At 37.7% G+C, this 144179-nt stretch overlaps 9 protein-coding genes and 1 long non-coding RNA gene across 29 annotated transcripts in view; 6 read left to right on the top strand and 4 right to left on the bottom strand.

Moving 5' to 3' along the window:
• Nucleotides 1-9257, top strand: part of LOC123871009 (unconventional myosin-XVIIIa) — a 208656-nt gene extending 199399 nt beyond the window's left edge. For all 7 annotated transcript variants that reach the window (XM_045914527.1, XM_045914526.1, XM_045914529.1 and 4 more), the window contains 12 exons: nt 315-431; nt 948-1109; nt 1616-1792; nt 2177-2306; nt 2814-2961; nt 3484-3589; nt 3986-4183; nt 4346-4555; nt 4934-5100; nt 5614-5823; nt 6579-6686; nt 6838-9257. In XM_045914527.1, the coding sequence (XP_045770483.1) occupies nt 315-431; nt 948-1109; nt 1616-1792; nt 2177-2306; nt 2814-2961; nt 3484-3589; nt 3986-4183; nt 4346-4555; nt 4934-5100; nt 5614-5823; nt 6579-6686; nt 6838-6925 (1821 nt within the window). In that variant the 3' untranslated portion in view covers nt 6926-9257. The remainder of the gene's footprint in view (nt 1-314; nt 432-947; nt 1110-1615; nt 1793-2176; nt 2307-2813; nt 2962-3483; nt 3590-3985; nt 4184-4345; nt 4556-4933; nt 5101-5613; nt 5824-6578; nt 6687-6837) is intronic.
• Nucleotides 6038-19612, bottom strand: LOC123871024. The gene is made up of 3 exons (XR_006797194.1): nt 19472-19612; nt 15764-15766; nt 6038-6048 (listed from the first exon to the last, which is right to left on the bottom strand). It is a non-coding gene; the product is annotated as an uncharacterized LOC123871024 (long non-coding RNA).
• LOC123871011 (AP-1 complex subunit beta-1) lies at nt 10141-25541 on the top strand. 2 transcript variants are annotated; one of them, XM_045914534.1, is made up of 19 exons: nt 10141-10253; nt 10377-10557; nt 11218-11388; nt 12243-12269; nt 15161-15358; nt 15888-16005; nt 16565-16755; nt 17247-17429; nt 18073-18255; nt 18616-18810; nt 19129-19221; nt 19755-19876; nt 20484-20674; nt 21361-21452; nt 22029-22133; nt 22254-22383; nt 22996-23113; nt 23871-23997; nt 24589-25541. In XM_045914534.1, exons 2-19 carry the CDS (start codon nt 10450-10452, stop codon nt 24988-24990), a joined length of 2754 nt encoding a protein of 917 aa, XP_045770490.1. In that variant the 5' UTR covers nt 10141-10253; nt 10377-10449; the 3' UTR covers nt 24991-25541. The 2 variants fall into 2 exon arrangements, with proteins under 2 accessions (XP_045770490.1, XP_045770491.1); XM_045914535.1 differs by lacking the exon at nt 12243-12269 and having other exon boundaries at nt 10141-10557.
• Nucleotides 25542-26898: 1357 nt separating this feature from the next.
• LOC123871409 (PAX-interacting protein 1-like) lies at nt 26899-40824 on the bottom strand. Of its 2 annotated transcripts, none has more exons than XM_045915191.1 (16): nt 40596-40824; nt 37980-40508; nt 37278-37442; nt 36739-36843; nt 36010-36088; nt 33158-33327; nt 32639-32729; nt 31848-31977; nt 31499-31595; nt 30896-31036; nt 30460-30606; nt 29838-30050; nt 29300-29452; nt 29041-29119; nt 28730-28949; nt 26899-28214 (listed from the first exon to the last, which is right to left on the bottom strand). In XM_045915191.1, exons 1-16 carry the CDS (start codon nt 40689-40691, stop codon nt 27650-27652), a joined length of 4980 nt encoding a protein of 1659 aa, XP_045771147.1. In that variant the 5' UTR covers nt 40692-40824; the 3' UTR covers nt 26899-27649. The 2 variants fall into 2 exon arrangements, with proteins under 2 accessions (XP_045771147.1, XP_045771148.1); XM_045915192.1 differs by having other exon boundaries at nt 33158-33324.
• Nucleotides 40825-43028: 2204 nt separating this feature from the next.
• LOC123871410 (serine protease gd-like) lies at nt 43029-68527 on the top strand. Of its 2 annotated transcripts, none has more exons than XM_045915194.1 (9): nt 43029-43310; nt 61300-61465; nt 63150-63365; nt 64257-64359; nt 65153-65373; nt 65811-65975; nt 66771-66886; nt 67786-67930; nt 68293-68527. In XM_045915194.1, the coding sequence occupies exons 1-9, from the start codon at nt 43110-43112 to the stop codon at nt 68502-68504; spliced, it is 1545 nt and encodes a 514-aa protein (XP_045771150.1). In that variant the 5' UTR covers nt 43029-43109; the 3' UTR covers nt 68505-68527. The 2 variants fall into 2 exon arrangements, with proteins under 2 accessions (XP_045771150.1, XP_045771149.1); XM_045915193.1 differs by having other exon boundaries at nt 64140-64359.
• An 11207-nt stretch (nt 68528-79734) lies between these two features.
• Nucleotides 79735-88362, top strand: LOC123871412 (serine protease gd-like). 2 transcript variants are annotated; one of them, XM_045915195.1, is made up of 9 exons: nt 79735-80038; nt 81717-81882; nt 82223-82432; nt 83049-83259; nt 84329-84546; nt 84953-85117; nt 87088-87203; nt 87624-87768; nt 88101-88362. In XM_045915195.1, the coding sequence occupies exons 1-9, from the start codon at nt 79829-79831 to the stop codon at nt 88304-88306; spliced, it is 1647 nt and encodes a 548-aa protein (XP_045771151.1). In that variant the 5' UTR covers nt 79735-79828; the 3' UTR covers nt 88307-88362. The 2 variants fall into 2 exon arrangements, with proteins under 2 accessions (XP_045771151.1, XP_045771152.1); XM_045915196.1 differs by lacking the exon at nt 79735-80038 and adding an exon at nt 80054-80171.
• A 268-nt stretch (nt 88363-88630) lies between these two features.
• On the top strand, nt 88631-91698 carry LOC123871414 (N-glycosylase/DNA lyase). Its single transcript, XM_045915198.1, has 6 exons — nt 88631-88797; nt 89111-89458; nt 89971-90082; nt 90467-90637; nt 91126-91320; nt 91568-91698. The coding sequence occupies exons 1-6, from the start codon at nt 88721-88723 to the stop codon at nt 91649-91651; spliced, it is 987 nt and encodes a 328-aa protein (XP_045771154.1). The 5' UTR covers nt 88631-88720; the 3' UTR covers nt 91652-91698.
• Nucleotides 91699-91720: 22 nt separating this feature from the next.
• On the bottom strand, nt 91721-99324 carry LOC123871413 (beta-chimaerin). Its single transcript, XM_045915197.1, has 9 exons — nt 99265-99324; nt 99053-99181; nt 98541-98742; nt 97561-97794; nt 95899-96125; nt 95348-95599; nt 94614-94745; nt 93717-93822; nt 91721-93239 (listed from the first exon to the last, which is right to left on the bottom strand). Exons 2-9 carry the CDS (start codon nt 99084-99086, stop codon nt 93071-93073), a joined length of 1356 nt encoding a protein of 451 aa, XP_045771153.1. The 5' UTR covers nt 99087-99181; nt 99265-99324; the 3' UTR covers nt 91721-93070.
• A 628-nt stretch (nt 99325-99952) lies between these two features.
• LOC123871415 (phospholipase A2-like) lies at nt 99953-109948 on the top strand. Of its 2 annotated transcripts, XM_045915200.1 has the most exons (5): nt 99953-100069; nt 102784-102929; nt 104581-104740; nt 108328-108480; nt 109267-109948. In XM_045915200.1, the coding sequence occupies exons 2-5, from the start codon at nt 102797-102799 to the stop codon at nt 109406-109408; spliced, it is 588 nt and encodes a 195-aa protein (XP_045771156.1). In that variant the 5' UTR covers nt 99953-100069; nt 102784-102796; the 3' UTR covers nt 109409-109948. The 2 variants fall into 2 exon arrangements, with proteins under 2 accessions (XP_045771156.1, XP_045771155.1); XM_045915199.1 differs by lacking the exon at nt 99953-100069 and having other exon boundaries at nt 102698-102929.
• Nucleotides 109949-114430: 4482 nt separating this feature from the next.
• Nucleotides 114431-142243, bottom strand: LOC123870847 (peripheral-type benzodiazepine receptor-associated protein 1). Of its 9 annotated transcripts, none has more exons than XM_045914307.1 (21): nt 141855-142243; nt 129019-129219; nt 128304-128502; nt 127305-128201; nt 127106-127226; nt 126816-126993; nt 126596-126728; nt 125859-126049; nt 125433-125636; nt 125099-125293; nt 124261-124455; nt 123832-124083; nt 122839-122898; nt 121744-121833; nt 120818-121030; nt 120304-120552; nt 119753-119983; nt 119080-119242; nt 118252-118413; nt 117320-117393; nt 114431-116164 (listed from the first exon to the last, which is right to left on the bottom strand). In XM_045914307.1, exons 2-21 carry the CDS (start codon nt 129214-129216, stop codon nt 115820-115822), a joined length of 4350 nt encoding a protein of 1449 aa, XP_045770263.1. In that variant the 5' UTR covers nt 129217-129219; nt 141855-142243; the 3' UTR covers nt 114431-115819. The 9 variants fall into 9 exon arrangements, with proteins under 9 accessions (XP_045770263.1, XP_045770262.1, XP_045770269.1 ...); XM_045914306.1 differs by having other exon boundaries at nt 114432-116164; nt 120304-120555; XM_045914313.1 differs by lacking the exon at nt 120818-121030 and having other exon boundaries at nt 114432-116164; nt 120304-120555.
• Nucleotides 142244-144179: the final 1936 nt, after the last annotated feature.

Here is a 144179-nt window from a genome sequence, read left to right as displayed (position 1 = left end):
AGATAGTTGACTCGAGCACTTTGTTTTTAATTAAATGCGTCACTTGTTCTGTTATAGATAAGAAATTCACTATTGACTGCAGTGGGCGTTTGTTATATACTAGCTGATAGCCGGCGTGTGCAAAAAAAAAAGTGCCTAATGCATTGTTTTAGTGGTTTAAAACCATCTTCGCATTATTGCCTTTCTAATGAAACCGGTTTGGGGCACATTGGTCGCATGGTGTTAAAGTCTATAACAGACATAGGAAGAAACATTTTTGTGTTTTATATATTAGATATACAAACTCTACGATATCTTTGTTATTGTAATATCAGGTGCAAGATGCGTATGAAGAAGTGGAGGAGCAGCGCGCGGTGGCGGCGCAGTGGAAACGCAAGCTGCAGAAACTCACCAACGACATGGCCGATCTACGCTCCTTGCTGGACGAACAGGTATGTGGCATTTTCAACACTAATTTTTTGTTTCTTAAAACAGTAATAAAATGCTATTAAGTATCTACGAAGCTCTCCCGTTGAAAACTTTAGAAAATCAGGCATGACAACGTCAGTATTAAAAATAAATATTGTTTACGAACAGTTTGCGTGTTCTATTGAACTAAACTGACCTGATTTTTAAACTGCCAGCTTTTCACATTTATCAATCAAGTTTTTCGTGCAAAAATATTCAGCCGGTATTTCGAATGTATCCCTCCTTGAAACCAAGCATTGCAGCAGTAGTTTTCCATACCCTCTTTTTTTGGGATATCATTCCCTGAGAGTCCCGCAGTTTTAATACCTGTCTCAATGGACCTCCTAGAAAAGGTGATTGGCTGACCAGGTCTTCTTTGACCCATAGCTTTCCAAGATTTTCATTGGAAATCGTCTTGTGCAGCGTATCGTCTCTTCGCGAAATGTGCTGGACCCTTTACAAGGCCTCAGAATCAATTTAATACGACTGACTTTTTTCAGACTTGTCGCAACAATCTGCTAGAGAAACGCCAGCGCAAGTTCGATGCAGAGCTTCACAGTGCACAGGACGAGCTGAAGAGAGAGCGCGCGGCCAAAGACCGGCTTTCGCGCGAACGAGACCAGGCACATGCCGAGAAATACGCGCTGGAGCAGAGTCTCTCTGTGAGTATAACACACACTGCACAATCTCACTTAGCAAATAAATATAGCTTCACAGCGTATAGGATGAGCTGAGGAAAGTACGCGATCAAAGGCCGGCTTTTTCGTGAGCGAGGCTGAACTCATGCTGATAAATTCTTGCTGGAGCAGAGTCTCTCAGTGAGTATAGCATACACTGCAACATCTCACTCAGTAAGTCCGCAGTCGGACATAGTTTTACAGTGCTCAAGACGTGCTGAAGACGGAACTGGCGGCTAAAGACCTCCTTTCCAGCGAGCAAGACCAACTCTACGTTGAGAAATACGAGTGTGTCAGTCATTCTCTCTGTAGTTCAACTGTAGTTCAACTTCACCCCATGTAGTTTCTGACAGTAATTCTGTTTTGTTAATTTACCCCTTAAAAATACTTAATTACGAAACTAGAAGCAAATACTTTTTCTATCATATTGTGTATTCAACCTATCTGTTATATCGAAGTTCAGGATGGGCTCATGTGTTGTGTGGTTGCAGGAAGCTCGCATGGAACTTGAGCTGAAGGAGGAGCGCCTAGCGGCCGCGACGCGAGAGCTAGAGGAGCGTGGCGGTGGAGGAGACGAGCTGGCCACGCTGCGCCGCGCCAAGGCTGACCTCGAGCGACGCGTGCGCGACCAGGAGGAGGAACTTGACGAACTTGCAGGGCAGATACAGGTATACTACTTTTTTCTGTCCTGAGGGATGTTTGGTGTAGCAGTGACAGAACATATCAAACTATCATGCTGGTTAAGAGGAGCGCTCCGCGGCTGCCTTCATCCCGGGAAATCCGGAAAATCGCTTGCCACGGGCCCGACAAAGTCCCGGAAGACGAATTTGTATGTAAAGTTTTGAACACTGTTTCAGTCACTCATATATGGACAAATGAGCAAGAAAATGCAACAGCCTCCATCTTTTCTCTTTTATAAAGATCGGTTGACTCTGAACAATCTCAATTTTCATTTTAATCAATTATTTGCTCACTCATACTGGCCGACAAATGAGTATTTTGTTGCTACGATCGTCTTTCTACGTATCCTAATTTTGATATTATATTGGCAGCTTCTAGAAAGTTCTAAACTTCGACTGGAGATGTTGCTGGAGCAGCAGCGCAAAGAGGCGAGACTGGAGGCGGTCGCGCGGGACGAAGAGATGGAGGAGACCCGCGCTAATGCCTCCAAGAAACTTAAAAGTGAGTCACTACAGATATAATAGCTATGAGATATTATTATTGAAAAAAAACAAAGTACTTAAGGACACTTTTTTTAAGTTCTTGATGAAACTTTTAGAATTGTGATGGATGCAGAGCAACTCGACATAACATTCATTGTATTTTTATTTCAAATAACACAAAATATGGAAAATGTTGTTTGCTTAACCATATAGAAAAAAAACTTTTTATCTGAGATGTCTGTCTGTCTGAACCGAAGACCAGAACTAATATTTAAGTCGAGGATAAAATGCGTTTTCCCAGTTATATATCCTGCTTTTCACTTCAATTGCGAGGAAACAAAACAGTGATACGCGACCGTGACCTGTGGTTAAGCTCACTCTCATACTTCATCTACAACACTTATGCATGAGAGCATAAAGCAGTTTCAGTCCGCTTACATATTTTATAAACGGGTTGCTAAAAATCAGTAAAAATGATGCAAGGTCACCACAAGAAAAAAAAACTGTTTATTTTAACCACCAACAGTGTTGGAAAGTCAGCTGGAAAGCGAGCACGCAGAGCGGAGTCTACTGCTGCGCGAGCGACACGAGCTGGAGCGCCGCCTGGCCTCTCTGGAGGAGGCCGCGCGCGCTGAGAACCACGAGCAAGCGCAGCTCGTGCAGAGGCTCAAGAGGTAACTATTGCCAGTCCAGGTTTACGGTACCACCACTTTTATCCGTTACGCCGATGTACCTGTGCAGAAATCTTATTTTTGAATGGCGCGAAAATATCTTAGCCAATCATAGCGCGCGTTCGTCCGCTATTGTTTGTTGTCTGTACGCGCGAGTTATGAGCGATATTGCTCAAGTCTCTGTTGTTCTTGTATTTAAAATTTTAACACTAAGCAATAAGGTCTGTATTTCATTGGTCCAATTTTAGTCGGTATCAGGTTGCGCTTTTCTGCACAAACAAATTTTGCTGATGTGACGTATAAAAGTGGTAGTATTTTACTTGTTGTAAACTTTGTCTAATGTGTCTGTTTTGGAAATCTTTTCGCACTTTTGTCTATAAATTTACTATAATCTAATCATACGAATATCTCTTTGAATGTAATATATCTTAGCAACGAACCTTATTATTGTATATTGTATATATTGTTTACAGAAATGATTTTATTCTTGTTACTCCTTATAATCTTATACTGTTCTTCTGTCAGGGATCTGAAGAGATATCGCGCTCTGCTCCGCGACGCTCAAACAATGTTGGAGCAGAAAGAGAAAGAGGGTGGCGGCAAGGCGCAGATCAGACAATTGAAAAATCAGGTTTGTATTAGGCTTGACGTAACATTCATAGTACTAGACGCTCGATCACTTTGAACAGTACAGGTGGACTCGGCCAACAGAAACTCGGGCGGCATGCGCGCCCGTTTCCGCTTCGATGCAGACATGAGATTTGCCCTCGCGCGATCACTGTACGAGATTTTACTTCTCACCTATTTTGATAGTATTCGAACAAAATAACGTCAAAGAAAATGGACTTAACAGTCCTTGATTTAAAATCAAAAATTCAGTACCATTGATTTTAATTTCGCAACGTTTCTGCTTTGCGCTACAGCGCTAGCTTTAAATATTTGTACAAACTTGAGTTATTTATTAAAATCATCAGTAACTATCAGAGTCATCAGTAATCGTCAGTAACATTTATAATTTGTTTCTCAGCTGGAAGATCTGGAACTAGCGTTACGCGCGGCCAACAAAGCGCGCTCAGCCGCCGAGGCCGAGGCGTCCGAGGCGACGGCCGCGGCGGAGGAGGCAAGCCGCGCCAAGAGCGAGGCGGCCGAGCGCGCGCACGCCGCCTGCAGGGACGCGGCCGCGGCGCGCGCGCAGCTCGACGACGCTGAGGAGGAGGCTGCCGAGGTAACTAACGAACACCAACATTTAATATTTTTGTTTTAAATACATTGGCTCTAAAATTGTCTACACCGCGCACTCAGACATGCCATTCAATTCAATTCAATTGTCTTTATTGCGAATTTGGGTTAGTATACAGATCACGAAAACAAACGTGTATGTTTGCAGTTATTAAAGAAATACCGCGCAAGCACAAGCGCGCTGTGTGCGGCGCAGAACGAGGCGCGCGAGGCGGAGTGTCGCGCTGAGGCGGCCGCGGAAGAGGCGAGGCAGGCCAAAGAGCGTCTCGCGGAGCTCAGCGCTCGCCTCGCGCACGCCGAGGCGGGGCACTCGCACGAGCATCACGAAACGGAGCGACGACTAGAACTGCGCAATAAGGTATAACTTCCATAGCAATGAACATAGAACTACTACCTATCTATAACCACATTATAAAGAGAGACACAGTAGTCTGAGGAGTTGGGTCTCGTGGTAAATGGCGACCACGACTACCCTACATCATAGGGCCGTACGTAGGCCAGTGCGGGTCTCTCCTTCGCCCTGCTCTTGCTGCACGATTGCTCTGTCTAGACAAAAACCTCGATATGCAATATATAAAATACTCTTTGTGCTATAACTGTCTAGCTGTAATGAGGGAAAATTGGCAGCGGAATGCTGAATTCCAAACTCAGAAATTTTGAAATTTAATCTTTCATCTTAGTATTTTGATATAGTTTTTTTTTTTTTTTTCTTACATAAACAATATTTTGTTCGTAGGAATTAGAATCAAGCTTAGAACTGGAAGCGACGTCTCGCGCGCGGTTAGAAGGCCAGCTAGCGCGACTGCGCGACGCGCACGAGCAACTCGCCAGCGAGCTCGCCGCTGCCCGCGCCAAGGACCACCAGGCGGCCGAGGAAGTGCGCAAACTCACCAGGCAACTCAGGTAACTCAAATAGTCTTATCCGTCAACTTACGGCCGAAATTAATAATAATCAATCTTACCTATAATTTGTCGATCACTTCTATGGAGTGAAGGGGGGAAAAGTTGAAACAGTGTTCAACTATAAACAGTATATAATAATAGTTCCCCTCCAAAATAGCGCTAGAGTAATGAAATAGTAATGGGAAATGGTGTAGTATGAATATAGCAGTTAACGGATTGAAGTTTGCCAAGTTAGAAAATTTAATATTTTTAGTGAGTAGAGTAGTTAGTGACAGTCCAGTATACCATGGCTCAATAATTTACGTAGTCACTAGTTTATTTCTCTATTTTAAACTCTCTACTCTTTTTAAACCCACTGGCTACTGTAGCACCACCCTTATATAGCACATTTTAACGGACACTACACGAAAATCATGCTTCTTACCTCCTTACCACTTCATAGTTACTTTGCAACGTTATTTGTCTAAAAGTGAAGGGTAGATGTCCTTATATGTTGGACAATTGACTTTCCAGAGAGCTAAAAGAAGAGAACTCTTCGATAAACGCGAAGCTCAGTGAAGCCACGCGCGCCAAGAGCGCCGCGGAGTCAGCCGCATCCGCCGCAGCCGCCGAGGCCGCCGCGGCCAGGGACGAGGCGCGGCTGGCCGCGCGCCGCGCCACCGCCTTGCAGGAAGCCATCGCCGGCGACCTGTCCAGCCCGGGAGACTCTAGAGATACGGACAGGTATGTATATCCTCATTTCTTGCTTTCTATACCTGCATTTACTTATCATTTTTTTTTTTTTTTAAAAGAATATTAGCCATGTTAAATGACTAATATTCCCCTTTCCTCTCCAACTAAGCGTCAGGCTTGTGCTAGGAGTGGGTACGACAATAGTGCAACGGGCGGGGTTTGAACCGTCGACCTTTCGGTTTTCAGTCCACTCCTTTACCGGTTGAGCTATTGAGGCTCAATGACATGACACATTAGATGGACATTATCCTTATTGGCATCCTACTTATATAGGTATATGGCCAATCTTATTTGTTTATTTTATTTTTTACTAGCTGACGCCCGCGACTTCGTCGGCGTGGATTTAGGCTTTTCAAAATCCCTTAGGAACTTTTATTTTCCGGGATAAAAAGTAGCCTATGTGTTAATCCAGGGTATAATCTATCTCTATTCCGAATTTCAACCAAATCTGTTCAGTAGTTTTTGCGTGAAAGGGTAACAAAGATACATACACACAAACCTTTATACCTTTATAATATTAGTGTGATGTGAAGTGTGTTCCCACGATTTCGTCCGCATATACTACACAAATTTCGAACTGCTATTTTACTTAGGTTGAATTTTCAAAAATCCTTAGCGAATGTCTACATCATAATAATATCTGCATGCCAAGTTTAGCTCAGTCAGTCACTTTTTCCTTTTATATATTTAGGTAATATATTTTTGTGTGATTTTTGTGTACTTAATTGATTTTTGTTTTCTTTCAGTGAAAACGACAGTTACAGTTCAGACGAATCTATAGGAACATTTTTAGCGAATCACAAACTTAGCCCCTCTGCGCCGTCGCGGAATAGCATGCAGCTGGACTCGCAGAAGTAAGATTTCCCATGTACACGGTATATACGCCTATTGAGAAATATGTACTTTTATTCAAACAATTTTTTTTACAAATGCTTTCGAATCGTGAAATGAATCTATTTTTGTTTTATTAGCTTCTATATTGATTAAATTTTCTATCTTCAACAGATCGCACAGCCCAGAAGGGCGTCAGAGCCGCTCTAGCATCGGTTCAGGTTCAAAGCCGCTCACTCCAACGAAGGATTCGTTCGCATAACAGTCGGTGAGCGCGGGCGGACTGCTCGCCGGCGCGCTGCCGCTGCTCTGCACCGCGCTCTGCACTCGCCAGAGGGCGCCCTCCACGCATCTCGTTATAGAGTGAACCGCTGTGTCACAGGGTGCGATGACACGTCATCGAGAGAACCACTATGTAATAGTGTGTAATGGCACGTCGTCAAGTGAACCACTATGTCATAGGGTGTGGTGGCATGGCATCCAGTAAACCACTATGTCACAGGATGCAATGACACGTCATCGAGTGAACCCACCGTGTACTTGTGTGCATTAAAGTCTCATCAAGTGCAATGACATATCTTCGAAGCTAATGGCCGTGTCATTGAGCAGAATAATATTTCATCTGTCATAGAGTGCTATTGCACTCTTGCATGTGTCATCAAGTGCTATGAGCTAGGTTGTACCACTGTGTCATTGCATGCACCAAAATATATTCTAGTGCACCACTGTTTATCATTGTATACGCCAATGGTTCATGCACAGATGGGTCATAAATGCTTGTGGAATAGCTCGAAAGGCAATTCATTATTTGCTTAAGCTCTTAGGATTTATGCTTTCGGTGGCGAGTGACGTGCAAGTAAAAGTGCTAGATGGACAAGTTATTTGATGTGAATTTAAATAAATAAATTAGAAACTGACAAAATAATAATATGACGACTAATATTAATAAATGATTTTATTATTTTATTTATTGTTGACTTAACATAAATCATAAATCATTCTGTTGATCTTATATTGATAGGTATCATTGATAGTGTTATGGTAACACAAAGTATTATGGACTGTCGAGTTTTGAAAATCAAGACTGAACCCACTCAAGTGCCAATGATCAATTAAAACTGTCAATATAATATTAGCAGTACATACTATGATGTTACTTTTGTTTTGAAATGGTTAGAAATTTTGGCCCCAGCATAATCTAAACATTAATACATCTTTGAAGAATATAATCTATGGTAGATGTTTTGTCTAATGTAGAATGAATGCTTTAACAGTACTGAGTATTAAATAATTATTATAGACTAATGAATTATTATGAGAGTGATTTGTACACACACAAACTAAACTTTTCAATTTATACCCTCTTGATACTTCCATAGTAGTGGAAATTATACATAACAATGAAATATTGCATTTTGGTATAAAATTAAATCTTCCTAAGGCTTAGTATTAAAAAAGTATTGGCTCTAAATTTCCTGCTCAATATTTTGACATATTGTATACAAAATTGATTTTTGCGATGCTGTTTTATATATATTTTATCATAATTAGAAAATCGTTATTTTAATATGCTGAAAATGTAACATATGATATTGTGATCTTACATTGACTTCTGTATGTTTGCTAACAATGACTCAATAGTGTTTGCCAAGTCATGCCAAGTTTTTTTTTGAAAAATGTATGCATTCCAGAAAATAATATCTCATAGTTATTGTCTTGGCTTAGCATGTTTTTCTCGTGTTCATAAAGCCAGCAACACACTCATAACATGTCACGCGACTCTTAGTGTTTTCAATGAACATAAAATACTACTACCGCGGGTGTCGTTTTCTGATTTGACTTACCACACGTAGCGTGGCGTGTTCAAGTGTGCTTGGCGCTAAACACTGGCATATTACATGGCTTGACGTAATTTATTTATATTAGATTTTGTAGGGAATTAATTTCGAGAGTTAGGAGTAACCGTGCTGTGTTTCGACCAGCCAGTCAGTATTTAGATAAAATAAGGAAAGGACACACAGTATGTTAGGTTGATTGTTATTTAGTTAGTTAACTTGTAAATAACTAGATTGCATATACATTTTTATTATTTAATTTGTAATATTTGTGTGATCAGACTGTTATTCTATGATTTATTTGTTACAAATGAGTTGTTGCTTTATAGTAGAACAAACATATCCGTTAGGTAGATTTTTATCACTCCAAACAGTTTTTATTGTAATTTTAAGGTGGAATCATACTTTTGAAATGTGACACTGATCTCCCATTGTGTCGGGTGTTTGTAGAAAATTTGATGATTTGCCTTGACTCGCGTGTTATCAAGTAGTTTAGCGTTACAAAAGTATGCATCTACCCTTAATGCATTAGCGAATATATATTCGTAATTATATTAACATAATAATTTGAATATATATCTTAGTCACTTCTAAAATTTTAACCCTATTTATACCCTTTTAGATTTGTGTCTGTAACCGCAATTATAAAATTGTCTATAATATTCTGTGTAATGTATGATATATTATGTGATGAAATGTTACTGCATTCGATATCGGTTGTAAAATGAATTAAATATTTAATAAAGTAACTTAAACTTACTCGGATTTTTATTTCCGTTTCTTTCGCCCTGACCCAAAAGTCCTAAAACACATGCAATTTAGGTACCTACTTTAGGCTAATCCAAAATAAAGAACGTCAGACGGATCGAGAAACTTTACACTATACTTACTAATAAGGGTGTTGATAGTAGAGCATTAAACGAATCTACGCATCATAGGTAACTACTCCTAATCAAGGAATAATATTTTTCTCGTAATTCGTAACAAAGAGTTAATCACTACGTTAATTCGTAAATAGACAGAACCTGGGTGCCTGGTTTTCGAAGAACTGAGAATTACTAAATTATTTTTTTCGGTTCTTTGAAAATCTTTCATGGTCTTCTTTTCCTTTAGATTATTTCAAATTGTTTTTATAACTTTGACTGAACAAATAACAATAAAACTACTTAGACTAAATAGGAGCATTAAGTATTATAGAAAGCGTGAGGTCAGGCGCTTTAAAACGTAAGAAATGAACCCGTAACCCAGCGGATCCGAGCGTTAACTTACCGCTGAACCATCGTAGCTTTTCTCAGATTGTGAGTAATGAATTATAATCTGTGGCTAGTAATGCCAACTCTACTCCATTTGTCATAGATTATTTCAATAAATGCTGCCAGCCTAAAAGAATTTTAACAAATTAGGGTAATGTGTACTGCTATATTTACTTATGTAATGCCCGTTTAACAGTTTTATTAATTACCAACTAGCTTTTGCTCGCGATTTAGTCCATTTCTTCTTCTTCTTCGTCGTATCACTCTTGGCAGAGCGGTCGTGGTCATCACAAAGCAACGTCTTTGAGGGCAGATGTTTAAGGGAAGAGGCCTTTTTGATTATTTGATATTGGGTAATTTACTCATTTTACCATGGTAACCCTATTTACGCCCCTATCTTCTGTCAAAGTAGTCAAATAATTTCAAAGTTATTACTTATTAGCCACTTTTTAGCATTTAGACTTGTTTTAAACCAGTAAAAGCATATTTCCTGCTAAAAATAGTAAATCATTTAATTTTGAATAGTATTTGATCCAAGTTTATTAATCTGTGATTGTTCAAACACGGATTTCTATAGTTTTTTTGCAAGAAATGGGCGATAAATATTGGTATTGATTTTTCACAGGACACCGCAAAGTAAAATCCAGACTTAGGAAATTCATATATCTTGAAACAATTTTGAAGAAGCAAACAGCAAAATGACCGATTCAAAGTATTTCACGACTACAAAGAAAGGAGAAATATTCGAGCTGAAGTCTGAGCTCAATAGTGATAAAAAAGAAAAGAAGAAGGAGGCTGTTAAAAAGGTAAGTAAGGCTTTTGCTTATGTAGTTGTTAGTTGGTCTTGTAAGTAATCCAAATAATTTATCATTTGTTACCTGAGCTTCTGGTTAATGGATTGAAGATCACTCTGCGTCATACTTGCTTAGAAGATTCATATAAGCAGAATACTAGTGTTAAGATGAAGAAAATTTTCTTACAATTGAGCACTGTCAGCCAGTAAAACATTATTTCTGCAAAAAAGTCAACAAATAGGTAAAGCTCCAAAAAACTTTTGAAATCATTTACTGCCACATCCTGTTTTAGTGCTAAAATAGTTGACTAGCCTACTTTAAATGCTACCTACAGAAGTTTTAGGTGTGGTGTAAACTGATATTATGTAAATAATATATGAGTGGTATGAGATTGCTGGGTTTGACATATTTAAGCTGCACCCAAAGTTTTTGTGCTAAGATTCTAAAAGGATTACAGTACATTTATAACTAGATATAGGCACTTCCTCCTAAAAAGCATATTAAACTATTGAAGATTATGTAAATGATGAAATATTGTCTTGCAGCTCATTCAGCAATGTGCAGGATAAGCAAACACTGTTTTTTCTCAGCACCAACCACCATGAACCAGTAATAGATTCAGAGAAGACTCTTTCTATTTATATAGATTATAAATCAATAAATCAATTTCAGGTGATAGCCTCCATGACAGTAGGTAAAGATGTGTCTGCACTCTTCCCCGATGTTGTCAATTGTATGCAAACTGATAATTTGGAACTCAAGAAATTAGTCTATCTGTATCTGATGAACTATGCAAAATCTCAACCTGATATGGCCATAATGGCTGTTAACACATTTGTCAAGGTAAGGACTCTGTATTTTTGCTACAATATACTTTTAAGGCTTCAATCCTATAGCTGGATTTCTAGAGGTCTGAGTTCAGAGTTCTGCTTTTTACCACAGTATAAAAAACCTTACATTGATCCAACCCCTTTGATATATCTGGATGAGTACACTGGTTGTTAGTTACATCTGTACTAATATTATAATTGTGAAATTGTATCTGTCTGTCTGTCTGTTAGCTTTTGATGGCATGGCATAACTTTTCAATTTTTGACAGATATAAGCTACTTTGAGTCCCAGAAAATAAAAGAACTGCCATGGGATTTTAAAAACCTAAATCTATGTTTATGATTTTGAAAAACCTAAATCTATGTTTTCTACAGTACTCTGAACTCTGGTGGGTTTAATGACCAAAATTATTGCTAAGACACAAACTCATGTGTTTTTAATTTGGGTTCCTGCTTTTTTTAACCATATTGCATGCAGTGAAAAAGAATAGTATTATAAATGAACAGCATTTTGTAGGGTTTTACATTGACAGTGCTAATACAAATTGATTGTAAAAATTAATATTAATTGCAATACTTTTCTTTATGATGAAATAAAATATAAGAATTTGGATATAATATATCAAAATTAGTTTTAATATGTCATGCAAAAATATGTGATATTACAAAATAAGTTTGACAAAAAGATTTCATTTGAATTATAGAACCATAATATTATTTGCATAATAACAATTTTATTGTTTTACTAATTAATAGAGATTTTTATTGACAAGTTATAACCAAGATGTAGATTAGCTATCTCTGTGTGTGTGACTTGTCTTTTTTGTCGTTTTAATGTCTACTGTACCATATTATGATGGGTGGAAGGATCTACCAACATACCAGCTTGTTAAGGTAAACATAATGGTCCAAAAAACAAAATCAGCTCATCCTCTTGTAGATTTACACATCAAAAACTATAAAAAAAAAAATTAATCACATATATATTACAATAAAATCATTAGCAATTCTTACAATTTTGTGTTATCACTCAGTGTTTACAAAACAATTGTTTGAATGTTGGCTTTGCATGATGTCAACTAAGGGTCTATTATTTTAACACAGAAATGCAGTATCAGGGATATGGATGGGTTCATTGTGGTCTGTCAAATATATTATTCCAGAAGCTGGCGAACATGATGGTATAATTGCACGAAATCAAATTTTACAAGAGGTCCAAAAACTTAATAAAAACTTTCACAAATTACTGTAAGATTGTATTGTTTTAATTGAAATCACGAACTTTAGGCTCAATTTTAGCACAGTTTTAGGCTGTTTTGCTTAGTAATTAATTCAGTGTTCAAAATCATGAGCTTTGGTAATTTTGGGTCAATTTCAGTACAGTTTTGAACTGTTTTTGTTTGCATTAATTGCGTCAAAAACGTCTTAATTAAAGAAAAAAGTGATCAGAAGTGTAACTACATTGTTTCGTTCACTAGTGTTTGGTACATATTTGGTTTAGTATTTTACACAGCCCTGCCAGTTTCCTGAAACTATATTGTTCTGTGGGTTACACTATAAAGCTATGCCCTCACATAAACATGCAGTGTCAAAGATGTGGTTGCACCATGCTCCATTAGGAGCTCTAAATAATAGTGACATTTATTACAATTTATATGATTCTACATAAAAAATATTCACAGACCAGCGTTCAAGCTTTATTGCCGTTTTTATATCTTGATTGCAGACTTATATAATAATAATTAAACTTTTACAGACATAGATAGTATGAAATATTCAGCAAGTATATTATGACAGTGTTTGTGTGTGTGACATCACCAGCCTGTTAAATATCCCTGATACTGCATTGTTGTGTTGGGACCCTCCTTAAATCTATCATTTGCATGATCATCACTTTATATTGATCATATCACTGAGCATATTTTATGTGTAAATCTACATTTAAATAATCTGAAATATATAAAATTTTGGAAAATATATACAATTGTTATAATGATATATGTAACTGATAAATAATATAACCCATGCCTCATCAATAGAAGCACATTGGCTATTGTTTATCCCATATTTTTGTACTGTAGAACCTTGCTAATCTAATATGCAGTTTTAGATCATTACATCAAGTACATTGGTAATAGCTTTTGTAAAATTAAATTGCTTTAATCTTAGATTTCAAATGCATCACATTCATGTCATATTGAATCTATGTATAATAATAAAAAAGACATACTACTTCGATTTTTATTTAAAGCATTTTTAAGTATGTCATAATAATAGAAGTTTCAAAATCTAGAATTTTTCGAAGTTTAGACATAAGCATGCAAATTCGCCACATTTTTGAGCTATTGAATCTGATTAAAAAGTACCTACATAATATATAAAAATCCTTTATTTTTTAATCTAGCCTATTTGTACAATATACAGTTGAATGAACATTATATGGATATTTACATTTTTGTGCTAGAAAATGTCCAATAAACCAGTGTGGATAATTCTAAACTAAATTGACAGGTCAAAATCGAATGCTATTGTTTTCCATTGGGAGCATTGTGAAAGAGACAGCAATACAGATGTATTGCTATCCCTTTGCTAGCTAGACCTACCATTTTAGTTTAGGGATTGTGTGCAACTGAATCAGATTGATTTGCCCCTCTCTTAAGTGTCATTCTTTGTTTATTCTTTAAAAATTGTTCATCTTATACAATCTTTTACAGTATTTTGGATCAGAAATCTCAATTTCATCTAAGACTTCCGAATAAGATGAAATTATGAGATAGATAGATAGATCGTAGATTTACACACTATTATATTCATTATTTTAAAAGTTCTAAGACATTGACAGACTGACCAGACCAAATGAACAAAGTGTCACCTGCAATCTAATTTAGATTCAGAGATTTAGCCTCTTAGTTAACACTCAAGGCACTTTTGCATTTTCCTCATAGTAATAAACACTCAACCACTGTTTTTCTTTCATAATCATTTCTTCCCATACATCAGCATTTTAGAGTTCTGCAAATTGACTAGCAAGTTTCTACCGTATAACGCTTATAGTCAAATTGCTTCAGTAAGATTGATGTGTCGCTTCCTCATTTCAACTCTGACCGTTTAGAAATTTCCATTTACATAAACGAGTTGTGGCTGTTTCGTAATTTACTTCTGTCCGTAAAATGGACGCACAATATTTATTGTATAAACGTTGAAGACTTACATTCTAACCGTGAGTTTGCACTAAAAACATTAAACATGTGTATGTTTGACAGATTGTTGTATGTGCTGAATCTCATAACTTGTTTTGTTGAAGTTCCATTCAGCAAATTGAGTAAATTCTTTTTCAAGATTTAACTGAGATGTCAAACAAGTTCCTCGTCAACAAATTATATGACAATGCAAACACAGTTCGATTCACATTGGCAGCGAATAGAAGCTAATTCCTAAAATTTTACAGAGCATATTGACCTCTTTCTCCACATCGTAAAGTACCAATTTTTAGCGAGAGCAAAACTCCATTCCCGTGAATTTTTAATTTTGGGCAAGGAATTTGTTATTTTTGTGGTGGACATAGAGGTCAATATGCTACGTACAATTTTAGAAATTCCCTTCGATTTGCTAGATGATTCGCCCTAACAGAAAACAGAGATTTCAACATGTTTTTCTGTAATTAAATGTAAACTCACGGTAAGATTTGACTAAAATATTTGTTTATACTATACGGAAATTTCTAAACAGCCAGGGCATATTGTAACCCATAACCATAGTATTCCAATAAAGTTGAAACTCTTCAGGATTGCGAAGACTCGAACCCGTTGATTCGGGCGCTGGCCGTACGGACGATGGGATGCATCCGTGTGGACAAGATAACGGAGTATCTGTGCGAGCCGCTGCGCAAGTGCTTGAAGGACGAGGACCCGTATGTGAGGAAGACGGCCGCCGTGTGCGTCGCCAAGCTGTACGATATCTCGCCCAGTATGGTGGAAGACCAGGTCAGGAAGACAAACTGAATATAACTAATCCATACTTCCATACTCTATATATTATATTATACAAATACATATAATTTATAAGGAAAAGATAACTGACTAACTGATCTTTCAAAGCACAGCTCAAACTACTGGACGGGTTGTGCTGAAATTTGGGATGCAGATAGCTATTTGGTGTAGATATCCTAAGAAAGAATTAGGCTGACAAAGGATTTCTGAAAATTCAACCACTCTGAGGGTAAAATAAGCGTTTGTTTGTGTAGTCCTTGCGGACGAAGTCACGGGCTTAAGTTAGTTATTTTATAAATGCGAAAGTGTGTCTGTCTGTATATCTCTGTCTGCTAGTTTTTTAACATCCATTCAACCAATTTTGATGAGAGATACAAAGATAGCTGGAATCCCGGGGACGGTCTTAGGATACTTTATATCGTGGAAAAACAAAGTAATACATTCGGTAATGTCTAGCAAATAAGCAGCATTTTGGAATTTTAAATTATTTGCTTACCATGTTAACCATGAAATAATTTTTCAGGGGTTCTTAGATCAATTAAAGGATCTACTGAGCGACTCCAATCCAATGGTCGTAGCTAATGCCGTTGCGGCGCTCTCTGAAATCAATGAAGCCAGTGTTTCGGGGCATCCACTTGTTGGTAAGTATCTTGATCTTGCTCGTTCTCGCATGGGTAATACTTATCCTACAGGAATTAAGGGGCATATTAACGAAAATTTAAACTAGGGATTCAGTACATAATTCTAAGTCCTTCAAGGTTGGAACTTTTTATTGCTCTTTTAGGTTGAAATCTATAGAGCGCACTTTGAATTTGCTTAGACTTAAGTTTCAGTTAAAACGAGACAGATTTATGCCAGCGGTATAACGCTGTCTCGTTTTAACAGTGTCTCAACTCCCGCGAGGCGCACTCCAACCCCAACGCGACAGAATTACCCAATGTTATTTGTTAAACATGTCTAATATTTTCCTTTACCCTCCAACCAAGCGCAGTGTGCTAAAATTAGGTGCAACAATAGCGCAACGAATGTGGTTTGAAACGTAGATATCAGTCCGTCCCTTGACTTGCGCTATAGGCAAGCGCTTGACCACACACACCTGATGGAAAGTGATGATGTGGTCTAAGATGGGACGCGTTTACCTAGAAGGTGCCTATTCACTCTTGTTTTAAAGATACCCGGATTGTAATAAATTGTGTGCAGAAATGAACGCCCCCACGATCAACAAGCTCCTGACAGCGCTGAATGAGTGCACGGAGTGGGGACAGGTGTTCATCCTGGACGCGCTGTCCAACTACTCGCCGCGCGACTCCCGCGAGGCGCACTCCATCTGCGAGAGGATCACGCCCAGGCTCGCGCACGCTAACGCCGCTGTTGTGTTGTCCGCTGTCAAGGTACCACAGAATCACACTTCCCACTAATGTTATAAAGGCGAAAGTTTGTATGTGTGTATGTTTGTTACTCGTTCACATAAAAACTACTGGATAGATTTGTCTAAAAGTAGAGATCGGTACCTTGGATTAACACAGGCTACTTTTATCCCGGAAAATTAAACAGTTCCTATGGGATTTTTAAAAACTTATATCCAATTGAACAAAGTCGCGGGCGTCAGGTAGAAAGTCTCCTAGTCCTCTTTTAAAACACTCCAAGTCATACATTGTCTTCACGATACAAGTTACCTTGTGTCTAGATCACTAGCAAACGATTTAAAAATTTAAAACTTAATTTTTGGAGTTCTGTACCCCAATGGTGCCAATGGTTTTATAATCTTAGTGTGGACAATGAATTTAAAAGTATCAATTGAGTAAATATTGTGGTAGAGCTTGAATATCGTATAGCTATTCCTTGCTCCAAATCATTCCCTTAATAAATTCCCACATTTCAGGTGCTCATGAAACTAATGGAGATGTTATCGGATGAGACGGAACTAGTAAGTACGCTGTCCCGCAAGCTAGCTCCGCCCCTCGTCACCTTGTTGAGCGCCGAACCAGAGGTGCAGTACGTGGCCTTGAGGAACATCAACCTTGTGGTTCAGAAGAGACCCGACATTTTGAAACATGAAATGAAGGTAAGATATAGCAGGTTTATTTATTCATGTATTCTTTATTTTGCATTTTACATCTAGGTACATTACACATGAGACCCACTAAGGGTATGGCAAAAAATATAGGTACATTAGAAAATTGTTACAATATAATTCACATAGGTAGGTAGCTAAAAATTTACAACATTCATAAATTAAATAAAAATAAAAATATTAAAATTTACATTAGTAGGTAGATAGCTAAAATTTATTTTGACTTTGACTTTGACTTAATGGGTAACTTTTTTTGTAATCAAAATTTGTGCAAATCATAAATCATTCTAGGTCAACGGCAAATAGGTACTCCACTGTTATCCAAAGCTTGATATTTATTTATCACCTGAAACGAACTAATAGCTCGTTCACACAGGCTGCGTAAGCGTAGACGTATTGCGTACCATTGCATTGTAATATATGGAACTGTATGAAGCATGGCACACCGCTTGCGTCAAGCGTGGACGTATGCGTAACCTGGTGTGTTAGGGGTTTACGGGCGTCACTACTCACGTGTCAAGTGTATGCAATTGGTGAGAATCGGCCTTAAATGTATTTAAAACGAAACATTTTTTGATACCAAGAACTCATAATTGCAAGAGATTTTAATTCAACCGTGGTAATTGCTCCGCAGGTGTTCTTCGTGAAATACAACGACCCGATCTACGTGAAGCTGGAGAAGCTGGACATCATGATCCGCCTCGCGTCGCAGGCCAACATCGCGCAAGTGCTGGGCGAGCTGAAGGAGTACGCGACGGAAGTCGACGTGGACTTTGTCAGGAAAGCCGTCCGAGCTATTGGCAGATGCGCCATCAAGGTATGGGAAAAGTTCTGAATACAAGTTTTGCTCTAATACAAAATACCCAAGGAATTAAAAGATTTTTTAAGAAGATAATATATGTTTTCTTTATAATGAAGACCTCACTAAAAAGGGATTTTCTGAAATTGTACTTGAATAAAACTGAGTTGAGTCAGCTGGTATGTGATACCGATTAATTCAACCATACTACACAAAACACAAATTACTATTACAACACTAAATTGACAGAACTACACACGCTGTGTTTCTCTGAGGTAAATTATTTTGACGACTCAAAAGCACTTGTAGAAGTTTACTTGAATAAAAATATATTCTGTTCTATTCTACTCTGTAACTGAAAAGTCTATTTTTGTTCAGGTTGAACCGTCCGCCGAGCGCTGCGTGTCGACTCTGCTGGAGTTGATTCAAACCAAAGTGAACTACGTAGTGCAAGAAGCCATCGTGGTCATTAAGGACATCTTCCGCAAGTACCCCAACAAGTATGAGAGCATCATCAGCACACTCTGTGAGAACCTGGACACTTTGGATGAACCAGAGGCCAGAGCATCTATGGTGAGTTATATCGTGTTTGAAATAGCTATTATGTTGGGTTAATTTTTGCTTTAGGCATACTCTCTGTTCTGATGTAAAATTAAAACCGGGTGATTTTGATTAAAGTTGGAGCAATTTTCAAGTCTGATGATATTTTATTGAACAGTTGACTATTATTTGCACAATAGTTTCGTCACAAGTTGGTTTTATTTAATACACCCACATATAAATTTATAACCGAGTTAAATTGTTTGGTTCAGTGGAAATTTCCCCAAAAATCACCGCTTTGAAGTTTTATGCCGAAAATTTTAGTCCTGAAACTATTGTGTATTGTTTCAGGTATGGATCGTGGGCGAGTATGCAGAGCGCATCGATAACGCCGATGAACTGCTTGACTCGTTCCTGGAGGGTTTCCATGATGAAAATGCTCAGGTATGTTATTGTTTTAATACAATATTTACTTAACTAAGAGGTATAAGATTATAATATTAATAATATTATACTTAAGGTATAAGATAAAGTTTATAGACTTTAATTGAAAAGTTGATTGAATTTATTTTGTAATAATGTTGACTGCTTGTCGATTGCGTAAAAGCATCAATCATTGCTAAAATATCAATTGTTGTTATCGACGGCGATAATGCGAAGCCAATAATAGTCAGAGAGTTGACCAATCAGTAACTCGATTGCAGTAAAATGACCGCTACAATGTCACGATCGCAATCACCTCTGATTTGTTGTCGCTCGCTCACTATTGGCTACAATGCGTCGTTGCATCACAAATACCATGAATTTAACTAATCACAACGATTGCAATTGTATTAATGATCGATGGAGGTATTCCGCAATCGACCAATTGGGGTGATTGCGATTGTCAGACTGTAGCTGTGATTTTACCAAATTCAACCCTCTGTATTTCTTTTAGCGAATTGCAAATGAATCGGTTAAGTATTTTTCTTTTGTAGGTACAATTGCAATTGCTGACGGCAGTAGTGAAGCTGTTCCTGAAAAGGCCGGCCGATACACAGGGACTAGTACAGCATGTACTGAGTCTTGCGACACAGGACTCCGATAACCCGGACTTACGGTATATATGTTGTTTTAATTAATACTAGAATATTTTTAGTGTGAAAAAAGTGTTCACGAAAAATAGTTAAACTAATTATTATTTAATTACAAGTGTAAATTAAAAATTCTCAACACCCCCGACCAGTGAAGGTTACAGTAACTAGAAAAGAGCTGATAACTTTCAAACGGCTGAACCGATTTTCTTGGACTATTCCGCGCCTACGATCCACGAGTTTTCCAAAACATCGTTTTCAAATAAATAATTATGTATATCTAGGCAACATCCATCTTGACAGCTTGACATTTGTCAATTGACACTTGAATATTATGAACCTAAGGGTTATCTAATCTTCTTTTCTACAAGAAAACTAGAAAAGAGCTGATAACTTTTAAACGGCTGAACCAATTTTTTTGGATTATAGCTAAGAACACTCTCGATCAAGCCACCTTTCAAACAAAAAAACTAAATTAAAATCGGTTCATTCGTTTAGGCGCTACGATGCCACAGACAGATACACAGATACACAGATACACACGTCAAACTTATAACATCCCTCTTTTTGGATCGGGGGTTAAAAATCAATTTGAAATTAGTTTGATTTAATGCTGCAAATTATCTCTAACAGTGACCGCGGCTTCATCTACTGGCGCTTACTGTCCACGGATCCAGCGGCCGCCAAGGAAGTGGTGTTGGCGGACAAACCCCTCATCTCTGAGGAGACAGACCTCCTGGAGCCAACCTTGTTGGATGAACTAATCTGCCACATCAGTTCCTTGGCCTCTGTGTACCACAAACCACCTACTGCTTTTGTTGAAGGTAAATCTAGCAGCGATTTCTTACTGTATAAAATTCTTTCTCTCATGGACGTGGATTTTACGAATTATGGAAGATCCTCTATTTAATAGTTCCTCAGAAACAATTTATTTTTGATATAGTCATTCTAATTAGTGGAGCAGTCTTCCCTTGCCTTGAGATTCCTATGTCTAGATGGCTTAGTCGCATTTCTAGCATAGGTAGGTAATAACTAGAGATGTACCTAGTACAAATTGTACCTGAGTAACTAAGTACCGAATTTACTCGGTTTTATTTGCGCTAAACCGACTACTCGTCTCAAGATTACGTAGATTAGAGGCGCGAAACAAACTTATACATGATGATGTTGATGATGATGATCATGGTGGCCGATTTGCCGCTGAAAATTTACTAACACAAGACCAAAACCCATTTATGTGGTTGGCGAAACTTAATACACAAGGCTGTCCACATTTGGAATACTTGACAAGAATATTTTTATGTGCACCTGCAACTTTGCAAATACTTTTTACAGTGATTGAAGGCCGTTAGCTTTGTATGATGTATATTTCTATCTGTATTTGACTTAACTGGATCTCGGCATTTGAACAGAGTTATTCGCCCGAGTACGAGTACTTTAAAAATTGCCGAGTACCGAGTAATAACATACTATCCGTACTCTGTGATAATAGGCATTGAATAACCTGCAGGTCGCGGCGCCGGGGTGCGCAAGTCGCTGCCGGCGCGCGGCGCCGCGGCGGACGAGCCGCAGCAGCAGCAGCCCACCGTCATCCCCAACCAGGTGACACAGCTATTTCCATCATGAGCCCATCGCTCGCTTACTACTGAACATTTACTTCCTCGTTTCTAAACCGAACCGCTATGATATGGAACACCCTTCTGGCATCAGTTTTCCCTTCCACTTTTAATATGGCTACCTTCAAGTCAAGAGTGAAAAGGCAACTTCTAGGCAAACGGGATCCATCTTAGGCTGCATCATCACTTGCTAGCAGGTCTGATTGCAGCCAAGCGTTAGTCTGTAAATTAAAAAAAAAAACACGGTTCTCCTCTCAGAATGAGAAGCGTTGTCCACCATGCTTGGCGGATTGGCAGACTGAACACACCTTAAAGAACACTACGGAGAACTCTCAGGCATAAAGGTTTCCTCACAATGCCTTAATCTTAATTCTTAAAAGCGATATTAGCCGTTAAAGCAAGTGATATTTAATAACTTAAAAAGCATTCCTCGTAATGTGCCCAAAGAATTTGAGGATTTGGAGTGTACATTCTGTTTTATCGTGTTAAAATTGCAATTGCCCCCTAACCCAAAGTATAATATTCACAGAGCACCACTTAGACATTTGACTGTTGTGTTTAGGACTCTCTGATCGGCGATCTTCTGTCTATGGACATCGGCGGGCCGCCCGCGCCTGCCGCGCCCGCCTCCAATCTCGACTTACTAGCGGGAGGACTCGACGTACTGGTAAGTTACTACTACTCTATGATTTCTAGTTTGTTCCACTACTCCCTAAATTCTATTTTCTATAATCTTTTTTTTTAAAGAAAAGTTATTAGTCATGTTTGATGCTGTGGTGTCCCACAGCTGGGCGGCGGGCCGGAGCCGGCGGTGGGCGGCAGCGCGACGGGGCTGCTGGGTGACATCTTCGGCGCCGCGCCGCCGCCGTCCTACGTGCCGCCCAAGCAGTGCTGGCTGCCCGCGGACAAGGGAAAAGGTTAGGAGGATATTTGAATATAATGTTTTCATTATGAGAGTTTTTTTTTTTGATTTACAGACTAGTGCTTGGCTGCAATCAGACCTGCTAGCAAGTGATGATGTAGCCTAAGATGGAGCGCGCTTGCCTAGAAGTTGCCTGTTCACTCTTGACTTGAAGGTATCCATATCAAAAGTGGAAGGGAAAGGGAGTGTTTCAACTATCATGTCAAAATTAGAATCGTACTTATTTTGATTGATATTTGGCGGCCTTCCTGGCGCCACTGCGCCATTGACCACTGAAGTCCCGGGATCGATTCTCGGCAGGGGTTTGGAATTTTATAATTTCTATCTCGTTCGGTTTGGTAGGAGGCTTCGGCCGTGGCTAGTTACCACCCTATCGGCAAAGCCATGCCTCCAAGTGATTTAGCGTTCGATTCGATGCTGTGTAGAAACCAAAGTATGAGTTTAATGAAAACTGCTAACCCCTTCCAAGTTAGCTTGTTTTCATCTTAGACTGCATCAACACCACCAGGTGAGATTGTAGTCAAGGGCTAACTTGTATCTGAATAAAAATAAAATAAAAGTCCTACGTAGTTTGTACCCAAATTCAACTTATAATTTGTTTGTATAGGCTTGGAGATCTGGGGAACATTCACGAGACAGAACGGTCAACTACGCATGGACATGACGTTCTCCAACAAAGCCATGCAGGCCATGAGCGGCTTCGCTATACAACTCAACAAGAACAGGTGACTCTTTTATCTTTTTTATTTTATTTATTTACACCAACAACTTCCATACAATTATGACAATAAAAAGTGCAAATTCATTGCAGTATGGTTATCCATTACAGGTGCACTTATGAATGAAAATAATCTAACATGCTCTAACCTAAAGTAATACATTTATATTTTTGAAACAATTGAAAGTACTACATTTACTATTAAACTAAAACCATATCAATCTTATATGTAAAGTAAAATATTCTTTATTGTACACCAACAATACATAGTAACATATAAATAACATTATAGATTTATGTACAAAAGGCGGCCTTATCGCTAAAATAGCGATCTCTTCCAGGCAACCTTAGGGTGAGGAAATAATAAAAATTAAAGAAAGTGGAAGGGGTGTACTAATAAAATAAAGTAAATAAACATAATGTATATGTATAAAATAATTAAGAAAATAATAATAATACTACAGTAAATAAGAATGTATATAATTTAAAAGAATAAAGATTCCGTCAAACATGAACAAATAATTAGTATTTTCAATTTTCAAAGTTAAATAACTATATCAAGTGGGGTATCATACTTGTTTGATTTTTATTTATTTTTATGCACAATATTTTTGATTTATTGAAAATTTCGGAGAAAACACCAAGTATATTCACTACTCGTATATTATTTATAGTTATATATAAATTAGTTGTACTGGTTTCCCGCAATACGACGAGGTTTTTCATATTTCTGGTCAGGCTAACATAAAATGTACGACTTGCAGTTTCGGCGTGTACCCGGCGGGCGCGCTGGCGGTGGGCGCGCTGGCGGCGGGCGCGCGCGCCGACGCGCCGCTGCCTCTCGCCGTGGGGGGGCCCGTGCAGCGCATGGACCCGCTCAACAACCTGCAGGTAACCGCCGTCTGTCACCGTCACACACACAGTCGATTACAGTCTAACTATAGATAGATAGAAGTCTTGATTGCACACAAAGCAAGAAAAAATCTAGACAAATCAAAATTTTTTCAAATTCAAAAAACAAAACAAAACAAAACAAAGCAAAAAACAAAACAAAACTTTCTTCTTTATAATATTAGTGTGATAACAATTGTATGCAAAGGCGACCTTATTACTAAGAGCAATCTCCACCAGGCAATGCGTACGCGCAATAGATAGGATAATCTTATTTAGTAGTAAAATATATACCTAAATGAATAATTAATTAACTATATTAATAAACCATCCATTAGTATCCATCCAGTAGTTTGAGCTGGGCGTTGATAGATCAGTCAGTCAGTCGGTCAGCTTTTCTTTTCGAAAAGATTTATGTGAGTGAGCCCTTTGTTTATTCGTCCATGACTTCGACGTTGTTGTGTTTCGACTCTCGAATGCTACCAACATCGGTTAAGAAGTAAAATCTCATAGTAATCACACAGTAACGATAACAACCGGCTACCGTACCGCATCAGTTTACTTTTAACCATAAACAATTTTTGTTTACAGGTGGCCGTAAAGAACAACATAGACGTATTCTACTTCGCGTGCCTCATGCCCGCACACATCCTGTTCACTGAAGACGGTCAGCTCGACAAGCGGGTCTTCCTCACCACGTGGAAGGAAATCCCCGCCGCCAACGAGGTCCAGCACACCATACAGAACGTCATCGGCACCGCAGACTCCATCGCGCAGAAGATGACCTTGAACAACATATTCACCATCGCGAAGCGGAACGTCGAAGGACAAGACATGCTATACCAATCTTTAAAGCTTACCAACAATATATGGGTCCTTTTGGAGTTGAAGCTGCAACCCGGCAACCCAGAAGCGACCTTGAGTCTGAAGTCACGCACCGTAGAGGTCGCCAGTTGTATATTCCAAGCGTACGAGGCGATCATCAAGTCGTAATCTCCACTTAGTTTCTATACATCGAGTATGTAGCCTAGACTAGACTTGGTAGCCTAGATTTCTTAACTGTCCTTTTTTACTCAATGAAATTATTTAAATAAATAAATAAAATGATCACTGTACAAAAATTTCTGTGCATTAACTAACTAACTAAAGATTCTTGTAAAGTCAAAATAAATCGGTAAAAATTTCACCTTCGCTCACCAAGTTTGTCGGCTTTATATCGATAATTGCAGTTTAATCGCTCTTACTATTGTCTAAAAATAGTTTAAGGGTCCACTGCAAATTAGATTGTATCCTTCTCTAGGCTGTGGCTCGATGTTTTTATTTGTATATGTTGGTCTAAGATCATGTTATAGAGTATTCTTATATAAGTTATTATGAAAGACTATAATTATGAGTTATGACTGTAAATTCCGCAAGCCGTATGAATGTTTATTTAGATGAATTGTATCGTGTAAACCCGCGGTTTTATTTCATCACTCGTTAAATTAATTAACATTCACTATTATAGAATTAAAATTATTTTAAATAAATTTATGTTAATCATTCAGGACTTGTTTTATTACATTACTATCTGATGCCCGCGACTTCGTACGCGTGGATTAGCTCTAGTATCGACTATTCTCACAAATTAGTCGATACTAGAGCTAATTTCTTAAACTGGACCCTTTCGAGTAAAGATGATAGATATATATATATATATATATATATGTCATCCTCACATAGACCTGTGAGGATGACACTGCCATTGTCGCAATTAAAATACCATAAGCCTACGTTGTCGTATTAGTTTACAAATTGCGAAAAACCAAGTTAAATTTGAGCTTCGCGGGCAGGCCCGTCTCATACCCCATAACAGTGAGATTGCAAAAGCGTGTCGTGTAGCCTGTTCAAATTCCCAGAATTGCATAGAGCTATACAAATACCTGAAACAGGTCCGGATTGACAGACTAGGTTCAAAAAGTTCACTTTGCCTATCATAAGCAATTCTCAATCATAAGCTGATCTATTTCTAGGCTGCACCTCCACGAGTGAGCGTATCGCAATGATTCTGCACTAGCATCGTCAGGTTATCTCCACTAGACTACGATTATTCCGCTATCGTATCGCGCGATCACGCAAGGTTTGACCGCACGACTCGTAATTTCTTGAAAAAAGCTCAGCTCGATGACGTCGTTACCAGTAGGTAGGTCATAATAAGTCTCGTCTCGCGGAGGTCTTATTGCGAGGATTCGACCAATACGTATCTCAATCGCTGGACTGTGCCATAATCTTGGACTGTGCCGTTTGATTAGAAGCACGTAGAAAACCCAAAATGACAAAATATGACGTAGGCAGAATGCCAAAGCATCAATGCCATATGCATGGACGTATTATTATACTACTATCTATGACTACTATCTATCGATGGCCATATGCGTGAAATGCCTAATCGCCCTTAAACAAAACTACTGAATTTATTCATTCTTACATAGACATCTAAATAAAATTATAAATACATTCAAGAGTATGGAGTTACAGTACAGGTCCTAATTTTTGGGTTTAGTATTTGTAAACATTTCAATTTTGCGTTTGCGATTGCATGTTTGGCATTTTGCATAAGTACCTAATCTTTCATTATGGCCAAACGTCACAATTTGAATAATTGGCATTTTGCGTTTTTGTTGTGGCACCAACCAAGCAAATTGAAGCAGGTGGTTTCGGTTGCAGCAAGGGCAGAAATCAGGATACGGCACGCGCATTGTGAACAGGATCCTCACTCTAGTCTAGAGCCCTGACCTATGACCACCGGCAGCTTAGGTTCTACCCCGCTGCTAATGGGATCCATTCAACCGTATTTTAACCAGGAATGTTTCTGTTGATTTTGGCTACTTTTTATGAATAAGAGAAAAAAAAACCAACTAATATCTTAAAAATTTATTTTATTTATTTACAATGTCATAGTTTATAAAATTTTAATGCTTTACAATAAAAATATATTTCTGTTCTTAAAATTTAAGTCTATTCCACAAAATGTTTTACTACAAGTATAATTTAATAAAATATCTGCAGGGTTAACAGAAAACCAAGAGGTTAGAAATAAAACAAAAGTAAAAAATTTAAGGCACAAGGCACCACTATATAATATAAAAATTAAAAATGCATCAAAACTGAATACAATATAATTTACTAACTAGTATTTATTACCTCACAATGTGAAACTTGTCACTGAAAATCGATTGACTTACAATAAAATCGCACTTTGGGACAAGTGACTATTACTTTAGTTTTTCTTTTTTATTATAAGAAATTTAGGAAACTACTGTTATGGAATGAATGTATATCCCCCACTGTCATTAAATTTTCAAGTAACCAGTACAAATTTAAATTCTTATAATGAAAATCATCATTTCGAGAACCTTAAATATTGGAACTGGCCACTTTCGTCCATAAGTGCGATAAACTTTTATTTCATCTTTCAATTCATTGTTTAAATTATTATTATTACATCAATTAAAATTCATTTTTAAAAATACATTCAATTCAACATCAAACTGTTATAAAATACTGTCTAATTAATTCATTGTTTAAAAATTCATTATGTACATAAATTAAAATTCATTTTTAAAAATACATTCAACACCAAATTATTATTATAAAATATTAAAAAAAATCATTAATCAATTTTGACGAGGAACTCTTCAATTTCGAGCTTCTGTCTCATTATTGCCGATAAGACCACTTCGGTGCTGCACACTACGTTCAAAGTCTTTTCGGATTGCAGGAGATAGTAGACTAGATGTAGATCATTGGGGACCGTGAGGATCAAGTAGCTGTACGGTTTCTGGTTGTGCATCTCTTGGATCGAGACGTAGGATCTGCGGTTCTTTTCGACTTTTCCCCCGCAGAGTTCGATCATTTCCGTGAGTCCCGACCTCGATGGTTTCACACAGGGTGTGAGGAAGAACGTGATGCCTTCGAAGAGTTTCCTTCTCTGTTCGCCGCAAAGTAAGACTTCGTCGACGTCACACTTGAACATTTTGTTGAAGGCCTCGCCTCGCAGGCCGTACTTGGCCTCGTCCGCGAACTTGTTGGCGCGTTGGCTCTCCAGGATCCACTCGGGGGTGAGGAGATGTTTGACGGTGACGAGACAGCTCACCAGCTTGCACGTTCGGACGAGCTTTTCCATGACGAGGTGTGTTGCCTCAGACGCCGACGTAACGACGAGGCCTCCGAGTTGTCTATGGAAACGAAACAAAGTGTTATTAATCTATATCATAATATAAGTCACTGAATCGCCTATTTCGCTATGGGGCCCGGAATGAGACTGTCAGTGACGAAAACTGCATTTTCTATCTATGTTAATGAAATACGAACTATTGAAATACGTTGATTTATATATACAAATACAAATATGTTTAACCTGATTACGAAGTTACGAACTATCCACCTATTAAGTGTAATTTCAATTTAATCATTTTATAAAATTAATACGTACATTCGTTAACATGGAACATAAGAAACCCGGACTAACTTTTATCCAAATATTTGCACTACATGTATTTATTCTAATTCTTTTTGAAAAGTAACTGACTATTTTTGCGACTCTTCTTTTCCTTCATTTTGTGTTCTGTAATAACAATAAAATTAGAAATGTGCCTCTAAGAGCAAGTATTTAAGGAGAACAGAAGGCTGGGCGCAAGGTGCCGGGGCGGCTGCAGCGCGGCGGGAGGCGGGTCGAGGCTGTGTGTATCACCTGACAATGGCGGCCAGTCTGCTCTGCTCCTGCGGCGGCATGGCTGAGAACAGCACCCTTGGCGCGAGGTGCAGGGGCGGCGGGGGCGGGGGCGGCTGCAGCGCGGCGGGGGGCGGGTCGAGGCGCGGCCGCTTGGCGCGTCGCCCGCCAGCCGCCGCTGCGCTTCGCTTCGCACGCTCGTGAGACTCCTGCGTTATGTTGATAGGCATTTTCCATGCGTCTGGAATAGAAACAAGCACATAAAGGAACATGTTATTATGACACAATAAAATACTAAACTAATAATTGTCCCGCCTTTTAATATTACTTACTCATAAGATGCGAAACTAAACTGTAGTCCATGCGGAAAGGATGTTGCACGTTGTACTGCTGATATTTTGCGTTCTCGATCTGAAACCAAGAGATAGTAAAATGTGTAAAGTAATCGTTAAGTATTATGATGTGCATAATCAACTCAAGAGTGCATACACGTGTAAATTTTGGTGTATCTGGGTGGGTGCGTGTATGTGAATGGGTGTGTGTACGTAAATGGGTTTGTGTATGTGAATGGACGGTGTGTGTGTCAGTCACCTGTGCTAACGCAGTCATGTTGCCCAGCAGCAGGTCAGTGAGCCAGGCGGCGCTGACGCAGGGGATGCCCCAGTCGCGCGCGCGCCGGTACTTGTTGCCCTCCGCGCGCCGGCAGATCAGCACTGTGTTGTCCCGGCTCATGTATGGTGTTAACTGCAACAGAAATTAGTTCAAATAATACATTAAACGACAAGAAAAAATCAGTTTGACAAGCTTCAAAGGCACTTATATTGCCAATCGCCGACATATAGCCGACAAGCAGGGCCAGATCTATACAGGAAGTAACCTGAACGCTAGCAAAAACGATGACAGGTGATAGTACTGATGATTACTGATAAGATATCATAAACTACGAAAAAAAATTAAGAATCGTGTTTTTAAAGTTCACAATATATTGCAAATAAAACACCTGACTGACGCTAGAGGTCAACGAAGTTTTTGCTAGCATTCTGGTTGCGTGCTAGGGTTCCGTATAAGGGCTCTGTGGATGTCAAGGGACTTGAGTAAGAGAAGAGATACAAGTCTCGGCGTCGGTTACCTTGGCGCCGATCTGTCGCAGGCAGCAGGCGAGGCGGCGCCGCTCGTCGCGTCGCCAGCCGGTGAGCGCGGCGCGGTGGTGCTGCGCGGGCCGCTCCGTGCGCGCGTGCAGCGCCGGCAAGTGTAACGCGTGCCACGGCGGTGAAACGCATCTGCGTTCCAACGTGTCCGATACCCAGTACGCGGTTACGCAACGCTTAGCATCGCGCAGTGCCTGTTAATAAAATATGTTACTGGACCAAAAATCTAACAATTTGGAAACAAAGGTTTTCTCGGATTATTTAGTAGAAATAAGTAGTCAGTCAGTAGTAACTTGATTGGGGATACTGCGCGAAAAATATAACTTTTAACGTGGATACGTTCACGCCATAGACACGGCGTGTTGTAAGTTTGTCTTTGAGCATTTCAGCAATAAAAATGTATGAATTTGTTAATGATTGTCTCAAATTGTTGTGGTTTTAGGTTTAACTAGTTTAATTTTAATTTAGATTGACCAATGAGGCTGGCATAATGTAGTTCACCTATGAAAGCCCCTTAAAAAACTAGGATATGAAATAAAAGTTTGTCTTCATAGAGCAAGTACCAGGGCGCGAGGTATCAGAAGGGGTGTACAGCCCGCGTACCTGCATGACGACGCCGTGTCGCTGCGTCTCGCACAGCACGTGCGTGACGCGCGCGCAGTAGCCGGCCTCCACCTCGCCGCCGCGCCGCACGATGGCCTCCGTCCAGCGCGACACGCGCTCCGCCCCCACCGACTGCTGATACTCCACCTAATCCACAAATCATTTAATTAATTAATTATTAATTAATTAATTAAATGATTTTTCTTTAATTAATTAATTAATTATTAATTAATTAAAGAAACTTTTTGAAATGAAACTTTTTGACCGGCATTTGAAGTTGCACTGATTTAAAAATATTTACTCGCTAAACGAAGTTGATTAGAGCAATGGTGACGCAACACATCTTAATCGAAACAGGAAATAAATAAACGATGTCATAAAACTGAATAAAATAAAAGAGATCAGTTTGCACTCTCATACATACTCGTATACTCACAATATGAAACACGCATCCGAGCAAGAACAGATCAGGCGGCAGCTTGAGGTTGGGGTTGTGGCCGTAGAACTGCGCGCGCGGGGGCGCCGCACGCACCGCGCCCGCGTACACTTTGTTGCCCACCACACTTGTGCTGCCCGCCTATAACATTAATAATTACGTTTTCTACCATCTTGAATTTACAATGATGTCTTAGCCGAAAAACAGAGCCAAGGGGATGTGCCTTTCTTGGTGACGACTCTAAGCTTTATTTAATACTTTGGCATAATGATGGTGGGACGCAGCAGGCCCAAGCGCATCCAAGCGCGACGCCTGTTTTTCGGGCCTCGATAATGAAGAGATAAATGACTATGACTTAGTTATAGATCTAGAACAACAAAGAATAAAATAATAGGCGTAATACGGAGATATGTATGGAGAAGCGCGTAAGGGTTACCTTAATTTGTAGTAATGTAAATCCTAGCACTTTATACCTATTAGAGTTTCCGCCATGGTGAAATTGCAGTGGTCATAAACCCTCTCACGTTATATTACTTCGGTTTAGTATCCGCCATGTTGAATTTACAATAACGTCATATCAAGCCTGCAATACAGGGCACTTACCGGCGTGGGCACTTGGTGCGGATGGTGCGCCGGGCCCAGCACCAGCCGCGCCGGGGTGCGCACGGCGCCACCCGCCGCGTGCGCCGCTGTCATAAGCCTGCAACAACCATTTATTACAACCATATTATTATATAACAACTAGACTAGCAATCCCCCGACTTCGCACGGGTGTGATACTAAAGTGGTGTCAATGCTGTTATTTTGTTATAATTTTAAAAGAATAAGACAGACAGACAAACTTTCGCATTTACAATATTATAAGTATATAAGTATGGAACTATGGATATGTCTGGTAATTGAGCTCCAATGAAAGAGTAAACAGAAACGTATTTAACTAAGAAGTGCTTACCTTAAAGTCCCGGCAGCAGAAGGCTCGTGGTCCGGCGACGCGGACGGCGCGGCGCCCTGCAGTCGAATAGACAACATGTTGGCCAGAGCTGTCTTCGTCTTTGGGTGCACTAGTAAGGCGCCCGCGCCAGCTGTACAAAAAGAATCGGTCAAGTGCGAGCCGCCCTCATACACGAAGAGTTAAGTCCCATCGTAAAAGAAATAACACTTTTTCGTAGCGCTAATTTGGAAATTTTTATTATAATAACGGCAATAGAAATACCTACACATATTCTGTGACAGCTATTACGGTTTACGAGATACAGTTCGCTGACAGACAGATAGACGGACAACGGAGGCTTAGTAATAGGATCACTTTGGCAGCCTTCGGGTACGGAACCCTAATAAACGATAATAATTACCAAACACCAACACCCTAAAGGTATAACATTACCATGGTGTGCGGTCACTCGATGTAAGGCGACAGGAGCCATACATTTTATATGAAGACTGGCACATAAATGCATTCTAACGCCCTGGCTCGTATCTATTGATATTTTTTTTTTTTATTATCATAAAAATTAAATGAAATATTTATTTGCAGACATATTATGTCACTAATGATATTAATGTTAAGGCTCTAACCACCGGTTCAGATGGCAGACTCTACTAAGAGGCAGCAAAAAGCTCAGTCATTGTTCTTTTTAAAGAGCAACTATTAAGTTTCTAAGCGGTTGTCTCAGTAAAATCTGCTTTCTGAACACTGGTAGTCTTGACATATGACAAGTGGCAGATCAAAAAGTAAATCTTTACCTTGCTGTTGGTCCGGCGTGGTGGGCGTCAACAAAGCATCCACCTGTTGTTCCTGTAGCGGCGCGACCACGTGCTGAGTGACTGGAGCCACCTGCACACACAAAACACACATATTCCAGCTTTATACACAAACTATCATGTGGTAATTGTATGTTTTCATACAATTACAATTTTATATACATTCGTCTCCATGATGCAAGCTATCTCTGCACCAAGTAAATGATGCGCGCAACATGGTCCGCGTGATTTAGTTTTTTACAAAACCCATGGAAACTCTTTGGTTTTCCGGGATAAAAGTCAGCCTTAGGGTAAGTTATTATCCTTGCCTGCTCCCCAACTCTGAGCTACTGACAATTTCCCGATAGAAAATCCAATTTTTATGCGACATTAGCTAGTTTCTAGGCGGTCAAGTGCTGAGCAGTTGCTGCAAGTGCTGGTACTACAACTGCCGTAGGGGAGTCTCCATACTCCTGGTCACAGCTGTAGCACCCTTCTTGTGTCAACACTCGTAACGCGCACCTGTTTAGCGGCCGCGTGGTGATGAGCGGCGTGGTCGCGCTGCGCCTGCAGCTGCTGCAAGCGCTGGTACTGTTGCTGGCGCTGCAACTGCTGCAGGGGAGTCTCCACACTCCCTGCCACCGCAGTGGCTCCGCCCACCGTGCCAACAGTCCCTGATACGGCCCCGCCTACTAAGAAAGTTATACAATTTTTGCATGACAGTCTACTTAACAGTTATAAATTATTGTACTATGAAAATCTGTCACTAAATATACTGGTACAGTTTAAAAATTAGAACATGCTTATTATTTTTCCAGCTCCAATTAAGTCAATTTATTCGAAAGTTCGACTCTTATTGGATACAATGCATTGTTGCAACAAGAACTCCTAGCCAATCACTGATTGAGATTGTAGTAACGATTGATGCAGCTTTTCCGCAATCGAGCCCCAAGGGTACATAGGATATGAGATTTCATTGTAGGCTATCTACCCTGTCACAATAAAAAAACCCCATTGTATGATCACCAACTGATTGATTTAGAGCATACCGCATGCTGCCAAGTAATTTGGCAACTAGGTCTAGTATTGTAAAATAATCTGCAAATTTTCCACAACATGCATTCAAAAGTAAATAAAACATGCAAGAATCAAAAAATACGCGCTACCGCCACCACATCTCAAATTACTACCAAAAATAAGCTCTCAAATTAATACTTTATATCCTTGTAACTTATTAAGATATTAATGATGTTCCCACTAGATTTCAACATGGGGTTATTCTCTTGAATAACCCCATGTTGAGGCGGACCAACGAATTGCTGAAAAGCCGGCGACGCATTGGCTGTGCGTCTGGTGCTGCAAATGTTCATGGGTGGCGGTAATCACTTAACATCAGGTCACCCACCTGCTCGTTTGCTCGCATATTTAAAAATTAATCGCATATTATCTTTTGTTTAAGAGTATGTCTATTTTTGTTTAAAATTAAAATTTTGATCAATTACAATTTTTAAATACTAACTAACGAACAACACAACTACTAGGCATATAAAATAACAACACACATGAACCCTATACGAAACCGTAATCCCATTTTAAATATTTCAATCACAATAAATTATTTTGTAAATTTCTGTTTCTACTCACATTCTGGTTCAGGTGAATCCATTAGAATTACAAGAATGAAGAGAAAATATTCATTCAAACTACACTAACAGAAAGGCGTATTTAGAAAAAACTTTTTATTTAGATTAATATGTCTTTAACTTAACACATATTTGGAACATTTACTTATTTAAACAACTTAGATCTAATCAGCTTTATCAAGAAAGGAAAGTAAGTAAAGTTAAACAACGCCTGGCGATCGCTACAAAATATTCATCGTCCGATTAGAACATGAGGTTGGTATCGCATTGAAATTATAATTTCCGATCTCCATCACTATGTATGCCCGTAATCTGAATACCAAAAACGTCTAAACCGCGTCCAACACCATTTTGCTCGAATTTTCTTTCAAGTACTTACTCGAGTAGATAGAGAAAGCAACTCATAATGAAAGCGAAGAGGAAATCAGATCTAGATACTAAACGAGCGACGATAATATCTTAAGCGAGCACACCTAATTTCTTATAAGTTTTAGAAAACAAACCTCTAAGCACCTATAGATTTGCGAGCGAAACGAGCCCGAAAATTTTCTTTAATTATACAGTTAAACGATTCTTAGGTACTCAGGTACTCAGTACTTCTTATCAACGTTATTAATGAATTATTCCTCTCAGACTATTTTCTAATATTTTAGTGTTATGTTGCTACAACAGAAGAGATGCGCGAGCTACCCGCCCGCGTCAGCCAAATAAGTAACTCGTGTTAACACGCCTGTCTCGCCATGGCGCCCAAATTCTAGTGCCCTAGGCGGTTGCCTTTATACATGGGCCGACCCTGGTGAGACAACATTATATATTACAGTTATTTGTTATACAAAATATCAAGATAGCTGTCGCATTGACTCCCTGTAAGGACAGTTTACGTTATGAATAAATAAACATCAATCATATAAAATGCTTTGAAACTTCAAATTTTCCATCACACACTATTTTATCTTTAAAACTTTTTTGCAAACTGAAAAAAAAAGACGTTACAATTCTTAACTGTTTAAAGGGGGAAAAGTTTAACATGCATTGCAAATTAAGATGCATTCAGATTTTACAATATGAAAACAAGTATTATAGCATCAACTCTTTGATATAATAGCCAGGTTATATACTTAAAAAAATTAAACAAAAAAAAAAAAAGTGATGGACGTGCAAAAAGTGAAAACAGCGTGATTTAGGGGGAAAATTGTATGTATGTAATGTACAATTAAGCAAGCATGGCTAAATAAATGATCTTATTTTTATCATCGAATAGAAACAACCCAATCAAAAATTAGTTGCCATAATTAGACACCATAGCGTTAAGTCTGCCTGTCCGTCCATTAGTGAGAAGAGGAGCAGAAACATGTATGCCTTGACTGATCAGATTATTAAGATATAAAAATTAACAAAAAATTAATAAATCTGGCCATAAGTAAAAATATAATATATTATAAACCTAGCTGTTTTACATGTGTAACAACCTCATCTCAACTCAAGTGTAACTGGCCTACATATTTGTTGTGCGAACATATTTTTTGGGCAAATAAAGATAGCCCTTCGTCCATAGCACAAATTTCAAACCCATATTTTACTCTCTTAGGGGTTTAATTTTCAAAATCCCTTCTTAGCGGATGTCTACGTCATAATAGCTATCTGCAGCTTGGCCCAGTATGTTTGAGTTTGAGCTGTGCGTTGATAGATCAGTCAGTCAGTCAATCCTTTCTTTTATACATTCAGACTTACCCGGAGACTGCGGCGTCTGCGACGGCTGGGCCGCCGGAATGGTGGTCGTCCTTGCGCCTTGCTGTTGTAACCATTGTACCTGTCCAAAATGTTTTACATTTACCATTTACTAGGCCTGTCAAAAAAATAACACAATATTGATATGTTTCGACATTCTTCCGATATATCAAAACATATTTAGTATTTACCTCACTGTTTACTAGGTATGTATCAAACATTTTTCCAATATGTATATCAAAATCGATTCTTCCAAAAATTATCGATACCTATGGCGTTTATTTACACAACTACTTCTTAATTACCTTTTCGCTTTTTTAATTATCATTAATAGCTCGTTCACACAGGCTGCGTAAGCGTAGAAATAGCGTGTACCACTGCGTTGTAATGTATGTGTTTGAGTGTAAGTATGTGTGTAAAGCGTGGACGTATGCGTAACCCAGTGTTAGGGATTTACGCGCGTCACTACGCACGTGTCACGTGTACGCAATTGGTGTGAATCGGCCTTTAGTGTTGATCACTGAGTTAGCGAACCACGCCGCTGGTATATGTTACAGAGTACTGACTAAGTCTGAGATCTACGACTAACTTGACTTTTCTCAGAGTTAAAACGAGACAGCGTTAAAACACTGTCACGAATCTGTCTCGTTTTAACTGAAAGTCTAAGCAAAATCAAAGTGCGGTCTATAGATTTGAATCTTAGTATCAAAGTTGTAGACAGACAAGAAATACCTGCTGCTGCTGAGAGAGACCCGGCGGCAATTGACTTCTAATGAATGTCACACTCTGTGGCGCCGGGGACGGCGCGCCTGGCGACCCCGTTACCACACCCTGTTGCTGCAATAGACAAAATTGCACCCTTTGTAACATAAGAATACATTCTAGACTGTATGGTTCATGTTGCTATATAATAAGACTTTTTGTAGTTGTTTATATTTAGCAGTACACAAAGTAGAGAATTATAGGTGAAGCGCAAATTCTTATACTCAAGCTGTAGACGAGGATTTGAAATCCTTAAAAAGTTTTGGCGTTAGTGTTTGGTGTTAGCCCTTGACTGCTATCTCACCTGGTGGTAAGTGATGATGCAGTCTAAGATGTAAGTGGGCTAACCTGGAAGGGGTATGGCAGTTTTTATTAATTCCAAACCTCTTTGGTTTCTACACGGCATCGTAATGGAACGTAAAATCGCTTGGCGGCACGGCTTTGCCGGTAGGGTGGTAACTAGCCACGCCGAAGCCTCTCACCAGACAAGACCTGTTGTTCGAGCTCACCTGTTGCGCGATCGCAGCGGCTCTCTGCATGGACAGTTGCCTGCGCTTCTGCAGCTGCGCGACAAACATGGCGCGCTGCTTGGGGTCCATCTGCTGCAGTTGCGCATGCGTCTCCGCGTCCAGGTGGATCAGTTGCCGGCCGCCTCCGCCTGCCGTCCACGACACCTACAATACCAAATATCAAACAAGTGACAACTTATAAAAGCTTGATTACAATAACTTGAGGCTTATAATGGATGCTTTGATCTTCCAAAGCAACTACAGAGTGCTCATATTCAAATCGCAAGTCCACATAATAGGTTAAAAGGAACAGAATGTCATGAGCACAGAGTATTGGGTGGAACTAATGACTAAATAATAAAACCTACATTACATGTTGCACCTATGTTGCATTTATTTGGATAATTTTGTTTTGTTCATTCAGTTGTTTAAATTAAAACATATGTTCAGGTGGCACAACACATTTTCTTATTAATGTACCCATTCATTTTGTTTGTGGATATCTCATACCACTAACCACCTCCCAACAAACAGAGTTTGAATTCTGATTAAATGCCAATAATAGTATTTTTGGTGTGAAGTTGCATCTATCATATTGAGACATAGGTAGTTTATTATTATTAAAATAGCAGCTTCTAAAAAAGATCCTGGTGCACTATTGAAAGCAAAAAAATAGGAACATGGTTAACAGTAAATTCTTACCCTAGGTCCAACAGCACCAGGCTGCCCAATTTGTTGTCTTTGCTGCAAGTATTGCTGTTGCTGCCAGGACACATTCTGGCCACCTTGTACTATCTGTTGTCCTCCCGGAGACACTATCTGCTGGCCTCCACTGTGTGTAATTATTTGCTGGATACCTCCCCCGGTCAACTGAGACCCAGGCTGTGGCGATTGAGGTACTTGTGTCAACACTTGCTGTGTTTGTCCAACACTTTGGCCAATTAATTGTTGGCCAGATTGAGACACTATCTGCTGTGACGATTGAGCTATTACCACTTGATGCTGCTGGCCTTGTTGAGTTATGACATGTTGGCCACCTTGGGACAAAACTTGCTGTCCACCCTGGGTAATAATCTGTTGCCCCCCTTGGTTCACAATCTGACCGCCCTGGTGGACAATCTGGCTTTGAGAAACAATTTGCTGTCCTCCCTGTAAGGTCACTTGTTGGTTCCCATGCACCAATATTTGTTGCTGGCCTGTGTGCTGGTTTATTAGAACTTGCTGAGGCTGCACAATCTGCTGCTGCCCACTACTGTTAAGTAGCTGTTGCTTTTGAACCAATATTTGATGATGAGTCTGGCTTATAGTTTGGCCTTGGTTGCCAATACTTTGCTGGAGTATTTGTTGAGGTTGTTGTATAGTGTGCTGTGGACTGAGCTGAGATTGCTGATTGTTGATTAGTTGCTGCTGTTGTGTCTGCATTATTTGCTGCTGCAATATCACTTGGTTCTGTGTGTTGCGCGACTGTACTAGAGGGCTTCTAATGATTTGATGCTGTCCTTGTACATTCTGCACCATTTGGATGTTCTGCTGTCTCCATGCGCTCTGCACTGGAACAGTGTTCTGCTGTTGGTTTTGTATACTTTGTTGCACAGTCTGTATCTGTTGCCCAATCACTGACTGCTGAGTGTTGCTACCGACAAGTTGACTGAGTTGACCCTGCCCGCTCTGAGCCTGCGATGACGTCACTAAGCCCTGCTGGTTTATGACACTCATATTGATATTTTGCCGCTGATTACTCAGTGACTGAACAGTTTGCTGTTGCAATCCTTGTTGAGAGGACATTTGCTGCCCTGAGTTAATGAGCTGCTGTTGATTCAGAACCTGTGTTTGACCTAAATTCTGATTAAGTTTAGCATTCTGAAGACTCTGTTGAAGGTTTTGAGTGGACTGTGCCAATTGTTGGGCAATATTCTGAACAGCGCTCTGCTGGCTCAGTGTCAAACCTTGCTTCATCACCATGTTCTGCTGGTTCAACTGTGCCTGCTGCAAATTGTTTGCACTCTGACTCAACATTTGACTGATGTTCTCAATTTGCTGCTGTGCTGAGCTCATTGAAGTGCTAGGGCTTTGACTAATATTCTGAGACTGCTGTATATTATGATGTTGGTTGTTCTGTATGTGCTGTTGTATAATGTTTTGAGTTATTTGGGATGCAGAAACATTGGGTTGAGCAAACCCTTGCTGGTTTTGCTGATTGTTAATCTTTTGTTGCAACATTTGCATTCTCTGATTCATTTGATGTTGTTGCAGCAATTTCTGCTGTTGTATTTGTATAGCAGACAGTCCGTGTGGTTGTTGCTGCTGAGGTTGCTGACTCTGCTGACTGTAAGTTTGCTGTTGTAAGTTAACTTGCTGATTTTGTACATTCATCCCTGCCTGAGACACTATTGAGCTTTGCCCAAGCTTCTGAATGAACTGTGCCTGACTGCCCTGTATTTGTAAATTCTGAGTAACAATACCCTGAGGTATAGATTTGCTTATAATACTGGAAGTGGACATTGCATTACTGTAGCCCATTGAATTAACACTAGAAGTTACGGCTGCCGATGAACTCGCAGCTGAACTTGAAGGGGGGTGATTCCATGGCATTCTTTGCTTCAACTTGTCGAGCAGTGCTTGTGTCTCGTCTTTGTTCTCTGCCATATTTTGTGTCGGTACCTCGTTCTTTGCAATGCCTTCCTCAAAATCAAACCCTGTGATCGCACTAATACGATCCATTGGCTTAGGTGGTGGCTGAGGAATCACAAGCAGTTTTGGGTGAAAAACTTCAGTAACAGCTTGTATTCTCGCCAATATACTCTCTATCACCCAATCAGGAGTTACAATTTTTATTTTAGAATAAGACAAGGCAGTACTATACTTCTTACCAGAAGCTGAACCACAGATCAAGTGAGTGCAATTTGTGTCCAAGGTCAACTTCACTTTTCCACCATGGTATGTTATGAGTGCAAACAACGCTCTGGCGTCCGCGGGAGTCACTTTACAGACGCACGCGGTAACATTTGAGAATATCTTGTTCTTATTGGGGAAGTAAGGCTTGGGGTTAGCGAGCCTCTTGAGGCGGGCGCACGCGAGGACCCAGTTTTCCGTTACTGCAGGAATTTGGTAGATGTCCTGGGCATCGTCGAGGTCCGTATCAGCGGCATTGTGTCCACAAATTAGATGAGTGACATAATCTGAGAAATATTTAGTGTTTTCCGCTCCCCCTGACTGAAGCAACTGCATAATCTGCGAACACAATAAAACGAGGACCAGTTATACTACAATTCGACAAGTAAATAAAAATAAAAACAAGAATACACGTCAAAAACAAACCCTTTCCGAGACATCGCCAGAGAGGTAGTACTTGACATCCTTAAAAACTGGCTCTTGCAAAGATAATGAGTCCAAATCGTCAACAATCGTTACCATTTTCTATTTCAGGACAGTTATGAAAAACTTAGGCTTACATGAACATTTTATTGATACTTTCATTAGTAGCGCCGAAAATAAATACTCAAGCGAAAACGTCCATCATGAATAATGTTGCCATTCGGAAACCGTCCGAAAACTCGAAACATTCTATCATTTTGCACTCGCACTATGATGTGTGTTTGGAAAATTAAAAGGTCAATGCATGGAATAGATTACATTGTACCAATATTTTTTAAAATATTTCTCTCAATCGATAGCGCAACATTTTAAAAATTAATTTATAATATTTTTTCCTGAACTAACATTCATATTTCATCCACTATGTTACCTCTATGGCAAACATGGCGCGGGACTTCATCTGTGTTGGCGTTTGCTGGCGCGCGCGTGGTGCCTTTTTGGAGTGTTTTTTTTTAAAGTTGTCTACTTTGTTTTTGCTGCAAACTTGACATTGGCTAATCTGTGTAAAGCCAGACGAGAGAGGAAAAAAAACAAAGCGCGCCAAACACAAAGTTTTGTTTTGATCATGTTTTGATTGACTTGGTTACTTGTATATTTTAATAGGTTATTTCAGTCGGTAGTAGGCATTCAATATTGGATTTTCAGATGGTTATTAGGTAGGTATGTGTGTCATTTTATAATATTATTTTGATTACTTACCTATTATTTGTAAATTCTATTTCGTTAAATACAACGTCTTTTAAACCTACTACTAAGTTAATCAGTTATTAGGTAGGTACCTAGATAACCTACATTAGGTATATTTTTTTTTGCTGGTCAACGTTATTCAATACGGATTGTTAAATTTTAATAAAAATTACTCAAGTGTGAGTCGGAATCGCCCACGAAGGGTTCTGTACCATCGTACAAGAAATCACTTTTTTAAATTTTCATTTTATTTTTTTTATTAATTTTTGTTGTAGCGTCAATAGGAATATACGTTCCGTGAACATTTGAACTCTCTACCTGCAGTTACGGTTCACGAGATATAGTCCGCTGACAGGCAGGTACGGACGGACAGCGGGGCGTCCGTCCGCCTCCCACCCCGATTGCTATCTCAACCTGTCGCGTACTACAGTTATGTGGGCGTCAAGCAACTAAATACCATTTGCTTTAACGGAGAGATCTCCGTCAACACCATCATTATCATGATCATCATAATTAATCGATAACTTCCACAGCTGGGCATAGGTCTCATGTAGGGACTCCTACACGCCACGATCTTGCGTCGTTTGCATCCAGTGGCTCCCTGCGACTCTTTTGATGTCACTGCAAATTTAGTTTAGAGATCTCCTGTGTGAAGTGTGTCCATCTGCACTAGCAACGTGATTATTCCACGCTGGTTTCCCCTTCCAGGTTAGCCCACTTCCATCTTACACTGCATCATCACTTATCACCAGGTGATATTGCAGTCAAGGGCTAACGTGCATCTGAGTTAAAAAAATATTAAAAAATTGGTAAACTATGGCCTAAACGCTGCTCATTCAAACCAGTAATGAGTAGAGAAGATGACGATGATGCTGATGAAATATTTGGTTTAATTTTCCTGTTCTTTGTCGGCTATAACACCTTTAAACAAACAAGTTCACCTTTATAAATGAGTTTTTAAGAAGCCGTAACACAAGCTTTTTGTATCAAAAGTTAAAACGTCTAGAGTAATAAAGTGCTGTAACGCTGTTCATACACGATGGTTTGCGCCAAGCGCGGATCCACCGCGTGGGCACGATGGGCACGCCCACAAGCCTATTAGACTTGTGACGTCAGCTTTTAAGTTTTAAAAATTCATTAAAATCGGTTTAGTATTTACATATTTACTTTAGTAATTTTTGTGAATGAACAAACCAACATTTGACAGGTTTATTAATTTCCACGGATTTGCCGACGTTATACACTGTACAAAATCTTGGTCAGGGCGTCATATTATATTTTGTGAACATCTCCATTGTAGGAAAGTACTAAGTCGATCATGAGCGAATTCATACTCCGACTCGAACTTTGCCGATTTGCAGGTGGCTGTGCCCACAACCTTTTTAACCGACTTCGAAAAGGAGGAGGTTCTCAATTCGTCGGAATCTTTTTTTTTAATTTGAGTTCTCAATCTGTGCCTGGTTTGCACCGGACCAGTCAACTAACGCTGGCCATACACTAACAAGTTTGAACGGACTTGAAGCCGCGGCGTCTAGTAAACTTGACAGTGTATGGTATTGACGCCACTTCAAGTCCGCTGCAAACTTGACCGGTAAACTTGATCGTATATGGCCAGCGTAAGCTCGTTGTAAGTCGTATCACGCGACGTTGATGGAAAGAAGGCAAAGGCCGTATTTCAGTACACCTTGGTTCAGAGACTAAGATACACGTATTAGTGCTGATCGGATAAGGATAATGATGCGACGTACTAAGTTACGGATATAAGTCAAAATGTACCGTGCGTTCTTCACTTTTGTGTCATTAGGATTTTTGAGTGTGTGCGGTCAGTATTTCCAATCGCCATGCCCGGATTATTTTGACTACAGAAGTGATAATAATGGAGTGCATGGGGTCATTAAGTTGCAGCCATTCGGTCCTGTCTCCACTTTGCTAGTCAAAGCGAACTTTACTGTAGCTACTAGGTTAACCTCAGTAAGTACCTACCTACATTTTTATTTTTACCCGACTACGCCAAAGCTAAAAGGAAGAATGATTTTAGCAGTGTACCTATGTATGTACGAGTAGGTTTGTATTTATGTGTGTTCCACCGTAGCGCCTGAACTACTGAACCGATTTTAATGAATTAGGTGTCAATCAATTCGTTAATATAGTCCGAGTGACGAAGGCTACATTTTATTCGAAAAAATCGACCTGACGGGGGTGTTACATCCAAAAAATGGGGCTCTCCAAAATTTTTTTTGCTATTGCATCGAGTGGGATATCAAATGAAAGAGAAATCAATTTTGAGTTCATAAGTATAACTATAGGTAGTAGGTACCTACAATGTTGAAATACATCGAGAGGCAGAAAAGCAATTTTATATATAGTATATCGCTATCTATCGGCAGTTCGCGGGTAGTAGTCGAGTTTTAATGCAGTTTATGTTTCAACTATAGGTTTCTCTGTGTGTCTGTCGTCATTCTCTTTGCTGAATCATCAAGAGTGAGAGAAAGCTTTCCACCTCCCATTTGGAGAACTACCTCCTTTTTGGAAGTCGGTTAATGACTATAATTAGATAGGACTTTGCAAAGATGAAACTTATTATGCTACGACGTAACTCGTAGTAAGTACCCACCTACTACGTAGCTACATTTGTAAAGTACCTTCCAACTTAATACTTATTACCTAGTATCTAGTATACTTTTATAATTATATACTTATATTTTACAGTTTACATACAGTATATAAAGTTAAGGTCATATCAGTTTATTTTTAAAAGTTCAAACAGGAAAGAAAATAGAGGCTAGTGCGTACTTTAGCGACTATTAAAAGTTCCCTATAGAGTAAAAGTAATTAGTTATAGGTCAACTCATATTAGATAGATGTAAACGTCAACATCGTGCTTCATATATATTATAATAATTTAAATCTTCGTTTACATCCCTCCACCTGCAGATATACAAGTGCTCAGCTTATAATTGGATAATTCGATAAGACCGATTTACTTGTTTAGATCGCGTGTCTCAAATAAATTAAGGCGCTTAGAAATAATATCTTCTCGGTTAAGGTATAGGTACCTATACTTAGTATCTATTATATTATTTATAACTTACTTCAAAAACACAACCACCCAGGCTGAGCCAGTCTTTTAAAGTTGGGGGTCCTGGGTTCGATTCTCGATCAGGTAGGTTTTGGTCAATATAAAGTTTCTACTTTAAAAATTTACTCAGGTCTCGTTTGTTGCTCAGTCCAAACTGTGTCTTTACTTACCACTAGCTGATGCCCGCAGCTTCGCCCGCGTGGATTGGTCAGATCCCCTGCAGCATCAGGATTGAGGAGTTGGACTCCAAATTTTTTATGAAACAATGTCGCAAAGTTCCTCTATCGATTAAAAAAGAAATGACGCAAATCGGTTCAGAAATCTCGGAGATTTCGGTGTACATAGGTAGAAAAACACAACTCCCTTTTTAAAAGTCGGTTAAAAAAGTAGCCTATTTTACGCCCTGGTCAATCCTCTACTTGCCTGTGAAAGTCCCGTCAAAATCGGTTCAGCCGTTCCAAAGATTAGCCTTTTCAAACAGACAGACAGACAGACAGACAGACAGACAGACAGACAGACAGACAGACAGACAGACAGACAAAAATTTTAAAAACGTGTGATTCAGTTATGGTATCGTTCAAATAACCATATGAGCTTAATATGAGGTAGTTATTTCGAAATTACAGACAGACACTCCAATTTTATTTATTAGTATAGATGATCGCAGTATTGCGGTCACTTTTAAAAGAAAAATGTTTATGTGGCATCGGACCTTAAGGTTGAAATCTATAGAGCGCACTTTGACTTTGCTTAGACTTAAGTTTCAATTAAAACGAGACAGATTTATGCGCTGTCTCGTTTTAGTCTGAGCAAACTCAAAATCTCTAATAGATCTCAGCCTAAGTCTTAACAAAAAGTTTTTAGAACTAGCTGATTAAACTATACGTTGTTGATATGTCAGTCAGTGAGTTTTCCTTTTAAATATTATGTAGATTAATATCGTAGGTATATTGCATGATTAAAAAATAAATATTTACTTCCCATTTGCTACAACGTGACAGAAACTTATAGGTAGGTACTTAGTTACCTGTTTGTAATAATTGATGGTGAATCCATGTCAATGTACCTAATCCTTTACAACGTAGGAATACCTATTTAGTACTCATAATTAATTAAATGAATAATTCTTATGGAATATAATAGTCAGGTACATTTTTAAAATAACACAATCATTAAGTTAAATCATTATAATATCTATGCCTCCCATGTCTCATATGTTGATAGCTACGTCGGCCTCCTATTCGGGGTCGTAAGTTCGATTCCAGGAAAGCACCTCTACTTTCAGAGTTTAAACGATTGGGTATCACTTTCTTTAACGGTGAAGGAAAAAACTATGAACCTGCATGCCTGAGGGTTCTCCATAATTTTTTCAAAGATGTGTAAAGTCTGCCAATCCGCCCTTGATCTACGTGGTGGTCTTTAATTGGCCAAACAATTCTCTTTTTTTGATGAGAGACCCGTGCTTATTAGTGAGCCGGCGCGGCGATGGGACGATGATCATGATGATGATGATCATGCATGTATTTTTGCCTGAGTTCTATCTGGAAGAAGTTCTTAAGATAACACCTAAGTAATATTCTTTGCGAAAAACATGAGACTCATTTTTCGCAAAGAATAAATTACCGTTTACCGGTGCTGATACATTTTGATCCGATCACACATCAGAGAAATGGGCATGGAAGGAGAATTTAAAAGGCACTTGCTTAATGTATTATATTTATTTAAAAAAATAAAATGTGCCTACCTAACTGTATCCACCTAATTGCTCTTCCTGGTTACGCGTTAAAAACTGCTTTATCATTTACCATCAAGTGAGATCGTTATCAATTATTGCTGCCAAAAATAACAAATAACTGGTCAGAAGCGTGTCATAAAACGCATAAGATAGGGTTCCGTAGACATGCTTTTTTATTCCGTTACTATGTAGTAAGACCTTGATTGCGGTAAGTGATGATGCAGTCTATGATTGAGTGGGCTACCGAGATGGTAGCGTAGTACTTACCTACCTTTATTTTTATCGCTTGGCGGCACGACTATAAAAAAGGTTCTACCGTAAATCAAAAAGGTTAAAATATCAAAGGTGTAATTCAAAAAGAGAATAATCGGAAGCTTTCGAAAAGCTTTGTAAAATTTTAAAATATCTTTTCAACTAGATACCTTTCTAGGGTGCGAAAAATTTTATTTTTTTACTTTCGGACAGACGGACAGTTGTCCGTCTGTCCGAAAGTAAAAAAATAAGGGCTCCGTGTTTTATTTACTACGGAACCCTAAAAATATTAACAGTTATGTAGTTTATTTTGCCAAAGTGCCAATATAAAGATGCACTCAATCGGGCGGCCCGAAACATGAATTACGGTCAAAAGATATTACGGTAGTGACTTTTAACCAGTTAGCCTCAATAATCTCAGTTATAGCTGCTATAAATACATTTGTACGTATTATCTTATGAATGGCGGGCATCACACTAATATTATAAAGGCGAAAGTTTGTGTGTATGTTTGTCACTCCTTCACGCAAAAACTACTAGACGGATTTGTCTGAAATTCAGAATGGAGATAGATAATATCCTGGATCAGCACATAGGCTACTTTTTATTCCGGAAAATCAAAAAGTTCCTACAGGATTTCGGAAACCTAAATCCACGCGGACTAAGAGGCATCAGCTAGTCTATACTAATATTATAAAGAGGAAACCTTTGTATTTTTGTATGTTTGTATTGAATAGGCTCAAAAACTACTGGACCGATTTCAAAATTTCTTTTACCATTACTTAGAGGGATTCTTCCGAATCCGTATAGGCTATATTTTATCCCGGAAAATAGATAGGATTTTTCGTGGTAGTGTCCACCCGTGTGAAGCCGGGGCGGGTCGCTAGTCTTTCATAAGTTTGTTGATCATAAAATAATAGTGACATTGAAACAAAACTTTATTGCACACAAAACAAGAAAAACACATAAGGAAACTATAAACTAAAACAACACTCACCTATTTTAATGGGTAGGTATAGAGACAGCTTGCATTCCGGAGACGTCGGACGGATTTCAACCTGGAATATCAAAAAATACCTATCACAGAAATTCACACGAGAATAAGAATAGTATTAATCGCACTTGATTCAAAAGTACTATTTTGAATTTTGAATTTATTATGATATTATAACAATAATATAATATTTCAAGATTGAAGGACATAATGTAAGACACTAAAATAATCATAAACCTACCTACTGATGAAAACAGTCATAAGTAAAAAATGTGGTTTTGGGTGACTTATTTCTTACATTCTGTATTCTCATAAGAGTCACCCAGTTAAACATTAAACGTGTATTGTTTGCATAAATACATGAAGTACTTAAATCATCGTAGGTGATTCCCCGTAGGTCCTCTTTATTTGTACTTGTGTAGGCAGTACCCATGGCAGGCACATAAATTGCCCTTAGTGAAAACTTGGAAGCATCTAGTAGACAGGTATTGCAAGTCGTGCATCAAGTCTCTGTAATGAAGTTCAATAACCTATTATATGGGTTATAAATACCTTCGAAAGAGGGAATTTCTTGCTGAAGGATAGCTATAATTACATCAAAATTACATTTGCTGAAAAAGAAAAGCTGAACTATACACTATTTTCATTTCAATCACAAAAGTTAAAGCTTCAAATCCAACAAATCTGTCTAGTCTGGTGGGAGGCTTCGGCCTTGGCTAGTTACCACCCTACCGGCAAAGCCGTGCCGCCAAGTGATTTAGCGTTCCGGTACGATGCGGTGTAGAAACAAAAGGGGTATGGATTTAATAGAAACTGCCATACCCCTTCCAGGTTAGCCCGCTACCATCTTAGACTGCATCATCACTTACCATCAGGTAAGATTGCCGTCAAGGGCTAACTTGTATCTGAATTAAAAAAAAAAAACTTTTTTTGTCAGCAGCTTCGCTCGCGTTGAAGTCTTCAATATTGTTACGTTACCAAGGCGATTCCTCAAAACTTGCATACATCTCAATTACTTACCTCATAGATTGTACATGTAGATTATTATTATAGAGTGCACTAGTTTATATCCATGTAGGTATTTAATTTCTATATAATTAGGCATGTTTTTGAAATTAGATAAACTGGTTATTTACATAAATGTATGTAATTGAACTCCTTCGCAGATAAAATCTTGAATTAAATATTATTATGTAATTAATATCTTTAGGGAAAGCTTTTTAATTATTCTTAATTTACTTATAATTTATAAAGTAAAAATTATTTTCCGCGTTTCATCGTCAAACAGTTAATTTAAACGTGATCCGTGATGGTGGGTTGGTTATTTTCAAGTAAGTGTATGTTGACGTATCGAGAGTTTACTAGACATTTTCGACTTTCTCTTGAATGAAACTTGGCAAAACCCGTGCGTTACTTACACGAAACTTAGTAGCGGTTTATACACGTTCCACGTACCTAGTATTATTAACTTGTACCTACTAAAGGAGGACGTGTTAAGTATACAGAAACATTTCTAATTTTAGTGAACAATTTGTCGTCAACTAAGACCCATTACACAGGGTCGATTTGTCGCCCGGCAACTGAATCGACGGCGACTGTTTGTTAGAATCTCTAATTTATAGGGAAGTCGCGTTTATGCGTTACATGAAGTTGCGGCGACTGCGTGCGTATAGACACGGCGACTTCCATATACAAATTAGAGATTCTAACGCTAGCCGACGACTGACTGAGTATGCGGGCAACTTTTCAACCATGCGTACTGGGTCTAAGGTCTAATAGTCCTCTACTTCTATATTAGTAGGCCTCTTGTAAGAAGTTCCACACGCTACGGTCGGGTCTTTCAACGCTTCGCTTTCCAGTGCGAGGTCACCATTGCAGCACTTTGAGAACCCTATCTATTGGTTGGACCTATGATGCACTACCCATTACTATTTGAGCTTCACCACCGTTGGACTATGTGGATTAGGTACTCTGTAAAATTTGACCTTCATACTATTTACATTTTGATTTAGGCTGAGGTCCCTGAGGCCTCGAGTGAAAAAGCACAATTGAGTGTAATGTCCAAAATTCTCCTTTATTTCTCGGATGATACAAGCTAAATGAAGATAAACGTAGACTAGTTCTAAGTAGGTATTAAATTAAAGAAAAGCAAGTTTTAAGTCCTACCTACTTAATATTGATTAGGATGTAATTAGGTAAACTTTGGTTATATGTATCTTTTGCAAAGGCAAATTGTACCTACCTACATAAGATTCTTTGTGCTGTTTCGTCGTAATGATGTGTCAGAGTAAAAAAAAACATGAGATAAAAACATATCAAAATTACCTGTAATTATTATAAATGAAATAGGCAGGTACTTAATATCTAGCTACTATTAACTTAGGTACCTCTACTTAGCCACTGTAAGTTATAAAAACCACATTCATTCAGTGAAGATAGGTAGGTAACCTACTAGTTGAGGTATTGTGACAAACAGGAAAAAGTTTTACTTTTTACTTTTGCCAAATATTAAAAATATTTTGAATGGAAATTCCGAATTTGGTCACAGATTTATTAGTAGGTATAGGTACCTAGATAAATCATTTATTATCATAATTTTCTAATATATTATAATGTTTTTAAAGATGTAAAAACTGTATCCCCGTGCGTAAGTATATATATCTCTACCTACACCTACGAATTACATATTATGTATAATATTATATTGTAACTATACATATGTAAGTATAGGTACCTCCTAGGTATAGTTATATACCTACGTTCGTTGGCATTTACTTACCTACTCTACTACAGAATTTTAAATGAGTTGACGTTATCCGAGTTATAATCTAGGTGTGTCCAGTTATTATTATTATTATAAGTATGTTGTAATATGAACCTTTTCTACACTAGATTTTACATAACTGCCAATAATATCTTAAAAAGTACTTAAAGCTTCTATTATTTTTAAGTAGGTAGGTTTCTAAAAATCTAGTGAGAACGCTTTGATTTTCCAACATAAAATGTAGCCTATGTTTAAATCTCTTTAACTAGGTATCATGCAAAAAATCATCCCTACCTGCAGCTGTTGCGGTGAGATTGAAGGACAAACCAACAAACAAATACACTATTGCATTTACTGTAATAGTTCGTATGATTTAAGGCCACTAATTCAATACCTCACCTCAGGTGAAACGTAGGAATGTACCATATGGAACATATTATTACCTACTTATGTTTATCCTTCATCTCTCTCTTTTAAATTTTTCCTCTTGTGAGGTTGGCTACTTATATACTATCATGGTATTATATCATAGAGAATCAGACCTGCTGGCAAGTGATGATGCAGCCTAAGATCGAGCGCGCTTGCCCAAAAGATGCCTATTCACTCTTGACTTGAAATAAAAACTAGAAGAAAAACTGAAAAAAAGGGTGTTCTATATAATATCTATCTAGCGTTCAAATAGAAACAATTTATAGAACACCAAGTTAGTGATATATATACCCGTATTTTGTACCTATTCCTCGAATCTATGGACAAACTGTAGCAACTAAAAGATGCAAACATTTGCCTGATGGTTTGCTTATTAAGTACTAATCTACTCGTAATAATTATATATTTACTATAAAAACCATTTATCTCAGTCATCAGTATTCAAGACAACACAATATTGTGGTTCAAAACGTGTTTCAAAAGGCACACGTTATATTTTCCTGCAAAAGACTGGCCCCTTCCGTTAATGTGCTGATGTCGCGTGTACTTCACTATTTCTACTTCATAATATCTGGGTACATCAATAATTCTGTTTTTTTTTTTTTAATTTAAGTAAGTATTTAAAATATTACAATAATACTTAAAGCTAGCCTTGTCTAATTACTATACCTACAACTCATGCCCGTGTGCGCCTAGAATATACTGGCTGCATTTCCGCGCTGGACAGCCAGGCTGATCCGTTGCACAAAAAAAAAGTCAGCCCTTCTAACACCCGATGAGACTATTAATCGCGGTGAATTGTCTCGTAATTTTTTTTAGACTATTCTAAAGACTATACTCAATTGCCAAACTTTCATCGGAATAATATTTACCTATTTAATAATGATGTTTCATTTTATCATAATAGGTATACCTACAAAACATTGGCTTGATAAATACCTATTTCATTTTATTTACTTAGTAGTAATTTATTCGAAACGCTACGGGTACCTAATTATTTACATAATGTAAAGATGATTAATCGTAGGCATTTTACATACATAATTAATCTATCTTGAAAATTATTATCTATATCTCTTATAGGTATTCACTAAACTTGATAATATTATCTTCGTGGACTAACACCTGCTTACTTAGTCAAATCCTCAAAATTTTGGAAACACTAAACTTATATACATATTATAATAGGTAGGTCCTAGGTTTCTTATGCTCGGAACAGTTAGCTCACAAAGTACGACGAACTCTGATGATAACTACTTAGCAAGCTATTGAGAAATCTCTCGACTTTCTACCTCTGACTCAAAAGAAGATAACTGTACATACTCGTACCTACCTACAAGCACATCATTAAGGTCATGTTTGAATGATTCCAAAAATATCTTCAAATTATGCCGCAGCCTGGGTGTCCTAAATGATTCTTAAAAAAAAAATTGAGTGAATGGAGTAAAATAAAACCGGTATCAGTTGCATTTGTAGCTACCTATTCCTACAATCAAAATTAAAGTGTGATTTTTAGAGCAATCAGTGGCGAAAACTGAAACTGAAAATGTAGGAATAGAGACCATTCTCTCAAAGTTCCCTATAGAGTAAAAGTAATTAGTTATAGGTCAACTCATATTAGATAGATGTAAACGTCAACATCGTGCTTCATATATATTATAATAATTTAAATCTTCGTTTACATCCCTCCACCTGCAGATATACAAGTGCTCAGCTTATAATTGGATAATTCGATAAGACCGATTTACTTGTTTAGATCGCGTGTCTCAAATAAATTAAGGCGCTTAGAAATAATATCTTCTCGGTTAAGGTATAGGTACCTATACTTAGTATCTATTATATTATTTATAACTTACTTCAAAAACACAACCACCCAGGCTGAGCCAGTCTTTTAAAGTTGGGGGTCCTGGGTTCGATTCTCGATCAGGTAGGTTTTGGTCAATATAAAGTTTCTACTTTAAAAATTTACTCAGGTCTCGTTTGTTGCTCAGTCCAAACTGTGTCTTTACTTACCACTAGCTGATGCCCGCAGCTTCGCCCGCGTGGATTGGTCAGATCCCCTGCAGCATCAGGATTGAGGAGTTGGACTCCAAATTTTTTATGAAACAATGTCGCAAAGTTCCTCTATCGATTAAAAAAGAAATGACGCAAATCGGTTCAGAAATCTCGGAGATTTCGGTGTACATAGGTAGAAAAACACAACTCCCTTTTTAAAAGTCGGTTAAAAAAGTAGCCTATTTTACGCCCTGGTCAATCCTCTACTTGCCTGTGAAAGTCCCGTCAAAATCGGTTCAGCCGTTCCAAAGATTAGCCTTTTCAAACAGACAGACAGACAGACAGACAGACAGACAGACAGACAGACAGACAGACAGACAGACAGACAAAAATTTTAAAAACGTGTGATTCAGTTATGGTATCGTTCAAATAACCATATGAGCTTAATATGAGGTAGTTATTTCGAAATTACAGACAGACACTCCAATTTTATTTATTAGTATAGATGATCGCAGTATTGCGGTCACTTTTAAAAGAAAAATGTTTATGTGGCATCGGACCTTAAGGTTGAAATCTATAGAGCGCACTTTGACTTTGCTTAGACTTAAGTTTCAATTAAAACGAGACAGATTTATGCGCTGTCTCGTTTTAGTCTGAGCAAACTCAAAATCTCTAATAGATCTCAGCCTAAGTCTTAACAAAAAGTTTTTAGAACTAGCTGATTAAACTATACGTTGTTGATATGTCAGTCAGTGAGTTTTCCTTTTAAATATTATGTAGATTAATATCGTAGGTATATTGCATGATTAAAAAATAAATATTTACTTCCCATTTGCTACAACGTGACAGAAACTTATAGGTAGGTACTTAGTTACCTGTTTGTAATAATTGATGGTGAATCCATGTCAATGTACCTAATCCTTTACAACGTAGGAATACCTATTTAGTACTCATAATTAATTAAATGAATAATTCTTATGGAATATAATAGTCAGGTACATTTTTAAAATAACACAATCATTAAGTTAAATCATTATAATATCTATGCCTCCCATGTCTCATATGTTGATAGCTACGTCGGCCTCCTATTCGGGGTCGTAAGTTCGATTCCAGGAAAGCACCTCTACTTTCAGAGTTTAAACGATTGGGTATCACTTTCTTTAACGGTGAAGGAAAAAACTATGAACCTGCATGCCTGAGGGTTCTCCATAATTTTTTCAAAGATGTGTAAAGTCTGCCAATCCGCCCTTGATCTACGTGGTGGTCTTTAATTGGCCAAACAATTCTCTTTTTTTGATGAGAGACCCGTGCTTATTAGTGAGCCGGCGCGGCGATGGGACGATGATCATGATGATGATGATCATGCATGTATTTTTGCCTGAGTTCTATCTGGAAGAAGTTCTTAAGATAACACCTAAGTAATATTCTTTGCGAAAAACATGAGACTCATTTTTCGCAAAGAATAAATTACCGTTTACCGGTGCTGATACATTTTGATCCGATCACACATCAGAGAAATGGGCATGGAAGGAGAATTTAAAAGGCACTTGCTTAATGTATTATATTTATTTAAAAAAATAAAATGTGCCTACCTAACTGTATCCACCTAATTGCTCTTCCTGGTTACGCGTTAAAAACTGCTTTATCATTTACCATCAAGTGAGATCGTTATCAATTATTGCTGCCAAAAATAACAAATAACTGGTCAGAAGCGTGTCATAAAACGCATAAGATAGGGTTCCGTAGACATGCTTTTTTATTCCGTTACTATGTAGTAAGACCTTGATTGCGGTAAGTGATGATGCAGTCTATGATTGAGTGGGCTACCGAGATGGTAGCGTAGTACTTACCTACCTTTATTTTTATCGCTTGGCGGCACGACTATAAAAAAGGTTCTACCGTAAATCAAAAAGGTTAAAATATCAAAGGTGTAATTCAAAAAGAGAATAATCGGAAGCTTTCGAAAAGCTTTGTAAAATTTTAAAATATCTTTTCAACTAGATACCTTTCTAGGGTGCGAAAAATTTTATTTTTTTACTTTCGGACAGACGGACAGTTGTCCGTCTGTCCGAAAGTAAAAAAATAAGGGCTCCGTGTTTTATTTACTACGGAACCCTAAAAATATTAACAGTTATGTAGTTTATTTTGCCAAAGTGCCAATATAAAGATGCACTCAATCGGGCGGCCCGAAACATGAATTACGGTCAAAAGATATTACGGTAGTGACTTTTAACCAGTTAGCCTCAATAATCTCAGTTATAGCTGCTATAAATACATTTGTACGTATTATCTTATGAATGGCGGGCATCACACTAATATTATAAAGGCGAAAGTTTGTGTGTATGTTTGTCACTCCTTCACGCAAAAACTACTAGACGGATTTGTCTGAAATTCAGAATGGAGATAGATAATATCCTGGATCAGCACATAGGCTACTTTTTATTCCGGAAAATCAAAAAGTTCCTACAGGATTTCGGAAACCTAAATCCACGCGGACTAAGAGGCATCAGCTAGTCTATACTAATATTATAAAGAGGAAACCTTTGTATTTTTGTATGTTTGTATTGAATAGGCTCAAAAACTACTGGACCGATTTCAAAATTTCTTTTACCATTACTTAGAGGGATTCTTCCGAATCCGTATAGGCTATATTTTATCCCGGAAAATAGATAGGATTTTTCGTGGTAGTGTCCACCCGTGTGAAGCCGGGGCGGGTCGCTAGTCTTTCATAAGTTTGTTGATCATAAAATAATAGTGACATTGAAACAAAACTTTATTGCACACAAAACAAGAAAAACACATAAGGAAACTATAAACTAAAACAACACTCACCTATTTTAATGGGTAGGTATAGAGACAGCTTGCATTCCGGAGACGTCGGACGGATTTCAACCTGGAATATCAAAAAATACCTATCACAGAAATTCACACGAGAATAAGAATAGTATTAATCGCACTTGATTCAAAAGTACTATTTTGAATTTTGAATTTATTATGATATTATAACAATAATATAATATTTCAAGATTGAAGGACATAATGTAAGACACTAAAATAATCATAAACCTACCTACTGATGAAAACAGTCATAAGTAAAAAATGTGGTTTTGGGTGACTTATTTCTTACATTCTGTATTCTCATAAGAGTCACCCAGTTAAACATTAAACGTGTATTGTTTGCATAAATACATGAAGTACTTAAATCATCGTAGGTGATTCCCCGTAGGTCCTCTTTATTTGTACTTGTGTAGGCAGTACCCATGGCAGGCACATAAATTGCCCTTAGTGAAAACTTGGAAGCATCTAGTAGACAGGTATTGCAAGTCGTGCATCAAGTCTCTGTAATGAAGTTCAATAACCTATTATATGGGTTATAAATACCTTCGAAAGAGGGAATTTCTTGCTGAAGGATAGCTATAATTACATCAAAATTACATTTGCTGAAAAAGAAAAGCTGAACTATACACTATTTTCATTTCAATCACAAAAGTTAAAGCTTCAAATCCAACAAATCTGTCTAGTCTGGTGGGAGGCTTCGGCCTTGGCTAGTTACCACCCTACCGGCAAAGCCGTGCCGCCAAGTGATTTAGCGTTCCGGTACGATGCGGTGTAGAAACAAAAGGGGTATGGATTTAATAGAAACTGCCATACCCCTTCCAGGTTAGCCCGCTCCCACCTCAGACTGCATCATCACTTACCATCAGGTAAGATTGCCGTCAAGGGCTAACTTGTATCTGAATTAAAAAAAAAAAACTTTTTTTGTCAGCAGCTTCGCTCGCGTTGAAGTCTTCAATATTGTTACGTTACCAAGGCGATTCCTCAAAACTTGCATACATCTCAATTACTTACCTCATAGATTGTACATGTAGATTATTATTATAGAGTGCACTAGTTTATATCCATGTAGGTATTTAATTTCTATATAATTAGGCATGTTTTTGAAATTAGATAAACTGGTTATTTACATAAATGTATGTAATTGAACTCCTTCGCAGATAAAATCTTGAATTAAATATTATTATGTAATTAATATCTTTAGGGAAAGCTTTTTAATTATTCTTAATTTACTTATAATTTATAAAGTAAAAATTATTTTCCGCGTTTCATCGTCAAACAGTTAATTTAAACGTGATCCGTGATGGTGGGTTGGTTATTTTCAAGTAAGTGTATGTTGACGTATCGAGAGTTTACTAGACATTTTCGACTTTCTCTTGAATGAAACTTGGCAAAACCCGTGCGTTACTTACACGAAACTTAGTAGCGGTTTATACACGTTCCACGTACCTAGTATTATTAACTTGTACCTACTAAAGGAGGACGTGTTAAGTATACAGAAACATTTCTAATTTTAGTGAACAATTTGTCGTCAACTAAGACCCATTACACAGGGTCGATTTGTCGCCCGGCAACTGAATCGACGGCGACTGTTTGTTAGAATCTCTAATTTATAGGGAAGTCGCGTTTATGCGTTACATGAAGTTGCGGCGACTGCGTGCGTATAGACACGGCGACTTCCATATACAAATTAGAGATTCTAACGCTAGCCGACGACTGACTGAGTATGCGGGCAACTTTTCAACCATGCGTACTGGGTCTAAGGTCTAATAGTCCTCTACTTCTATATTAGTAGGCCTCTTGTAAGAAGTTCCACACGCTACGGTCGGGTCTTTCAACGCTTCGCTTTCCAGTGCGAGGTCACCATTGCAGCACTTTGAGAACCCTATCTATTGGTTGGACCTATGATGCACTACCCATTACTATTTGAGCTTCACCACCGTTGGACTATGTGGATTAGGTACTCTGTAAAATTTGACCTTCATACTATTTACATTTTGATTTAGGCTGAGGTCCCTGAGGCCTCGAGTGAAAAAGCACAATTGAGTGTAATGTCCAAAATTCTCCTTTATTTCTCGGATGATACAAGCTAAATGAAGATAAACGTAGACTAGTTCTAAGTAGGTATTAAATTAAAGAAAAGCAAGTTTTAAGTCCTACCTACTTAATATTGATTAGGATGTAATTAGGTAAACTTTGGTTATATGTATCTTTTGCAAAGGCAAATTGTACCTACCTACATAAGATTCTTTGTGCTGTTTCGTCGTAATGATGTGTCAGAGTAAAAAAAAACATGAGATAAAAACATATCAAAATTACCTGTAATTATTATAAATGAAATAGGCAGGTACTTAATATCTAGCTACTATTAACTTAGGTACCTCTACTTAGCCACTGTAAGTTATAAAAACCACATTCATTCAGTGAAGATAGGTAGGTAACCTACTAGTTGAGGTATTGTGACAAACAGGAAAAAGTTTTACTTTTTACTTTTGCCAAATATTAAAAATATTTTGAATGGAAATTCCGAATTTGGTCACAGATTTATTAGTAGGTATAGGTACCTAGATAAATCATTTATTATCATAATTTTCTAATATATTATAATGTTTTTAAAGATGTAAAAACTGTATCCCCGTGCGTAAGTATATATATCTCTACCTACACCTACGAATTACATATTATGTATAATATTATATTGTAACTATACATATGTAAGTATAGGTACCTCCTAGGTATAGTTATATACCTACGTTCGTTGGCATTTACTTACCTACTCTACTACAGAATTTTAAATGAGTTGACGTTATCCGAGTTATAATCTAGGTGTGTCCAGTTATTATTATTATTATAAGTATGTTGTAATATGAACCTTTTCTACACTAGATTTTACATAACTGCCAATAATATCTTAAAAAGTACTTAAAGCTTCTATTATTTTTAAGTAGGTAGGTTTCTAAAAATCTAGTGAGAACGCTTTGATTTTCCAACATAAAATGTAGCCTATGTTTAAATCTCTTTAACTAGGTATCATGCAAAAAATCATCCCTACCTGCAGCTGTTGCGGTGAGATTGAAGGACAAACCAACAAACAAATACACTATTGCATTTACTGTAATAGTTCGTATGATTTAAGGCCACTAATTCAATACCTCACCTCAGGTGAAACGTAGGAATGTACCATATGGAACATATTATTACCTACTTATGTTTATCCTTCATCTCTCTCTTTTAAATTTTTCCTCTTGTGAGGTTGGCTACTTATATACTATCATGGTATTATATCATAGAGAATCAGACCTGCTGGCAAGTGATGATGCAGCCTAAGATCGAGCGCGCTTGCCCAAAAGATGCCTATTCACTCTTGACTTGAAATAAAAACTAGAAGAAAAACTGAAAAAAAGGGTGTTCTATATAATATCTATCTAGCGTTCAAATAGAAACAATTTATAGAACACCAAGTTAGTGATATATATACCCGTATTTTGTACCTATTCCTCGAATCTATGGACAAACTGTAGCAACTAAAAGATGCAAACATTTGCCTGATGGTTTGCTTATTAAGTACTAATCTACTCGTAATAATTATATATTTACTATAAAAACCATTTATCTCAGTCATCAGTATTCAAGACAACACAATATTGTGGTTCAAAACGTGTTTCAAAAGGCACACGTTATATTTTCCTGCAAAAGACTGGCCCCTTCCGTTAATGTGCTGATGTCGCGTGTACTTCACTATTTCTACTTCATAATATCTGGGTACATCAATAATTCTGTTTTTTTTTTTTTAATTTAAGTAAGTATTTAAAATATTACAATAATACTTAAAGCTAGCCTTGTCTAATTACTATACCTACAACTCATGCCCGTGTGCGCCTAGAATATACTGGCTGCATTTCCGCGCTGGACAGCCAGGCTGATCCGTTGCACAAAAAAAAAGTCAGCCCTTCTAACACCCGATGAGACTATTAATCGCGGTGAATTGTCTCGTAATTTTTTTTAGACTATTCTAAAGACTATACTCAATTGCCAAACTTTCATCGGAATAATATTTACCTATTTAATAATGATGTTTCATTTTATCATAATAGGTATACCTACAAAACATTGGCTTGATAAATACCTATTTCATTTTATTTACTTAGTAGTAATTTATTCGAAACGCTACGGGTACCTAATTATTTACATAATGTAAAGATGATTAATCGTAGGCATTTTACATACATAATTAATCTATCTTGAAAATTATTATCTATATCTCTTATAGGTATTCACTAAACTTGATAATATTATCTTCGTGGACTAACACCTGCTTACTTAGTCAAATCCTCAAAATTTTGGAAACACTAAACTTATATACATATTATAATAGGTAGGTCCTAGGTTTCTTATGCTCGGAACAGTTAGCTCACAAAGTACGACGAACTCTGATGATAACTACTTAGCAAGCTATTGAGAAATCTCTCGACTTTCTACCTCTGACTCAAAAGAAGATAACTGTACATACTCGTACCTACCTACAAGCACATCATTAAGGTCATGTTTGAATGATTCCAAAAATATCTTCAAATTATGCCGCAGCCTGGGTGTCCTAAATGATTCTTAAAAAAAAAATTGAGTGAATGGAGTAAAATAAAACCGGTATCAGTTGCATTTGTAGCTACCTATTCCTACAATCAAAATTAAAGTGTGATTTTTAGAGCAATCAGTGGCGAAAACTGAAACTGAAAATGTAGGAATAGAGACCATTCTCTCAAAATATCACCCTGCAATAATATGCAGAATTTATACTTTTATTGAATACTAGAGGATGCCCGCGACTTCGTCCGCGTGGATTTAGGTTTTTAAAGATCCCGTGGGAAGTGTTTGATTTTCCGGGATAAAAAGTTGCCTATGTCAATTACAGGTACGCAACCTACCTCGGTACCAAATTTCATACAAATCGGTTAAGCGGATGGGTTTTTGGAAATCCCGTGGGAACTGTTTGTTTTTCCGGGATAAAAAGTAGCCTATGTCCTTCCCCGGAATGTATCCTAAGTCTGTACAAATTTTCATTAAAATCGGTTCAGCGGTTGAGCCGTGAAAGCGTAGCAGACAGACAGACACACTTTCGCATTTATAATATTAAGTATGGATATCAGTAAAACTTAAAGATAGTTTGTCTAATTACTGTGTAAAGCAGTGGTTCCCAAAGTTGACTGGGCTACGACTCATCTGATTTAAGTTTACAAACTCGGGACCCACCTCTAGGAAATTTAAGCGTTAGCAATATTAATAAAGGACTTTTGAAATAACAAACTGTTTTAATACAATCTTTTATTACTTAATTATATAAATTTAATGGGAAGGATGAAATTGTTTCCTATGTTTCGCCATTACAGTTTTGACATCAACTTTAACTTTAGTTACTTTTAATCGCAGTGAGTTTGATAAGTCCAATTTATTTCGGTATTTAGTTTTAATTCGGACGGTTGGTACTATAGGCAGGGCCCGCTCAATATTCGCTCGCGACCCACCAGTGGGTCGCGACCCATAGTTTGGGAAACCCTGGTGTAAAGCATGCCCGGATGGAATGGTGCCAAGAATACTGGCTTTATTTTCGCGCTGGATAGCCAGGCTAATCTTTCGCGCAAAACATGAGCTCACGGCCCACCCTTCTGTCGTTGTTCCAGTGAGGCAATTAACCTGTATTTAGCTCGAAGGCTCAATGGCCCAAGGGTCTATTCCTCATTAGAAACGGCATTTCGAACCAGTGTTATAGGTATTTTCTGACGCAAATCTTATTCATGTGTTTAAGTTTAGATATTTGAATAATTCTATTCTATTCAAACAAAACAAACTAACTGCAATAATTCTTTGCTGCTATTTTTGCAGACATATGCGGGCAGCATCGTGCCCGTCGGGTCAGAGCTGCACCTCCTTCAGGACTTCAACCGAGGAGTTCCACTGCAATACCGGGTGAATTTCCCCGTAGCGTCTCCCGTTCCGCAGCTCACGGCCCTAATAGTAAACGATAACGTCGTATGTTATGGACCTGGAGGTAAGACCACACTGTTCATATCTAAATACATATTATAAGTACAAAAAGAAAAGTCCTGAATCACTTATTGACTGACTCATTAACGCCCAGCCCAAGCTCTTGGACCTAGGGAGCTAGGTCAAAATGTAGACACGGAAATATGGATTTTTCTAAATTGCCACGAGAGTGAAACCACAGGTATTCGCTAGTTTTTCATAAAATCAATGATACTTAATCATCATCATCGTGAGACCTCTTCAAAATGAAACTTAGAAGTCATCATACGAAAAGCTTCTCTGTAGAAGGCCTTAGAAGTCCTTTCCATCCTCCTGCGTCTAACCATTCGCGCCTTTTGCAACCTAGATTTCTTTTGCCTACAATCCTCCCTTCCAACACTTCGCTGGTTCAATAACCCAAATAACCATGAAGAGGATGCTTTCGATACTAAAAGAAGTCATTCCTACTTGCCGATCTGTGACACTTTTCGCCAATCGTCTCACTTCCAAAGGCTTTGCAAGTTTATTTTTGTTTGAGAACCGCCTACAGGATTACACACATGTATTACTAATTTACTAATAATATGCTTTAGGTTCTAGGTTCTCATGTAACTCCATTTATGGGCAGGATTCTAGCACGCTCGTCAATTTGATTGTTTACGTACATCAAAATACAGGACTTTTGTTTTGGACAGAATTGTTCTGTATTCTGAAACGCGTCCGCCACTGTTTCCGCGCCCACTCTTCCAACGTGAACATTTTACGTAATAAATAATAATACTTACGTATAAACAAATAATTAATACATGACGTAGGTATTTCGCTATGAAATATTATACCAAATAATTCACTGTCAGCCCATCTTTTAATGTAAAACTATTGTAAAAACTCTGACAAAAAATGTTTTAAAGCTGTTTTTATATAAGATCAGATTAAGTTTATAAATTCTTGTATCTATACCTGTTACTGTCATATGAAATTAAGTACACAATTAAAAGGTCAAGGGTACTTTACTCACTAGCCGCTAAATTCCACGGATTCCTGATAAAGATCAATAAGAAATTACCTATACTTTTAAATAGTTACTTACTAGTAAGTGATTCGATTCTACTTACATACTTGCGGAAGTTTGCCTTCACGTATTAAACAGACAAAATCAATAAATGTAACTTGCGTCAGAATGCACTGTGCACCACCGATTTTATTAAAAACAAATAAGTATAACTTACTTTCACCTCGTGAAAGAGCCGTAATAGCCTAGTAATTAATACGTCCGTGTCTTATGGGGAGGTCTGAGGTTCGATCCTGGGCACGCACCTCTTATTTTTCGGAGTTACCTATGGGCACGTTTTAAAGAATTAAATATCACGTGCTTCGAAGGAAAAAGTCGTAAAGAAATCTGCATGCCTAAGGGTTCTCCAATTGTTCCCAAAGGTGTGTGAAGTCTGCCAATCCGCACTTGACTAGCCTGGTGGACTATGATCAAACCTTTATCTTTTCCTTTTCTGAGAGGACACCCGTGCTCAGTAGTGATGCGACGGGTGAACTACCACCTCGTAGCATGCAGCTCCTTCAAGACGCCTTGTAGATTTCACACCGCATACGGGGCATCCCATAAGTCGTACATTCCACAATACATACCTACCTAATCTTGAAAGTTTTCCATTCCACTTTACCTTCAGTTAAAAATATATTTTATCTTTAAACAGATTCACCAGCTCCAGGCCAGTACGTCACAACGATAAGTCTCCAACACATGCTCTTCTTCAAATCTGAAACAAATGGACTGCACCCTGTTCATAACCAACACCAAACTCAACGCCCGGAAGTTATATACGCACACCAGATGCCATCTAACTCTCCGATAAATCCGACTAATTTCATCAATTATATCGACACAAACAATGAAAATACTAGGAAGCCTGGTGAGTGTTAAGTATGGGTTTTTTGCTTTAGCGCTAAGAAGCTCTGGTCTTGGAACTTTCCTTGTAGGTTCTTAATAATATGACAAAGACAATTGGCTAAAGGTATGCCCGTCGTATTTAGCTGTGACATACCTTGACGCCCACTTTAACGACTGAAATTGATAATAAAATCAATCCTATCTGTAATCTATCCATTGATGAATCTAGAATTTAGAATCTATCGATACGTAGCAACGCTGTTATTTACCAAAATATTAGTTTTTTTATTTGACATAAGAATTATACAATGTTGCTAAGAAACTTATCGACTGATTAAAGATAGATTGATTATTAACATCGGCCGTTTAAAGTTTTAGTTCTAACTGGAATTACTATCTTTTCGAGTTACTACTTTTAATGGATAGGTACTCTATCTTATTCTGGACTATTTAGGTAACTTAGTAACTCTTCCCAGCGATTCGACTACAATCATGCGAACTATTCTTATCGCTTGAAACCGCATTGAATTTTTTATTTATTTCATGCCTTCAAGGTTCTTCAACCTAACTAATCTCATCATCATAATAACATAAACTTATTTTATTAACATAATATTCACTAATAAATACCTGCTCTTTGGTCTGGATCTATTTTATATTTGACAACTATATGCTATAGTAGAATAGAATTGCGTATATATCTGGCAATTTGGCTTAAAATCATTGTTTGTAAATCATGCACTACAAATTCAAAATTACTCATATGAAGAACTAATTGGATTACATTTGTTTTTAGATGGCCAAACGTATTACATGGTAAATAACGGTTACCCAGTATACCAATCGCCAGACATATACCCGGAATACTTCCCGGACTATAACCGACCGTTTAACCAACCTGACTTTATTATAGATACTCCTGAAAGGCATACTACAAAAGTAACGACAGTTAGAACTACTACTACAGCTAGGACAACTACACAGAGACCCCGAACCACATCACCTCCAGAACCTGTGTAAGTAATCTTTTAGTAACGTATAATATAATCATCATGATCAACCCATTTCCGCCCCACTACTGAGTACGGGTCTCCTCTCAGAACACAGTGGTCTGTGTCTCAGAATGAGAAGGGTTTAGGCCATAGTCTGCCACGCTGGCCCAATGCGGATTGGTAGACTTCACACACCTTTGAGAACATGGAGAAATCTCAGGCATGCAGGTTTCCTCACGATGTTTTCCTTCACCGTTAAAGCAAGTGATATAGTATAGCAAGTGTCTACCTACTACAAACGCGCTGCCGAACAAAGCAAAGGCTAGTAAAGCAGCTGCGCTTAGACTAAAATTATTCTCGAGACCCTTGCCTCGAAAGCAGGTCATCAGCAAGGTGCCTACTGAGCCCTCCTTATATGGAATGCTCTAGGTACATTAGCAGTAGCTGACAAAAATCTTAAAAAAACTTGCAATAATCAACATCTTGAATACGTATTTTAGCATCGAAATATAATTAGTGAGATGTGTTCATATAAGGTCTATGAACCATCTGGTCTGATCAGGTAAATAATATCATGGAGCATATTGTGTGCGATGGTAAATGGCAAGTGAAAAAGAAAATTATTTAACGACCCTGTGTTTTAGATTTTGGCAAGGAAGAGCGTAAATCTAAGTCCATTCCTTGCTGTGGTTTCTTCCTAAAGTGCATCTCACTTTTTAACTGACTTCAAAAAAAGGAGGAAGAGATTCTCAATTTGTCAGAATCTTTTTTTGTCCACTAGGAAATTTGTACTTAAAATTGTCTAATCTTATTTCAGACCTTCACCACCATCAGATCGCATCGGATCTTCATCGTCCGCAGAATGTGGCATAAACTTCAGAAACGACCCAAATGCCCCAATAGTGCCCCTGATCGTGAAAGGGGAAACTTTCGAGCGTGGGGAATGGCCGTGGCTGGTGGCGATTTTCAAGCGGAAATTCAGTTCGTTGAGCTACATCTGCGCTGGAACTCTTGTTTCTGAGCGTCATGTGATAACTGGTGAGTAATACTTAATTCATGAAGAATCAGCTCATGAAGATCTTCCTTAATTCAGTATCCCCTCTACCATTAAAGGACAGGAGTGTCATTACTTTAGTCCTTTTAATCATCAGATCAGTCATCAGATCGAGTTTATAAGCTAGTTTTTGAGAGCTAGAGGGTAAGGGAGCGGGAAAGCCTCTACGCAGCGCTCCTCACCTGCCCGCAGTCACTGTCTACTGTGCTGGTCTACAAACAAGACTCTGGCGACTGACAAATGGCGGTATAACTATTTCATATTGCTAGATTGGATAAGTGGCACAGGCCGGTGTCAGACAGCAGCGACACCGGTACCACGACTCACGACAACCAGTCAAAGTACCACCAACCAGTCAACTAGTAAAGCCAAGGTCTTCATAGCTAATTATGTAATAATAATATTTTTTTTTTTTTTGCAGCGGCTCATTGCATGCAACGTAAGAGCACTTACACGGCTATAAAGAACCTCGTAGTAAGAGCAGGAGTATACAACCTTGAGGACTGGAATGATGACGACATCACGGTGACCAGAGGCCTGGCTGCAGCCTCCATACACCAAGCTTACAATGCGTCAACACTTGCAAGTAAGATGCTTCAGTTTATAAAGAACCTCGTAAGTAGTAAGGTGTTGTACAAACTTGAGGACTGGAATGATGACGACATCACAGTGACTAGGGGTCTGGCTGTGACTTCCATATTCGAAGCTTACAATGCGTCAACACTTGCGCAAATAATATGCTTCAATTTGTGAAGAATCTCGTAAGAGCAGGAGTATATTATAACCTTGAGGACTGGAATGTTGGTGGCCAGGGGCCTGACTCCATCTTCCACACACGAAGCTAACAATGCGTTGACACTTGCAAGTCATCATGATCAACCCATCGCCAGCCCACTACTGAGCACAGGTCTCCTCTCAGAAGAGAAGAGTTTAGACCATAGTCCGCCACGCTGGCGAAGTAAGGATTGGCAGACTTCACACACCTTTGAGAACATTATGGAGTACTCTCAGGCATGCAGGTTTCCTCACGATGTTTTCCTTCACCGCTAAGCAAGTTACATCTGATTTCTTAAACCACACATAACTCCAAAAAGTTAGAGGAGAGCGTGGGAACCCCCGACCTCCCGATTAAGAGGCGGATGTTTTAACCACTAGGCTATCACGGCTATATACACATGCTAACACAATTTTACAAATCGCAAACTTACTACGACGTTCTTTATAAATTGAAGCATCTTGCAAGCACAGTTTTACGATTTGTAAAACTGTGCTTGCAAGATGCTTCAATTTATAAAGAACGTCGTAGTAAGTGAGGCCTTCCCCTACTTCCTATCTGTATTTCAATTTTTAACGCTTAATTCATAATCTTTAATATTTCTAGATGATATCCTCGTTATGACGCTGACCAAGAATTTACCTCTGAGCGAAAACATAAGACCAGCTTGCCTTTGGAGCGGAAATCCAAATCTGAAGATGATCGTTGGAAAATCAGGAGTTGTACGTTTTACTTCATATGTTCCCGCCTATGAGCCGGTGCACATATGGCGAAGCGCAGCGCAAAGCATTTTTCACAGTCAAAATATTATTGACATCACCCTCATTGAAATAATATGTAAAATCAATTGTGCATCCGTGCGGATACTCGCGCATCCGCGCGTAGTCCCGCGCGTGCTCGCGCATTCTCTGGTAGAAATTCACGTAATGTGTCACGCGATTAGAAAACTTCACGGGCACGCATGCTCTGCGCTGCGCGCCGCCATATTATGTGCGCCGGCCCTATAAAGATTTAATTAGGTACACAAGGAATCAAACCACATTATAAACCAGATAAGTTTGTACGGTTCAACATGCAAACACACCTCTTAAACACTACGCATAATAAGTAGACTGTGTTGGTGCATGATCGACGTATAGCTTTTTATTTTTAACTGATTTCAAAAAGGAGTTTATATATTCGAACCTCAGAATAAACAAATTCGAACCGTATCATATTGTATACCTTCGATAATTCCCGCGTAGTATTATCTCGAAAGAGAGGGCGAGAAAGAGTTAAGCGATAAGAATTTACGCTACAGAAAGAGAGGCGTTTGTAAAATTTTTGCCTGCAGTGATGTGCGACCTGAAATGCACGGTATAGCGTCATAACAATAATCGCTATTTAAATATAATTAACGTCTTTGCGGAGTGAATCTTTTGTACCTGCTACAATAATTTAATTATTTATTCCGTGGTAGCAGTGGAAAGGTGGTCGGTCTATAGCACATTTATTTGGTTTAGCGAATTAAATCAAAATAAGCCAGTTCTTCCTTGCACGGACTTCTGCAAAGTATCCACAAGATTAATTAAAAATAAATTAGTATTTATGTAGGAAATTAATATGTTTTCTGTTACATTAGGTGGCTGGTTGGGGTGCTAACGAAATGGGCCCCGGCGGTAAAGGCGAGCCGCGCATGGTAGAGATGCCCATAGTCAGCACTGAAACATGCCGGTCCAGTAAACCTGAGTTCCATAAACTGACATCGTCGAAAACGCTTTGTGCAGGTGGGTAATCAAAGCTGCATTGTAAATATGGGCGTTTGGAAGTAGTTTCGATAGCTGCAAAGTGTCGCTACTAGATGGCACTAACAGTCGCTTCAGTACTGAGTGAACATACATTGTAATCAAGAAGCAGTAGGCGAAGCCGTGGCTTAGCGGTCGTAGCGTCGGGCGCGAACCCAGAAGTCGCAGGTTCGAATTCTGCCGATTTCGTAATTTTTGATATGTATTTAAAAATGATTAATATCTTATTATAATTTCGGCGTTAATCTAGTCTTTTGAGTTTTACTCTACTATCTGGTGAGCTACTGAGGCTTGTTGGCTAGGTGTTGGAAGAGGCATTTAATAACTTATTTTTTTTTTTGTAGGAGATCACAGCGGCTCGGGCCCCTGCTTGGGCGATTCGGGCGGCGGTCTCTACTTGTTGGAAAATGGACGTTGGAGAATACGTGGAGTTGTGTCATTATCATTATGGGCTGAAGGCGACGCTGTGTGCAACGTCGACGACTATATAGTGTTCACTGATACAGCTCAGTATTTGCCATGGATCAATAGTGTTATGTCTGAAAGTATTCGTTAAAATATAGTGGTTTAAGTATAAGATCATGGTTGTTTTAATGGTGTTATTTGTACAAAGGAAAGCCTAAAAAAGGGGTTCCGGCTGAAAATCAGCGCTGTATGGGCAAGGCATATAGCATTTAATGCTGAGTTGGGACCTCTTTTTTCGGGTTGATCCACACATGACACAGTTTATTACGGCGCTTCTTCTGCTTGAGGTCTTTTGACTTTAATGCTCAAGTATTAGAGGCTCCGGGATAGCCTAACCCGTTGTATATAACTGGTAATGTGGCACAGCTTGCAAAAATAAACATTTTTAGGGTTTCGTACCTCAAAAGGAAAATGAAGCCCTTATAGGATCACTTTGTTGTTTGTCTGTCTGTCCGTTTGTCCGTCTGTCGTGTCTGTCAAGAAAACCTATAGGGTACTTCCCGTTGACCAAAAATCATGAAATTTCGCAGGTAAGTAAGTCGTATAGCACAAGGAAGGAAAAATCCGAAAACCGTGAATTCGTGGTTACATCACAAAAAAATTGAAATGTGTTTATGAACAAATAAATTAGTAGGTATTTTCAATTTTCAAAGTAAGATATATACCAAGTGGGGTATCATATAATGAAAGGGCTTCTTTACCTGTATACTCTGAAACAGATTTTTATTTATTTTTATTAACCTCCGACCCAAAAAGAGGGGTATTATAAGTTTGACGTGTGTACGAGTATCTGTATATCTGTGTATCTTTCTGTGGCATTGTAGCTCCTAAACTAATGAACCGATTTTAATTTAGTTTTTTTTGTTTGAAAGGTGGTTTGATCGAGTGTTCTTAGCTATCAACTAAGAAAATCGGTTCAGCAGGTGAAAGTTATCAGCTCTTTTCTAGTTACTGTAACCTTCACTTGTCGGGGGTGTTATAAATTTTTAATTTACACTTGTGCATAATCGGTTTTGATTTATCGTGCAAAATCTCGGAACCCTCGGTGCTCTACAACATCTACGTATCGTCGCTGTCGCACTTTGATAAGTAGGTAAAAAATTTGAGGAATGACCGTAACATATTAAAGACTTCAACGCGAGCGAGGCTGCTGACAAAAAATAAGTTTATTAACCCCCGACCCAAAAAGTGAGGTGTTATAAGTTTGATGTGTGTATCTGTGTGTCTATGTATCTGTGTATCTGTCTGTGGCATCGTAGCGCCTAAACGAATGAACCGATTTTAATTTACTTTTTTTTGTTTGAAAGGTGGCTTGATCGAGAGTGTTCTTAGATATAATCCAAAAAAATTGGTTCAGCCGTTTAAAAGTTATCAGCTCTTTTCTAGTTTTCTTGTAGAAAAGAAGGTTAGATAACCCTTAGGTTCATAATATTGTAAGCTTGGCCCATCTTAATTATCTATAAACGTATAGAAGTTACTGATTAGATAGTTGGCGCCACTCAAATCATAACAAATCATAACATCATATTAGAAGGCGTCATTGATTGGCTGAAGTTGTTCAACATCTGATCGATAAACGTACTGTATATAAAATTCTTATAGTTTTTAGTTGATGAATTGTAGCATAATAAAGGATAATATTTGTAATCAATATATAAGATGAAAACATCTTTATTACTTAGATGATTTGTTAAACGAGCTTGATGATTTGTATATTAGTCACTAAGTTTATTCATTGTACAATTTGGATTGGCCGATAACGATAAGATAAAAAGGGGAGTGGCTAATAAACGTGGAGAGGTTACCTGTAAGAGTGGTTTTAAAACGACGACATTCGGAAATATACTAACGTAAGAGGAACAACATTTATTTGACACAAATGTAAAAGTTAATAAATTTAAATATGAAATAAAAGTATAATAATTTATCATAAAGATTGTGTTTGTGATTTCGTCAGACCTTACCCAAAAGGTCAGAAGAGGGACATCAAGAAAATATAATATTTTCTTGTCACGCTCACGACTCAGAGAAACAAGTGGAAATATACAGAGGAACGAGAAAGAAGTGGAGGTCTAGTAGACCACAGACATTTTGGAGCACAAGGCCAATATTTGGGCCTCAATATATCAAAGTACCTAGTCATGGCATCAAAGGATTTCTGGATAAACGGGTAGGATCTTTCCATGATTTTATTTTTATTGATAGCTATTAATGGTAATTTTTTTTTATTTTTATTTGTGTGGGTTTTCGTTTTGTTTGTTCTACATTTAGTTATCATTTTGTTAAAAAGCTTTGCTCCGAGTTGGAATGGAAATTATATAACGTTATGATACCTAGAATTACCCACATGTTTATAATTCATCTTGTATATTGGTTATACAAATGCGATCGACCTTCAAATTGTGGTTTAAATAACATTGAGGTATTTAGAAGGCTTATTTTACAATGAAAAATGAAAAATGTTTATTTACAAAATACAGTCTTGTACAATTTTCCTGTGTCTGGTGGTACCCGCACTAGGTTATCCTGTATCGTGGGTACAATGGAATAGATAGTGAACATAGTGTTAAACAATATAAAAAGTGTGGTTTACTTAATGATGGGCGTTATTGTTACTTTTAAATAGTTTTCAGGATGTATCTACTATGTCCTGCCGGGGTTTTATTTCTCATTAAATGATTTCACAGGTGAATATCTCACGGAACGTGGTATTTCAATCTTCACACTTGTAATCGTGTGCCGAATTAGTTTGGTTAAGAGTTACGATAGGGATTTATTTTCACATACCTAGTGGTTTTGTTTTACGGAAGGTGAATTTCTGGATTTAGGTTCAATCGTTTGCTGCATTCATTGTATAGATAGATGTTTTCCTTTTTCTAGCACACAGTGACGCGATATTATCACACAGCACTCATTGGGCATCTTGAATGTTGTTTTGTGAAATTATTATTTTTTGTAAACCGCTTTGGGATAAGGTAGAAAAAGTTACATGAAATAGCTTTTCGTTTTACGCCTGCCAGTGAAATAATCCGCCTCTACTTGTAATGGTTACTGAGTGATTGGGGATATAAAATGTTAATTGATAAAAATGAAGGTGATCCGTTGTAATAAAGTTAATAGTGACCAGGGTTAATAAATTGAGCATTTTGAGAAATATAAATCCTAAAATGGGTGTAAAAGTAGGTTTATCTTATCTGGTTATTCTTTAACTAAATTTAAAATTATGGTAGGTAGGTAGTCAGATAGTTTTAAATACGGGGTGCATAAATAAGTGTTTTTTTTTACAAAAGTGAGGAGAAATGTTTTCATTTATCTATTTTTACCACTTGAAACGCGTAATGTTTGAGTTTCAAACATAACTTTGCTGATAACAGCTCACCATGAACAACCCATGGCCGGCCCACTACTGAGCAACAAGTGTCTCCTCACAGAATGAGAAGGGTTTAGGCCGTAGTCTACCACGCTAGATAACAGCTAATTTACTTTTAATACTGGCACAATAATTTGAGTACTACGAGTAGTAGGTAGGTATAGTATATGGGCAGCGGGGTTTTTTTTTACCTGTATTCACGCAATTAACTGTGTACTGCCGCATTTAAATGCAATATGATTTTGTTTTTATTGGAATAACATCGCTTGGCGGGTTAAATTCCTGGCAAATGTTCTATTAAAATTAGAGTAAGTTTTTTTTTAATGGTAATATACCTACAGTACTGCCCTTAGGGCAGGGCGCGATAATAAGTACCTACTACCAAAATACTATTTTCTTTGTTGTACGCAAGAAATTTTAGGCAAATATCTTTGCACTACGCTCGCGTTTGTGGCATGACATTATCCCAGAAATATATTTAAAAAAAAATTCACGCTCGCTTGACTCGCTTCGCGATAGTTCAGTTTCGATATGCATTTAGTTAACAAAACTCTCAGGAAACCACGTTTGTTGTGCTCTCGAAATTGATCAGTCTATTTGATAAAATCGAAATGCGGTGCCTTATAAATTTCGCTTAGGAGCGCCGGTAGTATCTCATGATAATAATATGAATATTGATCATAATTTTTTTTTAGGATGATTAAGCATTGAAGGGTTTTCGGCTGGTCTGGCATTTCGCCTGATTTTATGTTTTTGCTTATTTAGCGCGTTCAGGAAAGCTTTGACAACGTTTTATAACATGAGTATATATTTTTTTTTGTTTTAGTTACCCAAACAGAAAAAAAAAAGCATTAAAGATGTGGGACCGAGGGATAAATCTAGTTTGATTTTTGGTTGGATTATGAAGTTGTAGTTAGGGTATTTAAAATAGAAAGATTTCAATTGTAGGAAATGATGTAAAACATGTTGAGGATAAGTTGTGTAATAAAGTCGATAATTCACTTGTTGGATGTCACGCGATCTATTGCGAGGAGGAATCTTTTTCTTGTCTCTGTTTTTATAAATACGGTGTTCTGACGGGTTTTTATTTACGTCTCGGATTATTGAATACTTTCGGTGTTTGATTGGACGGTTAGAGGTTGCAAAAGCAATCGCCCTCTAATTAAATCATTTATTTAGGCATTAGTTCAATTTGGATTAAATCTCGCGAAAAGCCACGGTGGCTGTCTCTCGCGCGTCTTGGAAAGACATTCCTAATGCCTGTTTTTCTGAGGGAGGGATGCATTATCAAGTGAGATGAGCTGCAATGTTTGCGGCTGATTATTTTGGAAAATTTGCAATCGTGGCAAGTGGAGTAAAGTTTGACTAAACTATTTAATGAACTAAGTATATAATGGATTTGGTGAATGGTTATATTATATAACATTTTGATAAATGGATGAATTTGAAGAGTGTATGTATGTGGTTGATGCACATTTGTTTCATATTTTTACTTAAGTTATAAAGTATTACATTTGGTGAGTAGTTATTTATATTTGGTAGGGTAGGTTTGATAAACAGGTAGTTATCTTGATTAATAAGTGAGTTATCATTTTATAAATGCGTACTTTAATGTTTGATGGACTGGTATACTTGATAAATGTGCATATTTTCATACTTCAAAGACAAGTTGTACCTATTAGTTTCTTCAAGCTTTTAGTTGCTGATAATTATATTAACATTCTTTAGAGCGCATGTCCTATGGACGAAATCGTTTATACATACTTTCACTGTTTGAAATGTTACAATCATAAAGATATAGTTATGACTAGAGGAGGTCATAGCTTGTTGCCGCTCTTGTACATCCATGTGTCGACTAGGTATTGTTATCTCAGTATATTTCAGGGAACCTCCGTTCGGGTGAAAGCGATAGCTGTTGGATAAATGCTTGTTGGGTTATCAGAAGACCGTGTAGTCTTCGATGAGGTTACTTGTAAATATTATAGCGAAATAGTAAGTTTAAAAATAGAATGAGGCTAAACTAAAAAAATGAGACAAAGATAAAAATAATAACTTAAAGCATTGAAACAGCATAAAGTGAAATAGTAACTTACAAACTATACATACATATTTACGAATTATGTAGATAGATATAGTATTACTGGATTACGTATATCAAATAAGAATACTGTCAGCTCATGTTTTGTTTTCGGCGTGGTAATTTTACGCTTAAAACTCATAAGAGATATCATGAGGTTCGCTTTCTGTAAAAGTTATTAGCTTTAACAGTTAATTGATTTATTACATTATTTATTTATTATACACTCAACAAGTAAAAGTATTTTGTTTTGACAAAATCCAAAGAAGTACCTATTGGATTAATAAGGCAAGGTACGAAGCATTGGCTGGATTTTACAACATTTAAAGTTTCCTGTTCATTTTTATCATTGAGTTAATTTGAGGCGGAAGGATCCTCTTGAAAATTTTTAAGATTAAGTTATTAGTAAGAAAGTATATTTTGCTTAGGTTAGTTTAAAATGTACAGCCGGTAATTTAAAAAATATATATATATATATTTAATTTTACATAATAGGTGAAGCTGGTTGATGCACCAAAAATTGAATTATCATAGGAATTTAATTAAGCTAACATTTTTATTTATTATCAACTTCAAATATACAGTAGCAAACTGATTAGTTGGAATACATGCAGTGATTGGAATATTTAAGTTCCGATAGAAGAATCTATATCGTGGCTTGTTCCTTTATGGACAAGAATATTTTTTTTGACTCGTGGGACCACTTACACAAAATATCAACGTTCGGTTTGGAGGTCTTCCATGGCTATTCCTACAGTTCCATGACGTATTGAAGAGGTTAACACTTTGTCGCTCATCACATCAACCAGCACGGCATTTGGGTATGATGGATGGATGTAGATAGGTACACATTTGATGGGGGGGGTTTAGTGGTTTGTATCAATAGGAACCAGGGGTTGAATGAGGAAGGCTGAGGACAGTACGTGTGGTGCTTACTAGGGAAGGTTTATGTTCAACAGTGACCTTATGATGATGACGATGTAGATGACGATGATGATGATGATGGACGTACGAGGATGAATCTTTTACGAAACGAATAAAGGGAAATCGAACAGATGCGGGTCATTACGGTTAACATATAAAATAATGTATAAGGTACCTACTTTCTTCTAATCTTTATGATCGATCAGCTTGTGATAGAGATTTTGATGTCGTAGAGAATAGAGATGTATCGAACGGAATATTTATTTCATTTTTTTCCTGCTATTATGTTGATATCGCTTTTCTCTATGAAAAGGAATTAATGATAAACTAATAGGTATCATTCGGCGGCGAGTCGCGACTGTGTCGTTCCCAGGGTCGAATTTGGTAGTTCTGCTTATGTTACTCGAAACGACAAAGTACGCCATATGGTGCATATTATGGCTAAAATAAAATATATAAGTATCATGTGAAATTATAAATCAAAGATTCTTTTTGCATGTAGATATTATATGGTTAAGAGGCACAAGTGACGCAACTACTGTACCCTGGCGTTTGTTTAACATTGTCCATTAGTACTTCAGAATGTGGATTTTGCTAGAAAAAAAAACAATAGGTAATTGTAAGAAATATGGGAAGCGTAATCTGCATTAAAAGAAAAAGTTTGAATTGGAAGCAACCAGGCATAGGATTTTCATACATCCGTAATCACGTTCCTTTCAACTCTCTATCTATCACGGTTCACGATACGCCGTTCGCGGTTCGGGCCGTGACGCACGTGCAGACGGACAGACGGACGGAGAGCAGAGGTTTAGAAAATAGGGTCTCGTAGGCACCCTTCGAGGGGTACGGAACTGGAGAAAACTAAATTATAGTAATGATAATAGGTTTTCTAGGTTACCAAGTAAAATTACTTCTCTTAGGTCGGATTGTATTATGATGGATGCTTATGAAACAAAATTAAATGAACGGTCTACTCAAAGTGTTTTATGTTTGCAGGATCCAAGGATGTTGGAAATGAACAAATGAGGGAAAGGAAGACCCAAAACTAGGTATGGGTCAGGGACACAAAGTCCCAAGGAAGGAAAGGATGGAAAAGCCCCGAGGTTACGGGCTATGGACAAAAAGTCCTATAGGAGGAAGGAGGTGGACCCTAGGATAAGGGTCATTAAAAATTTGGATCTGGAGGGAAAAGACCCTAGGATAAGGGTCATTAAAAATTTGGATCTGGAGGGAAATAAGGACAATCATATATGTATCCCGGTAGAAGAGAGACGCGCCAAGGCTCGGAATCCGCGATTTTCCAATAAGAAGGGAAGAAGAAAATATGTGCGTAAAACTATTGCGTTGAAAGTGTATGAAAATGTTTTGTGATTTAAATCGAGAACTGGCGGCGATTAACTTTAAGTTTAGAGAGTTTATTTTATCAAAAGGACAAGAAGTTCACTTACACATATTCATATTAAGAATCGCTCCCGATTCTAAATATAAATATAGAAGAAAACATAATCTTTAAAGGTATGGTGACTATACAATAATATAAAAAGTCAAAACACGTTATATTCGTTAACAAACTATACCTACATCTAGCTAAGATATCTATGGTGTTTGACACTGTTTGATTAAACTTTAAACTTTGTAAAAGATTTTTCCTCCAGTATGAGTTTCGGCAAGTACATTATGTAGTAGAGCTAGGTAGTTTACATACCATAATTAGTCCTAGCTTTATGTAATTGTAGCATAATAGGTATGTTCGTTTTGTGTACCATATTTATGAGATTTAGCTTTAAAGTGATGCGTGTATGTACGGACTTTAATAGTATTTTCCTAACAAATAGACATATTTTGAATTTGTATAATTGACTTATATAATATAGTTCATCAGTTTTCTTATATAATTCTTTAGTGGGAAGGAGAGTCTAGTTGGAACAGAACTTTTAACAATTTATTTTGAGATACTTGAAACCCTTTAAAGTAGTTTTTAGTAATTAGTTTTACATGCTCATCCCCAAATCTCTATTGAGTGTTCCTGTAAAATATTGGCTTGTGAGTTATAATTGATACTTCGGACTTTATGCATGTACCTACCTTCTTTGATTAAATGGAGGCCTCCTTTAGTTGCTACTGGTCTCGCAATTTTTGATATCTTTATGATTTTTGAAAAGTTATTTATAAATTTAGAGTGTCTGCATCTTTTTATTTTAATATTAGCGGAAGAGAACAGAAAAATGAATTTTAGATTAAAGGCTAAATTTGAGTGCTACTGTAGACTGGCAGGTAAAGTTGCGAGGGTAAATAGTTTGGAATTGAATTGAGTTTATCTGCTATTTTCTAATTATATCGGATGGAAAGGGTTGCTGCGAGTGCTCTAAAATTAAGTTGCAATCATAATCAATACCAATGTATCAATAAAACTGTATATTCCTTCTAGTTAAGGTTAGCAAGAATATTAATTTAATTAATTACTATCTTAATTTTTTTTTGTTTTGTTGAACTAAGTCTTTGTCATTTTGGTTGTGAAGTTTACATGTTACTTAAGTTTTAATTTTTTTTTTTAAAAGCGATGAGACTCGCTTAAAACAGGATGGCCGAGCTGTAAGCTTGGCCCATCTTAATTATCTATAAACGTATAGAAGTTACTGATTAGATAGTTGGCGCCACTCAAATCATAACAAATCATAACATCATATTAGAAGGCGTCATTGATTGGCTGAAGTTGTTCAACATCTGATCGATAAACGTACTGTATATAAAATTCTTATAGTTTTTAGTTGATGAATTGTAGCATAATAAAGGATAATATTTGTAATCAATATATAAGATGAAAACATCTTTATTACTTAGATGATTTGTTAAACGAGCTTGATGATTTGTATATTAGTCACTAAGTTTATTCATTGTACAATTTGGATTGGCCGATAACGATAAGATAAAAAGGGGAGTGGCTAATAAACGTGGAGAGGTTACCTGTAAGAGTGGTTTTAAAACGACGACATTCGGAAATATACTAACGTAAGAGGAACAACATTTATTTGACACAAATGTAAAAGTTAATAAATTTAAATATGAAATAAAAGTATAATAATTTATCATAAAGATTGTGTTTGTGATTTCGTCAGACCTTACCCAAAAATATTCAAGTGTCAATTGACAAATGTCAAGCTGTCAAGATGGACGTTGCCTAGATATACCTACATAATTATTTATTTGAAAATGATGTTTTGGAAAACTCCGATACTTTGGATCGTAGTCGCGGAATAGTCCAAGAAAATCGGTTCAGCCGTTTGAAAGTTATCAGCTCTTTTCTAGTTACTGTAACCTTCACTTGTCGGGGGTGTTGAAATTTTTTAATTTATACTTGTTTAATCTTATTAAGATAAGGCTCCGATTAGTAACCAGTTACAAAAAAAATACACTTTTTTAAACCTTATTCAATTACGAACCCGGATAAAATATTCTTGATTAATAATACCAGTTACGAAAAGACGAAGACTTATTTCGTAGAGGGTTACGAAAAATTGGTTATCTACCAACAGCGACCATGCCTACCAACGTGAACCATTGTTTTCGCTTCGGTTCTGGTCTTTGGTGGTGTCACAACGTACTTTTGGGTGTTGTAAGAAGAATTAATTAATGCTCTCTTAGAAAGTAAAATAAAAATTATCCAATTAATTACGACTTTGTCACTGGATTAGGCAAGGCTATAGTATTATCTACCTATTTACATATTACACATAGCACCTACCTACCTAACGTATCTATTACTTATAAAGTTGGTATATACGTAGCACCTATAAGAAACACATGTTATTTATTTCTCGCCAAAGCCATGTATCTACAGGCAAAACTGGTTGTTGAATTTTAATAATTACCGTTCACGGCCAATTATAAATTAGCTTTGAAACTATGGCAGTAAAAAAATATGTTTCCTACAAGTTTTGTTTCTATGCGTCACTGATCACTTTTATTAGCAAAATTATAATGACTATCAAATACCTATAGAATAATAAGTAGGATTTCTTTTAGGATTGGATTTTAGTCCGTCTAAACTTGACTAGTAGATATATTTAGGCATCTATTATTTCATTTATTCGACGTTCTTTTAAAAAAGCCTTAGATTTTAAAGTGCGACGCATAACCACGTAGTGGAGTGGTTGATGACAACTGTAAACAGCTTCCAAGTTTGAGACAATATGGTTGAAATTGTTAGGAAAACAAAACAATGAGAAGAACATAAAAGAAAATAAAGCTTAGTTTCATTATTTTCATTAAAAAATTCCGTGTGCCTCGGCTCTGTTTCACTCTGCTAATGTGCGTTGCGCATAGGAACTTAAGCTATAGGACTTTTTATACTTTTAACACAGTTGTATGCTGACTATCGAATTAGTTTATGAAATTATTCGATAATATAAAGAAAATAGTTTCAGTTTAATAAATATTTGGTGTAATTTTCCTGTTCTTTGTCGACTAATTATAGTCTTTATACAACTTGTACCTAAATATCAAAACATTTCCATTCTAACTTAGCACGACTTTACACATCTCAATGTTGTCGTTAATACCTAGCTAGATTTTGAACACTGAAGCTCTATAAAGTCAGATTAATATGGACATAAATGGTTCTAAAATTGTTTATTTAACATTAAGAATTTTGTTTTGCAATGCTTCTTACTAATCTTTGCAGTGATAAGCACGTATAAACCCCAGCTGGTATGATTCCAAAGTGGAATATACCCATGTATAAACGAACCCGAACCTTTAATACAAGAGTAAAAAGTAGTAAAATTATTTTAACGTCAGAATAAAATAATTAAATACTATGTGTTTCAATACTCGAACTATATCAACGTCATGGAGATATCTGAACTCGTTCTAAGCCCATGTAACAAGTCTTGTTATACTGTTATAAATCGTTTTACGCGATTTTGATGCAAAGAAGACAAAGGTCGTATTTTTAGTACACCTTGGATCCGAGAATAAGATACACGTATAGTGTTGATCGGTTCCGGATAAGATGCGTCGTACGAAGTTCCGGAAATAAGTCAAAATGAATCGTGCGTTCTTCACTTTTGTGTCATTAGGGTTTTTAAGTGTGTGCGGCCATCAGTATGTGCTTTTGCAGTCGCCATGCCCGAAGTATTTTGACTATAGTAGTGATGGCAACGGTGTTTATGGGGTTATTAAGTTGCAGCCATATAGATTTGTCTCAAATCTAGTGCTCCAAGCTATATTTACGATAGCTACTAGATTACCCTCAGTAAGTACATTAATTTTATTCTGTTACAACTATGCAGCTCAGCGGCGGATTAAGCCCGAAGAGGCATTACCAAAATGAAGCCTTCGTTCACTATTGTTCTTATTTCGTAGATTTTACTCCCGAAAAAAAGCGAGTGCCATAATTGCTAATAAGTCTTGTAGAACAAATACATATAATAACACAGTAATATCTAGTCTTCGTCTCCCACTCAAATGTCTCTTCCCCTTCCCCCTAATTTTATTTATGATTTTGGGTCATCAAAATATGCCAAGTTGCATTCAAATCAATTCAGTAGATGCGCGCGCAGACAGACAGACACACAGACAAAATAAAACAATAAATGTTTTGAGTTTTGAATTGTGCAATCGATTTTGTACCGATAAATATCGATCCGATTTATTATTTGATGTACAGAAATGTTTCAACTGGAAGAGAATACTGTACAGAATACCCGGATCGTTTATCATAAAATCCGTATATATTCGAGTATTCATATTACGAGTTCCGGATACGCGTCTGTAAAATAATGATCGAAAATCCGCTGGTTAGTTATTATTATTCGACAGCATTTAAAATCACGTTTTTTATTGTTGATGATCCTACCTATTTGTATTTGTAGCGCCTTAAGAGCAGGTTTTTTTTATTCTTCTGATCGGGCCTTAATTTATATTCATTCTAGCACTTTCTTCAACGGAAGTCACTCTATACTCTATAGCATTTAATATTATGGTAGGCACTTAAAGTTATTTCACAACGGTTGTAAAACAATGTTATTATGTGATGGTTTTGGATGGCTTGTTTCTTACATAATGTAAGAAACAAGCCAATGTTCCTTAGACGTTCGAATCATATTATGACGTGTATCATTTGCATAAAATACGTGTAAAATTCCATGTTATAGCAATTAATAATTATAATCGGTCAGGGTTGAACAAAGTACCTACTCCCAAAAATAGAACGCTTATTTTATTATAAACTAGTGAGCTACCCCGGCGTTGTATGGGTGCAATGTGATACTAAGGTGGTGTTAGGTGTTAGTGTGGTTATTTTGACGATGGAAGCTTTCAGTCGGCTTGATTTCTTCCGACATCTTGAAGAATTATCATATTTCGAGAAATTAACACAAAACAATATGAATAAACTATACATATATTCTTCCTCTTGAATCTCTCTACAAATATGTAGTATTAACTACTTATCGTCTCGCTCCTGCGCGCTGCACACTGGAGAGTGATTATTATGGATAGAGTAGGTAATCCTCCCTTCACAGACTTCTGGCATATGGTTAGAAGTGGAGCGTGTGGCGTGTGCAGGGAGCCAATATTACAGGAATATAGGAGTATGATATACAGTAGGTACATAAATAAAACACTTTGTAGGAGATCTATGTCAAAACTGGGAATTCACAAAAAATTGGTTGTCTGTAAAGTCGGTTTACTGACGATAGTTGAACGTGACAACAAAGGCCGATTGTGCTTCTTTGTCGCTCGTTCCGCGCTCTCGCTTGCACTTCAAGCCTTACATGGAACGCCTCAGAGCGAGGTAACGCCGCATGAGTCATGTTTTTTCGTGCGTGCAGCCGGCTCTATCGAATTATAAGACGTTGTCACGTCAAAACCTCAATAATTATTATTTATTCATTTTATTTAGCGCAATTACTAATTACTTTTCTTTGTAGAGATATGTGGGCAGCATCGAACCTGTCGGCTCGGAGCAACATCTCCTGCATGACTTCAACCGCGGAGTCCCACTGAAATACCGGGTGAATTTCCCCGAAGCGTCTGCCGTGCCGCAACTCATGGCTCTGGTAGTGAACGATATCATTATATGTATAGGACCTGGAGGTAAGACCACACTCCGCCTATACTTCATCATCATCATCATCATCATCGTGTGATCTCTTTGAAATGAAGTTTGGCAGTTATCAGTGTCTTCTTCTGTCCAAAGCCACTTTTAATTTCGAGTAGTTAAGCAGCTAAATGTGATCAAGCGGATCACTTTTTGTCTATTTCTGTCTTTCATTCTGCATTTTCTACTCGAAATGAAACATCTGGACACATTTGTCAGTGTTGACGATAATAATAATGTAAGCTCCCGTTTTTATAATTTCTTTAGCACATTATAGAATACTTTATCAGTCACTAGAGGTTAGTGGCCTTCAATCTATTTTTTTTCTTTTAATAGATACACCAGCTCCAGGAAAGTACATCACAACGATAAGTCTCCAACACGTACTTTCCCTGAGACCGGGTGCAAATGGTCACCACCATGGACATAACCAACACCAAAATCAACGTCCGGGGGTGTACGTGCATGAGTCGCCACCGAATTCTCCAATAAACCTAACTGATATCATCAGTCATATTGATATAAACAAAATACATATGACGCCTGGTAAGGACATGGGTTTTTTTTACAGGCTAGTGCTTGGCTGCAATCAGACCCGCTAGCCTAAGATGGAGCGCGCTTGCCTATTCACTTTGACTTGAAGGTTCCCATATTAAAAACGAAGGGAAAACTGATGCCAGAAGGGCGTTCCATATCCTAGCGGTTCGGATAAGAAACGAGGAAGCAAATCGCTTCGTACGTGTTCGAGGAATTTCAAGTACGTTCGAATGAGTGTGTTACCGCCCTAAAGCAGTGAACGCCACGTGAGCGCACAGAACGATCTGCTTATTAAAGTTTAAACTTCAAATTTCTAGAATTTAAAATAATCATGGGTTCTCTACTTTAATCTGAAGAGACCAATTGCTATTATTTAGGTAGCATACAGCGACTCAACAACAATCATAAGAGTATCTTGGAATCATATTGCATTTTTTGTTCAGTTCTTGCCTTCACGGTTGTTTAATTTAATTGATCTCTACATAATATTCATTAATTGCTACCTACCTAATACCTACTCCTATAAGTTTTGATACATCTGGCGGGTTTGCTTAAATCAATGTCTACAAAACATGCATCACAGTTTCATCTCATGGAAATATGATTAGATTTAATATGTTTTTAGATGGCGAATCGTATTATGTGGTAGAAGTGGAAGATAACAAACCAGGACACCAATCGCCGGACGGAGACCCGGAATATTTCCCCAACAACCAACCTGACTCCTTTACAGATACTCCTGAAAGGCATACTACAAAAGTAACGACAGTTAGGACTACTACTACTACTAGGAGAACTACAGAGAGACCCCAAGCTACGTTACCTCCAGATCCTGTGTAAGTATTAGGTACTAGCTGATGCCCGCGACTTCGTTCGCGTGGATGTAGGTTCTATAATAATCCCGTGGGAACCCTTTGATTTTCCGGGATAAAAAGTGGCCTATGTGCTAATCCAGGGTATAATCTATCTCCATTTTTTCCGCCCAATCCATCCAGTAGTTTTTGCGTGAAGGAGTAACAAACATACACACACACATACACACACACTTTCGCTTTTATAATATTAGTATAAAGTGTGATCAACTAGGTCCATATTAAGCACGATTTCTACGGGAGGCATTGCTTTATGCGGTATAGTAGTTTCCATAACGCGCGTTGCTGAACGCAATTTATATTGCTTTCGTAAACACAACATGCCAGAGGGCTTTACTGCGAATCTTTTACGCGATGATGAGACATCCATGAGGAGCGTGCAACGCGTGAGCATTTGGAGGCATTGAATACCTACTTGCGCTCAGAGCGAGTAATTAATTAACCTAGTGCAAAGAAAATAAAATGTACCATTGGAGGTACATGTTATCGTGAATTTGATTGATTTGGTAGATATATAAAGATTGAAATGAAGCTTATTACCTAGAAACTTTAACACTGAAGAGGTTTATCAGGTTATCTACCTGCTATCAAACAAGACGTTGGAGTGTAGGGCTACTTGGGACCTATCTGCGCCTGTTACCTGATTTCAATTCTGCTAATGTGTGCAATGGGCAAGTGAAAGAGCAAATTCTGCGTGAATTCATTTTGCTGTAGGTACCCTCCGACCCACAAAGAGGAGTGTTATAAGTTTGACGTGTGTATCTGTGTATCTGTTTGTGGCATCGTAGCTCCTAAACGAATGAACCGATTTTAATTTAGTTTTTTTGTTTGAAAGGTGGCTTGATCGAGAGTGTTCTTAGCTATAATCGACGAAAATCGGTTCGTAAAGTTATCAGCTCTTTTCTAGTTTTCTTGTAGAGGTTTTTGTGTCGGGGGTTTTATAAATTTTTAAACTTGACTTTATCTATAAGGCTAGCTTTAAGTTTTATTGTAATATTTTCTTTAATAAAGCAAAATAAACTTTATCTATCAGGTATGAAGTAACACCTAGCACCGGATCCTCATCGTCTGCGAGATGTGGCATAAACTTCAGAAACGACCCAGATGCCCCAATAGTGCCCCTGATCGTGAAAGGGGAAACTTTCGAGCGTGGAGAATGGCCGTGGCTGGTGGCGATTTTCAAGCGGAAATTCAGTTCGTTGAGCTACATTTGCGCTGGAACTCTTGTTTCTGAGCGTCATGTGATAACTGGTATTGCAATTTTTTTTACAAATTATGTAGGTATAGCTTCTTAAAAAAGCAGCACAAGTAATATGGGAGAAACTAGGTATCACAAACGTAGTGAGGACACTCTGTATGCCTGATATTTTCTATGTGTGAATCTGTCAATCTGCATTTGGCTACCTTGATGGACTATGGCCTAAGCCTTTCGCACTCTGAGACGAGACCTGAGAAACTTGACTTTTAAAAACACTCTATTTTGATTCATCTCCATCCATTTTTAAGAAATTCCTAAATAACTATATCCTTTTAATCATCAGATCGTGTTTGATAAGCTAGTTTTTTAATCATTGGATGTTTACTTAGCTAAGTTAATGAGAATTACTTACCTAGTAAAAAAATTACTTACCTAATACTAAGATCAACTTTTTTACAGCGGCTCATTGCATGCAACGTAGGAACACTTACACGGCTATAAAGAACCTCGTGATAAGAGCAGGAGTGTACAACCTTGACGACTGGAGTGATGACGATATCACAGTGACCCGAGGATTGGCTGAGGCTTTCATACACAATGCTTACAATTCATCAACACTTGCAAGTAAAATCCCTCAATTTATAAAAAAACTTGTACTCCACCCAGTTGGATTATTATCCGACTGAACCAGAACGATTTTATTAGATACCATAATTTGAGAGCGAATACAAGAAAGATTTAATGTTTAAAATATAATATGCAATTAGTTTTTTTTTTTACTTTAATTTAACAAAGTTATCATTCGACCAAAGATTTTTTAAATTACGATTCGAAATGTTCTTAATTAATTTTTAACACGTTTTTATTGATTCGCTTTCTTTATCGGTTATTTTGTGTACTTTTTTGGTCTGTCCGGAATAAATCTTGTAATCGATTTTAAACTAACTTCCCCATGAGGTAGAGACTTGAAGTTTTAAAAATTGTTTGGAGCTAGATGACCATGACATTGACTTGCTTTCCAAGTATATTATTAGTGGAGTAAACGAAGCATTTTCGTCGGAAGTCCTCAGAAACAGCTCCGATTTTGATGATTTTTTTTTTAATTCTTGTTTTTTATACATTATTTAAAATCAGAAACGTTTTGAAGCGGGGAAATAATTTTTAGTATTTTTTTATCCATATGTGCGATATTTATATACGAAGTCCAGAAAAACGCTACCTCCTCTTTGAGAAGTTGTAGAGGGGGTCAAATGCTACAAATCACCTCTGAACACTTATGGGCAAAAACCGCCCGTTTTTGAGTTATTGATCGTTTTCAGAAAAATACGTATTTGTTTCTTTTAAAATTCATTAAAAAAAAAGTAAGGCATATTGCCGACTTTTTATTTAATTTCTTAGTACTAGACATCTCAATTAATAATTGTGAATACTAAAATAAAAATAATCTTTGTAGGTTCTCCGGTTAGGGATCCAAGACTGTACCAGTTTCATAATTTCTATTGGGCTACTTCGCCAAAAATGCATTTTTTTTTTAAAGTTACAGAAATTTTTGGCCTACAAATTATTTGCAAAGCTTTTACACATTCTCAGCTATCTAATGATGAACAAAACTTTAAAATAAGTTGAAAATTAGCTAAAAAAATGATAAAATAATAGCACAAGGGAGAAAATTCTTAACGCTTAAATTTTTTTCAAATCGTTTTTTCTTTGTTTAGAGGTAGTCTCTACTTAGAAAGAGGTAACAGTTTACTGTAAATATGTGATTTGGTCAAGTCTGATCATAAAATCGGCCACAGGATAGCTCAATTGATCGAAAGGAACGATTTGTTTAAAATTTAAGAGTTAAGAAATTTCTTCCTTGTGCTATTATTTTATCGTTTTTTTTTTAGCAAATTTTCAACTTATTTTAAAGTTTTGTACATCATTAGATAGCTGAGAATGTGTAGAAGCTTTGCAAATAATTTGCAGGCCAAAGATTTCTGTAACTTTAAAAAAAAATTGCATTTTTGGCGAAGTAGCCCAATAGAAATTATGAAACTGGTACAGTCTTGGATCCCTAACCGGGAAACCTACAAAGATTATTTTTATTTTAGTATTCACAATTATTAATTGAGATGTTTAGTACTTAGAAATTAAATAAAAAGTCGGCAATATGCCTTACTTTTTTTTTAATGAATTTTAAAAGAAACAAATACGTATTTTTCTGAAAACGATCAATAACTCAAAAACGGGCGGTTTTTGCCCATAAGTGTACAGAGGTGATTTGTAGCATTTGACCCCCTCTACAACTTCTCAAAGAGGAGGTAGCGTTTTTCTGGACTTCGTATATAAATATCGCACATATGGATAAAAAAATACTAAAAATTATTTCCCCGCTTCAAAACGTTTCTGATTTTAAATAATGTATAAAAAACAAGAATTTAAAAAAAAAATCATCAAAATCGGAGCTGTTTCTGAGGACTTCCTAAGATTGGCTATTTTACGGCTTTATTTACTCCACTATATTTCTAGAATCTAGTGATTACATCTGCAATGATTGTATTAAGTATTTGTATTTTAATTCATGGCTAATTCATTCTCTTGAAATCGTCTAGATGATATCCTCGTGTTGACTCTGGACAAGATTGTACCTTTGAGCGAAAACATAAAACCAGCCTGCCTTTGGAGCGGAAATACAAATCTGAATATGATCGTCGGAAAATCAGGATTTGTAAGTTTTTTCATTACTATATATTTTAACCGACTTCTAAAACGGAGTTTCTGTATTCGGTCTTAAGTGTGTCCAACCAAAAATCAATCTTCTTCTTCTTGCTCTCCTTATCCCGCGCTATGTGGGATCAACACACAATATCTTCTTCCACTCGCTTCTGACATCCATCAACGCATTATCCACTTTTTTACACGCATATCCTCTTTCACGCAGTCTATATATCTTTTCTTTGGTCTTCTTCTCCCTTCCCCCCTCAAATATTTATCTACGGCCGATATAAAGCGCATGGTTAAAGCATAATCAACCGTGTGTGTCATGGATGTCTGCAAAATAACGCGTGATTCTATCCACAAGATTACCTAATTTAAAAATGACACAAGTAGTACCTAAGCAAGAAAATAATATTTTTTGTGTTTTAAGGTGGCCGGATGGGGTGCCAACGAAATGGGCACCGGCGGAAAAGGCGAGCCGCGCATGGTGCAGATGCCCATAGTCAGCACTGAAACATGCCGATCCAGCAAACCTGAGTTCCACAAACTGACCTCGTCGAAAACGCTTTGTGCGGGTACCTAACTACTTTTTGCTATTTTATTATTTCGGTCCTCCATATCAGAACCATATCAGAACACACCAAATAACGTATTTTCAAATCCAAGATGGCTGATGTATTTTTTTTTTAATTGTATAGGTATGGGTGCGTTTCTGATTTTTTTTAATGCCATCTGAAATGTGATTAAGATTTCTCTATAACCCTAAGTAAATTTAAAATATTTTGTGGTAAGAGTTATCAAACTATGTGCAACGGGTGGAGTATAAACCTTGTCTGAAGTAATTAGGACAATGGACATTAGGGCAATGTCAGGTATTGATTCGAACCCAATTTTTATTTATTTATAGGAGACCAAAGCGGCTCCGTCCCGTGCTTAGGCGATTCGGGCGGCGGCCTCTACATATTGGAAAATGGACGTTGGAGGATACGTGGAGTGGTGTCATTGTCACTGTGGTCTGATGGAGACACGGACTGCAACGTCGACGACTACATAGTGTTCACTGACACAGCTCAATACTTGCCATGGATATACAGTGTCATAGCCTACGAATAATATGTAGGTCATGTCTGTATATATCAATATTCCTTAAATTATAGTTATTAATAAAATAATGTTTGTTTCATTTTTTAATTTAAGGAGCCTATAGAAAAATACTGCTGCAGGTAGCCTTATGTTCCACGGGGGAATAAAGGAGTCTTGACATTAACGCAAAACTTTAAAATAGCATCCTAAAAATCTTTGCTACTATATCAATGTTACCCGTGTCTACTGTTCAAAATTATATAATAGTTTTTGAACGTTAATAAAAATGCCAACCTCAAAAGGAATGTCAATGTCAAAAATTCAAGAGTTGGTTTCCCGCCATCCTTTCACATATGACATAATAAAATTAAATAAACACCAAGTAATTATTAAAAATAGGTACATAAGAATAGATATATAATATTAATATAACAGAATATTGTAATGAGTTGGAATAAATTAATATGTAACGTACGAGAGCTTCAATTAAGTGGTACACTTAATGGGGGCCAAAGCTTCAGGTAAAATCATTTAATCTTTTTAAATAGGGATTAGCTCCCCCATTCGGGTGGAATTGCTGAAATCTTTTGTTAGTGTAAATCTATGTTATAGATAAAACATTCATGCAAAATCTTAAGGTTCTAGTCAACGATTCAAGCTGTAAGTACAGCCCACCTACATTGATTATATTAGTCAGTTCTCTTTTCATATCTAGAGTTTTCAGATTATTTAACTTCTAGTGCGCTCTAGTGTTGGTCTATTTAGAATTTCAGCACTTAGGAATATTATTCAATACCCATTTTTTATATGCAAGCTCTACAATCGGTTTTTTAGATGGGAATACAATAAAGAAATTGATGAATGGACGGGAGTGTATTCGAAAACAGTGTGGAAATTACGACAAAGAGAAGATTTGCTACAATATAAAGTCGTAGGGTCATTATTAACAAAAAATGTACCCAAAAATAACAAAGAAATTGAAAAAAATAGTATTTTTGAAGAGTTATTGAAGAAGTACTTCAGATTAGATTTCAACTTAAGTGACTACTATACGAAATGGTCTGAAAAAGACGATTTATTTAGGGCAGCATGTAAACAGTTCTACGGTATAAGAATGCTGGCTCAGGAGCCTGTGGAGAACCTATTTTCATTTATTTGCAGTCAAAATAATCATATTTCTAGGTAAGTAACTTAATATTAAGCTCATAACTTAGAGGGCTAAAATACTGGTATTTTAAAGGGGATTTTCTTCACAAATGGATTTGTGAATATTGCTGTCCATACATATGAGGAATAAAGTGTATAAGTTTTTATATGATGATGATGGTGAAGTCCACCATCATGTTAGGGAAAGAATTCCCTAACATGATGGTGAGGCTTTTAAGTTTTGCTTTCTTATGACTCCTTATATGGCTGGCATAACAATACAAAAAAAGCAAGAACTAATAAGCATTGTTTCTATCTTGTGTCTTAGTAAGAAAAGTTCTATAGGTATTAGACATGGTAAACATGATGCTATTATATTTTCTGCCCTCAAATTACCTATTAAACGTGTACTAGGAGTAAGTACAATAGTTCAACAAAAGTAGGCTTAATTAATCCTAGGTCCTTTCAAGACCACTCTGGCACCTAACCTATACTATTGTTAGTAAATATCTTAACAGGTATAATGAATAATTTATGATGAATTTCAGGATATCAAGTATGGTTGAAAAGTTATGTAAACACTATGGTGAAGAAATCTGTGAACTTGATGGTATGATGTATTATTCATTCCCTGATGTAGAGAAACTGGCAAACCCACAGGTTAACAATATTAATTTTATTAAAATTTTAATTAAGTTTAATTGCTTGAAAAAAGTTGCTTCTGTACCTACTTAAATTGTCCAACTAATTGTTGCTGTCTTTCTTCCCACATTGCTTTTGGGCTTATTCCGTTTATCTATCCTAATGCTCCGACCTGCTTGCGTTAAAACTGCACAGGCAAGACGGAGAACTGGGCAGTCCAATCTGTAACAACTTTTGGAACTGCAAGGGATACCATGTTGCAGTCCCCACGCATGCGCGAACTGGCTTGTGCAGGTTAGCTCTCAGGTAAGACGCAGAATGTAGCCGAAGCTTAAAACAGCCACCCTAGGTTGGTTGGTTGTTCTAAAAGTGTATTCCTGTACCTTTTTTTCTATTTTCCAGATAGAGTCAGAGTTGAGACAGCTAGGTTTTGGTTATAGAGCTAAATTTATTCAAAGATCAGCCGCACAAATTGTGGAATGGGAAGGAGAAAAGTGGTTCACCAGTCTCCAAGATATGAAGTATAAGGAGGCGAGACTAGAACTCATGAAGTTGTGTGGGATAGGACCGAAGGTACAGTAATACATGGTGATACTTGCAATTTTTTATAGAATGCGAGGTTTTGTACTTTTAGCTGAATGGTTCATTACAACTTTACCTCAGAACTACCTGGAACAGCGCTCAACAAGATGTGTACTGAGATGTACCTATATGTACTTCCAAGACCACAGGGTTCCCTGCCCCAGGGAGGTTGTCAAAACTAGTCTAGGGAGACTAGGCAAATTTAAAAATCGGTAGAGTCGGCCTCACACACAAAGGGTAACATTATACAAGAAATGACACTTCTTTTTTAATTTTCATGGCGGTCATTTTGAAACTTTTATTATTTATTGTTATAGCGGCAATAGAAATACACATCTGGGAAAATTTCAACTCTCTACCTACTACGGTTTACGAGATACAGCCCACTGACAGACGGACGGACGGATGGACAGTGGAGCATTAGTAATAGAGTCCCATTGACACCCTTTGGAATCCTAACAAGACACGTTAATTTTTAGGTAGCAGATTGCATATGTCTAATGTCGCTGAACCACCTTGAAGCGTTGCCCGTGGACACCCACGTGTATCAGATAGCTGCTCAGAACTACTTGCCTCACTTGCGTGGAAGGAAGACTGTGACCGACAAGATGTACACTGAAATTGGGGATCATTTCAGAAACTTGTATGGGGACTTGGCTGGATGGGCGCATACTGTGAGTTGAATAATTAATCTAGCTCACAAAACTTTAAAAAATACAAATATATCTGAAGACAATCTAAAATTATACTAGTATAACTCAAAAAAAAAAAATGTTCAGTTAAACTTTTACAAGTACTTTTGAATCAACACCAAAATAGGCACCGCCGCCTATACCAAAGTAAATAAAGCTGATTTTGAGTTGTTATCATAAAAAACGAACAATTTGTTGATCCTTATTTCTGATTTTATATTTTTTTCAGGTACTGTTTTGTGCAGATTTAAAGAAATTTCAACACAGCGACGATGCCGAAGATGTAAAACCTAAGAAAAGGAGAAAAAAATAATTCTGTGATAATAACGTAAATAATAAAACAAAAAATTCGTTAAAATTAATATTTTATTTTCATCCACTATAATAATTTACAGTCTTAATTTAATCACAATATAAAAGTATAAAAAAAAACATTACTTAGAAGATCGGTTATTAAAAATACAACCTGGAATGGTTCTAGGAATTTTGATTAGTGAATAATAATATAAGTAGGAAAAATTACTTTTGTAAATAGATTCTAAATGAAGGACATAAAGACCCTAGCACTAAACTTTGACCGCTATATTACAATTATAATGTGATGAACACAATTATTTTAAGCATTGAAGACTTTAAGTACTTTACTTAGTGGTTACTATACATGGTACATACTGTACGGGAGCTGTGGCTGTGTGCTCGACCGTAGCAATAGGGAAATTTCCCAACCGAGCGGTGTCGTGCTCGGTAGCGCCAGCTGGGCCGACGGTAGTACGTTGAATCTTCTATGTAATAAATAAAATATACATAGGTCAATAAAATAAATCGTAGGTTAATTCCTAACTTCCAAAGTTACTATATATTTATACAGTCATTTATTTTACTATAAATAGTATTATATAGTTACATAAATATGTAAATTAATTTCATACACTTTTTGATATGATAAATTATTATTTAAAGCGATAAAATTTTTATAAATAGTATTTAGATTCCAATAAAATTAGTTATTAATATAGGTAATTGTTGAGATCGAAGACTTAATAATAAAGCTTGCACTAAGATGATACATTTGCAAATTGTGCTTGTGGGGTAACAGCTCAACCGCTAGCATAGATCTTTTAACGCAAGGCACTGAGATAGCCTCTTGAAGACGGTCATAGGAAAAATTTATCCCCCAAAATTATTTCCCAATTCTTACATCCTCCATCCACACGACGAAATGCTGGAGTATCGTTAGTAGTATTTAGTATCATAATACAGTGTTACCAGAACGCTACGAAAAACGAAGACAGGTGATAATATTGATGATGACTGATTACCATTAAAAAAAAACTACGAAAAAAATTCTAAAACCTGTTTTTAAAGTTCACAATCTATTGCAAATAAAACATCTGACTGACGCTAGAGATCAACGAGCGTTCGGTAAATAGATCACTCGACGTCAATACCGCGTCGTAGATGGGGTTCGCGAGTTTTGCACGCTATACAATGCTAGCTTTAATAATATTAAATCACTAAAACTACAAGATAAGGCAAATGGTTATTTATTGGATTGTGTTAAGGTAGTATAATAATAACGCAAAGTTTTTGTTAGCGTTCTGGTTACATCCAGTATAATGAATACGTGCACACTAATAGTCATAGTGGTTTGGCCTATAGAAGTTTTCCATGCGCGCTCCGGTTGGTCGGTGGTCGCGCTAGACCGCAACACCACAGCAATGCATCTTCAGCTTCATTTGTTCCCATAGTATATCTGCGGGCAGTGCTCGATGAGCGCCTGCAGCGCGCGGATCTCGGCGGCCAAGTCCGAGATGGCGGGCGGCGTGGCCACCAACGTTGGCGCAAACACCGTGCTGAGGTTGTGTGCCGACATTTTGTTCACGTCCGCTTGTTGTGACACCCTGCATCGACATTATTAATCTTATTTTTTTAAAGGTTTTTAAAAGGAAACTTCTGTATGTGAGTTAGGGAAGAGTTGAAATTTAAAGTATTAAAGCATGGGGGAAAATTATATAAATGAAATGAAATACTGAAACATGACACCGAACGGAAACGGAAGTTCCTCTTATTGGAGAGAACTTTCTTAAATCGTGTTGCGCGAACATTTAACAAAATTAGGTACTTTTCTTGTGAACATATTGAGCAAAAGTATGGGTTACAAAAATAAAACATAAATTGTGTTTACTACTTAGGTTTGGCGTGCGGAACTTTCGTTTGCAACCAAAAAATTCGTTACAAGGCAAACTAATAGTTCTAATTCGGTTGTACATTAAAATAACTAATTTGACAGGTCTGAAATAGATCTATCGTCCATAATTTCTCGTAGGGAACATTGAAACACCATTACTTAATATTATTATCCTTATTAGAGGACCTACCTATGCAAATGCTGCACCATATACTGCAGGCAGTTGAAATGCGCGGGCGGCAACATGTCCAGACACTCGCGCAACAGCGACACTTGCCGCGATGTCGTCTTCATTTCTGCGACAATTAACACAAATACCACATATAGTGCAAACTGTGGAATCAACTATCTCTGCGGTGTTCCCATTAGATTACAACATGGGGTTATTCAAGGGGTGGACCTACAAATTCCTAAAAGGCCGACAACGCATTGACGGTTCCTCTGGTACTGCAAATGTTCATGGGCGGCAGTAATCACTTAACACGAGGTGACCCGCCTGCTCATTTGCTCGCTATTTTTATTTTAAAAAAACATTTTGAGAACGCTGTTATGTCAAAAGTGCTTATTTTAGTCCCTATTTTTAGGCTAAATCGCATCGCAATTATTTGCATAAATATATTATTTATCAGTCGCATCGGCAAAATTTGTTTGCGCAACCTAACGCCGCCCCCGTCTAAAATCCCGTACATCAATGAAATACAGATCTTATTACTTGCCATTAAGGTTTTAAATACAAGAACAACAGAAACTCGTACTATACCGCTCATAATTCGAGCATACAAAACAAAACAGACATGCGCTATGATTATTGTCTGAGATATTTTCGCGCCATTCAAAAATAAGGTTTCTGCGCAGGTACATCGGCGAAACTTAAAAAAGTGGTAGTACTGTATCATATTATAATATTATAGATAGATTTTTAAAACATCATCAAAAATGTTCGTAGTTCAACATGTATTGACTTTTCCACTGCATTTACAATATGGAAATTGGAGGGCGATAACAGCGCCAGAGCAGTTGACAGCTCGAGACGCCGAGAGCAGTCAGCGTATGACTTGCAGCTGATCTACAGTAAGTAGATACTCACGGATAGCGTTAACCAGGTGCGGGTGGACCTCGTAAGTGATGAGCGGGACGGGCAGTAAGCGAAGGTATAATTTGAGGGTACCCGCGATTACGTTGATGTTGCTGTACACGCTTAAATCCGCCGCCTCACCATCTGTCATACAGTAAAAGCACTCAGGACGATAGCCATTATAGTCATAAATTACAAATTTTGCGATGAAGGTGATAGTTTATTTCACTTCTCCACGAAAGAGAGGCAAAATTACTATGTCACACTAATATTATATAGGTGAAAGTTTGTGTGTATGTATGTGTGTGTGTGTATGTTTGTTACTCCTTCACGCAAAAACTACTGGACGGATTTGGCTGAAATTTGGAATGGAGATAGATAATATCCTGGATTAGCACATAGGCTACTTTTCATCCCGGAAAATCAAAGAGTTCTCACGGGATTTCGATAAACCTAAATCCACGCGTACAAAGTCGCGGGCGTCAGCTAGTAAATAATAAAGATGTTATGTATTAGAGTAATCTCGCACTGCGAAATTTCACCGCGCAATAATTTTCCCTGCAGAATTCTGTGTCACAGAAAGAGTGACCTTTAGAAAGCGCTTTCGGCTTTGTAGAGCGTTGTCTCTGTCACTCATTCGGTCTCAATTCTCAACGATAGAGACAACGCTTTACGAAATCGCTATCTCTTTCTAAGGTCGATGTTCAATGTTTCCTATCGGGTACAGTACAATATTTTCTACAAACCTTTGTCAAAAGCCAGTTTCAACGCCTCAATCTCATCAGCAAACCCAGAAACCCTGTAGATGCCCTCAGAGTCCATTCCTCTCGCTTCGATTTCATTGACACACTTCCTTACGACAAAAGGCAATGTGCTGGAGTGGGCGTTCAACAGAGTCGTTAAATCTATGCCAAACACTCCTCTTAGCTTTTTTAGGTCTGGTAAACAGTGGTTAGGGACCACGTCTGAGCATTTTGAATGTGCTATGAAACCGCAATCTGTAAGATAAAACAAAGTAATATGAACTCCTTTCTTGCATATAAAAATATAGTGACAATTTATGCAGGAGGATACGTTCGTCCCGTCCGTTTTGTAGTTATCCAATCAAGTTCAAGAAATTCTCCCGTGATCTTAACTCTAACCTTAACTGAATGTGTGCGTGCGCGTAATATAAGCACAATAAGCAAAAGTATCATTAAAAATGCACGTAAAAATCTATGGCTATACTTTAGTATGTACCTGTGCCAAGTTGAATGGGCCGCTAGTATTTTTTTAAATGATAAAACGAATGAATTACCTTCGCATTTAACACCTTGCGCGGTGAAGCCCCACAGAAAGTTAGCACACAGCTCACACCAGTTAAGACCCTTGAATGTATGCACTTTGAAATTATGTGACTTTAAGTATTTGTACAATAATGGGCTGTCTTCAATGGGCGTGAGGTCTAAAGGCTTTTTTATGTCGGTCTCAATCTCTAAGATTTGATTGTCATTCCTGTTAATAGGACTGGCGTTTTTTGGTGCCCTGGTGAAATGAAACAATCTGTTAGTGACTTAGGACAAGACATTTTCACGTGCAATCAAATCGCGTTTTACGAACGCACGTTGACAGCGCTGCTAAGATGCCAATGTATGCAACTGAATCGCAAATGCATTGCTAATGTATCCAACTGGCTGCAATCGTATCGCACTCGCAGCGCGTTTTAGTTGCACCTGCCGTGCTTCACCTGATTCTTTACGATATTCAATTGCACGTGAAAATGTCGTTGTGTGTAAGGACAATGAAAAGTTTCAATGATGTTTGATGAGTATGACTAAAGCCAAGGACAAATCTGGTCAAATCCCGTTTTACGAACGCACGTTGACAGCGCTGCTAAGACATTGCCAATGTATGCAACTGTATCGCAACAGCATTGCTAATGTATCCAACTGGCTGCAATTGTATCGCACTCGCAGCGCGTTTTTTGCACCAACCGCGCTTCACCTGATTTTATATCTATGTTCAATTGCACGTGAAAATGTCGCTGTGTGTAAGGACAATGAAAATGTAAGGACTAAAGCCAAGGACAAATCTTGTCAAATCCCGTTTCACGAACGCACGTTGACAGCGCTGCTAAGACATTGCCAATGTATGCAACTGTATCGCAACAGCATTGCTAATGTATCCAACTGGCTGCAATTGTATCGCACTCGCAGCGCGTTTTTGCACCTGCCGCGCTTCACCTGATTTTATATCGATGTTCAATTGCACGTTAAAATATCATTGTGTGTAAACGCAATTAAAAGTTAATGATGTTTGATGAGTATGACTAAAGCCAAGGACACAAGTGTAAATTAAAAATTTATAACACCCCCAACAAGTGAAGGTTACAGTAACTAGAAAAGAGCTGATAACTTTCAAACGGCTGAACCGATTTTCTTGGATTATAACTAAAAACACTTCCAATCAAGTCACCTTATAAACAAAAAAAAAAACTAAATTAAAATCGGTTCATTAGTTTTAGAGCTACGATGCCACAGACAGATACACACGTCAAACTTATAACACCCCTCTTTTTGGATCGGGGGTTAAAAATATAGAGAAAATTGCAAACTTAAAACGCTCGCTTTATCCCTAGCATTAAAATTATATCTGAATACAGTTTCAGGTCTACTTGCACCAGGATTGAGCAAACGCTGAGAAGAAGCTGACTGCTGATTTATTAATCAAATAAATAATATATTTCATGCATTATACTTATAAATAAACGTTTTAATATTAAGGTCTCAACACACTTGAGCTGCGCTGCGCAACGCGACGCGACAAATATAATTTATATGACGCAGCGCAGCATATACAGTTTGTATGAGTTCATATGGAGCAAGGCGCTGCCCGTCGCGCAGCGCAGCGCAAATCCTTTTGATCCTTTAGAGTTAAAAATGCTTGTTAACTAACTAACTAACTCAGTTAATGTACTTACTGATGAATTTCAGTCAAAGTATTTTTTAATTTCCGTCTATTCAGTGTTACATACGGGCTCTCCGTATAGTTTGTGCGTGAGTTGATCATTTCCAATATATGGTGCGCCTTCAATTCCATATGACAGATGATAAGTCCATCTGCTACCAAATCATAAATACTGTCATACCTCTTTTCCTTTATGTAGTGTGTACCATCGTAGTATAACTTATAGTGATGTATTCTATCATTGAACCTGCAAACACGTTTGGATTTTTAGGGCTCCGTACCTGAAGGCTGACACAGGACCCTATTACTAAGACTCTGCTGTCTGTCTATCCATTTGTCCATATGTCAGTCAGTGGGCTGTATCTCGTAAACCGTAATGGGAAGAGAGTTGAAATTTTCACATAATGTGTACTTCTATTGCTGCTATAACAACAAGTATTAACAATTTTAGTATGGCCACCAAGAAAATAAAGTGTCATTTCTTATACAATGGTACGAAACCTTTTGTGTGCGAGTCCGACTCGCACTTGGTAGATTTTTTGTTCTATAAATCTACTATTTGATATTACATGTACATCATTTGACATGTCATATGATTTATCAATCACGCTGTATTTAAGAGGGGTCTCTCCGTCACTTGCTCCATACAAACGTAGTTCGTCTCTCATTGGAATACTAGCCAATCATACTCAATAGAATTTTGTAGAAACGTTCCGAGAAGTAATATCTATGCCTGTGGTTTTCCAGATTTCCATTAAAATATTTGGTTTCAAAGTTACACAGTCTTAAAAATTCACATACAAATCTTTGAGCCCTGTAATTTTAAAACTACATATTTTTAGAAATATCTCAAACACCACAGGCACAGATAATAGTTTTTAGAATATGTCTGCAAAATTTCATGGACTTTGTTTGCTTAATATTCAAATGAAATTGGGACTACAATTGTATGGAGTAAATGACGGAGAGAGCCCTGTTAACTATGAATATTACCTCCAAGTTAATGTGTAAAAATCATTGCATTCATTGCCTTTTCTGATTAAAAAGGCTCCGTTGGGTTCACCATCCAGAAACAAAGCTGCTTCTCTGTGTCCCATCACTCCGTGATACTCTTTTCCGTAAAACTCAGGTCTGTCCGGACAATTCTCGCAGATTAGACGCTTTGGCACCGGCGCCTCCATTTGGATACGATAAACTAAGAAGAATTGACAATAATTAGCTGTTACCCAAAAATTCTACAGGGGATTAGTTTTTCTGTGGGATTTCAATATTTGGCCTGGATAATACCCCTATGTTAGCCTCCAAAACATAAGCTATCTCTGTCGTGATATCACCATCGGTTCAGAGCTCTATCTCTAAAGAGATGACCAACAGACCGACATACAAAGATAATTAATAGACACTTTCTAATTTAGAATATGTAAGTACCTACTATTGTTCTAGCGAAGATTAGTTGGAAGGAAATCTACAACGGGAAATAAGTTTCGAAACAAGCATTCACTTACGTTCAGGTTTCCATATATTTTTTAAGTTATCCATGGTTTAGTTAAGGTGGTTGTACTTTTTTGAATAAGTATTACTTTTAACCTTATTGTCAAGGTGCACATAAAATAAGGAAACTATTGAGCCATACTCTGCAAATAAACGAGAAAACGTCATAATCAGATTATTATTTCGTAAACAACACAAATCAAACAAACACCGGAAACATTATTACAATTTTCTGAAATTCCATTCTACAATAAACATAAACGTCTGTCAACAAACGTAACGTCACCACAGACCAATAACATAATATAGTTTTTTTTTCTCTCTCGTCTGGCTTTACACTGATTAGCCAATGTCAAGTTTGTAGTTATAATTACAAGTTAGGGAAACTATATGTATATGAACTTCGTCTGTGCCGGCGCCCGCTAACATACGCGCGGCGCCTCTTTAGAGCGCTTCCCAGTTAGTTCCACCACCAATAAAGACAAAAACTGACCATTTTTAACAAAAAACACTCCAAAAAGGCACAACACGCGCGCCATCAAACGCGACCACAGACGAAGTCCCAACATATAGGATAACGTCACGCTCGAAAAATGCATTGACACTTGAAAGAGACACTGACAGATTAGGCAGTAACCCATCAACATCGATTTATACAGGAATCGATATTTTGAAGAATCGAAATCGATTCTTACTAGGTGTGAAATATTAAAATATTCTAACCAACTGATTCTTTGTGACTATTGTTACACAAAAGTATTATTCTGCATGGGCATGTAATTCTGTATCTAAGAGCTGAAGAATTATTCGACATTATAGATTTTTTGTTGAAAAGTAGCTTAGGTAGCAAATAGAAATAGGTTTGAACAGCTTGCGTGTGGTTACGTGTTATAAAGAACTACATACTTATTATTGTAAAAAAAAAACAATCTGGATGCCTTCACCTATTTGACAGTGCTAAACAAACTTTAGTGGTCACGTCAAAGCTCAATTTATTTGATTAAGCGGTATGCAGTTTATAAACATCTGACGTAAGAATGTTATAACTTAATCACCCTTAGAAATAGAAAGTTTTTTATTAAAATACTAGCTAATGCTCGCGACTTAGCTCGCGTGTATTAGGTTTTTAAAAAACCCGTGGGAACTTTTTGATTTTTCACGATAAAAATTAGCCTATGTAACTTTCCGCTAGACCTATGCAAAAAAATCATATCGATCCATTGCGCCGTTGCGACGTGATTGAAGGTCAAACCAACAAACCAATAAACCAACAAAAATCACATTTTCCGATTTATAATACGGGTAGGGATACTAGTGCCTTTGTAGCTGCTTTCCAGTGCTTTCCCTCTGAGAAGAACCAGCAAGAAACTCGGCAGTTGCTCTTAAGTAGTTAAAACCTTATTTAATATTTTTTAGTCTTGTAAATCAACGAATGATTCGCATTATTTTTAAATGGCTAAGCGATTCTGTTACTATATATCGAATTTTTCTAATAAATTGAGGCCGTATACACTTCATCGTATTCGTGAAAACACAATTTCGAAGTTGACGTCATAGTCATACCTACAAAATCATTACAAAATCCACTCCTTTGACTCGTATCGCATCGTACCTAATATACGAATCAAATTGAGTGCACTGTATAATGTGCAATGTGCACTTATAATAAAATTGTTAGTGCACATTTAATTAATTATGACGGCCACTTTGAATCGTAATTTTACGAATAGGAATGAGTGTGCAAACGCCATAAAATTGATCACGGAAAACTATAAAAATAAATAAACGACAAAGATTAAAAATATTTAATACTTCCATGATGCGGGTAATTTCCATTTTCATTGGCATTGATATTGGACGATGATAATGAAACTGTATAAATGGATGGACCTTCGGAACTCTTCCGAAAAGAATATTTATCACTTCGCGCTAGATTGAAGGCTCTTTATGATGGATAGGATGGATTTATAGGGGTAGAGAACTAGAGACTAGAGATATATCACTTCTATGATTAAAAAAACAGAGAGAACTTTTGGAGATATAGGTAAGTAAAACTTCTCAGAATTTAATTAGCACACAGTTCTTGAGATCTGAGTTGAGTGGAAATCATTGATCATGCGTATCTGAATTTCCTTAAGAATCTCTACTAAATAAGTACCATAATATTGTAGGAAGGAGAATAGTTTAAAGCCCTCTACTACCGGCAGGAGTAGATATGGATCCGATGCTCCCAGATTGTGGCAAATCGGCCCTGGGTCGTGTGTAGGGACCACTCTAGATTACTCCAATCTAGGTGCCTCCTAAATCGGCCCTGCCGCAGTGTCGTGAGTAGAAGCTTTAACAGAAATTCAAATTAAGCATTCTACTCACGACACTGCGGCAGAGCCGATTAAAAGTGAAAAGGTGGGGAGAATTCTAGATTGCCTCCTAAACATGTCGTGTGTAGGATCATATTTCTAGATAGGATCCTAAATCGCCTATCTACTTATAAAAGATATGCATCTGATATTTCCTAGATTGTGGCAACCCATATTAAGAGAGTAGGGACCACCCCAGATTGCTCCAATCTAGCTGCCTCTTAAATCGGCGCTACCGCAGTGTCGTGAGTAGAATGCTCAATCTAGCTGCCTCTTAAATCGGCGCTACCGCAGTGTCGTGAGTAGAATGCTCAATCTAGCTGCCTCTTAAATCGGCGCTACCGCAGTGTCGTGAGTAGAATGCTCAATCTAGCTGCCTCTTAAATCGGCGCTACCGCAGTGTCGTGAGTAGAATGCTCAATCTAGCTGCCTCTTAAATCGGCACTACCGCAGTGTCGTGAGTAGAATGCTCAATCTAGCTGCCTCTTAAATCGGCGCTACCGCAGTGTCGTGAGTAGAATGCTCAATCTAGCTGCCTCTTAAATCGGCGCTACCGCAGTGTCGTGAGTAGAATGCTCAATCTAGCTGCCTCTTAAATCGGTCCTACCCGACTAACGACACTGCGGCAGGGCCGATTAAGGAGGCAGCTAGATCAATGGAGCAATCTGGGGTGGTCCCTACACATATGCGTCTGCCGCTCAGTTCATTGAACGTGACCCGACACGACATGTTTAGGAGGCAATCTAGGATCGCTTGGCGCCACGGTCTGTATATGAATGTTGTTAGTAGCAAGTCAACCTAGACCTATTTTAACTAAACGCATTATCGTTCATCTTACCCCATGCTGATATAATGTATGCAAGGATAAACCACCAGCGGGACATTGTTTTACCTAAGGTGCAATTTTGTTAAAAACTACTAAACCGTTATTATCCCTTTCTAAAGTTCGATGTACAATATTTCCTACCAAGCACTGTAATAACTAATAATAATATGTAGGCATAGCCCGAACAAAGTCGGAGCGAATTTTCAGTACTAATCGGATATCAGATATAAGTTGATAAAAAATAACTCAATTTATAATCATTTATAGATCAATCATAGATTTGATAGAAAATGTGGGTCACAGGACACATATTTGATAACTAGTTAATATCTTAGCTGTAATAGACAGCTAACTAATAAAACGTTGACAAAAGATAACTAAACGCTTCAGCGTCCGCTGCATAAAGGGCACAACCTTAAACGCTGAAGGTGTATAAAAAGAAAACGTTGAAAACATTACATAGTTATATTATTGAAGCCATCCAGTAGTGTCTAACACCTAGGAGAAATAAAATGGCTCTTAAATATATTACAGTGTTATTTACCATTAGTTTGATTCACAGTGGTCAGTGTTGGATGCTCAACGATATTACGCCGAGGAGAATCCAAGATTATCAAGAGAATTATCTTGATAATTCTCTCGAAATAGATTATGGACATTTAACTCCAGAAGAATTGGCAAGGCTTAAATTCAGCTTAATCTATCCAGGTTAATGTTTATTAAGTTTTAGTTAAGCGGTGACAGCCTAGTGGGGTCCGGGGTTCGATCCAGCGGGCACGCAATTCTATCTTTTCGGTGTTATGTCCGTTTTAAACCGAATAAATCACTTGCTTTAACGGTAAAGGAAAACATCGTGAGGAAACCTGCATGCCTGAGAGTTCTCCATAGTGTTCTCAATAGTGTGTGAAGTCTGCCAATCTACACTTGATCAGCTTGGTAGACTCTGGCCTAAACCCTTCTCATTCTGAGAGGAGACCCGTGCTCAGTAGTAGGCTGGCGACGGGTTGGTGATGATGATGATGATGATGATACAATTTTGGTTCTTGTTGTCAAAGTCAAGGACAATAAATGTAGACTGTATACATAAGTAGTAACCAATAGTGTAGCTGTATATAAATGTGCTATGTGTTATTATTTAATGTTAACTAATACGACAACGTAGGTCAATGGCAGTATCATCCTCACAGGTTTATATAAAAACCTTTACTTGAAAGGGTCCAGTTTAAGAAATTAGACCTAGTAAGGATTATAACTCACAAATTAGTCGATACTAGAGCTAATTTCTTAAAATGTGTGAACTTGCTGTTTGTTGGTGTACCGAAAAATAGTAAATAAATTGAGCGTAGCGAAAAAATTGTAAGTCTATGAAATAAATAAATAAATATTAGTATAATAGTTATCTAATTATAAACGTTCGTTTCTCATCAATTGAACGAAACCAGTATTGAAATGCAGAAGTTTAGTTTTTACCAACATTTTTTTATGTAAGTATGGTTAAAACTTTTTATTAAGTTATCGAGGAAAGAAAGTTGAGGAGTTCCAGCCTGCATCTCAGTTAATAGGTATTCAACAAATCTTCAAGATGAAACTTAGGTACCTGACAGTATAACTATATAACTATTGAAAAGTAGATGCATAATAATAGTTTTTGCTTAAGATTTGGAGTTATGGAGTACCTAAATATTCATTCGTTTGTGCTCTATATCGATAATAGTGCTCCCTCTAAAAATTTATATTCTCCTTAAAATTTTCTGTTTAATATGTGAGTAAAGAAATCGACCAATCACAGTTTTATTATAATAAATAGTGTCTAAGCAGATTCTTAATCTTGGTAGAGTCATGAATACGTAAAGTGTAACTTGAAAATTGATTCGATTGGTTGATGAATGGTGGGTGCAAGCGATTGGTTGGTCAGTCGGCGAGGGTGCACGCAATTAATCGATTAGTTGGCCTTTATTTCTCGCATTTGCCAATTTTCCGCACCCGCTCAGTATGTAAGTTGTTTTCCGAGCACTATTATAGTTTGCACCACAAAACACAAATGACAGGTTACAGAAAAGAAAACCAACAAAAATGTTTATACCAAAAGGCGGTCTTATTGCTAAATATCGACATATACTTATATCTCACAATAAAGAGGTTCACAGGAGACAGTTCACAATATCGCGAGATAGATTATAATCTAACCGTATTTACAAATTCACGGTGACATAATATATAATAAACATAAATACTAATAGCGTAATAGCTAAATAAACTATATCAGTACCTAATTATTTTGCGATAGGCTCGGGATTAGCTAGTAAATCAAATAGGTACGAGATTATTATTTTTCATTATGACTATCCTCAACATTCAGGAACAAAGTGGTGTGGACCGGGAAACGTGGCAGAAAACTACGACGACCTGGGACCATCGCAAGAGGCCGACGCGTGCTGCAGGGACCACGATAACTGCCCCGACTACATCGCAGCTGGCGAGTCTAAGCACAATCTCACCAACAAAACTTTTTTCACAAGGTATGGGTTATGGCTTTTCTAGCCACGACAACGCATTGGGGGACTACCTTACCAAGGTCTCTACGTACCTCTGATCCGAATCCGAGAATTCTCGATCAAGAAGTATTACCTATCTACTATTTATATGAGGGATCGTTCAATGGGGGTTCAAGTGTACTTAAATTGTTAAAATTCGGCAGCCACAGTTTATTTATGGCGATTGCAAAATCAGCCCATAAACAAAATAAACAAAATCAAGTTCTGCCGTTCCGGCAGTCCCTCCCGCATCTCGCCCCTGTCATCTCGCATTGTTGCTCTTCTGGCTAACTGTAATATGTTGTGTTTATGGAGAACTCCTCATGAGGTATGTTGGTTCCTCCTCACGATGTTTTCCTTCTAACTCTGAAATGTTAGAGAAGCGTGCACGGGATCTAACCTCCCGTCTTCGAGACCGATATCTTAACCACTAGGCTATCACCCCTATTCCGTTGTGCGACTGCATGATAGGTTATCTCTTGTTAACTGTGCTATTTACCAGTAGGTAAGTTAACATTGAAATAACTTCCTCGAATCATTGAATTAACTCGGAAGTATTTCGACTAGGTAGGCATATATATGCCAGTAAATAAAGACCTAGGTCTAACAACAGGTTAGGTTGCTCTTCCACTAGAGATATGCTACTTAGGATGAATAGCGTCATTTTCTATGCTTAGGTTACTCTGGCAGGGCGGTTGAGGGGTCGTTATGGTCGTTATTTACACCACGAGAACAAAGGTGTCGGACTATTTTGTCTCTTTTTATTTGACTACGACAAAGCCAAAACGAAGGGATATGATTTTAGTAGTTTGTGTATGTGTGTAGGTTTGTATTTTTGTCTGTCACCGTAGCGCCTAAACTATTCAGCTGATTTTGATAAGTGAGGTGTCAATCGATTCGTTATTATTATCCGGATGACATACTAGTCTATATTTTATACGACAAAAATCAACCTCACTGATGTTACATCCAAAACAGTGGAAGTATCCAAAAAAATTTATTTTGCTATTGTAACGAGCAGGATTTTTTTTATAGTCTTTATTTTAAGGAGTTTTTTCCTTTCGAAATATGTCACTCCGTAAGGCATCTATATTTATTAAACCACCTACTTTCGTAAGGCCTTCTTGTATATCCGTAACAGAGCCCTAACCTCATCTGACAGAGGTTGGGATAGGGCGCCGTTACAGTAGCCAATCTGGCGAAGCATCGTGTGAATACCTCCCATCTCTCCACCTCGTTACGAACACATTCCACTAATAAGTGGTGTACGTCCTCCGGTCTATCACAATCGGGGCAGTTAGGTGATACGACTTTTATCATTAAGAAACCAAAATTTAGCGGAATTGTGTCCGGAACGAATGCGCATTAATACATTTAATGCGCATTAAATGCACAGAATCCTTTCTTTTTAAAGAACAGTTGCTAACCCAAGTTGTAAGAGGCTCCAACTGAATCGTACGATACCAGATACCTTTGTCTCTCGAACGTCGGTCAAAGTATTCATTCCATACCTTATCTCTTAACATATTTGTACAGTCTGTATAAAAAGGAAGTACTTGTGAAAAATCTCCTTCGTACGTTGCTATATCAGCGAGCTGGTCCGCCTTATCATTTCCGTGTATGCCTATGTGAAATGGAATCCACTGAATTTTTATATTTTTATTTTGAGACCTGAGTTTTAGAATTATTTTTATAAATTCGTAAGCCCTCGAAAAGTCGACTGAGCATCTAGCAAGATGTTGAAGCACGCTTTTAGAGTCGGTTAAAATCACAAAATCAAATGATATAAGACTATAGGATAGAGCTTCTAAATACCAGCTTCAATTTGGAATTCGGACCCTATACAGCTACATACATATACAGCTGGGGATCAAACAAGGCTGCACCAGAATTACTCTGATTTTTCCACTCAGTTCGCGGGTAGTAATCGGCATTTAGTGCTGTTTAACTTTATATTATGCTCGCCCGTCTTCACTGTTCATACATACATACACGTGTAGAAACAAAAATTATACACTGTGCTAATAGTAATCTCAAGATTCTTGAGGAAACTCATAAAAGTCATGTAATTAAGTTTTTATCATAATAAATTGACAGAAACGACTAACAATATGAAGGAAGGACGTAATTTGTATCCCGTATAACTCTACTAATTGCCTATGTTGATTAAATATGTGCTCACCTAAGGTGAATACTTTACATTGACCTCTAGGCATACTACGCTGATCTGAATTCTGAAACTGAGGCATATGGCTAAGCATTGTACGAAAACAGATCACAGCCGGGTTTGTCGTATTCCTTATATTATATTCCGTAGGTAGTATTATAGTCCGTACTGTGCTAGGAGTAGGTATGAACCACAGGTATGAACATAGTGCAAAGGGTGAGTTTGAACCTCCAATCTTTCAGATTTCAGTCCGTTCCTTTAACCGTTGAGCTATTGAGTATTTAGCTAATTAAGATAATGAATATTTTAACAGAAATCTGGAAAACCGCAGACATAGATATTAGTTTCTAGAATATGTCTGCACATGGACTTTGGTTGCTTAATATTCAAATGAAATTGGAACTACGATTGTATGAAACGAGTGACGGAGAGAGCCCTCTTAAGAGGGGTTGGGAATTTTGCAAACATATTCTAGAAACTAATATCTATGTCTTTGGTTTTCCAGATTTCTGTTAAAATATTCGGTTTCAAAGTTACGCGGTCTTAAAAATTTTCATACAAATCTTTGAGCCCCCGTAATTTTAAAACTACATATTTTTAGAAAAATCTAAAACACCACAGACACAGATATTAGTTTCTAGAATATGTCTGCAAAATTTCATGGACTTTGGTTGCTTCATATTCAAATGAAATTGGAACTACGTTTGTATGAAGCGAGTGACGGAGAGACCCGTCTTAAACCTCAAATGTTGTGTCATTGTGTGTTATCATTTATCATTTCATGTATAATTATGTTTCTTTTTATAACTTGTTATTTTTTAACCTACCTGATAAAGAGATCGTTTACATGGTGTAGAAACCTTAACATTGCCCTTATCAGTAATCACTTATTATATCATTATACAGGGTGTAACCAAAACGCTAGCAAAAACTTAGCGTTATTATTGTATTATCTTAACACAATCCAATACCAATAACCATTTGCCTTATCTTGTAGTTTTAGTGATTTTGTATTTTTCAAACCCGCATTGTATAGCGTGAAAAACTCGGGTCAATGCCCCACCTACGTGGGGCATTGACCAGAGACCAGAAATTAATTAAAGTATCGACTATTCTCACAAATTAGTCGATACTTTAATTAATTTTTTAAACTGGGCCTTTTCAAGTAAAGATTTTTATATAAACCTGTGAGGATGATACTGCCACTGTCGGAATCAGAATGCCATAAGCCTACGTTGTCGTATTAGTTTACAAATTGTGAAAAACCAAATTAAATTTGAATTTCGCGGGCAAGCCGGTCTCATGCCCCTTAACTAGTAGTCATCATCCCTATTACACCCTCTTTCTTGGTAATCTATATAAAATTTGAATACAACATAATATTTTTGAGTGATGTATTTTACAGGTTGCACTGCGATTGCGACGAGGACTTCCGCCAATGCTTGCAGAAAGCAGAGACGGAAACCTCGGCTACGATCGGCTACATGTACTTCAATGTGATTGGATCAAAGTGCTACAGAAATGATTACTTAATCACAGGCTGTAAAACAGGAGGAGGGTAAGTAGGGGTAACATTTAAAAGAGTAAAGTGCTTATGAGTAGTAAATTCTTCATATCCATACTTAATATTATAAATGCGAAAGTATGTCTATGTCTGTCTGCTAGCTTTTCACGGTCCGTCCGTTTAACGGGTTTTGACGAAAGGTACAGAGATAGCTTGCATTCCAGGGATGGACATAGGCTAGGTACTTTTCATCCCGCAAAATCAAATAATTTCCCCTATGATTTTTAAAAAGATATCCGTTTAACCAATTTCTACGAAATTTGGTATAGAGATAGCTTGCTTGCATCCCGGGGAACTAGCCTAAGTTACTTTTTATCCCGGAAAATCAAAGGGTTTCCATGGAACTTAAGTATAGAAAACCTAAATCTACAAGGGCGAAACCGCGGGAATCATCTAGTCACTTTGTATGTATAATAAATGTATAAAGCAATAATGTAGCAATAATAACCTACTTCGTTGCTAGACCCTGTATGTTTTTTCATAGCACTTCGACGGGGAAGGGTATATAAGAGCACAAAATACCTAAAAGTTTAGAGTGCGACCTTATTATTGCTTCTACGCGAAGCTGTACTTAGCTGCAAAATTTCATGGTGTTACCCACTAAATAGAACTGTCAGTAATTAGCCTACAGAAATTGGTTTAATGGCGCTCATTAAGGAGGCCTATGCCCAACAGTGGAAGGGAAGTATGTACACAGGATAATTCGGTGAAGAAGATGATGAGGATAATGATAAACAGTGATGTAAAGCAACAAATTCATATTTTTAAACATATTTTCAGATGGCTGAACACGAAATGCGTTGAATACGAATACGATACAAGCAGCGAGAAAACTTACCAGTGGTTTGACGTGCCCAGCTTTAACTCGGCTAGACGTAGCACGACGCTAGCACGTACTAGAATATTAAATTCAAGACGGTAGGAACAGTCAGTTAGTTTATCGGAATTAAAACAAAGACATTAGCAACATTCAAAGTCACAGATAATATAGAAATACAGTATCTGTAAGCATACAGGTGTTAGTTTTTAGTGTTCGAAGCTTAAAATACGTGTGATAATGTACATGTTATAAGTACCTAGTTGAAAGTACTGAATGTATTTTCATATTTTCAATCAAGCAAGCTGTTTCAATCTGGTCAAATCTCGCCGGGACAACAAAGTGATGTCCAATTTTTGTCGCAACGATAGATAAGGAAATAACCAGATAACGTCACCAGAACGCATTCACGTTGATATAATATGGCAGGACACAAGTAAGAGGACAGTATTGTGTAAATCCGATGTTTATTTTGAAATTCAGGACAAAGTTTACACTGAATTTCAGAGCTTATCAGGGTATTTATGTTTTCAAAATATATTTAATTTGTAAAAAAATTCAACTTTAATTCTTGATCTGCCCCACGTTGGGTGCCAAACAGTATTGTAACAGATGTCCGCTTCGTGGATGGGGATGGTCCAATATTTTCTTGATGAGAAAACTATGATGATGATGAAAATGAGAAAACTGCAGAAAAAGTTTGATTCGGCATTTATCCTACCAAAGAGCATCTCGTTTCAGCTGAAGTGAAATGTCCAGCATATTTTTTCGGTTGTTTTCCTCATCCTCCCCCTGGTTTAGAACAGCTACCAAAGCATAGCTGCTTGTCACGAAGACTCTTGGGTCTGAGGTGTTCGAGTTGCCTGAACAACCAGCGGCCCCACGTTGGGCGCCAAAATTGTAACGGTTGTCCGGTTCTTGGATGGGGACGGTCCAATATTTTTTTAAGTGTTAAAGGTATAGTTTTCCCGTTTGTACTAAGAATGTTATGTACTTAAATAGGTATTTAATCTGTTATAATGTTATTGTTAAAATATTTATTTGTATTGTTTGTGTTGTTAGGTATTTATTAATGGTTTGTATTCCTTGTGTGGAACAGTTTAAATGTAAAAATACATAAAATATTGATTTGTATTGGTTGTGTTTCTACTTCTTATTGGTTTGTATCCTTGTGTGGAATAATTTGGATATAAAAATACATAAAATAAAGAAGCGGCATTTGTATCGTTTATTTTATCGCAGCGTATTGGTACATTGTTAAAGGTTTATTTTATTATAGATGCCATAATTCATTAAGTATAATATACAACTCTTCATATTAAATTATGCATTCATGATTGCACGATTAATATACAATAATTATTTATATTTCGTATAAATAACCATACACATAGGTACATGTGATAAAAGATATGGATACAGATCGTACAGATTTATAACAATGTATAAACAAGTGAACAACTTGGAACGCTGTTAGACATAACACTAGAATATTTAATTATAGAAAACCTCAAATATTCAGGTTATACATTTTTAGGTAGATATGTAGCCTGGAGCATAGCTAACGTCCGTAATGGTAACGATTATGTACAACCGTTGTAACATATTATATGAATCGGGCTTTCCATGATGCGAGCGATGCGATCTGTTAATATTGCACGATAATAATAAAAAGTGGCGATTGTCTCTTAGTAACAATGTTTATACTGAACATTTTTTAACAATGAAAACCGCTATTTTATTCAAATGTATCGTGAAAAAGATTTGGAAAAAAATATGGTTTAACTTCTTATTTATTTCCCAACGTAAGTATAGTTACCTTACAATTTATACAGATATTGAAATCTTACGTTTATTTAGCACAAAATTTTAAAACCACGTTTCTACCGACTTAATCTTAAAAGAATTTTTTATCAAATGATCCTACAGTATTCAAATAGATTTTTAAGATTGTTACAAGAAAGTGACAGTTTAGATAATTAATTAATGGGTAACACCTAACAATTTTTTCTCAAATTTAAAAAATGTGCCTCGCATCGCTTGCAATGGTATCCGCCTCTTACAATTGTGGAATAAACAGCACGACTAAACATTTTAAATATGAATGGTTATTACTAAGAGAGCAAGCTAACTGTATTTATTTATACGTGAAAAGATTTAAATATTTAATGTCGTTGGATACAAAGTCATTATAAGGACTTAATAGAGAATCCCTTGTACGAAGTGAGCATTGAAATAGCCTACAGTTCAAGCAACCTTACCGAATATGTACAACAACGACTTTAGAAGTATTTTTTTAGTAAATGTACGCGATGCGGTAACCTTCATGCCTATCCTATTATTGCCAAGTCTAGATTGGCTGCAAGGACTCTGCAGGCTGTAGCATCGGGCAATTTTTGATAGTCTTAATAAAAGTTGAATTAAAAATAGGGTTAGGTTACCCTAACCCTATTTCTACTTAGATAATTATAGATTATCTTTTTGACTCATACTTATTTCATTTTCTCAATCCTTTGATTAATAAAACACGTCTCATTATAATCTTTATAAGGTTAACGGTTCTTTAAATTAAAATATATAATGTACTATAATATAATAATGATACATACAATAAATTGAAATATCTATTCCACTGAACATTTAAGTACAAATAGTTTTTATAATTTTTATGATAGTGTTTTTACCAACACTTCAAGGAAATTTCTAAATAATTTTTAAATAAATGTCAAATATTGCGAAAGAACACGCAGGTTCGATTCCTGCCGGTATTGCAATTTTGGATATGTATTTAAAAATTATATTTTACTTTAGTGATTAAAATAACAGAATCGTTAGTAAAAGTAAGGTAATCTGACGACTAGAATTCGATACCTGTATTCATGCACACGAGTCCTTTCGGCTAATCTAGATGAGGCTTAAAACCACTCGTTGCAAAGATATCCATTGCTATAACGATATTTTAGAATTACCTGACTCCAAATCAATCATCTAAGTTCTTACGCAAATTAGGATCATCTTGATTATCCTGAATATTAAAGGTATGGCTTGTGTAATACCAATAAGTTAACTTTAGAGTAAACTGGTTTTTGGAATCGACGTATGCACTAAACATTCTTACGATCAATATACGAAACGCAAAACGTCTGTCTGCGTTACTTAGGAACAAATGGTAGAACAGTTGGTCCGTATTTGCACTATTTTCAAGACTAATATCTACTATTATTGTCATTTAACCATTTTCCGCTTTCGATTTGAGTTATGAGTACGAAACTATGAAGTTTGAAACTATAACTAGGAAAGAGTAACTAGTAATTTATGAACTTTAAATAAAGGTTTGAACTGGACGAGCCACAATTTATTACTAAATACTAAGTTTGAAATGAGTTCAGCATAAAATTAATGCACTTGGTACATGAAAGTGAATTATTTGTATGATGCAGATTGCAAAACGAAATTTGATTTTTGGACCTTTTTTGACTCAAATTTTAAAATATGATATTTTGCAAGATTTCTAATGTTGACGCAATGGATATAAGGGTGCCTTATTGAAGTCTAAAATTAGGACAGACTTCAAATAGTTCAATTAGAAGAACTTCTATTTGAACTACTAAGACAGGTATATTATTATTTTAGGTATCGACAAATAAAGCAATGGTTATTTTGAAAGGAGTGGTTAAGACTTGGATGATCGTCGAGCAATAGTAATCAATATTTCTTGAAAAATATTAAAAAATTAAATTTAGATATTATTTAAAAAATTGTAGGGCTTCGTAAAAGATAATAATAGGTGTTTTATTATAATATGGTTTTTTTCAGCCATAAGATCCTAGTTCTGTACCCTAAAACGAATGTCTACTATTCTTTGTCGATTAATATTGCAAGATGATTTCTTTAGCATTATGCTTTGAAATATATTTTACAATAAATATAATTATATACGAATTTTAAAATAATAGAACTCTCATGCAAGCAGTCTTTTAGTGGCTCGATACATTTATGGCCTTGCAATAATTTATGTTCAAATTTTAGTTTATTTAGCAGAAGATAAGAAAAACTGTGATTTTAACATCACTTTAAACAAGTTTAAATCCGTCGTAGACGTAGCTATAGCATGATATAATATTATAACTTCCTGTGTGGACATATATTAAGATACATATCGCAGAAGGTATATCGTAAAATGATTTACTGACATTTATATTGATATAGGTACATATATATTATAGCTACCTCCGCGACGTTAAGGTGCATGGGACGGGTCTGCCCGCGAAATTCAAATTTAATTTGGTTTTTCGCAATTTGTAAATTAATACGACAAAGTAGGCTTGCGGCATTCTAATTCCGACAATGGCAGTGTCGTTTTCACAGGATTACATAAAAATCTATACTTAAAAGTGTTCAGTTTAAGAAATTAGTCAAAATAATCAGTATATGATATGAGTTACTCACAAAGTCGATACTATAACTAATTTCTTAAACTGGACCCTTTCAAGTAAAGATTTTTATATTAACCTGTGAGGATGATATTGGCGCAATTAAAGTACCATAAGCCTACTTTGTCGTATTAGTTTACAAATTGCGAAAAACCAAATTTGAATTTCGCGGGCAGACGCGTCCCATGGACCTTAAGAAGTTTACCTGTCATCTACTATGAGTTTGATGTGTTGTACCCACAGTTTCGTCTATAAAGATCATTAGTTTCTAAAAATATCTGACAAATCATCAATTATTATTATAAAAACAGCACGAAATGTGGCTTGGTTTATACAAAAATTGCTAGGTAGGTACAATACTTTAAGAGGGCTCTCTCCGTCACTCGTTTCCACTCGTTTCATACAATCGTAGTTCCAATTTCATTTGAATATTATGCAACCTAAGTCCATGAAATTTTGCAGACATATTCTAGAAACTAATATCTATGTCTGTGGTTTTCCAGATTTCTGTTTAAATATTCGGTTTCAAAGTTACGCGGTCTTAAAATTTTCATACAAATCTTGGAGCCCCTGTAATTTTAAAACTACATATTTTTAGAAAAATCTAAAACACCACAGACACAGATATTAGTTTCTAGAATATGTCTGCAAAATTTCATGGACTTTGGTTGCTTAATATTCAAATGAAATTGGAACTACGATTGTATGAAACGAGTGGAAACGAGTGACGGAGAGAGCCCTGTTAATTATTTGTGTTATCTTAAAGCGGTTTTATCTTTAACCAAATTTTAGATTTCTCCGCTTATTACATTTTGATATGATCACGCGTGAATTTTGACAAAGAAATTCAAAACGGATTTCGGAAATAGGTACTATGTGATAAATGACAAAATCCGTTAAAGTTATATATGTATTAATGAAATAGATGTTAACACGTGTCTACTATCACAGAATATTTTATTTTCGAAAAAACGGAGAGTTTTATGTAGGCATACAGTGAATTAATTTAATGCTCTTACAGAATATCCTTAGATACAAAGGTACTTATCAAGTAGGATGGTGTAATCGGTGTTGAACTGTAATCTTATAACAGGCACCTATGTTACATTAAGATGTAGGTACGTAGGTACGTACACTGTCAATTATATTATTGTTATTAACACAACTTATTGAATCGAGAACATTGAATAGAATGTAACATTCGTTAAGATTTATTTTAAAATATATGTAAAATTTGCAAGTCAATATTCAACATTATTATAAACATTTGAAACAGGTAATCATGATCACTCACACTTCCGCATGCTTATTGCCAAGTTGATTTCGGGTAGGTATCGGATACAGTTCTGCAAGGACGGTTGCAGCTTCGAATACGAGTAACCACAAAAGATGGGCCAATCGATTTTTTACTCGTGTATAGCTGTTGTCTTAGTACGCCGTTAAAAAATATGTTCACTTACGTTGCCAGACTAAGAACGTCTATTTTATTTGATAAGGGAACTGATATCTAGCGATTAACAACGTAAAGGAAAACGATTGCAATCCAACCTTTCGAAGTAAAAGTTAGAGTGCATAAATAAAGATGATTCGTACTTATATACGACGAAAAAAATACAAAGCCAACTATTGTGGAGGATCATCGCATGCAGGTTAGTTTCCGTAGAATGATAAACCAATGCAGACTTGCTGAGCTTTGAGCTTGAGCTCAATGAGCCTCCACAACACAATTGTATATAACTAACCTAACAGACGGGCACAGGTCCGAAATATAGAAAACGTTACACATAACTATAACATGGGTGTTTAATCATCAACCGTGCGTACTATCGAGACCACTAAATATTTGAATATTCGCTAAACTGTGCGTTTATTGAATCTTTAATTTTTAATTATTTACAAACTTTTCTTACATTAGGGTTAAGGGTAAATCGAATGGCCTAGAGTAGAAAAATTCAATACACAACTCGGCCAAATTAAACAGCCGACAGAGAAACAGCATCAGAACCCTGCGCTCAGGCGTAGGTACATAAAAGGAGTCGCATTCACTCACAAAAGGTTGGAGGCCCTAGAGGCCGTGCCGACATTATTTGCCGCCGAGGCCGAACTTCATGAAGATGAGCTCCTTGCCCTTGCTGAGGATGTCGCCGCCGGGCGCGGTCATCTCGCTGAACTTCTGCATGAGGTTGGGCTGCGACGTGGGCGGCTGCTGCTGCGCCGGCGTGGCGGGCTGCGCCGTGGGCGCGGGCACCACGGCCGGCCCGCCGCGCCGCGCCGGCGACGTGCTCACGGCCGTGGTGGTGCCCACGGGCGGCATGGCCAGCGTGGCCGCGGAGCCGGGCGACTGCGCGGTGGGCGTGCTCACGTTACCAGCGCTCGTGCGCGCGGTGCTCGTCTGCGGCGCGCTCACCGCGCCTCTCGCCCTCGCCTGCTGCTCACACAGTCAAACGAGCTCTTAAAATTAGTCGGTTCGGGGAGCAAACCCGTGAAATGTGGATGACTCTGAATTATGGTCTCGAATGAAACTAGCGTCTTAATTAAATGCAAACTTGTTTCGATGCAGTTTTATGAAAACTAGCGAATTAAATTGATTCGTTACGTTATATTTTCTACAGAATGTAAGTGGGTAGGTAGGTAGGTACATCGCAAAACTATAGAACTTTTAACTATTTAAGAAATTAGTTTCTCTAATAATATGTATAAACACAGGAGTTTTTAGGTTAGGGACTCATGGAATAAATTAATTTTGAACGAATTAACAAGTTGCTTCCATTATTTATTAGATATTGAATGTAGGTACATAATACTTATTATACATGCAAAAAATATTTGCGAAATACATTATCATTGCAATTTTATTCATGCACTGCCATACACTAAAGCAAGTTTATATACAAACAAATATTTATTTATCATGTACACAAATGCAGAAATTGTTTTTTATACATTGTTCTACATTTCTTGTGTAGATAATAAGTGAAATCGTATACAGTAAGTAGGTTTTCAGAAATATCATGCCTTGAAAAAAATATGTAGGTAGTTACAAAAAAGAATTACTATTAAACTAAACGATTACGCCTAAATAAATACATAATATTCTATGTACGCTACAAAGTATTTTTTTTCATGATGTATGCAGTCTTTATCTCATCTATATGTTGTAGTATGATGTATCTTACATGAACGTAATCGTCTAGTTATGGACCACATTCACAGGCTTCAGAGACGTCATCGACTTTACGGTGAATGGGTAATGGTATATCTGATGTACGTGAAGTATACGCCAGTGTTGTTCTGTACTAGTTCTGTATGATATGGTCCAGTATGACATGATATCTAATGTGTAAAATCTCGATGACTCGTCCAAATGTTCTTTGGACTGAAACATTAAGGACTATACGCCCTCTCGCTATACACTGGGCGTTAATGAAACGTAATGTAATAAAAGAGAAGAAAATAAAAGAGAAACAGTGAAAACAAATCTAAAAATATGAAGTGGTAGACGAACTAAAGAAAACGACTAGCATCCTTGCATAATCTGAAATTATTCTCGTGGGGTCAAACTGTATAAACGGTAATTTTTTACCTGAGAATTCGCCTGTTCTGGATTACTGGCGCATGTGTTGTGGTCTAACTGAGAAGGGGGAAGAGGGCAGGCATCTAGCAAACAGACAATACACACAACATATATAGTGACCACAGACAACCACTCGAATCTTGGATCACACCTCACGCACATCGTGGACTCTGTGCAATGCTATGTTGCGTGTATTAGACCAGCCTACCTTGCGTGAGCTAATGTGACAGCTATCTCGAGAAAACATAGGGAAGTTGTGACAAAACAAAAACAGAAAGGACAGTCAGAAAGATAATGCAGACGAAAAGAAAATAAAGTTGCCCTCAAAGTATTGCTGAAACGTTAAAAAGGAGTTTGGTTATTTGACTTTCGTGTTTCGTTGAGGTTTTCGCGTGTGGGACTTCGATGTCTGTGACTGTGTAATCCAAGATAGTGTTATCAGCATAGTGTACACCAAGAGTCTTTGTGCTCCGTGGATTGCAACCGGACTCGCGATACTGTCGCTTCGACATTCAGGCCCGAACGTGTTCATTCAAAACTCATCGTTCCGAATGTTTCAGTAAATAGGTACATAAAGTTGGACCAAACATTCACTACGATCAGGTAACTACGGTGACCAGTTCTTACACATTAAAACCAAGAAAACTCGCAAAGCGAGTCCCGTAGCAATCTTAAGACCGTGTACAGAGAAGATGATAGAAGTTACCAGAGCGAAATAGCGAGCGTCTTTCAGTAGTCACACAGCAAGTCCAAGGTGCAAACATGAAACACTCAAAGCTCTTAGTGATCAGAATTAACCGATCGTCAGCTGGACTTACCTAAACGGTTTTAATAGTATTTTTTTTTTTACTAACAGGGAAAGTAACTATGACAGCGAATATTGAAAAGCCGTTCGCGGCTCTACACAGTACATTACACGATAGGTGAGATGAGAGTTTTACCTGTTTTTCGATGGTGGTTCCTCGGCGCAGGGGCGACGTTGTCCCGGGGCGGCGGGGGCGGGCCGCGCGCGCCGGGCCCACAGGGCGCGCCTCGGCCGCGGCCTTGCCCTCCCCCGGGGATTGTGCCCGGGTTTACCATTCTACCGCCCGGTACTCCAACGCCTATGCAAAAAACGTCACCAATGTTCTTTACAATTATATTCCCCGTCTGCCGTGATAATCGAGAAGGCAGTAAGTCTAATTTTTAGGGTACCATACCCAAAGGGTACCATTAGGAGTTAGGACCCCATAACTAAAGGTCGTAGCTCACTTACACGATACCGCTCCCGCGCGGTAAAAGAATAAACGTTCAAATATGCGCTTAAAGTCGTACTTTGTACGTACATTTTACAGTGACAACATACGATTGCAAACAAAGCGCAGCAAGCGAGCTTGTCGCAATCTAAAAGACTCTATCTAATGAATCGTAAAAGCACAGTTTTACGATGTATAACTGTAGTAATAGAGTTGAAATTTTCACAGAATGTGTATCTCTATTGCCGGTATAACAACTAATAATAAAACTTTCAAAATGGCCGCCCTAGAAATTTAAAAAATTAAAAAGTGTTATTTCTTGTACAATGGTACGGAACCTTTCATGTGTAGGTATATCCGACTCTGATCGAAATTTTGTTTTGTAAATTACATAATTTCTTATTATAGCAATGCAAAATTTTTCACGGTTAGAAATGATAAAGCTCGGCATACATAGGTTTACATAAAACTAGTGGTTCGCCCCGAACTAATACCTCACGTCCTAAAATTAGGAAGAAAAAAAAGATAGATAACCTTGACTAGGCTGACTGCCCGGTCCGTACTGGTCTGTGGCTTCCGCGAGGAAGTTACTCGGCACCAGGCCTCTAACACCATCGATCTCGGCCATGAAGAATCCATCATCGTCCATATCTCCGTACACATGGATAATTTGCCCTGTTTGAAAGCTCAGCTCCGCCTGGAATAAAAAGAAAATTTGAAGATATACTATGATACCATGTTATTTCTTACGTCCACTTTGTGTTTTGGTTTCTTGTTTCTATTGTCATAGTTTGAGAACGAAAACATCGATGAGGAAGAATTTAACTTTACATAAATACTAGCCAAGTTAATAGTACTATACCAGGAACCTTCGTGTGTCAACAACAATTGTACAAAGTTTCAACTCAATCAGAAGACCGATGTGCAAACGCATAGGCATTTTCACAATCAAGTAATTTCATTCAAATATATAGGAATCATCTAAATAATTAATTATATTAGCCAGTGCAGCAGTAATACAATATGTAAATTAATAGATTGTAAAATTATTTTGACGATTGAAAAGTTTATTTGAATAAGAATATATTCTATTTTAATCTAGGTATTTTTAAGTAGGTACCTACCTACCAAAATAATATAAGGTAAACTCAAGGCCAAAACAGTTTTGTTTAAAGTAAACTAGAAAACAGTTTCTTATCCGACTTACATCAGCATCAACGTTAGGACTGAGCTCCTGTGGGTCGTAGTCGTAAAGGGCGACCATTCTTCGAACAGGCTGGTTGGCGTACGCGTCCGTCCATCTGTCCCGGGGCTTGGCGGTGGTCTGTCCTGTGGCTTCTTGTTCTGAAACCTCAGCAACCATGTTATGGGGAACATAGCCTCGACGACCACGGCTCTCACCCCAGTAGAATCCATCGGCGTCTTTGTCACCCCAAACCTGACGAAGGAAAACAAAAAAAGTCAAGAGACAATAATTCTCGAATCCCTTCGGGGAAGGAGAAAGCGTAGTCGGCCGTAAAAAGTCATCTAACGGAGTTCGCAAGGATGACAGCGTAAGGATTTTTTCGAAAATAAAATATAGCCTACGTAGCTTTCTAGTTGTGAAAGAATTTTCAAAATCGGTTCAGTAGTTCCAGAGATTACCCCCTACAAACAAACTTACAAAGTTTATTTCTTTATAGTATTCTTTATTTGTATAGAAGTGTAGAATAAAGATAAAGCTTCATTAGAAAATCCAGATACGTGTACAATTCTAACCTTTATAATGTCTCCATCGCTAAATGGTAGTTCTTCATCACAACTTTCAGGGTTAGGACTCATAGTTGCTGGATCGTAGTCAAATAGCGCCATGAAATACCGACACCTCTTGGTTGGTGGGTGCCCCTGCTGAGGACGTTGGCCAGGTTGAGGACCTCTGGGCCCCATCGGAGGCGCACCTCGCGGGCCATACTGAGGCATTTGACCTTGTTGGCCTTGCTGCATTTGCTGCATTTGTTGCATTTGTTGCTGCTGTAAGAAGAAACGGGCATTGTGCGGATTTTTCTACTGTCGCCTGCCATAACAAAATTATAATTACAATATTTAGTAAGTACCTAATACGCCACAAAACTGAAATACAGGCATAAAATATTTTTACAAGAAAAATGAAAAGGTAGGTACCTAATCTACATTTAAAAAATATATATAAATCTATTCAAGAAAAACCATTCAACTGTACTTATTTTACATATTGAGGTAGATACTCTAGATAAAGAAATAAACAGAAATGAACCTGGTGAGGGTTAGGGGGTCGTCCTCTCTCGTGGTGGTTTCTGGGCGGAGGGTTCTGATACGGCTGGGGCTGGCTGGGGTACTGGGTCGGCTGGTTACTTGGGAATTGGCCGCCCTGTTGAAAGGGGGGTTGCTGCGTGCCATGGTAGGCTGGTGTATTCGGGAACTGCTGACTCGAAGGCTGCTGCGACGCTTGTGCAGGTTGGGACGGCTGCTGCTGACGTCCGTACGTACCAACACATTAATAAGGTTAGATTTTCCATAACGAAGCCCACAGCAATTTATCAAGCTTACAGCCATAATTTTTTTTTTGGCGTATGCGATCAAAAGCAATTAATTAATACTTTACCTTCGTTTAAGATAACATTCCGCTGAAACTCTATCCAATCCCCATGCACAACGAAAGCTAGCGTGCAGCACTTATGTATTTTTTAACCACATCGTCCATAACATAGATATTTTTAGTGGTACCTTAGCATAGGTTGCGCACAAATAAAATTTCTTGTTTTTCAATTTAGGACGTTTTTAATCTTTTATATTCATTCAATCCATGTATAGACAGGGACGTAGTAAGAAGAGTGTAAAAGAATAATCGAGAACGAGTCGAAGCCAAGACAGCATGCAGAAACAATCATACAAACACGCTGCACATGCTCGGATGTTATGATTCTGTATCGAGTGCTCTGTGGGGACGGTCGTCCTATCTGCCGGGCAGAGGTTTACATTACGTGTCGGGGAACCTGGATAGTGTCGAACGTGAACCTGTGTAGTGTGTCGAACATCGAGGACGTGAAGATAACAACATAGAAGAACGGAAAATGAAAACTTGTGATTGGGAATCCCGCATAATATTGAAAGAGAAGAGAGCAAAGTGAACAGTGCTAGCACATGAAGAGCACATCGATGACAGTTATAGAGATCGCAGACCTGCGGGCGGCGGCGCGTCGCCTCCTCGTCCTCGCTACTGGCCTCCACTGCTCCCTCTTTAGTGATTTCGATGGCCGGTATCCCCGATTGCTGATAGGTACCACACGGTCATTCAACATTTCAATAGTTAGACATCGCTTTTCTATCAATGCGCATGAATGTGACGGTGGTCAAAATGTGCTGCATAATGTTACATTTTATATATCTGACAACATTAACCGCTGAAGCACGAAATAATCATAAAGCTGCCGACGACAAAACCATACATTAGGAGGACTTATTACAGATAAGTATATGTATATTCTAGTATTTGAAGGCAATATAAATGTAGAGCAAGTGAAGCCGCGAAGTGAAGCCGAAGTGAAAATAAAAGTTGCCTATCGTGAAAGCGTTCCCTTGTTTTCGACACTCGAGTCTTGACATAATGCTAGCAATTGAATAATATTATGTTTTGCGACTTTAGTTTTACATAATAATATTATGTTATGGATAGCGTGTAGGTACGTGGTTTGAAGACTTGTCGTTAATGATAACATGAGCAGTGTAATAGTTAATTAGTCAACTAACACGAGGATATAAGTAGTTCAATGTTAGCCTGTTGTTGCGGATGCCTAAAGTAAAAGTTAACACAAAAATGTAAATCAATATGAAAGACCAGTTCAGATAGTGTTTTCACTAAATCTTTATCAAAATTCTAATTGTTCATTAAACAAACTATTAGCTATGGTGTGAATATTAAAATAGATACTAAACATGGAAACTCATATGACGAGTATAGATATAAATTATGCATTAGATAAACATTAGCTAACATGTAATATTTTTTCTACGATAGGTTATTGAATTCGTACTACGGTTAGATTATGTACATAAGCATACTTAAAGAAAATATCGTCTGATGTATGGATTATAGTTGACTACGTCATTAAATACGTATAATATAACGATGCTATCAAAATACGAGCACACTGTGTAAAAAATAAAGACAACTAATATAAAAAGAAATCACTCCAAAAAATCAAAACTGTTTTAATCTAAACAAAGGGTGAAAAGAAATGAAATAAAAGATATAAAAGACGTGTTAAAATTCCTTACCGAAGGGGTTATTTTGTCGAATATACTCTTTAGGAGGCCTGTGCCGAATCCGCTCGTGGGCTACGGAAAGGTGTATAATAGTTATGTGAGAGGAGAGGCAAGGTTATCGTAAACACAATGAGCTCAATGATGGGGTTTCTGTCTGTGTCACAAAATACAAGCTCTTTATTTGTTATAAGTATACGGGTATCTGTAGGGTGTCGTGCACTGTTAGGTATCGGCCAATAGCACTAGAGACTACTGATCTAGTCGCAAGCATTATGCATTTAATTTTGATCGCTCGAGCCGAGTGCATAGCTAGGTATAGTCGATGGCGCGCGTGGTAGTGTAGACCGACCGGCAGAAACTACTCGGCATTTAGAAGATGCCAGCGACAGAACCACAGGAGAGAGTATAAAGAGTGCAGTTTGCAACACCGAGTTCACGCGAAAAGCTATTTCTGACATTCCAAACGGTGATCTATTTTAAAATGCTACGTAATTAAGCAAAACTGAAACGGGTAGTTTCAAAGTCGTGAAATAGCTTCTTGCGTAAGTTGAGAGCGTATGACATTGATTTTGTAACAACAGCTAAGAAGACCAAACAAAAGAAGGATAACATAAAATGAAACGAAGCTTATATTTTGTAACAAAATCATTTATACTGGCGAAATGATTCAATTTACAAACAATAAATATACAACATTGATTTGCAAACTTATAGTACACCAAGTGCTGTGCCAACATTAAACAAAGTATTCACATTTTTGATGAACATAAAATAAAATTTGTACACACGAATGTACCTAACCTACACTAGATATAATTATTATTAGTCTTTAAACAACAAAGCATACTTTATGAAAATATTAAGCTTGAATATTCATGGAATGACAAAAGAATTTTCGGGAATTAAGTACTTTGTTATCGTTTTAGTGAATAGGGTATCTCAAATATTTTAAGATATTAAAATATAATATAATACATCAAATAAATAATATACAAGAATTTTCACCTGAGTTGTTTGTGGATCATGACGGTTAGCGGTAGGGTATATTTCCTTGTCAGAAAGATTTTCGTCATGCTCTATCACTTGCTGATGTTGTTGGTAAGGCTGGGGTCGTTGCCCTCGAAAGCCCTGAGCTGGCTGGGTGGGACCGATACCTGGTCCACGCGGAACCCTGGCGACGACTCCTCGAAGTACAGCAGGTGGTATAGCTGTAGGAGCACTGTCGCTCGACTGGCTGTCTCGCGATTTGGTTCTGACCTGTAATGAAACACACATAAATACACGATACACTCAAAGACAAAAGCAGCAAGTTACTTTTCAGAGCATACGCTTTCACTAACACACGTGATAATAAGTATTGCAGAAAATACAAGTGCATATATTATAATCATAACACAGCGCTCGATTAGCCAGTCTAAGCGGTACAGTACTCACAGTAACGCATTTCGGATTGAGGCCGATCAATTTGCCAATGTCGATGAGCGCATGATCACCGGTCGGGGAATCGACGTCGGTCACCTTCTTGCCGTCGGCGTACACCGCATAGCCCGTGACCGGGCCGGAGGCGGGCGGGCGCAGCACCGGCTGCCACGTCACGAGCAGGGTGCCGTCCTGAGGTCCAGCTTCCACCTGCGACACCGCACCAATCACCACCAACAATCCAGCCATTTTCTTTCGGCCAATTGGGATATGACATGTATTCACACACTATTAAGCCACATCGAGGGAGGATTCGACAAAACAAGGGAAATTCTAAGCTACCAACAACGTGAGCGGAATCAAAAATTTGTCCTGGCGCTGGATTAATGGTTGCGATTGACGCGACTTCCTCGAAACTTTCCATTGTGCCGCGTGCTTGGAGGTCGTGATAGTTACTTGAAAGGGACAGGGTAGTGTAATATGACTTGTGAAAACGTTCATGTTAGGACTTTAATCACACACTTCGTGAGCGTTGAAAAGCATTGTTAAAGTGCGTGTGCTAAAACGCTGATATAGATTTTGTATTTCGAAGGCCAGTTCTGTAAATTATATTTCTATTTACATAACTGTGCCGCTGGTAACAGCCAATTCAAATTATATAAATAATACATATAATATAATACGTATGAGCTAGAGAGGTATAGGTATTTTTAAAAGATTAGATAAGTTTAGTATTTTATACGTAAGGTAGTAAGGCGAGCAGGAAATGTGAGTGTTGAGTGTAAAAAAATCGACGAAAGCATGCTTAGTTTATGTCATGCTAGAAGTAGCTGTAGATATTAATATTATGTACCATTATTTCATTTGGTGGATCCGGTAGACCTTTTGGTAAAGTTCTGAAGTCAGTGTAAGCTCCGGGAGCTTCTTCGATTGGGACTCCAGGCGGCCCGGCCCTCAAATGTTTAGCTCTGACTGTCACCCTGTATTGAGTACTCGGTGAGAGGCCTGTTATAGTATGTCTATAAACACCCGGTTTCACTGTACGGACCTAAAACGACAATGTACTTGAAATGGAAAATTGTGATTCAAATGCCATAGAGATTGGGCATTCGTCATCACTCATCACACATTTTTTACGTTATGTTTTTGGTATACTCATTATTTACTAGACCAGCGATAGTACTTACTTCAACATTATTAACACAGACGACATGCTGGTGATTAGAATTAGCCGGCAGCCATGATATCACAGCCTGGGAGCAGGTGACTCCGCTCGCTCTGACACACGTAGGTCCCATATTGCCTGTGTCCCGGCCTATCACCATGGTGCAGGCCGCGTCTCTGGATGTGCGTCTAGTGACTGTCACTGAACGGACGCTTATACGATGTGGCTTTGAAAATAATTAAATTCGTATAAATTTTACGACGGTTGAGATTTTTGTAAGAAATCAACTAGTGAAAGCAAAGAAAAAGATGAAAACTAAATAGTGTTATATTAAACTAAAAAAAGTGGTGCTCTGGTAAATGAAATAAAACAAAAACATCTATGAAGGTTTATTTCAAATAAATAATAATTTATACAAAAGTATCTAGAAATAATTGAATGAGCTCACCCGATTGGCATCTACTCCTTCGACCAGGGCGCGCGTGCGCTCGGTCGCTTTAACCGTAGTTTTGAGGACGCCATCGACGTAAACGTGGTAACTTTCGATGTTCGCTTGCTGGACCCCCTCGGGCGCCGTCCATCCGATCAGCACGGATTTGTTGAGTTGCCTCTCCAAGGTCAGCTGTCGCGGCGCAGGCACTAACGACGAGAAAAACAGCTCGGCTGTTCAGGTTTGAGGGCAGATCGCGAGTAGGAGGTAGCCAAGCAGGCGAAGTGCGAGTGATATGCCAAGAAGCGTGCAGCGAATTCCGATGTCATAAGGAAGGTAAGTAGGAAAGGACAAAGGTTTAACTATAGAACTCTATGGCTACAATTATAAAAGGTAAGCGATTCAAATGAGTTTAAATCCTGCTAAATTTAACAATGTATTTTGGTTAGGCGTTTAATAAACTAATTTGAAAATTACTCTGAGTAATCTATTGTCACCATGAGTGCATTTGGTCGTGATAAAGAGCATGCGGATAGTTAAAGTATACCGATATCAATTAATGTGATGCCAAAATATACAACCGTTAAACTATTTACAGAGTATTTAAGTAAAATAGGTACTGAACAGGGTGAGACTGAGTTTCTAAAAGGTTCGGACTACTGTGGATGTCAATGATTTAGTAGAGAAATTCTTGATACTAGAATTAATTTATGACGCTATGATTAAAATCGAGGTATATTAGACCAGTGTCTTACCATTGTCGTCATCTTCAGGGCCCTCACTCAAATCTGCCATTTCACTAAGACGTGCCACATCTCTACTGAGCGAGAGGTCACTTATAGCTGTGGTTGCAGTTTCATCAGCATCACGCAATGTAGCTACTACGGCCTAGTAATACAGAAAAAATACCTCTCATACCAGCTCTATTTAGTTTAAAACATGATTTTGGCCGATAAAACGCAGTAGCAAAGTTACCTGATGAAACTCCAAGAGATCGTCTCCAACTAATCTTTGAACGAAATTAGCAGGTACGAGACCTCGTCGTCCGTCTAATAATTCTGCATCGAGCATTGTTGCACTAGGATCTGGAGGTCCCCATACTAAAAGGTAATCGCCAGAGCAGATTGACAATTCTCCTTCCGCAGTTTCAACTCTAAAAATTACATGATATTACATAACACTTTACACAGTTTTTACAATTTCACTAAAACTACAAAAAAGTTGATCTATCACAGACCCCAAATCTTAAATTAATTTTCACTTACTCTGGCGGTTCGTAAGAAAATCTAGCGATGTAAACACAACATCGACCTTTCCCCGGAATGTCCAACATATCAACTTGAGGTTCCGAAGTTGCACCACCATTCATATAATGCGTATTTCGTACTGAAATTTTGATTTTTTTTTTTAGTTTAAAATATTATGTACCTTGAATTGTAAGACATTGAGAAGCATATAACGTACCGTCTACATCCAACATATTACTGGGTAAAAGTCTTATAGATCTCGGACCTCGATCGTGGAGAAAGTTTTCTAAATTTCCTATTCTATCAGTTCCATATTGGCTATCTAATGCTAAGTTCCAAGTAGGTTGGTGCGGTGTCACAGGCGTAGCGGCTCTGACCATAGATGGATTATTAGTTCCGTATCGACTTAAGCCGAGATCTATTTCGTCTATCGGTTTAAGTTTAATATTCATCGTGTTTGTTCCCAAGCCACTGGACAGAAGTGGATTTGTATAAGTACCAGCGCCAGCTCCATACCCACTCGCGCCAGTTAAACTAGTATTCAACGCTCCCAATTGACTTCCTCCTGTTAGATTAGATAGAGGATTTCCCAGTGCACCAGATAAATTTGACGCTAAGCCAGCGAGTGTACTCGTAAGTCCTCCAGGTAAACTAGTCGGTGGATTATTTAAGCAACTAGAGAGTCCAGTTCCTGTCATAGTTCCGGTGATCGTGGGTCCTAATGTGCTGCCCAAGCTCATAGCAGAAACATTTCCAAGATTTTGAATGTTTGATTGTAGCCCTGCCAGAGTACTTGAGATTTGACTGATATTGTTTACGAGAGGGGCCGTGACAGGATTTGTAAATGTGACCTGATGTGTATTGCTCATACCGTAAGAACCAGACACAGGATTTGAATAGGAAGTAGGATTGTGCGCACTCATCGAGTAAGCCACGGAGTTAGAGCTAGGGGCAGTGAACTGAGATGTGGCATGTAGAGAGGAGAGAGTGGGCATGGTGTTACTCTGGCAGAGAGCGGCGTGCCCCGTCGCAGATGTGTACGAATGAGGTAACGGCGACGGAGTCGGCGAATGATATTCTCCAAGCGCCTGGTTTGATCCGCTTGAATGTATTCCTGTCAAAAAAATTGTGGGAAAGTGTAAATTATTTTAGGCTAATTAATAATTACAAAGTGCTTTTGAATCATCAACTGTGTCTAAGTAACAGGTGTTATTACCGTGGGTCGTGGATCTAGAATGTTCCAATTCAGCCAGAATGCGGTTGTCTTGTTCGATCTTAGCCATAATGCGTTCTATCTCCGAGGCCGGCTGGGAGGCCTGCGTCGACCACGTCGCCGTGGTCGTGGTGCCCCGCGCTCGCATCGCCGACGATAGCTCTAGCTGGAGCTCCTCACAACGAACCGTTTCTAACGCCGCCTGGTAGAGAAAATGTTTTAATGATGAAGATTTACAAGCCATCTAATGAAGCGCTGACGCAACAAAAATGATTTCCATTGTCAGAACAGATCGAGTAACAAATTATTCGAGCACGTTAATCGAGCATTTGTCCCACGCATGGCGCAGATGCTGGTACAAGAGTATCCGTGTGAATAGTAGCAGAGCTTGCTTGAGCTACATCCACGCTCTTATCAGCATATTGGTTCCATAACACATAAATATTATATTCATAAATAAAACCTACTTATTTACCACCCATTCTACGTACCCACTACCCACCTTTAACTTTTGGGAGTTGTGTATGTTAATATCACTTGCTCTAACGGTGAGAGAAAACATCTTGAAGAAACCTGCATCCTTGAGAGTTCTCCATAATGTTCTCGGCGTCGTCGGCGCGAGCACGCTCCGCCTCGCGCAGCTGCCGCGACAGCGCGTCTGGCACGGCGCCGCTCGACATGCCATACGCATTCATACTCTGCACAATAAAGGCATTACCTTCTTCTCAAGTTCCCGCACCCTGGACTGCAGCTGTTCGACGTTGTGCGAGTCGTGCGGCGAGCGCTGCGCCGAGCGGAGCTGCGCGAGTGCATCGGCGTGCGCGCGCTCGGCGTCGGCGCGCGCACGCTCCGCCTCGCGCAGCCGCCGCGACAGCGCGTCCGTCTCGCCGCCGCTCGACATGCCGTACGCATTCATACTCTGCACAATATTTAATTATTATTGAATAAATAAATAAAACCATTTATTTAGCCAAACAGAAACCGATAAACTAAAGAACCGAGGAATAATAATTTTGTATTATTTGTAGGTTAACCAGGCATCCACTACACCTAATTTCCTAGTTCCTACACTGGTCTATCTTCCTACAGTCTAGATCTAGTCCGAGAGTTCGAGATCTAGGTAATTATTCCTAAATCGCTTAAAATACTAAAGACGGGCCGCGACTTCGCTCTTGTGGAAATTTTAAAAAATCCGGCCTTATTCCTTGATTACACTATAACGGGAACCTCTGGGCAAAATTTAAACTTTCCAGGTAAGGGGTTGAACATTGGTGAGTAAGTCGTCTAATATGATTTTCAGGCATGTCAATTGTCGACCCCATCACGGTGACATACCTAATATAAAATTAAAGCATGTTCAATAGCCGAAAACTGCAATAAATATGAGACTTGGGGGAACCAAGATCCTAACGGGGGCACGGCCTGATACAATAAATGTTCTCTACAAAATATAATATGGGTAAACGCCTCATCTTCTATCTTACAGAATACATCCAAGCAACGTATTAATTTATTGTCAAACAGTAAGCATAAACATGGTCCGAACTCGGACCCATTAGTTCAGCGCCAACCTATAAACGATGAAAAGCTCAATGCCTTGTTTCTACTCAGCCGTGATAAACGGTGCCGCTTTACTGGTGTATGAATAATAATTTATCGATTTTCTGTTAAAATTGACTGGAACCGGTACGTATTCGCCCTTCACAGTTTGACGTCACGGATAGAAACCGATATGGGGAATTGATGAAATAAGCGGCCCATAAAATAACTCCTCGAAACAGTCAAAACAAGCCATCGAAAACTTAACAGCGTTTTAACGGGCATTACTTGCGTTTCCCGCCTCGTCCGCGTCGGAGTCGACCATTGTAAATCGAGTCGACTGATTGTTAAATTACTGCGCCGTCAGTCCGGATTAATTAATAACATTCATTTTATATGGCTCACACATCAAATGAAACTTATGGGACGTAATGAACTTTGATTTAGGTAAAGTCAGTATGCTTTTATTAACTTGCAAATAGGTTGGCACTTATGTAAATAATTCCAGGTAGCCGTAGCCACACACTATCAAAACTATTTAACTTAACCATGTTTAAGTACGAATATTTCGGTAGGTAACTTAAAGCTGATATACGGAAAGATTTGGGAGCTCATCGCATTATAAGCTCAACAAAACGTCTACCAATTATGATTAATGGGAAGGGGTCTCGAAGCACGACCCTTAGCAATGTTCATTATTATGATGCAAAGAGAAAATTAACCTTAAAACCTTTTGATTATGATGAGACGAGATTAATAATGTGGTACAAAAGTAAAATAAGCAAAAGAAAAAGAATTGTCTGGTTTAGATTTGACAGTAAAATTATTATCAATAAAAATACTGCAAGATCAACCCTACTGGGCGTCGCGCAGGAGAGGCACCGCACATTCTTTTGAGATCCTGGAGCCCTTACATTATGCGCTGAGGATGGGCTCCGAGGGGGTTTTAGTGGGCAGAAATCCCACATAACCCGATCTCACCCCATTTCCCCCACTACAACATAAAAATGTAGCTACCTAAGTAGCCCACAAGTGAAGAAGGGTGTCCTCTTAAAATGCCGAGAAGAGTTAGATCCTACAGTGAGTTATAATTAAGGGAAATTGCAATCATCATTGCATTACATTGGAACATCTATTTCCTCTTTGTCACAAAAGAAAATTAATGATGTTCAAAGCTGAAAGCCCATTCAAAATAGCGTTGACGAAGCAGTTAGTCGGTCAATGAGCCCCAACGTTCCACTTTATACAATACCTACCTACTCTACCTTCAAAGAATATTTTTTAAAGAATATTAGCCACGTTAATCATGACTAATATTACCCTTCCCTCCAACTGAGCATAAAGCTTGTCCTAGAAATGGGTACGTACAGTACAACGGGTGGGTACGATGACAGTTCAAAGAATGTACCTAATAAATCTTAGAAAATATTGTAACTAGCATTTAGATAGAAACATAACAATCTTTTACATGTTACACCAACCGCACGATATTCCGTAATCCCAAAATGATAACAAAATCAATAGTGAGCGTGCAACGAACTCAACGCAGCTGAAAATCGCCATCCCATCGCCGCCGCCCCGTCTCGGGCTAAGAAAAAGTGCGGTGACCTGCTTCCCTGTGTTCCTAGGGACTCCCCGGTAAGGAGGGGGCCCCCACAAAGCTTGGCAGACTCTCCGGCGACGCGGAATTGGGATAGCAGCCAGTGCCTGCCGGCTACGCAATACGGCGCGTCGGGACAAACGTCTTCCATGCTTAAAGGGAGATATATTACGTCCCCTTTGGGTAGTGTTGGCAAAGGATAGAACTAATAGTCGGGCTTAAATTATACTTACATGCAAATTTAATTAGAACCGCGAATGGGGTGTTTATTTAGGCAATAGTAATGGTGCTTGTGTGTTGTGCGATTTATTTATGCTGAATTTTAAGTTTGCACTACGTTTTGTATTGTTCAAGGTTTAGGTACGCTTGAAAAAATAAATTCTTTTATTAAGCTTGGCCCAGAACTGACATTGTTCTGAATCGGTACACTTTTAGAGTCACTTGCAACATAGAGTTAAAATAAAATGAATTTATTTATTTTATGTAGGACAACCTGTGCTACTTAAGTCACTATGTCAAGACTCTACCACTGGTTCGGAAAGCAGCTTCTACTGAGAAGAGTCGGCAAGAAACTCAGCGGTTACTCATACTATTACTAGTAATATTATAAATGCGACAGTGTGTCTATCTTCTGTCTGTATGTCTGTTACGTTTTCACGGCCCAACCGCTGAACCGATTTTAATGGGTACAGACTTGGGATAGGCACATCCCGGGGAAGGACATAGGAAAATCAAAGAGTTCCTGCGGGATTTTAAAAAACTGAAATCCACGCGGGCGCAGCCGCGGGCATCCTCTAGTTTTAAATAATTTGGCATTGGACTAAAGTTAAATCTCAAAATAAGAAATCACTTTATGCGAAGTGAATAAGCATTTTAATAAGACAATCTAGAGACCACTAAAAATACAGGAATAGTCAATTTATAGGTAGGTACCTACACTACCTATATATGAATTAGATAGAGGACTTTTTTAACGCCGTTAAATAAGCGTCCAAATGGAACAAATATGTATTTCCAAGTTCTATCTGTTCACAGTTACACGTAAAAAAACGTTGACGTGTGAACATAAGAGGGGTCTCTCCGTCACTCGCTCCATACAAACATAGTTCCAATTTCATTTCATTTTCGTTAAAAAAGCTCTCGTTGCTCTCATGCCGCTACCATGAAAATATTGAATTAGGTAAATAATATAAATAAAATAACGTTCGAATTGCAACAACTTTATGAATAGGCAAAACGTTTTTGTAAAGAAATGAAGCAAGGCTTAAGTTGAATAAAACAAATATAATGAACGCAGACGAGTACAAAAAAAAAACAGTTAAGTGCGAGTCGGACTCGCACACGAAGGGTTTCGTACAAGTGTACAAGAAAATAGCTTTTGATATTTTTAATTTGCACAATGGCCATTTTAATCATTTTTTTATTTGTTGTTATAGCGGCAATAGAAACACATTGTGTCACTCCTCTACTCTTTCTCTATTCTATTACAAGGTCATGAGATACAGCCCGCTGACAGATCGTCAGACATGAGACGGACGAAAAAATGGACGGACACACAAGAAAGAAAGAAACGGGGACTTAGTAAAGGATCCCGTTAGCACTCTTCGGGTAAGGAACCCTAAAAACATGTGTACAATAAAGATTCCAATTTCAAAACTCTGAAGTTGCGCAAAATGAGCACGCGGCTCGCAATCCGTTTAACAGCACTTTCATTAGAAAAGTACGGAAAACTCCGAAACTTTATGGGGCTCCCATCCTAATTGTTACTGAGAAAACCACAATGTAGTCTCGCATTTATATAACTCAAGTTCGCTTTGATGAGAATCACCAAGAAAATTCTTTATTTTTTTCTTTTCAAATCTCCCTTCTTCGGTGTATTTAGTTCAGTTAAAGTAAATATTTATTATTGTTAAATAATTACGACTTGCGAGGTTAGTTATACACAATAATCCTTAATACAAGTAGAAATAAAAAAGGATTAAGAACCCGTCTGTCATATTAATTTTTTTTTTTTAAAAATAATAGCGAATGTAACTCGGGATGATGTAGGGATTCTAACGATACCCCATACATCCACATCTATTCAGGCATTTAGAAAGTATGGTGGAATAAATAAACTTACATAGGTACATGTACATAGATGAGTCCTGAAAATACGAGTATTACACTCCTTTTTTTGGGCAGTCGTGGAAAAATTTGTACCAATTACCCATGACTGAATTTGCTCCTACAATCATCCTATGGGAAACGAATCTTCCGCCCTTTTCTGGAGAAAAGTAAGGGAAATCAGTGATACAAACAAGTAACTTACAGGATCGATTAGGTTAAATTGGTCAGCATATTAGTCTGGTCATTCAATAAGATAAAGCAGCCAGCGTTCTGGGCACCTTGCCTCGTTACAGTGGTTTAGATGATAGGTAATTTGATTTGTAATTTTATGTTTATTTATTTAAAAAAAAAAATTAATTATGGCTACCAATGATATAAATAAAAACAGTAACTTATTTATATTTAATCTTTCAATACATCAAAGAGAAACCGCGGTTCTTCAAATTATTTTCATGTACAATAGGTACTTGTTATGATTTTAACGTCACATTATACATAACACATTTTCCCCCCTAAAGCCTTTCAGACCGTCAGTGATTACGAATTCATGTAAAAAAGAAAAATAGTGTTTGGATTTTAGGGTGCTAGGGTGTACTCAAACAACGCTTGAATAATTGCAACGGCGGAAAACTATTATTATGTGGGAGTAGGGACCCATTAAAGTGTACGGTGGGTAAATGCAGCAAAGTAAGTTGCTATTGAAAATGGTCCTTATTGCAATGGCGCTTAAGACTACAGGACATGGTCGCTTGCTGTATACACTTCAGTTATTGGACAAAAGCCACGGTACAAGCACTTAAGCACAGTTAATTTGTGCAGCTACAGTCTTACCAGTAGAGTTGATAATAACTTATAGTTTCGATTACATTTTGTAACAGGCGCCTTACAAAGGAGGAGGAAAAAACCGAACCGAGTATGAGTCGGACTAACATACGAAGCGCTCGTAAAAAAAATTGCATTTAAAATTTTTTTTTCGTGATATAACCACAAATTCACGGTTTTCTCCGTGTGCTATAAGATATTGCTACTTACCTATCAAAGTTCATAATTCTGGGTCAACGGGAAGTAGGCAGCATTTAGCTTTTGATTCCATAATCTTGACAGATATGACAGACAGACAACGAAATGATCCTATAAACCTGTAGGTGATCTTTTTTCCTTCTAAAGATATGGAACCCTAAAAAAAGCTTTTGAAAGTGTAACGTTGACTCAGGTCGATAAATGGATGTGTAGCCAACGTTGGAGGCTTAGAGAAGTTGGCGTCTGTCGGTCCCAGCTACTATAACTAGCATCTAATAGTATTTAGGTACCTAGGTTCTGGTACCGACCACAATCGTCATACCTGAGTCGAAAACGTACTTACTCTTATTTGGGTATGAAAACCTATCGCATAGTTGTTTCAAAATAACTCCTACCCTGATATTATATTACGTGGTATGTACTAAATAGGTAATTATGGAAAATTAACTTGTTAGTCACCGAAAACAAAACGGCAAGGGAAGCAATTACTTAGATGATTATGTTACGCCTGGATGTCTATACCTTTTCTTAGCGCATTTTCATCTGAGACTGCATTGCACTTAGCCTTAGGTGAGATCGCAGTCAAGCGCAAACTGGTTAACAATGAAAAACGGCGGAGATGACATCAAAGAGAAAAACTGCACCAAGTGCTTAAATATCTCCAAAGTTATGTGACGTTGAAATATTTTATGATCAAGTTTCAGTATTTTAATATACGAGTAAATGAATCAGCCCCGGGCTATGCATCTATATGCGATGTAGGCAACTAAATTCGGAAACTAACTGCCTATAGGCCCAGCGCGGAGACTTCTAGAGGCTCACTTTCATTCCTGACACTCTGCCCCAGAAATCAGAATACATAATAAAGTGACTGCTCGAAATTACACTTTGGAATAGAGATAGATTAACATACAAGCTACTTTTTATCCCGGAGAATCAAAGAGTTCCCACGGGATTTTGATAAACCTTAATTAATCCCCGCGAACGAAGCCGCAGGCATCATTTAGAAGTACCATACAAGCGTAGCAACTGAATAAGTCTTAGAATAGCTTAATGAAGTAGGTAAGTTAAGCTTTTTAAAGAATCTCGTCTGTGCACAATCTAAATTCTAGCGGAACAAATAACGAGAGTTGGTTAGGCATACTTCGTAACATCAATGTCGCGCACATGCGGTCTGCCCTATATTACCAAACTTGGCCTGTCGTGTCCGGTAATAATTACAATAGTAGTAATAACTTTAGCAGTTATAGCCTACTGGGCACTGGCCTAGTGATTTGGAAGGTCGGGGTTCGATGCCGGGCACGCACCTCGAACTTTTCGGAGCGAGCGTTTTAAGCCATCTTTTGGAAACCTTCTGAGACTTCTCCGTTATGTTGTATCTCGGATAATCTCTCGGATAATAATCGGTAATATCTCGGAAATATAAAAGTATTGCATCCAATATCCAGAATGATTTTATAACACTTTTAACTGAACAAAAACCTTCACCTAATATCGCTTTGTGGAACCATGAAGATATTCTTTTGTATACCTAACCTAAGTTTTCTTTTGCCGCAAACATTTTGATATTAGAAAGAAGAAAAGTAACATTAAGAATGAAAGATAACAGTAGAACTAGTAGGCATGTAGGTTTATATAATCGGTATATACCTAGTATATATATACGTATCATGTACGAAATAGAAGTACCTAGGTATACTATTACCTACGGTGAAAACGTAGAGTAAGTAACATCGACAAACATTTTACTCCTCTATCAGTCCTTCCCAAAGGAACCCTTACAGTTTTTCGGGATTCAAATTGCATTCAAATTCGTTACTTTAGACAGTTAGATTGGGTAATTAAAAAAAAATACAGTTTTGAATTCTAAATGGTAAGTATTTAACAAAGCTTTCTCAAATAATGTAAAGAAATCTGTAGTTACAGTTTTATTAGATACCTTTATAGGGCCAAGCACATCGTATGAACCTCATAAACTGTAAAAATCATCAAATCTTTCCACCTCATTGTATAGCCTTCATCCATTGAGTGTTATCACAGTTAATCATGCACAATGAAAGCTATACCTACTTATACTTATTTATCGAACGTGTTCTTCTTGGTATGAATCAATCATCCGTTTCTATTCGAAAAGAGCTTTTCAAACTGCGCGCTCCGGTTAAAGGTTAGAGGTGATTTGAAGCAACTGTTGGACATCTGTTTACCTACTGTTTATATAAGAGACTCGAAGGTATGTATACAATTCTGCTGACACGTTCCTGCAAATCACATACCTATGTTCTAAGTACTCAGCCTTTGATAACGGCAAATCTATACTACTAAATAAAATTGAAGTGTCGTGTCTGTTTCAACGGGCTAATCTTCGGAATGGCTAAACCTATTTTGACAGGACTTTCACGGACAAGTGAAAGTCCCGTCAGAAAAAGTGAAGACTATTGACAGTGGCACACACTTAACGAACGAATGAAGGAATTTTTGCTTTAATTTCAATTTTTAGGGTTACGTACTTCAAAAGACAAAAAAAGGAACACTTATATGATCACTTCGTTGTCTGTTAAGACCTGACGTCAAGGGAATCAAAGGAGTAAGTAGTTCTAGTTGACCTAGAATTATGTAAGTAGCATACATATATTTTTTTAATGTGATATTAAAATAAAAGTACTATACAGATTTAAACGGTGACATCTCAAAACATTAGTGTCAAAAATCCTCAATAACGAAGATCGCTTTCAGTGCGCCAGATATTATGATTGATGGCGATAATCGGTGATCCTTCACCCCTCGGATGAACAGGCATCCGGAGAAAAAACGTCTCACCTAAAAGGTTCTTTAATACAGTTTTACGTTTAAGTGATATCGAAACCTCGAACCCAATTTTAAGAATGTTTTTAAAGTTTAGTATGTTAAAAAAAAAGGAAACATTACAGGATCACTTCGTTGTCTATCTGTCTGTCTATAGTCTCTGTCAAGACCCGTCAAGGGAATCAAAACCTTTATGGTACTTCCCGTTGACCTAGAATCATGAAAGCCAGGTAGCAAAGCAATATCTTATAGCACAAGTAATATGTTTGTACGGAACCCGTGAATTTGAGGTTACATCACAAAAATAAATAAGTGTTTTTCTTTTTTCTCGTACGATGGTACGGAACCCTTTGTGTGTGAATCCGACTAAGTAGGTAAATACTTTTGTATAGGGCGAACGTATACGTTTGTATAACTTGGGTTTGATACAATACAGAGGTTTAAATACAAAACATCTTTTAACAACACAATCGCATTAAATATAAAGTGGGTACCTATTTACCATTTACCTACTTACTTATTAAATTAATTAAATTTTTTTAACCGACTTTAAAAAAAAGGAAGGGGTCATGATACATGACCCTTGTTAATAAGGATTTCAATGTAGAGGTAAAATTGATAACCGACGTAGAATCGTGAAAATTATAAAATAGGTAAGCAAAGTAGGTAGGTACTTCTAATACGCGTGACCATAACGAAATTTCCCAAAAAGCTCTCTAATTAAAATTAAAAAAGCCTTTAGTAGGGAGGAGGAAAGTGTCGTTCACGTTTTTATCAAAATACCAGCTTATTGAGAAGTGATATTGATACTTGAAGGTAAAACGAAAGAACTTCATAAAGCATCTTGACTTACTTTTATTATCATTGATGAGGTAAGCCAGTAATTTTAATTGGAGTATTATAATCTCTATAAATAATTTTAAGTAGGTAAGTAGGTATTCGTAGATATATTCTGTTTTAGGGTTCCGTACTCAAAGGGTAAAAACGGAGCCCTATTAATGTTACTCTGCTGTCTGTCCGTCTGTCTGTCTGCCCGTATGCAGAGGCTTCTAGCTCGTAGACTAAATGAGTAACAAACCTGAAATTAATTAAATTAAATTAGAAAGCCAACCAAATTATTTTAGTTAGGCTCCCATACATGAAAAAGAAGCCGATTTTTTTTTTCTTACATGTATTTAGTAAAAGAGAATTAACCACATTTTTATGCAATACTTGCCTAATTGTTATATTGAGCTAAGATGGATACCTTTGACCAATAGACTTCTAGATGTGGACCCTGGACGTATAGACAAACACTAGGAAGAAGGGGGAGGCTCTTTTTAGACTCTATTTCATTTCTATTTTACCTTGGATAATAAATCAATCGTAATATGATCGTAATTCCAAGTGAAACACTAATAAATTCCTAAATTATACTCCTTTCCAATTTAAAATATCTCGTGTCGTTTCGTCTCTTTTTCCGTTTATACACAATATTATATTTTGCTTTTTATGCTCGAGCTTAAACAGAAGAGCAATTTTCACAGCAAATAGTACAACCCAAATAATAAACCGCTATGTGTATTGGCTACACAAAATCGGAATAAAGCCGGTCATTGTACTTGGCTCGTGTAGTGAAATATTCAATACTGGGCCCTACACGCGACGGCGCTGCCAAACTGGGCCGCAGAGCCTTGGATATAGTTAACGATAAATTCTGAACAGTATTTGCATAATAGGTTAGTGGTTGCGCTTCTGATAGGTGCATTTGGTAAATAAAGGCTTCCTGCACCTGCCTTGTTTTGGGCAAGATAATTGGGGTAGGTAGTTTCTTTGCACAAAACTACAGTTAGTCATCATCATTATCTCAGTCACTGGCCTGTCACTAAGAACATTATAGATCAGTTAGAACAGAGCCGCATACTAAAGTTCTTTGGACACGTCTCACGACGCAAGAGTGGCTCAATTGAGCGTCTTGTAGTGCAACAGAATGTAGGGCGAGGAAGGTCGCCTATGCGATGTACCAACCAAATACCTAAAGGGTACTTCGTGATGATCACGACCATTCTGCCGAAAGTGTCCGACGAAGAAGAAGAAGATCAGTTTCCAATTGAGATCTACGTTGATCGACAACTGAGTATCAAGGCTGAGGTAGTTACCCGTGATAAAACCAAGACTGTAAGTATACCTACTTATCCGTTTGGCTTTAGATGCTGTGTAATGTATGTGTTTTTATTTTACTATTTCTATAATTTTCTGGGATAATTTTCGGAAAACTACACTCTCAAAATGAGAAGGGTTTAGGCCTATATGTTCTATTAAGAACAAAAATCAAAATCCGCATTAAAATCGGTTCAGTATTTCTTCAGACAAATGTTAACATAAAAACATAACACACAACACATAGGTACCCAACCTCAAAGGCCAGATGCTATACCATCTCCGTTCTATCCTATGTAAGTAACAAAATTGTTAAAAGTTACTAACTGATCACAATTATTTGAAACTGAGCTATAACAATGTAGCTTAAAAATGAGAGTCGCTTATTCGAGAATAGCAATATCGAGATGGCGATTTAAGCTCTTGTGATCCTTGTGATATTCCATAGCAAAATTCTTCTAAAGTTTTTCTAAGAAAATTTATGATGTCTTGAAGACTATAAAGAATTCTTAGTCTAATGTAGGCCCACTTGCACAAGAACAATTTTTTTTAAATATTTTTTTTATTTGGTTCAGAACCGCCCACAGCCCGCCCGCCCGAATTTAAACTGATCTATCTAGTTCTAATACTATCCCTTTTTAACCCCCGACCCAAAAAGAAGGGTGTTATAAGTTTGACGTGTGTGAAGTATCTGTCTGTGGCATCGTAGCTCCTAAACTAATGAACCGATTTTAATTTAGTTTTTTTTTTGTTTGAAAGGTGGCTTGGCCGAGAGTGTATATAATAGAGCATAGCTATAATTCAAGAAAATCGGTTCAGCCGTTTGAAAGTTATCAGCTCTTTTCTAGTTACTGTAACCTTCACGTCTTGTCGGGGGTGCTATAAATTTTTAAATTACACTTATTGGCAAGAATATAATGCGGTTGCCAAAAAGTGTCATAAGTTTAATCAGAGAGACAGCACCGGGTGCCTCTCTTATAGAGAGTTACATTTTTGTTCCGTTTGCCGTAGAAAACATGGAGTATGGTCCATGTTCCCTATAGGTACCCCATGTCCTATGGAGTCTTTGCAGAAATATAATTCTGGGTCATTTTTCGCGCAAACGATCAGCCTCGCTATCCAGCGCGTAAATGCAGTCTTTCCACGCATGTGTAAATAATTGTACAGTAATAATTATGTTTTATTGTAACAAAAAATGAAATAAGGACCGAATTGAGAGCCACTTACTTTTTGGAAGTCGGTTCATAAAGGTGACAGCATCTTCGTCCGCGCGGATTACCTATGTTTTGTAAAAATCCCGTGGGAACTCTTTGATTATGCGGGATAAGAATGCCCTCATGCGTTTGTGGGATGCAAGCTATCACTGCCCAAATTTCATCAAAATCGGTTAAGTAGCTGGCCGTGAAAAGATAACAAACAGGCAACTATCGCATTTTTAACACATATTAGTGAGAATGATATTACCAGTTTTCCCAAATTTTTTAACTTTTATCTATTTCAAACAACTTAGGTACTACGGAATCAGAAAACATACACTTATCTACCTACTGCCTACAACACTTTTCCTCCTAAATAGTTATGTTAGAGAAATGTAATGATATTAAAGTGACCAAAGTCCTTTTACCATGTTTTTCAATTAACCGTAAGAATAAGAAGTATAAGTAAGATATAGAAGAGTATTGTCTCAAATGTTGTAAGTTCGAAAACCTGTAGAAGACCATTAAATTGTTTCGTTTATATTATCGTTTCTTGTCATTTCTTCATATTTTCATTCAGATCTATGTTACATTACATGCCATTTTTTTCAAGACCTAATTTTTCAGATAGATACATAACTAAAGCGTAAAATAGGTCATGAATCATTGTATGTAGACTAAAGAGTGAATGTCACAGTGTAAACTATTAAATCAATATTTAATATCGAATATGACGACGACCTTCAGTTACTCTTTGCCAGACATGCTTATGATATCAAAAGCGTTGAATATTTAGAAGACTTCCAAAACAATAATTTAACTGATCAATAAAAGTTAGGTAGGTACTAAACGACTCAGCTTCCAAAGTTCCACCGTTGACAGGCGCGAAAAGTCAAACCATGCTTTACCATATTTCGTCTGTTGCCACCTGCCAATCACTAACAACCCAATCGTTATCTGTCCCGTCTGTCCCATAATGAATAATGACGTTCAACAAGCCGTTTAATTTCAGGAGCGAGAAGATAACGGCTCGATCGATAAGGCTTAACCGTTCGTAATAGTTTCCAATGATTTCAAGACGCTTCGACACGGTGGAACATCGAGAAACAATTGATTTTCCACACTTTAGGTGCGTGTAAGCGTACTCACGGTATGAGTCCTCGAGTGCGTTGCATGGGCTCCAAGGTTCAGTGCACGGTCGATGTTACAGGCTGTACCGGATGCACCTTCTCGCGGGCACCGTCTCGAACTTGCGTAACATTTATATAACGAGGCACATACTGTCCGTGACCAAAACCGTTCGGTCAGAGGCGGGCTCGCGCGCGGCTCAGGAGACTGCTCCGTCCTGCCATTTTGGATTCGGTCGGAGCGAGCTGAGCGAATCGCACGGCTAGCACTCGTCACGCGCGATTCGCGCCTAGGGTTTCGACTCCGAAGAGTACTTTTCTGTTAAAATCGGAATCTCGCGGAGCTACGTTCGGAAGAAAAATAAAAATGTATGAATCGGTCGGGCGGAGCAGTAGGCCGGCAGCGAGTGGCACATGCCGCTCGATACACGGGCGCATGCGCGAGGCGCGGCGCCGCGTGACGTCACGCAGTCTCGCGCCGCCGCTCTGCCGCCGCCGCCTCTTCAATGGACCACGGCTAACTCTACCCTGCTCTGCTCTACCACTTGACGCCCTACGAGACGCTCCAATAGTATTTAACTATGTAACTCCCTAATTCTCTATTACTAACCAATTTCTGACACTTCAAGAGAGGTGCTGAACAGGAGAAAAGCCTCAAACTTCAACTATTCTATTAGGTAATATACATTTTTAAAGCTCTATTTACTTAGGTAGTCCTCCTGAAACAAGTCAACTGCACTACAGCTTAAATCAGAAATTTTGAAATATTTAAAAGCAGAAAGTTGAAAAACGGAGGTAGGTACAACTGCAACAAGCTATAAAAGTCTTGGTACGTAAATGCATTCTCTTGAAATGAGAGGTTAGAACGTTACCCCCATTGCTGATCCACTTGACACCACTGGAGTTCAGCAACCTATACACAGATCGGAGATATTTCAACTTTTGATAAGAACGCTGCATCGGGAAAATAATTTTATTTTTTCGATGCTATCTCTTAATAATGGATATTGGAAAGCTTTATGTTGAATATTAATTAAGTCAAAAGAGTTGAATAAATTCCAATATGCTTTCTATTTAAAATGTAACCTAAGTATATTATAATCAACTAGATGATGAGCGCGACTTCGCTCGCGTGGATTTAGGTTTTTTTAAATATTCGTTAGACCTCTTTGATTCGGGATAAAAAGTTGTCCATGTCAGTTTCCAGGATGCAAGCTACCTCTGTACCTTACATATAAATCGGTTAACGGATGGGTCTTTAAGAATCCCGTGGGAACTCTGTGATTTTCCGGGATAAAAAGCAGCCTGCCCTTCCCCGGGATGTAAGCTAACTCTGTACCTAATTTTATCAAAATCGGTTAAATTGTTGGGTTGTAAAAGGCTAGCAGACGGACAGACAGACGGACACACTTTCGCATTTATAATATTAAGTATGGACGTGTGGATTATCTTATACAAGGAATAGGAAACCACAAGCTCAATTCGCTATAACTCTACCAATAGACAAATCTGTACCTATCTGGTACAACGTGCAGCATACGATATGCACCGTCCGCCTTGCTCACTACTAAAGAAGTAGAAAAGCAAGTACATGACCAACACACAACACTACACAAATCTTCTGGAACACACTCAACGTACGTTTCACTCCGACACCCAGAGCACCTCAGGAGATCTAGAGTCTAGACTCTACATTTGAAATGATTTTAGGGAATTAAGCTTGTAGTGCATTGTACTTACCTACTTATACCATAGATTTCCGCTAAGTAACAACCAGCCGTCTACCCAACAATGGGTAGGTATATTGTCTTACCTCTTTATTTTCTTTTTCTTTTATAAAATGTGCAACACTCTGCTTAAGTAAAAGAATGTCATTTTCTACTTCTTTTACAAAAAATGTATCTTCTAAATCCTTAACTGCATTAACATTAAAATCTTTAGATATATGATATATAGAGTGGCTGAAATTCTGAGTTTCCATCGGATCGCCAGTTTGCACATGAACAGATTTTGATTGAACTTCCACAGTTTTATCACTGGTTTGACCGTTTGACGTCGATATATCAATATCGTTGTTGATATTTCTAAATATACTCATAATGTTTGATATTACTTTCAATAAATATTCCCAACAGTTTTTTGCATAACTGCACTGCACTGAGGTTGCAACAGTCTTTGGTGATAAACAATCAGAGAGACACTTTGAAGCGGTCATTTTCACCGAATTCCCGATGATATGTGAAGAGGGACACCTACATTGATTGGGTTTAATTAAATTCGGTTGATATGATTTTGTGCCTATAATACCTACCTACTAGGTATTTCGTTATCGATTCAGCCTGTCCAA

This window comes from Maniola jurtina, chromosome 13 (assembly GCF_905333055.1).
Source record: "Maniola jurtina chromosome 13, ilManJurt1.1, whole genome shotgun sequence".
In the NCBI taxonomy this organism is placed as follows: Eukaryota; Metazoa; Arthropoda; class Insecta; order Lepidoptera; family Nymphalidae; genus Maniola; species Maniola jurtina.
The sequence above is the reverse complement of the archived record's forward strand: the minus strand, read 5'-3'. Positions and strand labels throughout refer to the sequence as shown.

Coding starts and splice junctions, on each gene's coding strand:
- LOC123871410 (XM_045915193.1), top strand. CDS start 43,110: ATGTACCGTGCGTTCTTCACTTTTGTGTCATTAGGATTTTTGAGTGTG. Junction 43,311..61,299: donor TAGCTACTAGGTTAACCTCA/GTAAGTACCTAC, acceptor CTATTTTTGCAG/ACATATGCGGGCAGCATCGT. Junction 65,976..66,770: donor CAATGCGTCAACACTTGCAA/GTAAGATGCTTC, acceptor TAATATTTCTAG/ATGATATCCTCGTTATGACG.
- LOC123871415 (XM_045915199.1), top strand. CDS start 102,734: ATGGCTCTTAAATATATTACAGTGTTATTTACCATTAGTTTGATTCAC. Junction 102,930..104,580: donor ATTCAGCTTAATCTATCCAG/GTTAATGTTTAT, acceptor CTCAACATTCAG/GAACAAAGTGGTGTGGACCG. Junction 108,481..109,266: donor GGCTGTAAAACAGGAGGAGG/GTAAGTAGGGGT, acceptor ACATATTTTCAG/ATGGCTGAACACGAAATGCG.
- LOC123871413 (XM_045915197.1), bottom strand. CDS start 99,086: ATGGATAACTTAAAAAATATATGGAAACCTGAAC. Junction 95,600..95,898: donor GCAAGGTGTTAAATGCGAAG/GTAATTCATTCG, acceptor TTTATCTTACAG/ATTGCGGTTTCATAGCACAT. Junction 93,823..94,613: donor GCACCTGGTTAACGCTATCC/GTGAGTATCTAC, acceptor TAATTGTCGCAG/AAATGAAGACGACATCGCGG.
- LOC123870847 (XM_045914306.1), bottom strand. CDS start 129,216: ATGAATGCGTACGGCATGTCGAGCGGCGGCGAGACGGACGCGCTGTCG. Junction 126,729..126,815: donor ATCTCTTGGAGTTTCATCAG/GTAACTTTGCTA, acceptor CTGTATTACTAG/GCCGTAGTAGCTACATTGCG. Junction 121,031..121,743: donor CGACGCGCCGCCGCCCGCAG/GTCTGCGATCTC, acceptor GGACGTCAGCAG/CAGCCGTCCCAACCTGCACA.
- LOC123871414 (XM_045915198.1), top strand. CDS start 88,721: ATGAGTTGGAATAAATTAATATGTAACGTACGAGAGCTTCAATTAAGT. Junction 88,798..89,110: donor AATGGGGGCCAAAGCTTCAG/GTAAAATCATTT, acceptor TCGGTTTTTTAG/ATGGGAATACAATAAAGAAA. Junction 89,459..89,970: donor CAAAATAATCATATTTCTAG/GTAAGTAACTTA, acceptor GATGAATTTCAG/GATATCAAGTATGGTTGAAA.
- LOC123871011 (XM_045914534.1), top strand. CDS start 10,450: ATGACCGATTCAAAGTATTTCACGACTACAAAGAAAGGAGAAATATTC. Junction 10,558..11,217: donor AGAAGGAGGCTGTTAAAAAG/GTAAGTAAGGCT, acceptor AATCAATTTCAG/GTGATAGCCTCCATGACAGT. Junction 22,384..22,995: donor GCCCGCGGACAAGGGAAAAG/GTTAGGAGGATA, acceptor TTGTTTGTATAG/GCTTGGAGATCTGGGGAACA.
- LOC123871409 (XM_045915191.1), bottom strand. CDS start 40,691: ATGGTAACGATTGTTGACGATTTGGACTCATTATCTTTGCAAGAGCCA. Junction 36,089..36,738: donor GTCTCTCTCAGCAGCAGCAG/GTATTTCTTGTC, acceptor CATTTTGGACAG/GTACAATGGTTACAACAGCA. Junction 29,453..29,837: donor TGCGACAGATCGGCGCCAAG/GTAACCGACGCC, acceptor TTTCTGTTGCAG/TTAACACCATACATGAGCCG.
- LOC123871412 (XM_045915195.1), top strand. CDS start 79,829: ATGAATCGTGCGTTCTTCACTTTTGTGTCATTAGGGTTTTTAAGTGTG. Junction 80,039..81,716: donor TAGCTACTAGATTACCCTCA/GTAAGTACATTA, acceptor TTTTCTTTGTAG/AGATATGTGGGCAGCATCGA. Junction 85,118..87,087: donor CAATTCATCAACACTTGCAA/GTAAAATCCCTC, acceptor GAAATCGTCTAG/ATGATATCCTCGTGTTGACT.